This window comes from Esox lucius, chromosome 20 (genome assembly GCF_011004845.1).
Source record: "Esox lucius isolate fEsoLuc1 chromosome 20, fEsoLuc1.pri, whole genome shotgun sequence".
Classification (NCBI taxonomy): domain Eukaryota; kingdom Metazoa; phylum Chordata; class Actinopteri; order Esociformes; family Esocidae; genus Esox; species Esox lucius.
The window spans coordinates 23,136,983-23,262,069 of record NC_047588.1 but is presented as its reverse complement, the minus strand read 5'-3'; the positions used below and the strand labels follow the sequence as shown (position 1 = coordinate 23,262,069).

The 125,087-nt window shown below is 39.5% G+C and overlaps 5 protein-coding genes across 23 annotated transcripts; 4 read left to right on the top strand and 1 right to left on the bottom strand.

Moving 5' to 3' along the window:
- Positions 1-6,036: 6,036 nt before the first annotated feature.
- slc25a32b (solute carrier family 25 member 32b) lies at positions 6,037-17,738 on the bottom strand. 2 transcript variants are annotated; one of them, XR_829256.5, is made up of 8 exons: positions 17,292-17,738; positions 12,033-12,183; positions 11,198-11,283; positions 9,670-9,824; positions 8,743-8,856; positions 8,385-8,530; positions 6,754-6,961; positions 6,037-6,576 (listed from the first exon to the last, which is right to left on the bottom strand). XR_829256.5 is itself a non-coding variant. In XM_010899001.5 (7 exons), exons 1-7 carry the CDS (start codon positions 17,506-17,508, stop codon positions 6,838-6,840), a joined length of 993 nt encoding a protein of 330 aa, XP_010897303.1. In that variant the 5' UTR covers positions 17,509-17,738; the 3' UTR covers positions 6,037-6,837. The 2 variants fall into 2 exon arrangements, 1 of the variants encoding a protein (XP_010897303.1); XM_010899001.5 differs by having other exon boundaries at positions 6,037-6,961.
- Positions 16,115-27,474, top strand: LOC105027095 (tRNA selenocysteine 1-associated protein 1-like). Of its 13 annotated transcripts, XM_034288941.1 has the most exons (9): positions 17,821-17,920; positions 18,506-18,567; positions 23,959-24,184; positions 24,829-24,926; positions 25,509-25,608; positions 25,811-25,863; positions 26,116-26,272; positions 26,439-26,472; positions 26,620-27,474. In XM_034288941.1, the coding sequence occupies exons 4-9, from the start codon at positions 24,841-24,843 to the stop codon at positions 26,757-26,759; spliced, it is 570 nt and encodes a 189-aa protein (XP_034144832.1). In that variant the 5' UTR covers positions 17,821-17,920; positions 18,506-18,567; positions 23,959-24,184; positions 24,829-24,840; the 3' UTR covers positions 26,760-27,474. The 13 variants fall into 13 exon arrangements, with proteins under 13 accessions (XP_010897309.1, XP_010897313.1, XP_010897308.1 ...); XM_010899007.5 differs by lacking the exons at positions 17,821-17,920; positions 18,506-18,567 and adding an exon at positions 16,115-16,367; XM_020041331.3 differs by lacking the exon at positions 18,506-18,567 and having other exon boundaries at positions 17,852-17,920.
- Positions 27,475-39,731: 12,257 nt separating this feature from the next.
- Positions 39,732-42,002, top strand: popdc3 (popeye domain containing 3). The gene is made up of 3 exons (XM_010899000.4): positions 39,732-41,046; positions 41,134-41,242; positions 41,322-42,002. The coding sequence occupies exons 1-3, from the start codon at positions 40,544-40,546 to the stop codon at positions 41,610-41,612; spliced, it is 903 nt and encodes a 300-aa protein (XP_010897302.1). The 5' UTR covers positions 39,732-40,543; the 3' UTR covers positions 41,613-42,002.
- A 30-nt stretch (positions 42,003-42,032) lies between these two features.
- On the top strand, positions 42,033-61,672 carry bves (blood vessel epicardial substance). Of its 4 annotated transcripts, none has more exons than XM_010898997.5 (9): positions 42,034-42,718; positions 43,504-43,564; positions 46,629-46,909; positions 48,993-49,117; positions 53,400-53,587; positions 54,318-54,426; positions 54,575-54,742; positions 54,921-55,053; positions 61,000-61,672. In XM_010898997.5, the coding sequence occupies exons 3-9, from the start codon at positions 46,651-46,653 to the stop codon at positions 61,137-61,139; spliced, it is 1,122 nt and encodes a 373-aa protein (XP_010897299.1). In that variant the 5' UTR covers positions 42,034-42,718; positions 43,504-43,564; positions 46,629-46,650; the 3' UTR covers positions 61,140-61,672. The 4 variants fall into 4 exon arrangements, with proteins under 4 accessions (XP_010897301.1, XP_010897299.1, XP_019897097.1 ...); XM_020041538.3 differs by having other exon boundaries at positions 43,454-43,564; XM_010898999.5 differs by lacking the exon at positions 43,504-43,564 and having other exon boundaries at positions 42,033-42,718.
- A 2,881-nt stretch (positions 61,673-64,553) lies between these two features.
- hace1 (HECT domain and ankyrin repeat containing E3 ubiquitin protein ligase 1) lies at positions 64,554-100,422 on the top strand. 3 transcript variants are annotated; one of them, XM_020041412.2, is made up of 24 exons: positions 64,554-65,305; positions 68,856-68,910; positions 69,052-69,141; positions 70,276-70,380; positions 71,064-71,139; positions 73,960-74,091; positions 76,364-76,446; positions 78,410-78,506; positions 78,600-78,701; positions 78,826-78,932; positions 80,720-80,870; positions 82,989-83,593; positions 86,772-86,840; positions 86,964-87,051; positions 87,948-88,059; positions 90,997-91,094; positions 91,346-91,433; positions 94,167-94,316; positions 95,067-95,263; positions 95,620-95,751; positions 96,345-96,443; positions 96,632-96,702; positions 96,844-96,957; positions 97,309-100,422. In XM_020041412.2, the coding sequence occupies exons 1-24, from the start codon at positions 65,215-65,217 to the stop codon at positions 97,409-97,411; spliced, it is 3,015 nt and encodes a 1,004-aa protein (XP_019896971.2). In that variant the 5' UTR covers positions 64,554-65,214; the 3' UTR covers positions 97,412-100,422. The 3 variants fall into 3 exon arrangements, with proteins under 3 accessions (XP_019896971.2, XP_010897298.2, XP_019896972.2); XM_010898996.4 differs by having other exon boundaries at positions 83,217-83,593; positions 97,309-100,421; XM_020041413.2 differs by having other exon boundaries at positions 83,169-83,593; positions 97,309-100,421.
- Positions 100,423-125,087: the final 24,665 nt, after the last annotated feature.

The window sequence follows — 125,087 nt, the reverse complement described above, 5'->3', positions numbered from 1 at the left end:
CAGTTGAAGCCAATTGTGTAAATGTTTGTATTACCCGAAATGTGGAGATCATGTACAAATAAGTTGTGATTTTTAAATTGTTGATCCAATATCAAAGGAAATACCGTGAATTTAAAATGGACAGTCCACACTTTAAACCCATGGTCATTGTATCATTGAAAATCCAAAGTGTGGAAATACAGGGCTAAAAAGCAAAAAAAAAAATGTTTGTGTTTCCTGTGCTTTCCTGGGGTTACATGAACTTGTGGATACCATTTGTATTTCTCTGTATCCTGTATGAAGGACAGAGGTTCTAAAGCCAGTGCTGACTTCTGTGAGCACAATGACTGGAAGTCTATGGTGTCTGCTAGCATGGTATGTGCTACGATTCTGGTAGACACTACAGACATCTGAACATTACACTAACACTAACTATTTGTGTTTCCTTAAAATGGTGCATAGAGATTTTATATTTTTTAAATGGTATCCATGATAATCTGAATAGGGAAGTAAATAAAGGACCTCTTTACCAAAAAAACAGGTGTCTCTGCTCCTGAAAATTCTGAATGTTTCACCAGAACCTTAAAGGGGGTATCCCTAAGTTGCTCTCACATTATAGCTAAATGACACAAACAATGCATTCAAGCCTCTCTTCCCTGCCCTTTTGCAAATTCTACTTTTAGTTTAAAAAGCTGTACAAATTATAAAAATGTACCTAGTGATTTAGATGTTATTTCCTACACCACTCTCTGCTTTTTGCTCACTGGAATATAAATTGAGGACACTGTGTGAAATGTTTGTATCCAGCAATTGAATGAGGGATTTTGCTTGCCAGTCTACAATTGCTTGTTTAAGGAGAGATGATCCGGTGTCTTAGTGACACCAACAGAAGAGTAAAGGTGCCACTTTTCCAGTTGACAACAGCAGAAAATGAACCTTCTGTTGACCAAAACAAATTCAACATTTTAAGATGTGCTATTGTTGTGTACCAAAAATAATCTCTGGAACAAATGTGGTAAAACACTATCATTCCAATGTTACTGCGGATACAGCTTTGGAAAAAATTAAGAGACCACTGCACCTTTTTCTTTCCTTTCCAAAAAAGTTGAAAAGGAAGGTTTTGAGTGAGGAACAGAAGCGTTCAATTTGCAGTGGGCTCTTAATTTTAAACCTTCTGTTCCTCACTTAAAACCTTCCTTTTCAACTTTTTTGGTCTCTTAATGTCCGTAATATACAGCTCTGCAAAAAAAAAATCTTATATTACAATGCAAATATTTGTTTCACCAGTCAGAACCTTAAGAACATCTAGCTGTGTTTAACGGTTTAATTCTGTCTTATTTTAAATTAATTTAACGTCTCTTTAGGACAATTCCGTTATGAAATGAGGATCAAGTATAGCAGTTTTAGTTAATAGATAATTAGGTGTCTCGGTGTGTAACTATACTTTTCATTTCCATGTTTAACCTTAGTATTTCTATTATGTTTTTTTTTTATCTTGCTGACTGTCATTTTAAAGTATTTAATAAAATGTACTTTTCTGTGAATCAAGGTGGAGCCTTTGTTTTAAGTGTATTATTGTTTTTGAAGCGGATACAGATGCTGTTTGTTATTTCACCATCACGGAGTGATTCTCTACCATGTGTACAGATACAATTTTATTTAATGTTACACAATTAGAGTCAATCCAGATGTAGTAGTATGTCTAATAACTTGATGATCCACTATGTTGAAAAATTGGAGAGCAAATCTCATCCAAAATATTGAATTTATTGAATTTATATAAAAATAAATAAAAAAATTTGCTCAGGAGCAGGTAAGATTAATGATTACCATGTGTTCAAATCAATTAATTTACCTACAAGACATCAGGCATTAATTTGAGGCCATAAATAATGGCTAAACCTGATTGAAATCTGTTTACAGTATCTGTCAGGAAAGAACTCATCACTTTTACACACTGCTTAAAGAAATGAAGGGAAGACAATCATCCCAGTGTAACACCATGTCATTTAAACTGGGGTATCAGTCTGTCCAGTTAGGAAGCATAAGAGATTGTGAATCAGTGTCTCCTGTTTTGGTGCAAATAAAAGTGACAACAGGTGCACTGGAGAGGCAACAGCAAGACAACCCTAAAAAAGGAAATCGTTTTGCAGGTGGTAGCATGAGGCCATACCTTAAGCCAATTCAAGTTGCACAAGTAGTCCAGTTCCTCTAGGATGGCACATCCGTACGTGCTGTTGCAAGGTTTGCTGTGTCTCCCAGTACAGTCTCAACTCCATGAGGGTGGCATGAGGGCCCAACCTCTCTAGTGGGACCAGTGCTCACAAACCAGCACCACGCAGCTTGATTGGCATTCACCAAAGAACACCAGAATTGGCAGGTCCCCCATTGGTGCCTGTTCTCTTCGCCGATGAGAGCAGGTTCACACTGAGCACGTGACAGACGTGAAAGAGCTAGAGATGCTGCCGTGAACGTTATGCTGTCTGTAACATTATCCAGCATGACCAGTTTGACGGTAGGTCAGTGATAGTCTGGGAGGCATAGCCTTGGAGGGGCGCACATAACTCCACGTGCTAGCCAACGGTATCCTGACTGCTGTTAGGTACTGGGATGAAATCATCAGACGTTACGTTTGGTTCCTGGGTTCCTCCTGGTACAGGACAATACCCGGCTTAATTTGGCCATAATGTGAAGGCAGTTCCTGGATGACGAAGGTATTTAAGCCATTGACTGGCCCTCACATTCCCAGACCTGAATCCAATTGAGAACGTCTGGGACGTGATGTATTGATGCATCCGATGCCGCCAAGAAGCCACAGACTGTCCAGGACCTCACTGATGCCCTGATCCAGGTCAGGGAGGAGATCCCCCCAGGACCCCATTCCTTGTCTCATTAGGAGCATGCACAGATGTTGTTGGGAGTGCATATAGGCATGTGAGGGACATACACACTACTGAGTCACATTGAGTTGCCGTGATGAAATTGGAACACCCTGTGATTTCATTTGTTTACTTTATTTTTGGTGTGAAGTTCCAGCCCTCAATTAGTTTGTGATTTTGGTTTCCATTGACTCTTGTTACACCATTTTGTTCGCATTGAATTACACAATGTACAATTAAGATTTAGATTTTTAATAGATTTCCTTCATCAAGACCCGATGTGTGATTTAAGTGTTCCTTTAATTTCATTTAAGCAGTTTGTTTTTGTATGGCAAGAACAAAGTTGCCATGGCTCTCCACAAACATAGCCTAACTCCTTCATGCCTGATGCCTTTATATACTGGTGTCTGTAAAAGAGATGTCAACTTAATTCATGACAAGATAATTGGCATTGGGAGCTTTCTATGAGTAAAAAGTTGTGATTGGTGAGAAATACTGCTACGTGTACACGTACGTGTCCATCCCGGCTATTAAACTCACAGAAATCTCTTGCCTGCATTGGTTGGAACGGAAACTTCACCAGACCTAAAAACAGTTTTGTAATAAGAAATGCTGAGGAACGCATCTTTAAATTAGCAGAATATTTTGTCTTTTTGTTGTAATTTTTCTGTTTATACCTGGTGTGTATTCGGTATGCTAAGGATAGTGAAACATTCTAAAGTTTCTTTTCATTTATGATACCAACTTTGTGAATATGTTGATAAAATCAAGGCCAATTAAATACTCATTCTTCTTCTGTGGTGAGAACCTAGGTCCTTGCTTGCAGAGCCTAGGTGCAGGTTCCACATTCTGATTATTTATCCAATACACACTTTGATATTATTTTGTACCCTTTTCATAATATCTACAGTATGCATTTTTATTATTTTGGAATGCTCTTTGGTCTTAATTCTCCATCAGATTCACAGAATACTTTTGCTAAACACTTTGTTTGTGGGGACGCACATGCCAAACTCCCTTAGTAATGTATTAACATGGGGAAGGTTGGAGAACACACAAATGAAATGAAACAAAAGGATCAACCTGCCTTTCATTTCATGTTGACCTTCATAATTTAGGCAATGACCTTAGAAAATATCAATTATTAACATTAGGAAAATTACAAAGATTAAATCAACTAGAGCTGTAATGAATCTGCCTGAAACAAGCTTTAAAAATATAGAGGGACAAGCAGAAAGAAACCTACTCCCCAATGTGAAGTACAGTGGTGGATAATTTAAAAAAATAAATTTTATTTAACCTTTGTTTAACCAGGAATCTCTGTTACAGGAGTGTCTTGGCCAAGACGGGCATAAACAAACAAAACCTACTTTAAAACACACAATACAACATAGGGAAATCAAAATACTGCACTCAAACCATCCAATGCCAATAAATAATCAAATAAATACAGCAACAATTAAAAAAAGATGCAGTTTTATTAGCACTGACAACAACACTCACCTAAAGGATTATTAGGAACACCATACTAACACTGTGTTTGACCCCCTTTCGCCTTCAGAACTGCCTTAATTCTACGTGGCATTGATTCAACAAGGTGCTGAAAGCATTCTTTAGAAATATTGGCCCATATTGATAGGATAGCATCTTGCCGTTGATGGAGATTTGTGGGATACACATCCTGGGCACGAAGCTCCCGTTTCACCACACCCCAAAGATGCTCTATTGGGTTGAGATCTGGTGACTGTGGGGGCCATTTCAGTACAGTGAACTCATTGTCATGTTCAAGAAACCAATTTGAAATGATTCGAGCTTTGTGACATGGTGCATTATCCTGCTGGAAGTAGCCATCAGAGGATGGGTACATGGTGGTCATAAAGAGATGGACATGGTCAGAAACAATGCTCAGGTAGGCCGTGGCATTTAAACAATGCCCAAGTGGTACTAAGGGGCCTAAAGTGTGCCAAGAAAACATCCCCCACACCATTACACCACCACCACCACCAGCCTGCACAGTGGTAACAAGGCATGATGGATCCATGTTCTCATTCTGTTTACGCCAAATTCTGACTCTACCATCTGATTGTCTCAACAGAAATCGAGACTTTCTTCCAGTCTTCAACTGTCCAATTTTGGTGAGCTCGTGCAAATTGTAGCCTCTTTTTTCCTATTTGTAGTGGAGATGAGTGGGGTCTTCTGCTGTTGTAGCCCATCCGCCACAAGGTTGTGCGTGTTGTGGCTTCACAAATGCTTTGCTGCATACCTCAGTTGTAACGAGTGGTTATTTCAGTCAAAGTTGCTCTTCTATCAGCTTGAATCAGTCGGCCCATTCTCCTCTGACCTCTAGCATCAACAAGGCATTTTCGCCCACAGGACTGCCAAATTTTGGATGTTTTTCCCTTTTCACACCATTCTTTGTAAACCCTAGAAATGGTTGTGCGTGAAAATCCCAGTAACTGAGCAGATTGTGAAATACTCAGACCGGCCCGTCTGGCACCAACAACCATGCCACGCTCAAAATTGCTTAAATGACCTTTCTTCCCCATTCTGACATTCAGTTTGGAGTTCAGGAGATTGACTTGACCAGGACCACACCCCTAAATGCATTGAAGCAACTGCCATGTGATTGGTTGATTAGATAATTGCATTAATGAGAAATTGAACAGGTGTTCCTAATAATCCTTTAGATGAGTGTAGATAGGCCCTCCTATAATATTTAAAATGTAAAAGCAGTAGCTTTTAGAACTTTTTTTGCAGATAAGTTCACAAAGGTAGGATGGTGTCAAACCAAGAGTAGTTTGTAAAATAAAAACCATATGACATTTCCTACTGATAAGCTTATGTCCAAGAGTCTACGATTCATTATTTCATGATAGGTCGATGAAGAGGGATGTACAGTTGTGCCCCTTGTCTGGAGAGACAATTCAATAATTTATAACTTTAAGACCTGCTGTAATTGTGCTGTAGTTTTTCTAAAACAACATTAATGAACTGATAAGATCCCAATGGCAAGTAAAAAGAATACCTGGTACAGTGGGGAGAACAAGTATTTGATACACTGCCGATTTTGCAGGTTTTCCCACATACAAAGCATGTAGAAGTCTGTAATTTTTATCATAGGTACTCTTCCACTGTGAGTGACGGAATCTAAAACAAAAATCCAGAAAATCACATTGAATGATTGTTAAGTAATTAATTAGCATTTTATTGCATGACATAAGTATAACTATGACATAATGACATAACTACAGTGTCTCCCCACTGTAGGACTATAATTATTTAACAAGGTGGGATCTCCTCCTTTTAACAGGTGAAGCACAAAGGCTGTATTCCAAATTAATGGAATTTTCTTTGATCTTAATGAAACATTTTAAAGATAAAGTTGGTGCAATAAAATCAGCAGCTAGCTTTAAAAGGAATGGATAAAAATTATCAGGACCAGCTGATTTATTTGTATTAAAAGATTTGAGGGCACCTCTGAGTTAATTTGTTTAAAATCAAACATCCAATTGCTGATATGACCATCAGTAACTGCATTTTTAAATATTGGGCAGGTATTGATTAGATTTAAATAAAAAAACAGAAGTAACAAAATGCTCATTAAAGCAATCAAGCATAACTGAGTCCTGAAGCATTTTTATAACCATCTAAAGATTTAATGTCTTTCCATATCTTCCTTGGATTGTGAGACTGGTTTCCTTCCAAAGGCCCTGGGAACCTGGTTAGGACACATGGCATCATTGTACAACAATCCAATCATTGTGACATATTTTTGATAAAAATATTTATTTAATTTGAATTATTTTTTTCTTTAACAATATTCTTATTTAAAGGATAGTTTTCTCATACAGTATTTTCTGTGTAAGGTCAAGCTAATAAACAATATTTTCATAACCTTTTTTTGTTGGTCTTTACCAAGGAGTCCCATAAACAGGACCCCTTCTTCTACGTGGTAATGTCATGGTTGTCTCCTTAACGCTCACTTCTGGCCCATCAAAAAGCGAGACACGTTCTCATAGACTACAAATGTGATACAGCAGGCTGGGGTGACACGGATCAGGTTGGGAACCATGCCTTTATAGAACCCTATAGCTCCCTCATTCCTGTGTAGGAGAAAGCAAAATACATTTTTCTCAGCATTGGAACAGGCATTAGCAGGTTTTCACATGATAATAAAGGTTTAACTAAAAGCTACACTAGAGGCATCAAGAGCGAGGTGTTTCCACCAGCCATTGAGCCCTATATAAATAGTACGTATATTTTCTTTTGTTTCTATACAGTATTCCAAAAGTTTGAATGTGAAATTAAACAATTACTGTGAAATGTAAGTATAGATTTTCTTGTGGTTGGTCTACGCAGCTGCCTCCAATGCACATATACTGCTGCAGCATGAGTTAGTATCTGCCCCACTGCTCTTTCAGCAAAACCTCTCTTTCTTTCCAACTGTTTATGTCAAAAGCATAAAAGTAATTTGGGGAGAGATTAATAAAATATCAAAATGTATTGAGCTTCATCCCCAGAGAAGATAGGAGGTTGATGATCTCTTCTGCCAGGCCTGTATTACAACCATTTTCAGTGTATGCTTTGAGGTCTTTTTGCAATCAGTCTGAATACATTAAGTTTTACTTTAGCAGACCAGATGTTTGTTCACTTCAGAATAAAAACATTGAAGACACGTGAGCAAGTTTCAGTAGCAACAGTAAATGCCCAAACCATAACACCAAAAGATGAGGTTGTATGCTGTGGATCTTGGGCAGTTACTTTTTTGTACTTTCCTTTTGTCATCTCTCTGTTACAAGTTAACCTTTGTCTCATCTGTCCATAATAATTTTTCCTCAGAGAACTCTTCAAGCTCTTTTACTTTAGCAAACTAAACTGGGATTCTTGTTTTTGAAGCAAATTAATGGTTTGCATCTTTCAGTGATTTTTTTCCTTCATTACGGTAAGCATTGTTAAATCGCACACCACAGAGGACTTCCTTGGCTTACCGGAACGGCAATTGGCTGTTTGCGATTATTGAGTCCACCAACGCTTCCCTTTTTAACAATGTCCTGTTGTTTATTGTCAGCTTAAGGTTTTGTCTATATTTATGATAGATTTGATGTGACATTTTGGCCTAATACAAGATTATTTTATTAACACCCCTTTTTGTCTTCATAGACAACAATAACTGACTTCAAAGAATCAAGACTAAAAATTGTTACACCTAAAATCCCTGCACAAATTATGTGATGGAACATACCAAAAACACCTGTCAAGCTTATCGTCCCAATACTTTAGGTGTCCTTAAATGATAAATAGGTGGGGTAAAAAGTATTATAATTTCTAAATGTTTAAAACATCTACACACAATTAGCTGATAATCTATATTTTGAAGTTATATTAACTGTTTTATTTCAAATCCACATTTTGGAGTATAGAGCCAAAAGAAAATGTTTTACTGTCCCGATAATTACTGTGCATTCCACTTAACAGTTAAAAAATAGTCAAAACTAATTGTTTGCACAGTAAACAGTTTAGACTTACCTCCATGTCCTCCTCACAACATCCAGGACTCCATTGTATTTATTATACTGGTCCTGCAGGCGAGCCCGCACTACCTGGTAGGGGTACGTAGCAGCTACAGCAAAGACTTTGGATAGAGCTGCCATTGTAATGTACTCCAATGGATTCTGGTCCGTCCAGGAGAAGAGTGAAATAGTTTGGAGGAGTTAATAACTGAGTGACTCCTTCCACAAGCATTACAGAATTTTTTCCACAAATCCTGCAACACTATTATGGGTTATTGTGAGTGATTCCAAGGGTTATTATTATACTGAGTAAATAAAACCATTAACATCAGGACTGTTGTATAAGTCAATGTCTTTTATCACTTTGCACTCACCAGTTTTGCTTCTGAAGGCATTTTCTTGTATTTATTGTAGTCCCTTTTCAGTTCCTCATAAGCCATAAACTGCAATGCCCCATGTGACGTGCCAAATAAGCCAGGAACAAACCCCTGGAAAATTAAATACTTTACATTTAAGCCATTCGGGTCCTAATTTATACATACTTTCGTTTTAGCAGCAATGAAAATGTTGATATAATCCTCCAAATCCACTTGATATGATCTCTCAATGAACTAATAATGGCTCTCCCATCAACCAAACATTTTCATGTGACCCTACATAAACATCTGAAGAACATAAGTGGCCCTATACCCGAAATAACAATTAAAATCAGTTCTTAACGTAATTTTAAATTACAAACTGCCTGACCACATAATGAGGGAAAGAGGGTATGAGCTAGGGGTCACCTACTGGAATATACACTACTGTTAAAAATATTTGGGTCACTTGGATTTTTTTTTTTTTTTTAAAGAAAAGCAAATTATTTCCATTAAAATAACATCAAAATTGATCAGAAATACAGTGTGGATATTATTAATGTTGTAAGTAACTATTGTACCTGGAAACTGCAGATTTTCTATGGAATATCTACCTACACGCAATGTTTGCTAATCCAAGTTTATATTTTTTAATGGCTAACTGATCCTTTTGTGATTATGTTAGCACTGCTGAAAACTGTGGTGCTGATTAAAGAAGCAATAAAACTGGCCTTCTTTAGACAAGTTTAGAGCATCAGCATTTGTGGTTTCAATTATGGGCTCAACATGGCAAGAAACAATTGCATGTGCAATACCAACGTTTTCGTAAAAAATATTGTTATTACTGTAAATGTTCAGCAGATTATGTTAGGAAGCTATGGTAAATGAAAAAAAAAAATCCTAACTACTGCTATTTTTGCACCCATGCCTTACACAAAACCTTACCTTGTATAATCCAGGTAGACCCTCATGGCGATAGATCTTCACCAGGGCATCTGTCATCCCCTTATACTCTTTCTTAGATGGATCAGTGTGATACTGCAGCACCATTCGAGTCTTTGTCACCCAGATAGGGTTGGTTAGGGTGAGTGTTAGTACACCTGAAAGGTGATGAAGAAAACAGATGAGTTTTAGAGCAAAAAAGTATGTGTCATTCATGTAAATGTGCCACACACCCACATACTTGCATAAGTGTACAACATAAAATAAACCAAACTAAAATTAAACCAAACTAACACCTATTATGCTGTTTGTGTAATCCGAAACAAAGCAAATTTTAATAGTTTCCATTCTTATTTAGTCCCATAAGGTTTCATACTGCCCAAATCCTAATGGACTTTGTAAGCTCACTCTCATCCTGGATTTAACAAATCAAATTGGTGACTATCTGAAATGATTGTCTGAATGAGATACTGGATTTTTTAGTTTAGTGGTTCCAAAAATCACACCAAAACATGATGTCATTTAACAACCAAAGTTTGAATTGAATTGAGGCTATGACAGACTATGAAAAAAAAAATCTGACTGACAGTATTTGTTAAGATGTATTTTGTCTGGCATTTTTATGCTAAATTTGAAAATGAAGAAATGTAGAAACAGCAATAAATGCATACTGGAGGCAGCAGCTTAGACAGCTTGACCATCCAAGGCCACAGTCATGATATTTTTGACAGAAAGACAATGTTGGTATGATTTGAAAATGACTGAAATGCATCAGAAAGGAATTGGGAATTGCAGAAGATCATCAGGCAATTGTTGTCTATGGTCTTCGACGTAGAAAAAATAATTACTTACTGATGATATTCTTTCCCCCGTGTAATATATAGCCTGCATCTTGACATTAGATCATTTCACCAAACATTAAAATTCCAGACTGTTTGAATATTCAGTTAGACACCATTAAGCAAACTTTTTTTTATGTATTAGCATTTTTTTATGAAAGGTTTACTTCTCTATGTTGATGTATGGCTTTTGCCACTGGCAGCTTGAATTGCTTACAAGCCAGTAGTACTACTACTATCTTACTACCTTAGAATGATCATAACCCATACTAGTGAGACTGTAAGATGATCTTTACACTGCTTAAACAAAGGTAGCTGCAGCTAGATAGATACCATTCACATCTGCACCTAATGGGTTGTGCCAAAATTAGCTAATAATTGGCAACAGTTGTCTAATGTTAAAGTGAAAAACAACATTAGCTATTGGGCGGCTCATAAAAGAAGGTAGAGAGTGAGGAAAAAGAGATTGAATCTGATTCATGTTGTGAATAATCTACTGTAGCGCACTAAGTCTCGGAAAATACATTGTAACGTAAATAAGCCCTTTGTTTCAGTCCCGCATTCTTCTGGGGAGACTACCATATTCTATTAAAAAAGCTTGCATCCTTTCTGATGGAGTACTGTTTTTATGTGTAAATCCCAGCTGCTAGCATAGAAATGAAAATGGAATACACAATCAAGACAGTACTAACCTGCTTGAGTGGCTGAAAGCAGGTGTTCTGTGGCACTCAGTTCTGACGGACGACCTTCCTTTGTGTACGCCTTGATGGTATTGTAACTGTGGGGGAAGTAAACACAGGGGATTTGTCTTCATTTTCTGTTCCATCGAGTTCAGCTAATCCCAACCCTCAACAACTGCTATTCCAAAAGTTACCTGTGCTCTGGCACAAATCTCACACTGGTCATTCCTAATGCCCACAATTAAATTAGCTGTCATTCATAGAAAAATTATAGTGCCTGGAACAATACACTTGCATCATACAGTGCTGTCCCCAACTACAAAAGAAGCTTGAGTTGAATCCTGTTTTTAAAACATGTATTTGTCCATGTAATAGGATTGTTAACACTACACAGCAGGATCCGTTTGCTAGCAGGGCCTGATTGTACATGCAACTGGTTCAGTATAAAAAAAGGTTATAAAAGTATATTTTTATTTTGTCTTTTTTAATAACAGACTTTTTGGGGAAAATGCTTCTTAACGTTGTGCCACGTTTTACACTACTAGGATTCAATGCTGTTTAACTGCCACGTGCGATTGTTTGGTTGAGATTTAAGTGTTATTCATACTAATGAGGATTAAGTACACCGCTGTAGCATCACCTGAAATGTCCACTGAGACAGACAATGTTGTTACAATTCGGTCACGTTTACCAGATCTTTAAGGAATACTAACAACAGTCAAACAATAACTTGGCTGGACAGACTATCATATTAAAACAAATGTTTGCTAATGAATGTTAAGTCATCCAGTCATACTGAAAGTTATTTTCCCATAGAAAGTTGAATGCTTATACTTTGGTTACATACAATAAGAAGTAAAGGCCCCATGAAGCCCCAGCACCCCAGATGTTCGGGGTGACTCCTTGATAGAGTCCTCTGACTCCCTCCTGCTGCCACACATTTCTCATACAATGGATGATGCCATCATATTTAGGTCTCACATCCAGTCCATCACTCACTGCAGAAGGAAAAGAAGACAGGATTACATATACAATGACCATAAAAATATTAACTTTTTATAGCCAGGTACAATTGCCATTTTTACCACTTGGTGCATTACGAGGTGTGACTGAATTTACATATTTTATATTGATCCACACAAAATACACCATAATGTCAAAGTGGAATTAAGAAATAACTAATGTGTTAACATTATTATTGCATAATGAAATTTCAGTTCAAACCTATTTTTTAGAACTTTTGATGAGATGGCAAATTATTGAAATCTATGGTGTGAACTTTTCTCTCCGCAGCTTTACACGGAATGTGAGAAACATTTAAGCCATGACTCTGACAATATTACAGTTCACCATTCAGTCATTTTTAACAGGAATTCTTTTGTTAATATTGGTATACAGAGAAGGAGGATTTCCGCAATTTTTTATATGTTATTATTGTTCCTGTTATGTTTGTTGCTCTCTAAATATGACAACTAGAGACATGAGGTGACTGGTATTCATTCAATAGTTCGGCAATGTCCTATTTTCCAGATACCACGCCTGTTCTATTTAGGTCCCCCCACACTATTTAGGTCCCCCCAAACATCATAACAACTCTATTTTATGAACCACAGGAACCTTTCATATTCGTAATAAACATCATGAATAAAATATTTCTGTTCCCTCTTCTAATAATTGGACACCGACAAGTTATGTTATTTTGGCTGTTTACCAAAATATATTTAAGTTACAGTTAAATAATGAATATGGGCTTAAAGTGCAGTCTCTCAGCTTTAATTTTAGGGTTTTCACATCCAAATTGCAGGAAGGGTTTCAAGAGACCAAAAGTAATTGGTCAATTGATTCAAAAGCTGTTTTATGGACATATGTGGGCTATTCCTTCGTTATTTCCTCATCAATTAAGCAGGTAAAAGGTCTTCGAGTGTGGCATTCGCATAATAAAGAAATAAAGTGGTACTGACTACTGCAAACTGGGAACACCCCACAAGGGCTGCAGTTTTGGAGATGCTCTGATCCAATTATCTAGCCCTAGTCTAAATCGCTCAGATCCTTACACGTGCCCATTTTTCCTGCTTCTAACACCAACTCTAAGGACAGAATGTTCACTTGCTGCCTAATATATCCCACCCACTGACAGGTGCCATAATAATGAGATTGTCAGTGTTATTCACTTCACCTGTGAGTGGTCATAATGTTATTGCTAATCAATCAGTGTATATTCACTTGTTCTATTAAAACAATTTAACTTAAAAATAGACAGAAGAGGAACAGAACATTTAAGTATATTTCAAAATATCACTGTCCTGGTCACAGAAGCAAAGTTTGTGGGGAATAATAGCCATTTTCTATCATTTCGAGGCATAAGAAATGAGAAAAATAACACTTACTACTCAGGTACAAAAATAAATTGTTACACTGGCTCGCATTCATCTAAATTTACTGTATATAATATTAAATAATAAATAGATCTATCATCTAGCACACGCTGTTAGTTAAAGGCCCTGGTATTGGTTGTTGCAGGACCAAGGGGCTCCTGTACAGGTTATGGAGGGACCCTGGTATAGGTTGTAGCGGAGGGACGTCAGTATAGATTGTGAAGTGGAGCCAAGGGGGATTAGTATGGTAGGGGTTCATTTTTTTTCTTCTATTATAGGTTGCGCAGGGATGCGTCCGTAGACCAGAAGATCATCCAAGTAGGCCAGAACTCTGATTTCTTGACACCTCAGTGGTCCCAACGCCGCCTCCACACACTTGGTGAAAGTGCAGGGGGCCAATGCGTATCCCAACGGAATCCGTGTGTACTCATACACCTGGCCCTGAAAGGCAAACCGCAGGAATTTCTTGTGGCAAGGCTGTATTGGGACATGGAAGTAAGTGTCCTTCAGGTCAATGCTGATGCAAAAATCCCCGGAGGGCACGCACTCCAAGAAACGTTTAGTCGTGAGCATGTGAAACGGCCTCTTCGACACGCATTTGTTCAAAACGCACAGGTCGAGAATTGGCCCCATGCCTCCCGTTTTCTTGGGCACCAGGAAGTAAGGGGAGTACAGCCCCTTCTCCCTCTGCTCTAACGGGACTAAAGACACTGCCTCCTTCTCCAGAAAGTCTGCAATCTCCTCCTGCAGGGCAGCGACCTTCACTGGAGACACCATAACTGTTTCTACGACCCCTGAGAAAGCAGTGGAACTGCAGCGCATAACCCTTCCGGCAGTGTGCATAGCTGACACCATTCTGAGTAAAAAAGAGAGAGCGGACGAGCACGCAGCTGGGGAGCTGTGGCCGGCCAACCCGAAAGGAAGAGGGAGGCGCATGCATCACCTGGGCCGAGCTGTACATCTCCCTATCTGTTTTGGCCGTAACCATGGAGATAGATGCTCCAGCAGGTGGCACAGCCGAGTACAGCTGGCCTGAGACCTCAGTGGGGCGAGCGGAAAAGTCCTCTTCGCCCAACAAAACCCTGCCCGGGCTCCCACACACGCCAGCCACCCCAACGGCGGCAGTAGGGGGAGCCACAGACTTATGGAGTCGGAGACCACCGCCCTGAGGGCCGGAAGACCACACACTAAACCTACCCGGGCATGCAACAGCCGTCTGCAATGAAGGCTCACTCACTGATAAATAAGGTGCACACACAGCTTTATTTATCACAACAGAGGAGCTCCCTACCAAATGCACACAGGGTGGGGAAGCGTCCGAAGGACACCCCCGCCCAAAGAGTCAGGTACGGCGCCTCTTGAACGGAGGGACCTTCCGGCCTCCCTCGTTCTACCAGCGGGAAGGAGGAGAGGACGACTTCGGGGACGAGGTTCCCTCACGTTGCACCAGTCGAGCCGCATCCCAGTTCCGGTGCGCCCGCAGACCTGGCACGGCGATGCTTAGGACGGCGACGCAGTCGACCCCCAGGTCTCCGCGAACCCAAAGCCTCAGGGGGGCAGTGGGTGCCGAAGAGGAAGTAGGGACTGGCAGGAGGGGACCCAGCCGGATACGCTCCTCCCTGTGCTTTTTCTGACGCACCAGGGCCTCTGTGACAGCAGCACCAAAGAGCGCGTCCTCCTGCAGCGGAGTGTTGAGGAACGGCATCTTCTCCGGATCTTTCAGGGAGGTTAGCGCCAGCCACAGGTGCCTGACCTGCACCACTGACGTGGCTATCACCCGACCGGCCGAGAGGGAGTTAGCCTGGGTGAGCTTGAGGACGGCAGGGCCGGGCGCTTGTCACCCCAGGTGCTCAGGCCCAGGACCAGGGAAGTCGCCAGGGCGGGCTCCAGAGGCGGAATACCTTTACTCAAAGTCTCCAGCCTTCCCTCCACCGTAGTGAAGGCGACGTGGAACTTAACCGTGCCTCCTCTGCGAAGTTTGCCAGCCTGTCCATCCTCACCTGTAAAGGGAGGACAGCGCAGACGGTGCATACAGGCTCGTCATTGGCACCGTCGCGAGCATGCAGCGGTCCCAAACAGGCACAGCACAGTGTGTGCTCGCTACACCAGCATGCCGACAGGGAGGTCGGCGGCTGGGGCGCCGGACTAGCTGGGACCGCTCCAGCAGTCAAAGGTGGTGAAGCCATCCTTGGATTAGTGGAAATCACCAAAGATTGCATACTAAACTTTTCTCGTGAAGAAAAAAGGGAGGGAGACTGAGCGGAGTGTGACAACCTCTTTCATAGCCATGGGGCAGATGGCCATGAGAGGTGTGATTTGCATATAAAAATGTTCAGTGACTGCCTATTGACAGAGGGGTAAACCAATAGGAGCAAAACCCCTATATGGGCAAAGCTTCAGGATATAGAACTAAAGTTGTGAATTTTTTCCAAGTCAGTAACACAATCAATTTGGTATTTATAGATTATGCAAATAAAGTCCTAGAGCCTAAAATAAAATAAAAAGACTCAAAAATATTCCCCCTATACGAATAATGGACCCTTCCCAACTTCCACTCGAAGAGGACCTAGAAAACACACGGAGCAGATCGCCAGTAAGAAAAACTGGAAGAAACAGAGCGCAACACGCACGGGCAAGAACACAACCACACCGAGCAAAGAAAAGCACAGAACCGAGGCTCCTGACAGTAACGGACCGCAGAACACCCTTGCAGCGATAAACTACAAACAAGAACATCCGGGGGCAATATGACCCAAAGGGACAGTTGAATTGCAGAGAGTAAAGGATAGCAAGGTGTACCAAGAAAGGTATGAAAACACTTATCATGACTAGAAAAGTTAGTAAAACAGATGAGATTAGCCAAACACAGAAGTACGTGAACAGCGTTAAATCAGTGAATGCAGGTGTGGTTAGGTATTTTAAAGCACGGGAGGTGGGGCTCCCAGTTTCCCAACACAATTTTGCAACAAGATGTTGGCACTGTTGCAAGCGAAAGCAAACTCAGGACCGTGCGTACCGCTAAGGCTCATTGGTAATGTACTTTTTGGTGCTCTTTGAATGGAGAAACTGACGGTAAAACATGATTTTCTCCACTGAAATGTAAACATTTACAACAGATATTCTAGGGATGGGCGATACCACTGATTTTCTTTTCGATCCGATACCAAGGCTGGTATCAATACCAATGATTTTAAGTATTATGTACATAAAATGGGGAAACATTTATTGAAATAAATTTGCATTAGTATTAAAAACTCAAAGATCAGACTCCTTTATTTATCAGTTTTATAACAGCAAATATAAAACACAACGATGAACACATTTTATTAAATGTTCAATTATCTTATCACTCTCCAGGAATTGTTCGCATCAACTAAAACTTTGGTCAGCTAATCATACCCTTCAGTGAAATCAGCAATATAAATAGCTTGTTTTTTTCCCCCTAAGTAATAATCATAATTGTTTATCAATCCAACATTGCTTATCTTTTAAATCCATTTTCAATGGCTTAAAATCTGGACCTTTATTTTAGAGGTGAAACCCGTAGACGCTATTTTGGCTAGGTTCTTCTATAATGTTATCGAAACTGAAGCTACTCCTGCGTATTCTGGCATGTGCTATTGCATCATATCCATGTTCCAAATCCTACGCCTGTAGTGCAGAAGTTAGCTCCTGGAAATAATTGTATGCTAGACAAGGGCACACCATGTGTGAGGCACTCGCGGACATACCTGCAAACCTGATTTTCACTAGGTCAAGGGGGTGCAGCACCAGTGTTGACACGACTCCTCCACAGAGTCCTGCAACCAAACTCTCGATTTTCACATGGCTGTAGACTTGCTGGATTTGCTCCGTTATGGAGAAATGTATGCCACTTTCGGGGGAGGTCGAAGAGGAAACAGGGAGTCCTGTTGCAGCTGTCTCTTGATTTGATGCAGCAGGACTCATATTTAGGCTACCTTCCAGTTATTTAAAATTCTTGAAGCAACTTTATAACTTATATAAGCAAAAATCGTATTCAACAAAATGCGAACAATATCACGCTACTGTAAGATATAATCCATCAATCAAAGGTCAATTATAAGTAAGGTTAACCTCCATCTTTCAAGACAATTTCGTGACCCTCGTTTATGTCATATATTACTGTCCCCCGCAATTCAGCAGTCACTAGCATTAACAGCAGCTTCAGTTTAGGAAGTGTGACGCAAGTTGGAAGACTGGCTGTCCCACAATGCAATAGTTGAAACCACACCAATCACGCCTCAACATCCGTTTGACCATTAGCACAACGTGTGTTATGAAGCTGTTTACGTTGGTGAACTGACGTTTTAACAAAATGAGTTGCTTGTGGATGGGTAATGTAAGTTCTTATAGCTATGTTATTATTAAAATATATACATTTTTAAAAGTGCATGCACAGTAAAGTTGCTAATAATTGCTCATGGTACTATAGTAGTCCCATATCTTAAGGTAGCTCGCTCGCTTATAATGTACGCTAGTCAACAGCCAGGTAGCTAACAACCGTGCTAATAACCTGTGAACTACAGTATTCAAGGAGATACGATTGCTTGGGAACAAAGATGCACCTCCAGTTCAGTATTTCTCGAACATTAGCTAGTTCATTTGAACAGACTAGCCACAAAAAAACTCTGTTTCTGCGAAGCCTGTCGTTTCCAAAATAAAGACCACCCAGAGTGAAAATAGATTACCTCCTTTGTCAGCTGTGGAATTTTGGATGGAAGTAATATCAACATTATTCAGTTGTACCTGTAGTCGTTTTGCAAGATGTGTAACTTTTGATGTCAGGTTAAATCTATCTTTAAAAACATCGACCTGTCAGAATATGCTGTTCCAGCTGACGGATTGTAGTTGTCACTCAGGTAGCTAATTATCCAATAGCTTGTTGATTAGTTAACTATGTAATGTTCTGCTTTACTTGTTGCAGCTGCACATTGCCCGCGTTTGAACAGTAATGTTCAGTAAAGCCATAGATGTTGGATGAAGTAGGTATGTGTTTTCAACAAACAATTCATATAATTTTTTTTTATTGTTGGATGCCATCAACCCACTCTAAATCAAACATGATTGTCAACGTTTGCACATGCTTGTCCTGTTCTACTTCTTCTGGAGTAGTCTGTTGTTGTGAGGCTGATTAGTGGAACAGACGTGTGAAACACCAGCAGAGTGTACAAAATAATTTATTGGGCCCTGCTTGATGTCTCAACCTTCCCCAGTATTAAAATAACAAAGATTACACATACCTACTGTCCAGTGGAACATTTTTGTTGCAAGAATATGTATAGTAATTGCTGGAGTACCAATTTATGCAATAACCTAAGAGAGAACATTACTGTTTAAATAACTAACAAGCTATGAGTATATAAGATGGGAAGCTTTTTAGTCCTAAGAGGGAACCGCTGGGGGCTCATTTATCAATTAAGATTTATTTATATGATAATTTGCTTGAGAATATTCATATATTTACACACAGCCATGAGCATCTTACACATAGTGCCAAGTGGTAGAATAAGGGAATGGCTTGTCAAATGTAGTCTAGTTAATCTGGGAAAAATTTGTGAATTAAATTGAGCAATAAATAATGTCTTGATTTCATTGTTTTACATTGTAAATTAATGCAATGCTTCTTTACAGACTATGGTATTTAATGTAATTTAACCAGGTCAGTTACATTTTTTATTATAATAATCCGTATGAAGCAGCAATTTAAATGGTAGCCGTGTCTAGGCATCACACCCAGGATGAGTTTCACACACTTTCAATATACCATCGCTGAAGTCAAAATAACTTTACATTTATGGGTTAAAATAGGACTAGACAGCACCCAGATAGACAAAAGCCTCATCCCAAGACTAATATGTGAGCAGAACATATTTTCTCTTAATTTCCAGGTGATATGATATGTTAAAGATGCTGCTGAATGTGATGGAAGGCATGACTCATTAATTCTATGGAACCATAATGATGGTATTAATACCTTGGCTACATGAGGGAGCTGTTGAGGATAGGAGGCCTATAGGTGATTGTTGAATATGCTCATTTGAAGAACAGAAATGCTAAAGACACTTGAATTCTCCTAATTGTCCTCTCTCTGGTCATTTTTAATCGAGTGAGTAGCTACAGAGCTAGCCAAATAAATGTTGGCATGCACTCAACACGTGATCCAATAACACCTATATATCTATGTCAATCTCAGAAAAATAGGCTTATATTTTTGGGCTGTGTTGTTGCATTTCATGCTACACATTGTATTTCCAAAAGGTTTAAAACAATTTCTTTTTTTGGTGCATATATGGTTAATTAGGGGCTTGTCCAGTGTTATTCATCAATGGTGAGCTACTGGTGATCATTCAATGGTTGTAGTATTGTTTGATAAATCACAATTTGTGCACCAACAATGTATATACTTTTCCTAAGTACACATTTAGAAAGAGGGCTGTCAAATTCATATTTGATATTCAAATTGTTTGAATTGTGCAGGGTGGTAGGAAGCGCCATACAAGTCTGGTGACATCCCTGGAACATAGAAATGATTTGGTTTCTGGGCAGTGGATGGGGGTTATAGAAAATAAAGCCTCATTGGTTTATAAGCTATGTTTTGTAAACCTACCAATCATTTTACATTAAAATACTAATAAGTAGCCTACAGAGCTGTGCAAACCAATATTTATTAAGCTTCTGAGACCACAGCCAACCAGCCCTGTCTGACTAAAGACAATTTCCCACAGCCAGACATATTTAATAGGAAATGAGCTGCACTTGGCACTAAACAGACTTTCCATCGTTGCTTAACATTGCCCTCAAAGGGACACAATAAGCACAACATTGAACAATTTGAAATACATTTTCCTCACAATTATTGGCATTTTAATATAGTTTTGGGAAAATGTTGACACATTTCAAACGATTGCAATGTTGATTATTGAGCCCCCTGGTTTAAAAAGGCAGAACAGTTTTTGTGAACCTTGGTGTACAGTTTGTAGATTTTCATGTTTCTCATAAATACTATTGTTGCAAGCATGTCATTATGATGATGAAATTATATGTTCTGAATCAGGGGAGTATGAAGAATGAGCTACACCTTTTAAGTAGAAGGTACAGTGCCTTGAGTTTTCAGACACTTACCTTCTCCACATTTTGTTGTTATAAACTCAAATAGGTTAAATATATTTTTTGCCATCTACACACAATACCACAGGATGACAAAGCAAAAATAACTTAACTAATTTCAAATGTATTGATAATGAAAAACAGAATTCTTATGTACATAAGTATTCAAACCCTTTGCTTTGGCACTTCAGATTGAGCTCAGGTGCATCATTAGTCCTGTAATAAATATAAAAATGTCTCTAGAACCTGATTGGAGTCCACCTGTACCAAATACAATTGATAGGGAATGAATTAGAAAGGCACGCCTGTATATAAGGTCACACACTACAGTGCATGTCAGCGCAGCAAACTAAGCCATTACTTTCAATTGGCTCTACGTAGCGCTCAGATATAATTGTCTGGGGGTGGTTATGGACAAAATGGCTATTGTGTTGAAAGTTCCAAAGAACAGAGTGGGCTCCAGCATTGTGAAATGAAGTTTGGAACCACCGTTCTGCCAAACTAAGTAACTAGGCAAGGGCAAGTGATGGCGAATATAGTCTCTGAAACAAAGCCGTCCAGCCAATTGTATCTCATCTTACTGGAGGACTAAATAAACAATATACACTAGTGCCATCTGCTGGTACAATTGTAAAGCAGGGAAATAATTAGATCACATGCCACCCAATGAAAATTTCGTCGGCAAGAACAGTGATATATATTATTTCTTTCAGTGGCTATTGACGAGACGATAACTGGCTAAATAGATCCAGACAAAAACTATTTAATAAAACGAGAAGAAATTATGTCTGCGACTTTGTCTTAACCTAATTTACCATTATCTTAACGTTATTATACCATTATTAAAAAGTTGTTCAGTGCAATATTCTAGCTCTATTGTATGTAGCTCGCAAAACAGTTCTGAAATGGGTGCCGTTTTTACATGTTTCACCGCAAATCACAAATGTTGTTTTAGATACTGCTGGCTCCCAGCTACTTCAAAAATATCCCTACCCTGTTTAGTCACTATAGGCTTAAATAGAAAAAAATTACCGCTATCTGGGAAATTGATGTTCAGCTTTCAGCACCAGCCTGTGTGGTGCCACCGTTTGATTATCAGCCGAGGAGCCTCATCCGGCTTGTGTGCAAAAACCATAGAGAATCCCAGCAGTTGCACCTGCTACAAACATCAACAAAACGCGTCTGGAGCGGTAGGCTAGTAGTCAAACTTTTTTAGGGATCTATTATACTCTGGTGGCAATATCTGTGTTGATGAACGTAAACGTAGAATGCTCTGTGTCCTTTGAATACTAAAAGAAACTATATGACATTTTAATGAGGTACGCTAATGCAAAATACCTGGTGCTTCTACCGAAGATACGGGTCCAACCATGTATTGGTGGATGCTAGTACGATGCTGAGTTAATCTCGGTAGCGAGTATAAAAAGCATATACCATCAGTAGTTCCCTTCAGCTTTCTATTGTGGATCCACGAAAGTGTTTCACAGCAGTCGCACGAGGTAGGCGTTTTATGCACGTGGCTCTGTAGCGGATAAAAGGAGTCTTTCCACTTATCACTTAACCCAAAATCTTATCAAAACTGCAAAGGGGTCTTACCTTGCACGAGTATAGTTCATCTTGTGTTATTCGTATACGATAAAGACAGTAACAGGCAACAGATTCAAATTCCCTTTTTGTTTCAATGGACACTAGGAGCCATGGGCCAGATTCGCTGTTAAAGCACAATTAGGCTACACCGATAGTTTTTTCCAGTTGTTTTATTCTGAAGTGATTTAATTATTTAAATTGGTTCCTGTATCGTTTTGGCTTTATACATGTAATACCAAGGAAAAGTACTACAAAATAAATGTAAACCAGTAAAAATATTGAGCAGCCCTAAATATTGAACAGAAAATAGACTGCATGTCAACATATAGGCGATGGTTAAAGTTACGTTACTTTGGAACGGCAGTCGATGAGGTCCACAACACGGTTTTAATGGTGGAATATAATGTCTTTTTTGCAAAGTTTACTAAAATAACAGTTTGAAAATGTTCTATAGAATTGTTTTTGGTTGGTTGATGGTGTGTGTAAGAAATGTAGTTTATGAACCCTTATTTGAACAGGTCTATTGACTGAAAATGTAGTGTAATACTTTGTCTTGTAAGTGACATGCAGCAAATTATGCCAGGGAAAGAAGCATGTGTGCAGTTTAAAGCTCAAACAAAATGATGAGATGTAGACCAGGCCTGTTCAATCCTGTTACCACCCTGTAGGTTTTCTCTCCAACCTGAATTTTGCACACCTGATTCTAATAATGACCTGGATGAAGAGCTAAGTCACAACTTGGGTTGGAGAGAACCTACTGGATGGTAGATCTCCAGGACCAGGATTGTGCAGCCCTGATCTAGTCATTCAGAATACAAATAATTTAGATTTGGGAGTATCAAATTGGCTGGTAAGATTGACAGTTTTACCTGCCAATAGCTAACTTAACCCAAAAGAGCATTTTGTTGACAATTACTACACTAAATTGTTATTCGTATGACAAAAATGTGACCAAAAAAAGCCAACGTTAACACTGGCATACAGCTACCCGGGAGGGGTGGCCGTCTGAGGATTGGGCTAGTCTTCTGGCTCCACTCCTGACTGGCATGGCACTAGTGGCTTATTTCAACCTCAACCCCAGAGACAGTACAACTTACGACAGGCATGAGGCGTAGATATTAGCTTGTTATGAGATCACCCCCAGGGACATGGTCGTCAAGTAGCATCTGTGGCAGTTCTAGAGAGAGGAACCAGTGAGAGACCTGTCGCATGCTCTGGTTAGGCCAGAAGACTAGCCAGCGAGGGATATCAACCACACCCTAGTCCACGTCCTAGGCCCTCGTTTTGGATAAGGCCCTCTGAGAGCTTCCGGCTTATATTTAGGTGGTCTGCAAGCAAATCCAAGCTAGATTCCACAGCCCACATTTTACCGCAGGAGTTTGGTCCGTCAGACACAGGCGGCTGGTTCTCCAACACTGCCCTCCAGCGAGGCGCCTATCAGAGCCAGGGAGGGTGCAGCAAGAGGAGTCAGTGCCTCACGTGCATGGGCTGGGGACACAAGGTGTAGCGGTTTTCCTCTGTTGTCCACATATACATGTGCACCGTCGGGATCGCCTCCGGATGGGCCCAGGTGGAGCCGGCGACAGGTCAAAATGGAGCGGCACTGCCAGCCGGTTGAGGGTGAGCAGCAGGGCGAAACCCTCAAACAGTAACCAGCAACACACACCTTCCCTTGTGAGACAGGACTCTGGCAGCACAGCGGGGAGGAATCCAGGTCAACCAGAGCTCAGGGCACTACTATTACGGTGTTCCTGCAGTAGGTGCTACAGAACCTTCTCCGGGAGTGGGGACGGGTGCGCGTCGTTTCCTCCGTCCGGCCCACGGTTGTGGAGTTGCATGAGGCCAGGGTCAGCCAGGTATCATACCTCATACGGGGGGTGACGCCAGTGGATGAGGTAACAAAGTTAAGGTAGTTGTGGTATTCGTTATGTCAATTGTGGTTATCTATGAAAGAAATGTCAGGGACAAAACATAAATGTGAATGAATAAATAAGTATAATGCTAAAGGAAGGAAAAATAGGCATAACAGTCTATTTAGGAAACTGCCAAACTCAAAGAAAACAAAGGGAGCTCAGTAATGGAAATATTAATTCTAACATAGCAAACCTGGTAACATAACAAATACTATTTAGATGTTACTGATATTAATAATACAAAGGCACCTGTTCTTTCAATCACAAAGTATGATCAGGAAAGTCAACCATATTATCAAAAGAAGGTATGGGTTGAGGCAGTAATTATTAATGTATATTGAAGAGAACAAAGTGGTCATTTTGAAGTGGGTCAAAATAATGGGTGTGGCTTGAAATGATTAGGACGGTTTGGAAGCCAACAAATCTTCTCATGTCCTATTCCAAGTAGGGTGTGTGGAGGTATTGCTGATGTTGATAGAAAATGTGCAGTGCCATGCTTAACACTTAACAACAGCTGGAACGGCATAACGGTCTGACTGGCCCATGTTTCACAGGCTTTACGGTACATTAGCCGGCTAGAGTCAGTGTCAAGAGTAGAGGTTTGCTGCTCATCTCATTGTTTATTTCTCTTCCCCTGTAGTTAGAACCCTACATGGATGAGAAATTCATCTCTCGTGCATTTGCCACCATGGGAGAGCTTGTGGTGGGGGTGAGAATAATCAGGAACAAGATGAACTGGTAAGACTGGAGAGAACATTATGCAACTGTTAGGGAACGGCTGTTTTTGACATTTAGCAGAATCAAACCAAATACTGTAGTAAAATCATAGTTTCAGGTTCTTCTGTGGAGTGTTCCAGCATGATGATTTTATGTTAAATCAAATACAATTTTGACATGGGTGGTACTGTAATGCCAATGCTTAAACTGCATAAATATATTGGCAGCTGTCCATGATGTGGCCTTTATAGATAAAAATAAATAAACGAATGTCACCTAAAAGTTAAGGATGTCCATCCTACTATAAGCTACAATAATGTGTGAGCTAAAATTATGTCTTCTATTTGTCACAAATCTAAGAGCACAATAGTAGTGTGCCTAGTGTCTGCAAACAAGACCCTGTGGCATTCATTTATGGAATATCAACATAGTCCAACTAAGGCAACATATGGCTGCACCAAGGATAGTGATACTCACTTGGGTATACTTTTTGATCTGATGTCTAATGTTTATTAATCTCAAAATTCCACAACATATGAACCCTGGAACCACCAAAAACAATGTCCACAATATCCTGTTTTGATCTTTCCCCACTGTGTGTAGGGGAGCGGCAGGCTATTGCTTTGTTGAGCTGGCCGATGAAGCCACAGCTGAGAGGTGTCTCAGGAAAGTGAATGGGAAGCCTCTCCCCGGAGCCACACCGGTACAGAGACGCTATAAACACAGCAGTCATTTATAATTCCACACTTATTCAGAGTTCCTGAATCAAGCCATAGCACCAACATCATACCCTCATCACAGTTATTTTGAGGGGACTGGATATGCATAGGGGATATGTTGAACTCGTAAATCACCCATTTGCTTTATTATAGATGAACATCTGATAGAATCCATTCTCTCTGCAGCCAAAACGGTTCAAACTAAACCGTGCCACATACGGAAGACAAGGAGAGAGCCGGTATGTATTGCGTCCCTCCTAAACATACTTTTTTAAGGGACTGCCATTGTACCATAATGAGGGCACTTGTGAGATTGTGTTTAGATGAAAGAAGACTCCATTTGTCTGGTATGTTCATGTTTTCTCTCCCATCATGGATGTATAGAATATTGCAGAGTAATATGAAGTCATCTTCCAATAATCATAATTAATGCCAAAGCTATTGATAAATATTGTGTATATTAATGAAGGTTTTCTTCCCCTGTCGGACAGAGGTGGCTACTCAGACAACAGGTACAATCAGTTGTACTCATACAACAATAACCAGTACTACCAACAGTACCCTAACTACTACTCCAACTGGGGCTATGACCATAACACAGGCAGCTACAGTGGTTACAACTACAACCAGTATGACTATAGCAACCAGGTGAGTGAGTGTCCCTCTGTTACACTTTCAATATGCATATGTGGTTTACATTCTATTGACCACTGAATATGTGATATTGGAGGTTAAGAATCTCCCCCCAGTACGAAGACGTCACTACATATAATCGTTATGGTATAGCTTTTGAGAGGATGTTCTCTATTTTTAGGGTTATGATGAGACTGAAGATAATGGACTGGAGGGTGAGTGTTTCATTTTTGTTTCCTTTCTCTAGCTTCATGATAGCAAAAATTGCAGCTCAATGATTATGTTCAACTTGCTCTGGTGCCCCTTTTTGTTGGAGTGCCTGACTGTGTTCCTGCTGTGTTCCTCGTGTGTGCCTCTTGCAGACCCCATGGTGGCTCTGGATGTAGTGGCATCCAACAGGCAGTACATAGAGGAGAGTGAGGAGTTGTACGATGCTCTCATAGACTGCCACTGGCCTACCCTGGAGCCTCCTCTTTGTACCACCACCCCTTCCAAGGCATAGTAGACAGTCGGACATTCTCAACCTCTCAATGTGAATATGGGAGCCCAGTGAGAAGGTTAAAAAAGAAACAGTTACTGTTCTGAAGTGTCCTGAAGTTTTGAGGTGAGCTCCGCTAAGCCAACAGACCAGTGTGTGTGATCCACGTACTCTGCTGCAGTGACTGAAAGGATGTCCCCCTGAATTTTTCTTTTTAATATCTATATTTTATTCCTCACTCCCCCTGATTTCTTTTGGGTTTTTGGACACTTCTTTCCAGTGGGCCAGAAAAAAAATGGCACTTGGCACTTGTAATCACACTGTCAAATACTGTGGTGCTAGTTTAAGCTGCTATATTTTCCACATCCCAAGTTTACTTTTTCATGTATTTATTTTTCAGTATGACATCCTATTCAACCTACTGGTTTTCAGTCTAGGATCACCTGCTTCCTATTGTGTGGAAGAGTGTATAGTATTTTTTAAAAACTTTTCTCCTTGTTATACTGTAGTTTAAAAGCTAAGGGACAGATAGGATTGTTGTCAAATGCCTCTTATTCGGCTCTGTAAATATTTATCAACAAATGACATTGTAGAGATGTGTGTATTCATTTTCAATACACCTGTAACATTTAAAATCAATTGTCATTATAAATGTATAAATGCTTCATCAATTATAAATGCTTGTTTTACATAGTGTGCAAATGATATTTGACTGTTATTATAAAGTGTATCTGTTTAATTTCTCTCAAATGGGGTTTCTCTTTTAATTAGATGTTTTTCACCTTTAGGTTACTGACAGCCTGTAACTGTTATGAAACACAAACTGAAAACCTCCTGTAATAACAAAATATGGAGAAGCAAATTAATGTTTTTTCCCATTTTCATGAAAACCATCTTCTATTGTTGAATTTCACCAGTTGCCCAATAATGGATGCAATTAATTAATTGGGTTAAATAATCTTTCTTGCAGTGTTCCTGAATTAAAGCCCTAAGTACAAACTGAATCATGAAGTAAAACGATAGGAGTGATTGAGTTTTCATTTCTGAATCTGGCCACAGACCCAAGCACAGTGGCAGTGTAACCTATCAACTAAATACGATTGTTCCTGTCCTCCTTATGGGCCTGATGTCTAAAGCAAAGTGCTGCAATGTTCGAGATCCATTAAACAGAAGTCATGGGACACAAATGGCAGCCTACTACTATAGCTGGCCAAATTCTTAGGTTAAGTTGGCATAGATTTTAGGGCTATGAGTGACTGATCCTAGGCTGTTTCTCATATGCAGCCCAGTTCTAATATTCATCTCATCAGATCTCTGTACATCAAAAGACCAATTTAAATAAATGTATATGAAAACTGTATAAACACAGCTGTAGTGGCATAATAATGAACTGACTAAACTACAAAAAAGCATGTTTGATACTATGTCAAATAGATACATTTTGTTACATCCTGATAAGTGCAGTGATTGAGTACATTATGCTACCCATGTGATAATTTATTAATTTGCTGCTACAATATCGTACAGAATATTACAGACCATCACATTTTTCGTAACTATTTAATGGAACGAAATTACTATGATCGGGTTTGCCTTCGGTGCCATATTTTATGTATCTAAGACAGGGGAGGGTCATGGAAATTGTAAACAAAAATCAAATTTTTCTTAGTGTTTTAGAAATTCTGCTGCCCACTTGATGTAGCAAATACAATTTTGCACGGGAAAAACGATTGAATTGAAAAATTTGCTTTTTATTGTTAGGCAATTGACGCTCGACACTGGTCATACAATTAGTGCAGAATATTAAAAAGAATAGTACATCATAATGGAATAAAAAAAGATCTTACATATTCTGTTTTTCTGTGTATCCTGACATTTTCGTCATTTGTGTAGTTTTTTTTTTTTTTAATGATAATGAAATTAACTTCTCCCCAGATCCTACAGGCACGTGTGCAACTCCTGTGAAAACTCAGTTTTAACCAGAGGCAGCTGGCTGGAGATGGAAGTTGGTATGAATGCACCGTTACTGTAATTCAGGTAACTTCCACAAGGTGGGAGAAAATTTGGGTTACCAAATTTAAAAATTAAAGCCTTATCTTTAATATGGCAAATAATATGACCAATATTGCACCTGATCTTACCAGGGGATTTATTAAGACTTATTTTCCTTTCACACAAAATACACTAGCAGTTGTTTTACTTTAAGATCTGCACTGCAATGAACCATGTCATATACTTACTTTCAAGAATAACATTTTTCCTGAAGTCCTGTGTCTTGCAGGCCTAACTATTTCCACAAGATGGTGTTATATTCTAGTTTTATTAGTTGAAAATGCACAGGCACTATGCACATATACAGGTGCATCTCAAAAAATATGAATATTGTGGAAAAGTTTTTTCCCCGTAATTCAAATCAACAAGTGACACCTTCATATATTCTAGATTCATTACACAAAGTGAAACATTTCAAGCCTTTTTTGTTTCAGTCTTGATGATTACAGTTTACAGCTCATGGAAATCAAAAATCCAATATCTCAAAATATTATAATAAAAAATGTATAATACAGAAATATCAATTTGAGAAGAGCTCTAATCAGATAATTAACTCAAACACCTGCACATTTTTCCTAAGTATGTTCATTTATGCACTCAATACTTGGTCTGGCTCCTTTTGCGTGAATGCCTGCATCAATGCGGCGTGGCATGGAGGCCATCAGCCTGTGGCACTGCTGAGGTGTTATGGAAGCCCAGGTTGCTTTGATGGCGGCCTTCAGCTCATCTTCTCTTGGGTCTGGTGTATCTCATTTTCCACTTGACAATGCCCCATAGATTCTCTATTGGGTTCAGGTCAGGTGAGTTGGCTGGCCAATCAAACACTAATACCATGGGCAGTAAACCAGTTACTAGTCGTTTTGGCACTGTGGGCAGGTGCCAAGTCCTGATGGAAAAGGAAATCATCATCTCCATAAGGCTTGTCAGTAGATGGAAGCATAAAGTGCTCTAAAATCTCCTGGTAGACAGCTCCATTGACTCTGGACTTGATAAAACACAGTGTACCAACACCAGAAGATGACACGGCACCCCAAATCATCACTGACTCTGGAAACGTTACACTGGATTTCAAGCAACATGGATTCTGTTCCTCTCCACTCTTCCTCCAGACTCTGGGACCTTGATTCCCAAATGAGATGGAAAATTTAATTTATTCTGAAGAGAGTACTTTGGACCACTGAGCAACGTTCCAGATCTTTTTCTCCTTCGCCCAGGTAAGACACTGCTAACATTATCTCAGATTCAGGAGTAGCTTGACACTAGGAATGCAACACTTGTAGCCCATTTCCTGGACACGACTGTGTTGTGGCTTTTGATGCACTGACTCCAGCCTCAGTCCACTCCTTGTGAAGCTCCCCCAATTTCTTGAATCGGCTTTGCTTGACAATCCTCTCAAGGCTACGGTCATCCCTGTTGTTTGTGCACCTCCTACACTTTTCCCTTCCAGTCAACCTTGCATGAATATGCATTGATACAGCTCTCGGCATGCAGCCAGGCCATTCAGCAATGACCTTCTGTGACTTACCCTCCTCGTGGAGGGTGTCAATGAGGGTCTTCTGGACAACTGTCAAGTCAGCAGTCTTCCCCATGATTGTGGTTGTGTGTTCTGAATCATACTGAGAGATTGAAGGCTCAGGGAGTTAATTAGCTGATAAGAGCTCTTCTCAGGCTGACATTTCTGTATTGTACCTTTTTAATTCAAATATTTTGAAACACTGAATTTTTTGATTTCCATGAGCTGGAAGCTGAAATCATCAACATTGAAACAAAAAAGGCTTGGAATGTTTCACTTTGTATAATGAATCTAGAATATTTGTAGGTACCACAATATTCACTTCATTCATTTTTTGAGATGCACCTGGAGTACCTCATTTTCATTTAATGTGGCTATTCAATTTGTAAATATACTAATGATTCATTTCTAAAATCTTTAGTTACTGTAGTTTTGCAATATTTTTGATGATGAGTAGTACATTTGTTAAAGTCTTACAGTACATTAATAAAATGTGCAGTGGAGAGTAGTCTTGCAGATCCAAACCTCTAAATCCATCCAAATTGTCGGGTCATAGGCCAATGTTTAGGAATCTCGTAACTGCTTGGTTATAGTCCATTTTCTGTGTGACTGTCATGGTGATTTGAAGCTGTGATAGCAGTTATAGCAGAAACTGAGACTGTAGCTAATGGTTGTTGTGGAGACTGTGGAGGAGATCGCTGTGAAGTCGCCTTGAGTGGACCTCATCCCCAAGAGGTTATCATTCCTCCCCCGCTCTCTGTCTAGCCAGCTCAATGGCTTAACTGTCCTGTCCTAGTCTACTCCCCTTCACCTGCCCTGATTGGAAAATACTTGCTAGTTGGAAACCAATCGGGGAAGCTCAACATTAGGCAAACTTTGTGTAAGTTATTTCAGTGTAATCAAGGAGAGGAAGCAAGGAGAGCAGACTTACATTTTTTTAAAGATTCAGTGAGTCAGTCCTCTTATGTTAGGCACTTCCTTGTCCCATCTTTATCCCAGCTAATTACAAAGACTCTGCAAGTGTCTTCATGATTACTTGAGTGAAACCTCCTACAGGTACACTGACTAATGAAGAACACAATCAAATAAAGAATCCCCCCTTCAGTCCCAGAGATTCAGTGGAAGTGTGTGTGGGAGGGATGGGGTGTTAACTGGGTTTGAAGCCAAGCAGAATCAACTGCACTGAGTATTTAAGGCCATAATGTGTAGAGGGGCCCTCAAATGTTTGTATCTAGAATAAAGCGGGGAGGGGCCCTCAGAGACTGCCTATGTATAGGGCCCAGAATTCTGTGCTACACTCCTGCTTGTTAGCTCTGTAAATCTTCAGTAGTTGTTGTGATGCTCCTAATGCTTGTGTTTTATGTTGGATACATTCAGAGTGATGTATGTGTAAGATCGACTTTCCGCTTTCAGCCCCTCCCTCCGGTACGCAACGCACGTCCCATTCATGGTGAACACAGCACACTCCCCAGGTCCCAATCACCTGACTTCTGAACACTGGTTTTATCCCATCTGATTTTCATTAGTGCTCCATTTTGTTCAGTTTTTGTCATGAGGTGTGGTTTGTATTGGTTATGACATCCTTAGCCTGTTTGGTTATGACATCCTTAGCCCGTTTAATTCTCTAGTTTTGATATTTTGCAAGTGTACTGACTAGTTTCTGCCTGTTATCTCTTACTCTGAATTAGCATGTCTGTTTTTGTATCGTTGGGTATCTAATCTCCCAAGTGATCTCTGCCTGCCTGTCCTCTGGGTTTTGCCTTTTGGAATTAAATATACGCTCTGTGTTACCACTCCACCTGGTTTCCTGTGTCATATTCGTAACAGTATGAGACTGGATCATTTCAATCTAGCCTGTTTTCCTAATGTTGGAGGGATTTTAGATGGCTTTATTAGTTGGTTAATAAATTAATTAAGTTAGCAATCTGCTTTGATCATCTGTAAGAACATCAGTAATCAGTATCTTCAATAGGAACAGCACACATGAAAAATGCACATAAACATAGTAAAGTTTCACGTGTGTGGTGTACATATGTGTGCATATGTTATGTGTTATAGGAGCCATACTCAACGTTAACCTCTTCTATTTTCTACCTCTATGTCAAAGGACAGTCTCTTTGCTATATTGATGTCAAAACATTTATCTACAGCAACTAATCCTCCATTGTCTCACTGTTCATGACTGAGCACCAGTGTTAGCTAACATTAGATAGGACATTTTATATTGGTAATGAAATGCCAAGCCATAGGCACACAGCGAGTCAGAAAATATGCAAATTAGGGGAAATTTCTGACAAATTTCACAGAGGTAATGGCAGTTTTTTCCGACCTGAACCAATAGCAAAACTCAGGAACATGATGAAGATGTTCTATTGTTACATGCAGTTAAAGCCAGAATAAATGCTAGCCTAATCATTTGAATCCCATGAAGGAAGAGAGAGCATCACAACACATCTCACCTTTTGTGTGTCATTAATGAAACCCCCCTTCTGCAACAGATAAACTGAAACTATGAAGACATATCCATTCATTCAATATAAGGTTGACGATACAGAGGAATGTTGACTCTATTGCAGTGTAATACTGTGTGTAATATTCTCTGCCATAAAGTCTAAATTTCTGTATACCGCCAACCTTATAATGAAATACTGAATGTCTTCATAGTTTCAGTTTACTTGTTGTAGTCAAAGTCTTTTATTTGTCAAGTGTACCGAATAACATGCATCATTCTGAACAATCAAATTCTTGGGACATGGCTCGCAACATCTATGTAGTAATTAAGAAATATATAAAGTAAAAATAATAACTGAAAATACAAGATATACATAAAAATTGTGACTATATGCAATTTCAAATAATATAGAAATGGGAATATGGACAGTATGAACAGAAATCTTAAATATTATAAATGTAAGTGTTGTAGTGCCTATAAATGTATCCATTAAAATGTGCTAATGTACACAAAGTGACCAGAGCATATGAAGTGTACATGTGATCAATAGCTCAGTGTTGCTGGTTGAGGGGCCTTATGGTCTTGGGGTTAAAATTGTTTTAGTCTGGAAGTGTGTGTCCTGATGCTCCGGTAACGTCTAACAGACCATAGCCTGAGTAGCTGTAGTCTTTTATGATGTCCCGTACTTTCTTGAGGCATCGTGTATGGTATATGCCTTGCACGGAACGGAGCTGACAGTTGCTGATGCGCTCCACTGATTTCACCACCCTCTGGAGGGCCTTGCGGCCAGCAGGGAGCAGCTGCTGTACCAGGCAGCAATGCTCCCTGAGAGGATGCTCTCAATGGTGCACCTGTAAAGTTGGTGAGAGTTTTTGCAGACATTTCAAACTTCTCCTCAGGAAGTATAGGCGCCTTTGGGTCGTTTTTAATGCAGAGTCTGCTTGCCTGGACCAGGTGAGGTCAACTTTGATGAACTCACAGAGGAACTTGAAGCTGAAGACTCTCTATACTTCTCTATATAGCTCCATCGATGTGTATGGGGGCATGATCCCCCCTCTGCCACTTCCTGAAGTCCACAACCATCTCCTTAGACTTGCAGATGTTGAGAAAGAGGTTGTTGTCCTGGCACCATGTAGCCAAATCACTTACCTCCTCACTGTATTCAGTCTCATCGTTGTTGGAGATAAGACCCAGGATGGTGGTGTCGTCCGCAAACGTAAGTATGACGTTGGAGCTGTGTGTGGCCACACAGTCATGCGTGAAAAGCAAATACAGGAGGGGACTGAGTAAACATCCCTGAGGGGATGTCCAGGATCCAGTTGCAAAGGGAGGTGTTAAGACCCAGGGTCCTGAGCTTGGGAACAAGCTTAGTGGGCACAATAGCGTTGAATGCTGAGCTGTAGTCCATGAACAGCATCCTCATGTGTTACCCTTTTCCAGATGGGAGAGGGCGGTGTGTACAGTCTGGGCGATGGCATCGTCCGTAGATCTGTTTGGGCGCTATGCAAATTGAAGGGGGTCCAATATGTCAGGAAGGGTGGAGCAGATGTGGATTCTGACCTGCCGCTCGAAGCACTTCATGATGGTGGAGGTCATTAACCCAGGTGCTTTTGGTTGGGGAAAGTTCTGACATTGACCCTCGGGATAACATTACTGATGCACTTTGAGATGCATGCTGAGACAGAGACTGTGTATTCATCAGTGTCCCCATCAGCTACAACACAATACATCTGCCAGTCTGTGGTCTCGAAGCAGTCCTGGAGAGTGGAAATGGATTCCTCACTCCAGCGCTGAACTGTCCGAAAAACTGGTTATAGTAAGGGGGGCTTTCATTTTAAAAGCTCCATTGCAACGTTAGGAGTGATGGGCCAAGAAGATGGGCCATGGTCAATATTATGCAAACTAATCCGGCTATTGCTAGGCGTTTATCCAATGAAGTAGAGTCTTTCATAAACAAGAGACGGTCTTCCTTTTTGGTCCATCGTTGTATTGCAACAGCACATGTAAAATATTTTTGCTCCATGGGAAACTTTCTGCTACCAACTGGAGGTTGTTAAATGTGCTGTGTTCATTTAGCGTTGTGTTGTTTGTTTTATATGGCAGCACCACAGAAATACTTTGCCTGCTAGCATGCTCATTATAACGTGTATTTGTATTTTCCACATGAGTGAGAATTTCTTTTTGGACGGTTTCATGTTAAATTAAAAAAAGTTCACGAATGGATGTCTACACAGCCCTCCCCCACCGAAAAACAAACACCCATAGCGGATATGCCCATAAACGGCCATCTGGGTCAAGACAGTACGTTTGCAAGTGAATTCACAGTGGAATAGTGGACATCCACCGTTGGGCCCTCTACATCTGGGAACTTTGGGTCGCAACACTCCCGTCCCTTTCTGAGGGACAACAAACGACACTGGCCATAGACATTCATGTAAAATAGCAGTACAAAACAACACTAATAGAGAACCACCAGAATTAAATTAGTTTATAAATGACCCAAAATATATTATGTCAAGTCAATATATGTCCACTATGCCTGCCATAGAACACGCAACATAGGCTACATAGAAAATATTAATTTGGTCCATCTTAAATCATGTCCATTCATTCTCCCAGCATAAAACTGGTGCAATAACCCCACTCTATGGCCAGAGGTGTCCTAACGAGACATCTATTTCTACCTTATTGAGTCTCCAGGTAAGCAAATTACCAGTGAAACTGTTTACTTTTCATAGCTTTTCATAGCTATACTTTCAAAGCAGAAGCACTTGGCTCACAAACCGGATCTTCTGACAAAGCAGGAGGTGGAAACGTGGCTCACGACTCACAAAAGGAGGTTTCTCCATCCTTATTGGATTTCTTACTGAGTTTCATATTCTTTCTAGTTGTTGGTATTAAACTTTCACACGACTCTCACTTTCTGGCAGTCTGAAAACGGCGGACTTTTCTTGAAACCGAAAGGGTCTGTCTTCAGTGGGGGAGAATGGAGGCCACGTAATCTGGAAGATGTTTGTCAAGATGGAATCCTAAAATCAAGATACATCAAAGTTAGCTAAGTTTAGCATTTACATGATGGGATTTTGGTAACCTAAACACAGGGATAGTATTTATAGATAAAGCCCTTCTATCAGGATATTTTTTAGAACATGGAAGGGGAACAAATTTCAGATCAGGGTTCTTTGTTTTGTTGATGGAACTAACTACACAGCAACCCTTTGGCACAACAAGCGTTATTAATTTAAGATGTCCGGTTTGTCTTGTTTATGTTGTTGTAGTCTATGCTGGATGCAGGTTTGTTTTCCCTCATCTACGGGGCGTGGAGATGAGAGCCTACTTTGGATAGAGTATTATCGATCTAACCTATGGATCTAATGTCTAGAGGGCCTTGAAGCCTCAGATAATTATCCCATCTATTACAAGACAATTTGTGATTGGTTGATTCTACTGTCATTCCAAAATGCTGCTCTAATTGAAGTCAATGTCAGTGACATTCGCTGGTGCCTTCTATTTAAAGCCTGAAGGGCCTAGCCAATGAGCATTGAGCACAGCTAGATAATTTCTACCAAGATACTACCAAAGAGAAATTCTGATTGGATATTTTTTCTCTTGGATATCAAGAGAAAAACAGAAGAAATTCAATAAGAAGACAATTACAATTAAGACAAAAAACATTAAAATCAATGAAAATGCAAATTATTATATGTAAAAATATAGATTTGTATCTATCCTTAGGCCCACTCTGAGTGTGTAGAGGGCCCTCACAGTTCCCCACTGCAGTTTGGACAGGGGCAGATCTAGTAAAAGAGCTCAGCTTGACTGGGGCATATCTAGTAGAAAAGCAATTTTACAAACAGACTTGTAGCAAAGGTGGCATCCTATGACAGTGTCACGTTTAAAGTCACTGAGCTCTTCAATACGATTCATTGTACTGACAATGTTTGTCTATGGAGATTTCATGACTGTGTGCTGGATTTTATACACATGTGAGCAATGGGTCTAGCTGAAACACCTAAACTACATTTTTTGTAGGGGTGTCCACATACTTTTTAACATGTGTTTATACCAAATGTCTGGGTCCTCTGCCGAAGTTTCCAGCTGACCCTAGGCCACATTTAGTTTATTTAATGAAATTAGGGGCCTTGGAAATGTTATTTATTTGAAAATAAATGTAGGGAATATGCTGTTGTTTACTGAAACAATTTGTCAATTTTCAGAGTTGTTACAAGTGACTGGTTGTCAAACTGGTGTAATGTTTGACAGCTACATTTGATGTTCTTCAAATCATGTCCACTTTAGCCTACAATGTTCAAAATGTCAGAAAGAAAGTATATTTCTGAAATGTGCCATTTGTGAGGGCAATAGGTACTTTTCATAGCGTTCTAGGCCAATGGTCAGTAGCTGCACAAGGAGTGACAAATAGTGGTTACAGCACTGGACCAGTAATTGAAACGTGACTGGTTGAAATCCACAATCTGAGAAGGTGAAAAATGTGTTATTGAGTAAGGCATTTAATGCTATATTTCTTTTATATGTGCCCTTGCTGAAGAACATCTGCTAAATGACTAATATGTAAACTTGAAAGCCAATGGATTTTCTGTAGTTTGAAAATACATCATTGTAAAAAAAAAGACACAGTTTCCTAATATTTAAATTTGAGAGCATATGTGCCAATGGATTTTCTGTATTTTAAATATGCAATATATTAAATAAAGGACAGAACTGGCAACAGTATTTTAAATGTATTATGATAAGTTGATCTTTAGAATAATTTGCAATTCCAAAGACCAAGGCCTCTATAAATAACAGTAATAACAAGTGCTACTCTGAAAGAGATTCATTATGCCTCTCTCTGTCACTCTCTCTTTGTATGTGTGTGTAGGTCTGGGTGAAAATAAATTGTACTTGGCTGACATACTTTTCCCTAACAAAGACTTCTAGACATTGAGATAATTTTTGCAACCACCAATCACTCCACTCCCTGCCTCCTTCTTTCTTTCAATCTGTCTATATCTCTCTCACTTTAACCCCCAGATGTAACTCACTGGAATGCTCCCCCGTCCCCTGTCCCCCTTAGAAATGTGATCCGTTTTTTTCATAGCGTTTCATGAACTGGAGTTTTCACAGGCCTGAACATTTTACTAAAGTCAAAATCTTCTTCCCTGCTTGTGACCCTGTAGGATGTATTTAATATTACAACCTTGTTTCCCAAAATGTTGGGAGGCTGTGTAAACTGCAAATAAAAACACAATTCAATGATGTGCAAATCATTTAATCCCTATATTTAATTGAAAATAGTACAAAAACAACATTTTATTGTTTTTGGAAAAGAAAAGCCCATTTGGAATTTGCAACACATTTAATAAAAGGTATGTTTAACACTGTGTTGCATCACCTCTTTTAACCATACTGTGTAAGCATTTTGGAACTGAGGAGACCAATTGCTGTAGCTTTGAAAGTGAAATGTTTTCCCATTCTTTCTTGATATAGGATTTCAGCTGCTCAACAGTTCAGGGTCCCCTTTGTTGTATTTGTTGTTTCATAATATGCGAAATGTTTTCAGTGGGTGACAGGTCTGGACTGCAAGCAGGCCAGTTTAGCACAGGGACTCTTTTTACTGTAGAGCTATATTGTTGTAATATGTGTAGAATGTGGTTTGGCATTGTCTTGCTGAAATAAGCAGGGACTTCCCTGAAAAATACTTTGTCTGGATGGCAGCAGACAGTATGTTGCTTCAAAACCTGTATATATTGTTTAGTATTAATGATTCCTTCACAGATGTGCAAGTCACCCATGCCATGTGCACTAATGCACCCCCATATGATCACTGATGTTTGCTTTCGAACTGAGCTCTGATAAGAAGCCGAATGGTCCCTCTCCTCTTTAGCCCTAGGATGTGACATCCATGACTAAAAATGTTGATTCTTCAGGCTACAGGACAGTTTTCCACTTCGCCTCAGTCCATCTTAACCTCCTGGGACTCTGTGTCCTCATTTGAAGACACTATGTTTTAGGCTTCCTGCACCATGCACCTGTGCTGGTGCATGTAACATGCATTACTTATTGATCTTTGAATACCTCTCTGGTACTGACAAATGCAGTGTACACTATGAAGTACAGTATATAAATAAAACACTTTGACTGCATATGTCTGTAGCAATTGTGCCCTTATTCGTTTCCATGTTCAGGCATTGAAATGCACACAAACTTAGTGCACACAAACATACATATACTCACACTGCTTGCAAATTTGTTCATGTTCTGTTTTGATGAAAACAGTTTAAAGAAACAGTTTTCTACTTTGTTACACATTGGTGACTTTATTGTGGTATGTAGTAAAATAAACCCAATGTTATCATACTTTTTGTATGATGTTAACTGGCATTTATTTTTCAAGAAACAATAACATTTCTCATTATCCACATTTAATATGTTGTCTTTGTACTATATTTTGTTAAATATAGGGTTTAAATGATGTGCACGTCATTGCATTCTGTTTTTATTTCCATTTTACACAGCATCCCAACTTTTTTGGAAACAGGGTTGTATTATAACTTATGTTTTTCTCAGTTTTTGCTGTCATCCTTTTTTCATTATCTGTTGTACAATTCTAAACATGGCAGACTAAAATAAGTGTCTATTTATATGACATCTTGGCTGTTAGGCTGAAGTGCAGGACAGAGGATAACCTAGAATCTAGTGTGTCAAGTGACTAACAACAGCTGAAGCCAGTGTCAGATTCCTCCACTATATAATTTTAGACCTTCCCTTACCATCCTCCCATTTCTCATGTACTTGTGTAGTAAGATTCCGTTTTAGAAGAGGGCAATAACTCCTCTGGGGAAGGGGGGGGGGGGGCAGAGCAAGAGACCAGCCCTGAGTGCACTCACACAAACAGACAGAACTAGCACTCTGTGTCGTTCTGTGTTTTCACTCTTCAGCAGCCCTGAGACACAGAAAGTCACCTTGACTGCATTGCAGGTAGGCAGTACAACACCAGGGGAAATGGTAGTGGGTTTTTTTAGCTCAGAAAGAACACTGCTCCCTCCTTCCCTGCCTCTGGCTAGTCTACCACTCTGATTTGTAATTATGATGTCCTGGGAAGATAAGTGAGATGGAGTGGTAAAGACACACACATTGGAGCTGAGCCTTTCACCCAACTCACCTTGACACATATTGGAAAAGAAGTAACAAGTACTGTACTGTATGTGGTCCGTCTTTACAGAAATGACGACATCTTCTGTCAGACATTTCATTCATCATCCCAATCTTTCCTCGATCAAGAACTGTCCTAACACTGTAGTCGCAGTATACCGGTACACCTCTGTCTAGGATGAGAATGCTCTTAGATACAAATGGCAAACATAAATGATAAACGAAAGCTGTGTTGTGTTCTCTAATGCAAATTGGCATCAGTCCGTCTTATTTACTCAGATTTCAGTTGGCCTATCTGTTTTCAAAAATCGTGCGATTGCTTATCCAAATATAAAGCGCAATCATGCGTAGTCGTGCAGGGTTTAACAGAGCGGAGATTGAATATGATAAGTAGGAAGTCAGGACCAAGGGGCGCAGTAGTGTACTGCACCCCTTGGTCTCCGTAACCGGGTCATATCGGTGATAGAATCACTTATATATTCAGTTAAAAACGTAGGCGATTTTATTTACGGTGAACGTCACATTTTATATTTTCGTTTTATATCACCACGCCTCCGTTTCGGAAAATGCTTCTAACGCCCACCACTACAGCTGAAATGTTGATTTAAAACTGTAGTGTAAGAACCCGGGAGTATCATGGAGCCACCAGAATTTTTCCCACCTATTGAAAACTTGACGGCGGCAGTCGTGCATCCGTTATGCGAAGAATGGAAAGAGCGAACCGAGGGTGGAGTGTTCCATCTGGCCAGTATCTTCCTTGTTTTGGGTTATATGGGGGGAAGCGGATTCTATGGGTTGCTGTACTTATTTACCTGTCTCACGCTCGGTTTCTTCTGTAACACCATTTGGTCATGGTCGGACAGGTGCACCACCGACACCTTTTTGTGGAATTTTGCTCTCTTTGGGGTATGTGCGGTTCAACTTGTGCACGTCGCTTATCGGCTTAGGAACGTTACTTTCGATAAGGAATTTCAAGATCTATACAGCTCCATGTTTAAAAAACTCGGGGTGTCACTCATCCACTTTGGAAAGATAGTCGCCTGTTGTGAAGGGGACATCCACATCATAGAAGAAGATCACTGTTTTGCCATGGAGGGCAAGACTGCAATTGATAAGTTGTCTGTGCTTCTGTCTGGCAGGTACATTTAAACTTCTTTCCAAATGTTTTTTCTGGGTTCATGTCTATTTGATATTGTTAGATATTAACGCAGCTTTTCTTCTTACAGAATTCGTGTGACAGTAAATGGGGAGTTTTTACATTACATCTACCCTTTCCAGTTCATCGATTCTCCTGAATGGGACTCTCTCCGTCCTTCAGAGGAGGGAGTTTTCCAGGCAAGTAAACCAGCTGATCAGTTCAATCACATTTTCGCAGTCATATACATACACATAAGTGTTATCTTTCCCCTTGCAGGTGACCCTGCGTGCAGATAATTGTTGTAGGTACGTTTCTTGGAGACGTAAGAAACTGTACCTGCTCTTCGCCAAGCACCGCTACATCGCTAAAGTATTTGCGCTTGTGGTGAGGAATGACATCGCGGACAAGCTGTATTCACTCAACGACAAGGCGTTCGACAGCCGCGGTTTCCGATATGATCTCCGGTTACCCACCTACTGTCACATGCCCCCGATGCCTGAATTGGAGCGGACAGATGGGTTCAAACGAGTTCCCGGACAGTATGGCCAGAGTCACCGTGACTCATGACTGGACCAGAATATTTAATTGTGTACATTTATCACTACTTAATGTCTGTTCATTATCCTCAAGTGCATGTGTAGGCAATGGTTAGCACACTCAGTGTAATTGATACTCACAATGTAATGTTCCTGTCCCCATTTTGAAAATAGATTTTTGTGTTAGTTTAGGGTAATTTGGTTAGGGTGAGAATTACATTACCTAAGAGAGAAATAATGGATTATCTGCTTCAAACAGAAGTTACATCTTAAACATTACTTCTGTTTATGTTTAATTATCAATGCTCTTTATTACCTGTCTGATAACGGAGACTGTAGGTCATTGGTTCCCAACCAGGGGTACTATGACCCCTGGGGGTACTTGGCCTCTCCACAGGGGGTACTTGAAAACACTCATGACACCATAGACTAGTGAAATTAACATGAGGGGGTACTGAAAGCATTGCAAAAACATTTTTGGGGTACAGTAACTGAAAAAGGTTGGGAGACACTGCTGTAGGTCATCCCTATGGTGTTAACCAGTTAGTCATTTATAAAGTGTTTTCTCATAAATCACATTTTGGTTCAAACATTTACAATTCAATGTAGTCATGCAGGGATTGTATCTTGAATAAGGTTCATTAGAGCCTAAAACATTTCGTGCATTTCTTCATTCCGCTCACCAAACTCATCGAGCAGCTCACCACTGGAGTGAAAGGGGAACACAGTTTACATTTTGTCTAAATGTACATTTTGAAAGACGTAACACGATTCACTCGGCCGGTTGGATTAGCCTAGTGGTCAAGGTACTATATTTACTCTATATATTTTTAAAGGGAAACTCTACCTCCCCCTGTTGGTTAATGTGGACATTGCAGGTACACAGCAGCGGCGTAGTGTTTGACTGCTCTCGTCCCTTGCCCATTTTAGTCAATGCATGTCAGCTCACTGGAATGTGCGACTCACACTGTGCAGCCACCAACTCGCGAGGACCCTGCATTTATATGGACAAGTATAGCTCCTCAATACTTGTCCATTGTTTTCTTTTTCTTTCCAGCGACGGGTTTCGTTGATTGCTGTCAGATCTGTAGGTTAAATATCTGTCTCTATTCTCTGACTTCGAGTCAGCGTGTAAAGGTAAGTGAACGCTCAAACTAACTAGGATAGTTCTCTTTGTAGGTTGTTCCGTTTCTTTCTGCAAGCACAGTTTAGTAATTTCGTATTATACATTACAAAGGATTTCTTAGTCTACGATGCAATGGCAATCAAACCGTTTTTTCAACATTTCAGTGTCACTCAAGTGCTCTATGACGTGTAATGAGTTCCCAAGTTACAATATTTAATTTGTTGACTATCTTGATAACTGTTGGTTATATTAGACCTACAAAACCACATTGTATTCCAATTACACAAAATAAACATTTGAAAAAACAGTAATCTCTTTAGGAAGATCTGATGCAACCTAGGGGAAATTGATACTGCAGTCATTGACAATCATATAAATACGCTATGAGCGTTGTGAATTCAATGGTCAAATGCAAGAATTCCCTCTATCCATCAGAAATACAACTTAAATGGAAAGCTACCTACACCCTTATTGATAATGCAGCTTTTGTTTATGTAGAAGTAAATCATGTAAGACATTTTTACATCACCTTTAATAAGATGTTGTAACTAATAATATTTAAGTTAGGAGCAAATGGATAATTTCTCAAAAAAACAACAATTTTGGAAGGAGGCCCTGATCATTGCAATGTCCTGGTGGTAATTACCTCTACCTAGTGATGGCCTTCTCAAGTGTTCCATGATACAGGGTACTGCTTTCAAAGTTATTTTATACCCCTCTCCTGATCTGTACCTTTCAACTATAAGATCACATAGATCTTTTGTTAACTCCTTGTGGGGCATGGCTATCTCTGCAGTAATCAACAAATAAATCTTCAAGGAAATCCTAGAAAAACAGCTGAAGGTGCAGCTTGAAAGGTAAGCTAAATTACTTCAGTTGATTTCAAGTGACTGCAAATGACATTTGTACATGTTTTACATAAACAAAGGATACATTTTCTATAACATTTTGTTGATATTTTAATATCTATTTTATATAACAATACAGCAATTAATTTATAACTTGTACAGAGGGATTAGTCGGACCAAAAAAAACATCCCTTGACTTTGACACAAACCAGTCCAGCACCCCAAGTCCCCAACCACTAACAATCCCCCACTCGCCAATGCATATAGCTACCCACCAGCAAAACAATTTAAGCCCTACTCCTTCAATTATGATTAAACATGCCATAATCACATGGCGTACTTACTTAAATACTAACAGATACACAGAACACTGTGTGGCTGCTCAAATGACTGGATTTCTTCACACTGTCAAACAAGTGCTTACTACTAATCTACACAGTAAAGTATTTGAAAGCATAATACTCAGGGGTTGAATTGGGTTCCAACAAGAGCCAGGTGATAATAAGCAACTCTGGTTGTGTGAAATACACCTGCAGTAATATCAGACGGAAATCACATTAGCTAATCAATATATACAGTATTATGTGTCATTCTTGAATATTGTTTTAAAAATATTGTTCTCTTGTTAAAATGTAGCAATATATGTGGGTCAAGGGCAACAGAGAGCACATGCAATAAATCAAATATTGTTGAGCATTAATTAACAGCCCTGTGAAAAATAATGACAATGCAAATTACCTATTGGCAATTAGACCACTGTTATTGCATGAAAATATGTGGATTCACTTGAACACGGTGAGCATGCTTAGTCTCCAAGGAGATCACAAAAATGTGCCAAAGTCAGAGATATAAAGACCGAAATATAGACTGCTGGTCACTTCTGGTAATAAAAACATTTGACTAATCGAAGTTATCACCTTTTTTTAGATTCCGTCACTCACAGTTGAAGAGTACCTATGATAAAAATTACCGACTTCTACATGCTTTGTAAGTGGGAAAACATGCAAAATCGGCAGTGTATCAAGTACTTGTTCTCCCCACTGTAGCTGTTTTGGTTCAGGGTGCCACTCTTTCTGTGCTAGTCACTGAGTCAGATTCCAGCAAAAGAGCCCCAGTCCATCATGCTTCCTGCTCTATGTTTGACAGTTTTTTGACTACTCGATGGCGTACAAAAACCCTGCGTAATGAACCACAGATTTCCACCATCACCATAAGACTTTCTTCCAGGCTTCAGCAGTTCACTAGCGATTCTTCATGGCCCAGGCAAGCCTCTTTTTCTAATTTTGCCAACTTAGCAGGGGCTTTCTTACTGCCACTCAACCTGACAAACCTGCAGCTCGAAGGCCTCTCTTCACAGTTGAAACTGAGTCTTGCTTACTTCGACCAGTGTTAAGCAGTGCTTGAAACAGTTGTCCTGTGAGTTGCTTTTCACACAAGCTGTTGACTCTCCTAAAAAACGGGGGTGTTCTAAAACCTTTGACCGATAGTGTACATATAGCAAGGGTGTACGCATCAGTTGCGATTACAATTGTATTTGGCCTAATAATGGCCAATGATACCAATGATTCATTGCCCTAATGAATGTCATTACATTTAAAAAAAGATAATTGTTTAAATTAATACATTTTTTGGGTTCCCAGTGTATGCTATTAACACTGGATGAACGGTTGAAGCAGGGTTGACAACAAGAATATTTTTCCAACAATCAAATGTAAATATCATGATTGAATCTGTTTTATTCTGAGAATATTTATATGTAGCACAGATATGATAATACAGACTTTTAAATGAGTAGCCAATATACAGTATGGAAATATGATTGTATTTTTGTAAAGGCTTCCCAATATCTTAACTATACATTGCATAAAAGTCTAATCTAAATTTTTATTAGATAATAACAAGCTACATTTTTATTAGATAATAACACTTGGTTTGAGTAAAAATGCCTTGAAAACCTTGTTTAGTATATAAAGTTTTAGGTGAAAATGTTTTAACTTAAGTGAGACACTGAAACAAAATTGAGACATCAGATGCATATTAATAATGTTTGCATACTGAAAACTGGTCCTTATTTTATGTTTGTTTCAACTAATTTCAAGATACTTGCCATTTTCCTATGCCTAAATATTTGTGCTTGTTTTACCTTGTGTCATTTGTTGTTCCATTGGCAGATTATTTCACTTATTTCAAGCAAATATCTCCTTAAATGTATATTCTTCCCTTATATTTTGAAAATTTTTTGTAGTTTAGGGCTTCTCCACCTCCCATTTAACCACTGACAGTACTTCATCAAAAAGCACAGTCCACGAAAATTAAAAGAAAAATTAAGCATGTCCCGGCTTAATTATTTGAGTAGCATTTCTTTAAGCCACACTACTTTTCTTTGATTACCCATAAATGATGACTGTGACATTTTCTGCCTAAGCAAAGATCTTAAAAAATAACTAACACTGCATATCCAGAAAAAGATTCTAATCTCAAACAAATTGTAGAGAATACCTTTTCAGAACACAAGGTGAAGTAGCTACATATTTTACAAAAGTTTGGGAATTGGGCTTGCAATTACAATCTCCTGCATGTAGGCTAGCTACATTAATCAACTGGCTGGCAAGCATTATGGTAGCTAGCTAGATACAGTTTATTACCTTATTGCTATAGCCCAAAATGGCCTAGTCTTCCTCCCTCCTCATCATCGCCCACTATGCTAGTAGTAGGCTCACAATCACAGACTGACTTGTTTCTGCTGCAGCATCCTCATCTCCATTATATACTGTACAGTACTCTACTAGCACTAGTTACAGGCGTTGTGGTGCACCAACAAATCATTTGGTTCATTATAAATATTTGGCTGCATTTGACTCTAGGGACTTTACTTTTTTGTCTTATTAGTCCTTGCCCCAATGAAATGACGTGGGTGGGGAGATTATATTTATAAAGGTTTTACATTAGGCCTGTGACCCACTGACCCACAGTTTAACAAGCATATTGGAATTCTCACAGTGCTCCAGATGGCCTGTATACCTGTATACCCAAATCATTAGAAGTTTGTAAACAACCACAATCCTCTGTCTAGGTGACCCCTGGGCTAGATCAGTATGTCTGCCTCTACAGAGATGACCAGTAGTCTGTACTACACTACCTTAGCCCCCCTGTGGTCAGCAGACCTTGGGGTTATCCCCAGGGCTGGAAGTCTGATGATGACCACCATGGAGCCCAACGTGACCTCCTGTGAAGAGTGGGAGGAGGCTCACCACCTGCTCTTCCACCTGGGGAACCTGTCTCTGCTCATAGGCCTGGTCATCCCCACCACTCTTAACCTGCACATGATCCTACTGCGCCTCATGCTGATGACAGGTGGGTCCGTCCACACTGCCAACCAGTGCCAAGATTACAGTCTAACTTTTACAACCTTCCCATCATAATGTGCACTACACTTAGTCACTCTCCCTCAAGAAATAAAATGCTTTGGAATAGTAAAATAAATATGGAATAAACATTTATACCAGTCTGCAAAAATATTTGAAATAGTAACAACTGTACAGTTTAAAGACAGTCATTGAGCTAAGACTAGACTAGACTGCTTTCACACTGGTGTCTGAGGGACAGCGACCCCAGTAAAATTCCTGGGATCTGATGTAAAGAATGTGACTCTTTATATCTTATAGTGCAATTCCTGTTAGTCAACATCTTTAGAGTGTGTGCTAGTGATAGCTTTTAACTTGATTAATAAATAAAACAGTTGTTTCTCTACACTAATACAAGTCACCAGGGATGCAGTGGTTAAAAAATGTTGGTCAGCTATGAACTCCTCTGGGCGATCATGTTATGACAAACAAATATATTACATTTTTAAACTGTATCATCTGATTGCTTTTCATGCAGATCTATTAATAGGGAAGTTTATCAATCAGGTAATTCCTCCCAAAACAGTTAATTTGGACCGGACAACAATTTCACAAAAAATACAATTTGAAAACTGTGGTTTGATTAACATCAGTCTGGGGCATGCAGGTGGATGGGTGAAGTTTGTTGTTATGGATCAGTATTAACGTTCTCAAAAGTTAACAAAAAAAATTATTTAATAAAAAGGTGATTAAATGGTGTTTATGTATGTTTACCCCCAATATAAACCTGCTAGTCACCTCACCTAGCAACATTATGAAGTTGGCTTTAGCTAGGCTAAATAGCTTCCTAATCATACAAAATCACACTAAGAAGCCATTTTAGACTAGAAATTAACTAGAAAAACGTACCTGCTTGGTCTGGGATAGTTCAGAGGTCTGGGCCGCAGCCTCCAGTGCACACTTCTGCAGCACACGCTTAAATCCGTCAAACTGCCCTCTCAGCAAAAGTTCTGGAATCCTTTCCCACTTTCCTAATGCAGCATACCTATACCAAGAGTCTTAACTGATACAGGGCCTCTCAAAAATATTCACTCCCTTGGAATTTTCCACAGTTGATTGTTACAACATTGTGTTACAACATAAAATCAAAATTGATTTAATTAGGAGTTTTATTTCACTGATCAACACGAAAAAGTCCATATGGTAAAAAGTGAAAAATAAAATCAGCAATTTTTCAAAATGAATAACAAATATAAAGTAATTGCTATATAATTATTCACCCATTTTACTATGACACACCTGAATGAGCTGTGCTGCAACCAATTGTCTTTAGTTACATGATTAGTTGAATGCAGTCCAGCTGTGCGCCTTTAATGTGTTTCACATTATTTCAAGTTAAATACACCTAGAGTTTTCAACAAAAACTCAACAAAAAATTCTCAACAAAAACTGCATCATGATGAAAAAGAAACATTCAAAGCATATCCATACATCAAAAGCACCAATCAGAGGTAGGATACAGTGCATTGAATGTCTGCTTTAGCACAGTAAAGCCCATTATTAAGGAATGTAGAGAATATGGCACAACTTTGAATCTGTCTGAACCTCAAAAAGAGTATTTGTGTGAGTTGAGCACTAGTCAGGGTGGCCACCAAGAGGCTTCTGGCATCTCCTAAAGAGTTAAACTTCCATGGCTGAACTGTGGATACTGCAAAGTAGTTTGGGTGCTTCACAATTTTCTTTGCCACAAGCCTAACATCATCCTGGGAACACCATCCTTACTGGGAGTCTGGTCAGGATTGAGAGATGGGGGAATGGTGCAAAATATAGAGAGGTTTTTGATAAAAACCTGATACTGAGCACATAGGACCTCAGACTGGGGTAAAGATTCCTTTTTCGGGACGACAACCTGAAGCACGCTGGCAATTTTTTGTTAAACGGGGTGAATACTTGTATTTGGATTAAAATATATAAAATGTAAAATTGATTGTCACAAAACTACTACTGGAGCTTTCTCCTGTTAAACAATGTTTGAGAAAAAGTCAACCAATAACCACTTATGTGTCATTCCTTACTCTTCCTTTCCCTGGTAGGATGTTGTTTGATCATCACCTGGGCAACGCTGTACCGGTGTAATCTGGATGTCATGGTATGGAACATGGTCTTCCTGGTGGTCAACTTCATGCACTTCTTCTACCTGGTCTACAAACGCAGACCTGTGAGTTCTTCTCCAACTCAACAAGTCCAGTTAGACAAACTATTAGCCATACTCGAAAAGGTTACATTTTCTAAAGAAAATCTAAAGAAAATGTATCCTTATTAAAGACAACACAATCTTATAAAGGTTTCATTATTTGGGAACTTTGAAAAAGGAGTATCAACAGGAGGGTTTAAAAGCTTAATAAGATTTCTGTCTGAGTAGTATAAGATATTAACCAAGTCTCTACCAACGACAGTTGAAAACCTCACCAAACATAGTTTAATGCCTTTTGTCATTCTGGTGCCAAAAGTATATGTAAATCAAGAGTATCTAGCTGAACAATTGTCTGATTGGCGGCAAAGAGACACAAAAGTATAATGAGTCAACATGAATGTTTAAAGGTTAATAGTCTGAATAGTTTAAGGTATTAATCATGTTTCTGCAATCCCATTTCCAAAAAGTTGGTATACTATGTAAAATTCAAATAAAAACAGGAAGCAATGATGTGTAAATCATTCATCCCTATATTTAATTGAAAATAGTACAAAGCCATCATATTAAATGTTGAAACTGAGAAATATTATTTATACATCCCATTTTGAATTTGATGCCTGCAACACGTTTCAAAAAAGTTGGGACTGGGGCATCTTAACCACTGTGTTACATCACCTCTTCTTTTAACAATACTTTCTAAATGTTTGGGAACTGAGGAGACCAATTGCTGTAGTTTTGAAATGTATTCCAATTCTTGCTTGATATAGGATTTAGGCTGCTCAACAGTTCGGGGTCTCCTTTGTCTTTTATTTTGTTTCATAATGCACCAGATTTTTAATGGGTGACAGGTCTGGACTGCAGGCAACCAGTTTAGCAGCCAAACTCTTTCATTACGGAGCCATGCTGTTAAAATACATGCAGATTTTGGTTTGGCATTGTCTTGCTGAAATACGCAAGGCCTTCCCTGAAAAAGATATCATCTGGATGGCAGCATATGTTGCTCCAAAACTTGTACCGGTATATACTGTTCAGCATTAATGGGGACTTCACAGATGTGCAAGTCATCCATGCCATGTGCACTAATGCACCCCCATACAATGACAGATGCTGGCTTTTGAACTGTGTGCTGATAAGAAGCGGGATGGTCCCTCTCCTCTTTAGCCCGGAGGATAACGTGGCGTCCATGATTCCCAAAAATAATACAATTTTCATTTGTCAGACCACTGGACAGTTTTCCACTTAGCCTCAGTTCATCTTAAACGAGCTCAGGCCCAGAGAAGGCTGTGGCGTTTCAAGGTCTTGTTTATATATAGTTTATTTTTTGCATGGTAGAGTTTTAACTTGCATTTGTTGATGCAGCGATGTACTGTGTTCACAGACAGTGATCCTGAGTCCATGCAGTGATTCGTGTCTGTTTTTAATGCAGTGGTGCCTGAGGGCCCGAAGATCACAGCCATCCAATATTGGTTTTCATCCTTGTCCTTTGCGTACAGAGATTTCTCCGGATTCTCTAAATCTTTTAATGATAATATATACCATAGATGATGAGAGACCCAAACTCTTTGCAGCTTTATGTTGGGAAACATTATTCTTAAATTGTTGCACTATGTGCCTGCACAGTCTTTCACAGAGTGGTGAACACCTCCCCATCTTTTGAAAGACATCCTCACTGGGATGCTCTTTTTGTACCCAATCATGTTACTGATCTGTTGCCAATTAACTTAATTAGTATAGATAAAACCAGGTTTTATTTTTGCATTACACAACCTTTCCAGTCTTTTGTTGCCCCTCTCCCAACTTTTTTTAAACTTGTTACTGGCATCTGGAAATTTTGCCATCACACATCAAAGTCAAAGTGGGAAAATATTTTTCAAGAAACAATAACACTTCTCAGTTTCAACATTTGAAATGTTGTCTTTGTATTCTTTTCTATTGAATATGGGGTTTTAAATGATTTGCACATCATTGCATTCTGTTTTTGTTTACATTTTACACAGCGTCCCAACTTATTTGGAAACGTGGTTGTAACATTAAATATACCAAATGGTGAAGTGTGTTTCCTTCATTCATGGCTATTTCATTTTCTATCATTCTGGTGCCAAAAGTATGCATTGTGTCAAAGTAAAAACATGTGGTCTAATTAAGATCAGTGACCAAAGTAGTTTTAAGCTGGAATGGAGTTTCTAAGTTGAAACATTTCTGAATGATGGCAGTGTAAAATTTGGCCCCACTGACTCAATTTTTGTCAGCTTTCGGTTTGCTTACAGCAAGCACACTAATTATTCTCTTGTGACTGACTGTTAGCAAGTACCATGATAATGGCTGGGTTGGTGGAGGGGTCACCAGCATACCATCATTAACGATGAGTGAAGGAGGCTACCTAATCCATTTCAGTAACGGGGGCCATTATTCAACCAGAGATTGGAATAGTTAAGAAAAATACATTGCTTTGCTTCACACATGTATAGCATGAGAGATAGTTGTGTGGGTACAAATGGCAATTCTAAATGTGCTATTAAGGCGAATTGAAGAAGAAAGGTAGCATGCGCAAAGATAGTAGTAATGAGGTCTCCAAGATAGACATGTGTGTGTGTATATAACAACTGAAAAATGCAAGTACGATGGCAATTCTAAGTGTGCAGTGAAGGCAAGTTGGAGGTGCAAGGTGGCATGTGCCACTGAAATGGAGGGATAGTAGCAGTGAGGTTCCAGAGGTAGACACGTACAGTGGGGAGAACAAGTATTTGATACACTGCCGATTTTGCAGGTTTTCCCACTTACAAAGCATGTAGAGTATCATTGGTACTCTTCAACTGTGAGTGATGGAATCTAAAACAAAAATCCAGAAAATCAGATTGTATGATTTTTAAGTAATTCATTTGCATTTTATTGCATGACACAAGTATTTGATACATCAGAAAAGCAGAACATAATATTTGGTATAGAAACCTTTGTTTGCAATTACAGAGATCATACGTTTCCTGCAGTTCTTGACCAGGTTTGCACACACTGCAGCAGGGATTTTGGCCCCTCCTCCATACAGACCTTCTTCAGATCCTTCAGGTTTCGGGGCTGTCGCTGGGCAATATGGACTTTCAGCTCCCTCCAAAGATTTTCTATTGGATTCAGATCTGGAGACTGGCTAGGCCACTCCAGGACCTTGAGATGCTTCTTACGGAGCCACTCCTTAGTTGCCGTGGCTGTGTGTTTTGGGTCGTTGTCATGCTGGAAGACCCAGCCACAACCCATCTTCAATGCTCTTACTGAGAGAAGGAGGTTGTTGGCTCTCGCGATACATTGACCCCATCCATCCTCCACTCAATACGGTGCAATCGTCCTTTCCCCTTTGCAGAAAAGCATCCCCAAAGAATGATGTTTCCACCTCCATGCTTCATAGTTGGGATGGTGTTCTTGGGGTTGTACTCATCCTTCTTCTTCCTCCAAACACGACGAGTGGAGTTTAGACCAAAAAGCTCTATTTTTGTCTCATCAGACCACATGACCTTCTCCCATTCCTTCTCTGGATCATCCAGATGGTCATTGGCAAACTTCATGCGCTGGCTTGAGCAGGGGTACCTTGCACAGCTCTCTGGTCTTGGCCAATGTGGAGAGGTTGGAATCTGTTTGACTGAGTGTGTGGACAGGTGTCTTTTATACAGGTAACGAGTTCAAACAGGTGCAGTTAATACAGGTAATGAGTGGAGAGGGCTTCTTAAAGAAAAACTAACAGGTCTGTGAGAGCCGGAATTCTTACTGGTTGGTAGGTGATCAAATACTTATGTCATGCAATAAAATGCAAATAAATTATTTAAAATCCTACAATGGGATTTTCTGGATTTTTGTTTTAGATTCCGTCTCTCACAGTTGAAGTGTACCTGTAAAATAAATTACAGACCTCTACATGCTTTGTAAGTAGGAAAAACTGCAAAATTGGCAGTTCTCCCCACTGTACCTATAACAACTGAAGACATTGTTTAATCAAAAAAATTACAAAGAAAACCCAAGAACAAGAGACGTTGCAAGAAACAAAGACACAGGGAACTTTGGAAACTAAATAGGGGGTGATGAGGGGCCAAAAAGGTACAGATGGCAAGACTAGACACAGGCTTCAGCCGCAAGACAAGTAATAGAGGCTCTGTCTCGGGATGTGAACCAGGAGCAGACGGAGGCTCTGTTTCGTGGGCAGGAACAGGGAGCAGCACTTCAATCATCCATAACACTTCAGATGCCGTTTTTTTTGTATGACCTGTAGCCATGCCGTTTTATCATAATGTATGACCTGTAGCCATGCCATGTCTTCTGTCAGATAAAGATAGACAGGGAGCTGAAATCAGTGTACAAGCGGATGTTCGAGCCTCTCCATGTGCGTGAAGCCCTATTCCAGAGACTGACGGGCCAGTTCTGCACCATCCAGTGCCTGAAGAAAGGACAGGTGTATGCAGCTGAGGATAAGACCTCTGTGGACGAGCGCCTTAGCATCCTCCTCAAAGGAAAGTAAGTATCACTCTGACACACGGTGGGTACAGAAAGTCACCACCCCCTTTGAACATTTTCACTTTTTGTTGCCCTTGGAATCTACCATGTGCTTTTTGGTAAAGCTCAAATAATCTATCGCCTATTTTGAGGGGTGTTTTTTTTTTTCTTGTCCCCCCCATAGAGACCAGATTAGGGGTGCGGTAGTGATATTGTGGTCACATGCACACATTGACCGTCACATCACATCACATTGACCATCACATTGACTGTCTGTGTTATAATGTCCTGAAGCTCCTTCAAAATTGCAATTGGGTTTTTTGTAGCCTCTCTGAACAGCCTCCTTGCCCGGTCATCCACTTTGGAGAGATGGTCTGATCTGTGCAAGATCTGGGTGGTGCAAGTTTGCAATAACAATTCTATGTACACTTATCCATATAAGGTATTTTACTGTTATAATTCTTTTAATTGATGATCAGTTTGTTTTCCTCACTTGTTTACTATTTGTAAATAGAGCTGGATTATGTCTGATTTCAGGTGTTTTCATTTCAGACATTTCAGGTAAAAAATGCTGAACATTTTCAAAGGGGGTGGTGACTTTCTAGACCCACTGTAACTCCCTGTCAACTTTCTATGACATTATTCCATCCCCAGTATTCCCTGTATAATCACGGTTAGCAGTATTTGTTATATTTGTGTGCATTTGATCCATCATGATAATCCATGCTGACTACACATTTGTGTGTGACAGAATGAAGGTGTCCTATCGAGGTCATTTTCTTCATAACATATACACAAACGCCTTTATTGACTCCCCTGAGTTCAGATCAACTCAGATGCATAGAGGGGAAAAGTTCCAGGTAACTACAAGCTTAAATTAAATTGCAGTTATTTTTTTTCATTTAACCCAATTTACCAGATATCAATCTTAAAGCTCATACCATGAATAGGTAATGTTAGGCCATGTTTGCTGCTATGAAAAACTGTGCATTACTGATTAATTTGCAGGTGACCATCATGGCGGAGGAAAACTGTAAGTTTCTCTGCTGGTCCAGAGAAAGGCTCACCTACTTCTTGGAGTCTGACTCCTTCCTGAATGAAGTGTTCAAGTACCTAATTGGAAAAGACATCACCAACAAGCTATACTCTCTCAACGACCCAACACTCAGTGACAAGGTTGGTCTAGCCTGTGTTGATATCAGAAACTGAGTCACTGAATTGTCTCCTTAGATTAAAACAATGATGATTATGTAAAACATTATGGTAACAATAGTGTTAAAGCTGATGATGATGTTGGTAGTGATACCGATGACAACAGCGATGACAATAACAGTGTCACTGAATACATGAACAGGCAGCAAAAAAAATGGACCATCAGCCCAGCCTGTGCTCTCAGCTCTCTATGATGCAGATGAGGAACAGCATGGGCAGCACTAGTGACACTGACGACATCCTGAACCAGATCCACCGTGGAGGCTCCACACATCGTAAGTCTTACCAACTCCCATTATGAGATAATGGGCATGAAAAGTAATGAAAATAGTTTTGACACAACACATGGACGTATTGACATAATGCATGAAAGTGCTGACTGAAGCTTCACAAAGATCAATGGCAGGACTTGTGATACAACCTGTCCATACATCCTGGGTGTGGAGCCAACAACAGTGGACACTATACAAGACCATAGGTAGGTTGGAACATACAATGCACGTATATGATTGGAGGATGTATAAACTGTATAGTAGACTGATGATTACATGATCATTGACCGCCTCCTATGTATTCTGGCGTAAAATACTGTAAATCTTTTGATTATTTGACAACATGTAACACCTACAGTACCAAAGACGGCATCTTGGACTCATGCAAATTAAGACGTTCTGCCCTGACATTCCGGTTTTATGATTGTGATTTTTGGACCGTTTCTAACACCATAAAGCTATTGGCATGTCTGGAAAGTCAGAAAAATAAATACGTCTCCCAATGCAGTCTTTAAATAGTAACAACATTTGTATCCAAAGTGGACCACTGTTAGGTAAATAGTCTTCGTATATTTAAATCATGAGGCATTCTGTTTTTTTTTTCGTTAGTCACTCACCATCGTATCTTTTCTGTAAGTGTGGGTATATTACACAGTGCTGCTTGAAAGTTTGTGAGTCCTACAAGGATCTTTGTTGTATTTGTATGAAATATTAAATTAAACATGTAAAATCCTTTTCTGAACCTCATCGTTATGAAGAATTATAAATAAATTCCAAATAAAAGGACACAAACAAAAACCTTCTCACCATTATGTTTCACTAAGGTTCTTCTGGTGATAGGGAGTGTTTTTGGCAAATGTTTTATTGTAACCTAGAAGGTCAGTTCAGCACTTCCAGAAACCTTCAGGTATGTCCAGGTGGTCTCTGGCAAAATTAAGACAAGCAGTTGTGTTCTTTTTTGACAGCAGAGGCTTCTTCCTAGCAACACTCCCATGAATGCCTTTTCAATTCAGTCCTAGTGTTGAAGCATGCAAATGTAACCTGAGATGCAGCAAAAGAAGTCAGCAAATCTCTAGATGTTATGTTTGCGTTGGCATTTACCTAATTTATTATTTTTCTTGTGGCTCTTGGGGATATTTTGGAAAGACGTCCACTTCTAGGCCGTGTTCTTGTCATGTTAAATGCTCTCCATTTTTAAATAATTAGCTTCACAGTTGAATGACGGAGCTTAAATCTTTTTGAGATGTTTGTACAGCCCTTCCCAGACTGAAATGCTCTCTCTACCTTATTCCTGATGTCCTCTGAGATCTCCTTTCTACTCGGAATGGTGCATTTACATGTATGGGTAGCACCAAACTGACCAGGTTTCTTGTCTCCATTTATCAGAATCCGTCTAAACTTAAAATGAAATCAACAAAGAAATCCAGAAAAACGCATATCAAAAATGTTATAAATTGATTTGCATTTTAATGAGTGAAATAAGTATTTCATCCCCTCTCAATCAAAAAGATTTCTGGCTCCCAGTTGTTTTTTATACAGATAACAAGCTGAGATTAGGAGCACACTCTTAAAGGTGTCTGCCATGACTACTAGGTAAAGATAAGAATTCTGGAAACTCACTGAGGAACATTGTATACAGCCGAGGGGGCCTGTAAATAGTAACTATTATACAGTATATGATTTATTAGCCTGGTTAGCTTTCATGAGTAAAACTTCAAAGGACTGAAACCCAGTGATGTGTTTAAGTGTTGTGTCATAAATGTGTCATGAATGTTAGCAACTCCACACTCCCATGGGGTATTTGATCACTAGTGTAGCCAGCAGGAAAGGCCTTTTTAGGGCAGTAAATTCATCAGGCTTTAGCCAGGTTTCACACAGTCCAATTATATCCAGTTTATGATCAGTGATTAATTAATTTACTGCACTTTCCTTTGACAAATGTCTTTTTTACAGTAATTTTTATTAATTACCGAAATGGAGGAAGGCTTTATCTTAATATGGTTGCTATTGTTAACACTCCCTTGTTTTATTTTTGTCGGCCTGGATCGAACCACAATCTCAATAGGGAAAACTATGCTAGCTATTCTGAATATGCAATCGTCAGACTCCACTATGTTATCAGGCTGACCTGCATCCTATCTCATGGTGAGGCAATAGGAGTGAGACTCCTGTCAATGTTCCTAGATAAAAAAAGAGCACCACTCCAGCTAGGATGGAGTCTGTTACTCATCAGCAGATCAGGCCTGGCCCTATTTCTGGGAGAGTCCCCAAAAGAGTGCCAGTTATCTACAAACTCTACCTCATGCAATGGGCAGAACTGTTTCCAGACAGCCATTGAGTTGTGTGAGTCTGCTGTCATCAATCCCCCTAGCTGGGAGGAGACCAGAGACAATTACTCGATGCCAACACGTCTTTCTAACTAGGTGTGCTTTGGATCATTGTCTTGCTAAAAGATCCCACTACGGCTCAGTTTAATTTTCCTGGCAGAGGCAGTCAGGTTTCCTAACAAGTTGTCCTGGGCCCTACCATGTATCCTAACAAGTTGTCCTGGGCCCTACCATGTATCCTAACAAGTTGTCCTGGGCCCTACCATGTATCCTAACAAGTTGTCCTGGGCCCTACCATGTATCCTAACAAGTTGTCCTGGGCCCTACCATGTATCCTAACAAGTTGTCCTGGGCCCTACCATGTATCCTAACAAGTTGTCCTGGGCCCTACCATGTATCCTAACAAGTTGTCCTGGGCCCTACCATGTATCCTAACAAGTTGTCCTGGGCCCTACCATGTATCCTAACAAGTTGTCCTGGGCCCTACCATGTATCCTAACAAGTTGTCCTGGGCCCTACCATGTATCCTAACAAGTTGTCCTGGGCCCTACCATGTATCCTAACAAGTTGTCCTGGGCCCTACCATGTATCCTAACAAGTTGTCCAGGGCCCTTTGATGACAGCAAAGGCTTTTTAATGGCAACAATGAAACTTGAACTTGATGTGTGGTTATGTAGGTGACATCTGATTGTGGTTTTGGAGACTTTCTGACCTCAAGACCCAACTAACATCAGCTGTGATCCTTGGAGATTCTTTGGTCGGTTTTGACCATCTTCCTCACTGCGTTGGGTCAAGATAGACATACGTCCTATTCCAGGCTAAATGTTAACATCTCCATTTGCTTTAAACATCTTAATAATTGCCCTGATATTAGAAATGGGAATTTTCAACCATTGAGCTATTTTCTTATAGCCATTTCCTGATTTGTGCAGCTCAACAAATGTTTTTGCAAATGATTACTGTATTCTCTGGTCTTTCCCATAGTCATGGCTTGAAAGTACCAAGCTTTTGCACACCTGCAAATCAACAGGTGCATCATAGAAAAGCAAAGGCTGAATAAAGCAGAAACACACACAGTCCACATCACTTGCAATATTAAAAGGGCTTTATTATCACCCTCATTCCTTTGTGTTATAATCACGGGTAATCTTAGTGAAGTATAATGTACACTTAATATTTTTTCATATGACACCATTATGTAATCATGCATGATTATTGATTATTTATTCAATGAATGATGTTTTTTCCACACTCCGTTTTGCTCATATTTACCATGGGTGCCAAAATTTGTGGAGCACTGTAACAAGAGGAATAAGACCTATTTGCAGAGTTTATTTTCCAGAAAGGGCAATCCAAAATCAGGTACAGGTGCTGGTCATATAATTAGAATATCATCAAAAAGTTGATTTATGTCTGTAATTTCATTCAAAAAGTGAAACGTGTATATTATATTCATTCATTGCACACATACTGATATATTTCAAATGTTTATTTCTTTTAATTGTGATGATAATAACTGACAACTAATGAAAATCACCAATTCAGTATCTCTGAAAATTAGAAAATTACTTAAGACCAATACAAAAAAAATATTTTTAGAAATGTTGGCCAAATGAAAAGTATGAACATGAAAAGTATGAGCATGTACAGCAGTCAATACTTAGTTGGGGCTCCTTTTGCCTGAATTACTCCAGCAATGCGGCATGGCATGGAGTCGATCAGTCTGTGGCACTGCTCAGGTGTTATGAGAGCCCAGGTTGCTCTGATAGTGGCCTTCAGCTCTTCTGCATTGTTGGGTCTGGCGTATCACATCTTCCTCTTCACAATACCCCATAGATTTTCTATAGGGTTAAGGTCAGGCGAGTTTGCTGGCCAATTAAGAACAGGGATACCATAGTCTTTAAACCAGGTACTGGTAGCTTTGGCACTGTGCAGGTGCCAAGTCCTGTTGGAAAATGAAATCTGCATCTCCATAAAGTTGGTCAGCAGCAGGAAGCATGAAGTGCTCTAAAACTTCCTGGTAGACGGCTGTGTTGACCTTGGACCTCAGAAAACACAGTGGACCAACACCAGCAGATGACATGGCACCCCAAACCATCACTGACTGTGGAAACTTTACACTGGACTTCAAGCAACGTGGATTCTGTGCCTCTCCTCACTTCCTCCAGACTTTTTGTCTTTAGCCCAGGCGAGACGCTTCTGATGCTGTGTCTTGTTCAAGAGTGGCTTGACACAAAGAATGCGACAGCTGAAACCCATGTCTTGCATACGTCTGTGTGTGGTGGTTCTTGAAGCACTGACTCCAGCTGTAGTCCACTCTTTGTGAATCTCCCCCACATTTTGGAATGGGTTTTGTTTCACAATCCTCTCCAGGGTGCGGTTATCCCTATTGCTTGTACACTTTTCTCTACCATATCTTTTCCTTCCCTTCGCCTCTCTACTAATGTGCTTGGACACAGCTCTGTGAACAGCCAGCCTCTTTAGCTATGACCTTTTGTGTCTTGCCCTCCTTGTGCAAGGTTTCAATGTTTGTCTTTTGGACAGCTGTCAAGTCAGCAGTCTTCCCCATGATTGTGTAGCCTACAGAACTAGACTGAGAGACCATTTAAAGGCCTTTGCAGGTGTTTTGAGTTAATTAGCTGATTAGAGTGTGGCACCAGGTGTCTTCAATATTGAACCTTTTCACAATATTCAAATTTTCTGAGATACTGAATTTGGGGCTTTCATTAGTTGTCAGTTATCATCAAAATGTAAAGAAATAAACACTTGAAATATATCAGTCTGTGTGGAATGAATGTATACATTATACAAGTTTCACTTTTTGAATGGAATTATTGAAATAAATCAACTTTGTGATGATATTCTAATTATATGACCAGCACCTGCATTCCAGAAACAGGTCAAACAGGGACAAGCTCTGTGTCAGGGAAATCCAAGAATCGTAGTCCACAAGGCAGGCAAGTAATCAATCAAACCAGTGAATTCCTCAAGATATGTAAACGCTCAGAACTGCTTCTAAGAACAGACAAGACTTTGTGTGGGACACAGGGAGATCAGGGGTAAAAATACACAGGCATCATGATGGCTAACAAGACACAGGTGTGCAGGAATCAGTGAGACAATGGCAGATGATGAGTTGGTGTGGTGCAAACAGGAGGGCGGAGACAGAGTAAACCATCTGGGACATTAACAGGGGGAAGGAGTGTCTGTTTGGACAGTTCAATATTTAGGGGAAGAGAAGCGCTGAGTTGTGACAAGAACATTGTATTTATATTTATTTCATACTGGCTCCCCATTGGAAATTCAACCCACAACCTGTTTTGTGTTATTGGTGAGGGATCAGTGGGCCATTACAAGCCGGCAGATGATTTTGGTTTGCTTCTCAAAAATCTATATATTTGGTGCATGATTTATAAAAATATATCTTGTCCAAAGAAGGAATTCACCCCCAACAAATGTATATTTCCCTGACATTTCTTTTTAATCTTTTTAGAGCTAATTGAGCTCTAAACGAATTTGTGTTACACTAACATTAGCTCAAAATCTTTTATCATACCAGCACGCATAAAAACAAACACACAAAACTATATTATTAAGCTTACAGATGTGTCTTTCTTTCCAGAGAAATCTCCTGCCTCAATGGCATCCAAAATAATGAAGCCCATTGAAGAAACTATGGAAGATGATGTCTTTCTAGACTCTGAACCAGACTCTCCTGTTAAGAAACCTCACTTGCCCACAGCAGCAATAGAGGAGGTGTAAGCAGCTGTCATCAACCTATAACAACCACCTACCTATTCTGTAACTCGATACAAAGCCTGGTTTGTTATGCTAGAATAAATTGAAACTGTTTGAAAAATGTGTATACATTATAATATTTGAAAACCAAAACTCTTTATTTTCACATCTCAGTATGTCTTGTAGTGGTTGTTATTGAGAATTTTTAGCTGGTGTACTTTTTAATCCTGTTCATGTGGATGTTGTAGAATACATTTGTTAGGTTCAGCTTGATTTGACATTTAACCTTTCAGGAATTATCATAACAAACACCAAAATTCAGTATTTGATCTCCCTCTGAGGATTTTTCTTTTTTCAAACTTTTTATTCTTTGTGACATTTACATGTATTCTATTATTTATATATTGAGTATACATTTGTACATTTTATGAATGTTGGTGTTTGTACACTTATGTTACTTTTCACGTCTATGACTATACAAGTGTGTGATCATTGTTATTATTGCTATTATACTATAGTGGCTTATATCACTCAAAGGCAATACACAATTTTTCCTAGATTTTCCTCTCTGAACTATCTATCACAAACTCTACTTTTCTCAGTCTGATCAACTGTGATTTTGTGTTGTGACAGCAACTGTTATAATTTAGCTTCCAATTCCAATTGCACACTGGAAGAAGCTAGGTTACACAAACAACCCCAAGTTATTTTAAAGAAGTTAATCCACAATTATTTTGGGTTAGGGTTAATAAACTGTATCGGACTTTTAAATATAAATCTGAAATTTCTTAGAAAACAAATTGCAAGAAAGAAATTCCTTGGCATCACAAGTAAAAAAAATCTATCAGTTTTGCGTTTATATACAAAGTTATGTTCTCAACGCATTATTCTGCGCAGCTCAAGAAACCAATGGATAGAACAATCTTCAGGGTGACAGGGTGTCTTCTAAATAAAAGAAACCAATCATTAGAATATGGAGATACAGTGGGGAAAACAGCTATTTGATACACTGCCGATTTTGCAGTTTTTCCCACTTACATAGCATGTCTCTGGTTCACCACCTTTCCCTGAACAGACACATTGAGTGTGTTTCAGCATTTCGCTACTACTGGCCTTATTGCACCACTGCAATGAGAGATCTACACTCACCTAAAGGATTATTAGGAACACCTGTTCAATTTCTCATTAATGCAATGATCTAATCAACCAATCACATGGCAGTTGCTTCAATGCATTTAGGGGTGTGGTCCTGGTCAAGACAATCTCCTGAACTCCAAACTGAATGTCAGAATGGGAAAGAAAGGTGATTTAAGCAATTTTGAGCGTGGCATGGTTGTTGGTGCCAGACAGGCCGGTCTGAGTATTTCACAATCTGCTCAGTTACTGGGATTTTCAGGCACAACCATTTCTAGGGTTTACAAAGAATGGTGTGAAAAGGGAAAAACATCCAGTATGCGGCAGTCCTGTGGGCTAAAATGCCTTGTTGATGCTAGAGGTCAGAGGAGAATGGGCCGACTGATTCAAGCTGATAGAAGAGCAACTTTGACTGAAATAACCACTCGTTACAACCGAGGTATGCAGCAAAGCATTTGTGAAGCCACAACAAGCACAACCTTGAGGCGGATGGGCTACAACAGCAGAAGACCCCACCGGGTACCACTCATCTCCACTACAAATAGGAAAAAGAGGCTACAATTTGCACGAGCTCACCAAAATTGGATAGTTGAAGACTGGAAGAATGTTGCCTGGTCTGATGAGTCTTGATTTCTGTTGAAACATTCAGATGGTAGAGTCAGAATTTGGCGTAAACAGAATGAGAACATGGATCCATCATGCCTTGTTACCACTGTGCAGGCTGGTGGTGGTGGTGTAATGGTGTGTGGGATGTTTTCTTGGCACACTTTAGGCCCCTTAGTGCCAATTGGGCATCGTTTAAATGCCACTGCCTACCTGAGCATTGTTTCTGACCATGTCCAGCCCTTTATGACCACCATGTACCCATCCTCTGATGGCTACTTCCAGCAGGATAATGCACCATGTCACAAAGCTCGAATCATTTCAAATTGTTTTCTTGAAGATGACAATGAGTTCACTGTACTGAAATGGCCCCCACAGTCACCAGATCTCAACCCAATAGAGCATCTTTGGGATGTGGTGGAACGGGAGCTTCGTGCCCTGGATGTGCATCCCACAAATCTCCATCAACTGCAACATTCTATCCTATCAATATGGGCCAACATTTCTAAAGAATGCTTTCAGCACCTTGTTGAATCAATGCCACGTTGAATTAAGACAGTTCTGAAGGCCAAAGGGGGTAAAACACAGTATTAGTATGGTGTTCCTAATAATCCTTTAGGTGAGTGTATATGCACCATATATGCCCATATGGCACTACTTTGTGGCCAAACTGAATTTACATGCATAGTTTACATTTTAACCCTTTAGAACCCCACACAATTCTAGAATGCTGTTGTAGATTTCTGTGAATTTCTTAAACAGTTCAAACAAAGAGAAATATCGCAAAACAAAAGATAAATTACAGTGACAAATGTTTTTTGTTTTAAACAGCACAAACTGCTCTTTAATATGATACCAGGGTCATGCCATTAGAAATAAAATATTTTACCTTCCATCATGTCAACACTCATCGAAGAAAAAGTAACAAGTTACATTCAAAACAATTCAAAAAGACTTGATAGGTTGCTAGCACTTGCATCTGTCACTGTGAAGAGTGGCATTTTGTTGTCCTGGCAAAGGCGTTTCATGGCTGTTTTTTGTTTTTCGTGTACTGGAAGACAAGACAAAATAACAAAATAATGTTATGGTGTATTACACAACTATTACATGAAATCCTGACCCAAGTTTTAAAAAGTTTAATATAAAATTTAGTATGCACAGCCATGAAAATATTAAATGCACGGAAAGTGGTAAGAATACATTGTTTATATGCATTGATGTGTAATTAATGTAATTTGAATGACATGTTCACAGAAGCACATTTAGTACGAATAGTCATTGTATGTGGCAACTGTATTATAATTTCTATTTCTGGAATTTCAGCTTTTGGAGAATAGTCCTACTAAATTGTTTATTTCTCCAAAACTTACAGAGGGTACTGTATGTTGTATTTGTTGAGTAAAGTACAATTAGATTTAGCATACCTTTTTTTGGGATGGCTTGCTTTTGTGATTTCTCCCAGGGTTCCTTATTTCACCTTGGTCACAGTGTTTGGTTTGTGAATATAAGATATAGGTAGCATGAGAATCAGTGTTTGGTTTGTGAATATAAGTTATAGGTAGCATGAGAGTCAGTGTTTGGTTTGTGAATATTAGTTATAAGTGGTATGAGAGTCAGTGTTGTGTACCCTTTCTTTAGGACAACCATATTACCATTGCCTTGAAGAGAAGGCTGAAAGTCTGGGTTGGTCATTTTTACTGGGCTTCTGCAAGTTAGATGTGAACTTGGGGTCAACAAAGGATTTACAAAAGGTATACAATACAATGATGCAGTTTATAATTTTCATTAAAAATTAATTATCTGAAATTATCAATTTCTAATAATGATTTGCCTGAGTTTGCCTTATGTTGAAATGTTCAGAATATGATTGCATGGGCGGTAGGAAACCATTTGATTAGTAGGGTGCTATGCATAACAAAGCAGTTTGGGCCAGTCTTGTGCAAACTGGAATGGTGATGGAGACCCAGTTCACTTCAAATTAGTAAGTAAGCTATAGAAAACCACCTGTGGGAACATTCACAAACAGACTTATGATTAAAACATAATACATTCTGACAAAATAAAAAGGATTAATTAGACAATATATATTTAATGACGTCCACGCAAATCTGCGATTGAAAACTACAGTACCCAGCCGGCATCATCGTTGGACGTGATGAAAACAGGAAGTCAACGACTAGGAATGTTGCTGAATGAATCAGACGAGGGAGAGCGAGGAAAGAAATAGCAGCCTAATGTTAACGTTGAATCGTTTCATTTTTCTGTGGCTAGATGGATGACATCCAAGACCTAAGCAATCTTTTAAAATAATAGCGCTCGAGGCTTTACATCCTCGGTTTTCTCCCAGGTTGTTGGTAAACCTATGATGGAACGGGCGATGGAGCAGCTTAACGTACAGCTAAACAGGCTGACCCGTTCCCTGCGCCGCGCTAGGACCGTCGAGCTGCCGGAAGGTATAGTCTACCGTTCAAGGCACAGAAATCATCGACAGTGAATTATAAGATTTAATTAAATATATAACTAACTTTATTTTAATTCTAATAAATATAGCTAATGGTTTGAAGAAGCCTGTTCTGACCAGTTGTCAAGGCGGAAGCTCGGACCCTTTTCCGTTTATGAATACTTAGTATGTTACAAATCAAGACAGACAAACTAACAGAATTTGTTTGGTAATATGACATGAAAGATGTGAATGAAAGATGTCGTGATCATATTTTCATATAACAAGATGTTACAATATAGCGAAGTGGGGAACATTTTATGGGTTGCAGGAACTGACCTGTCATTAGGCTTCAAACTGACTTCCTCGATTTAAGTTCAGGGGGTTATGCTAGAAACCATAGATGTTTCACCACTGGTATTCTGCTAGCAGCACAAACGCTGACGTCACTGTCGTGTTTTAATGAATAAACCTTCAAAATAAACTAGTTCAGTTACGTTGCATTGGGTAACATTTATTTTAAAGATGGTCAACTATTAAAAAAAAGATACATGATTTAAAACAAATGCAAAGAGTGATGAAAAAAAATATACTTTTTTTTTTTTAGTAACACATTATTTACAGACTGGTTTGTTAAATATATTGGCCAACAGTGGGAAAACTAGATGTGAAGTGAGACATGGCATTCCAGAAATACTCAGGATGTGTGTGTAAAATTTTTATATTGTCTAATTTCTTGCAGATGATATAACCGAGGAGTGCAATTTAATCCACCTACTCCATTAGACCTAATGCAATAACCTAAAAGAAAAGGGGCCTCTACAAATTGCAATCTACTGAAAAAGACTATGCATAATGCACTTATAGACATAGACATATATACACATATATATAGACATATATTCACAGACACAGATTAAGCCTGGTCTAGGACTAAAAAAACTTTTTTTTAGATTTCTTTGTCCTACAGTAGACTAGGTTTAATCCGTGTCTGCAGAACTGGCCTGCAGTGTATAATTTAATTGTATTTTTAAAATATTTATTCTGATTAATCCATAAGGACCCAGTACAATTATAGAATGCTTCTGTTGTTTACTCAGACAAAAAAAATATTTATTTTCTCACACATTTCCAACAAACGGACAGCACGAAAACCAAGAAAAAGATTACTTTGTTTAAAGGACACACTCTTTAATTTGACACCACATTCATGTAAATAATACATTTACACGAATGGGGTGTCAGTGCTGTGCACATTTGCCACCACACAAGGGACACAATATTTCAAGGTAGTCTGACAGACAAACCGGACAGTTTGCTGGCTAGTTAGCTTTCGCAGAAATCGGTGGCAGATTCCATATAAAAAGATATTGGAAGATTCATATGAAAAAACAAGTTCGCTAACAACACAGTTAAACACTTTCCATTATGTGACTGTGCAAGTGATCATTTGAGCTCCACAGCTGATGTGCTCGCCGAGTGATCAAGTGATCAGACCTGGGTTGCTATTGACATCCAAAAATATTTCCAAAGGTTCACAAAATTAAACATGTACATACAGTGGGGAGAACAAGTATTTGATACACTGCCGATTTTGCATGTTTTCCCACTTACAAAGCATGTAGAAGTCTGTAATTATTATCATAGGTACTCTTCAACTGTGAGTGACTGAATCTAAAACAAAAATGTATGATTTTTAAGTAATTAATTTGCATTTTATTGCATGACATAAGTATTTGATGCATCAGAAAAGCAGAACTTAATATTTGGTACAGAAACCTTTGTTTGCAATTACAGAGATCATACATTTCCTGTAGTTCTTGACCAGGTTTGCACACACTGCAGCAGGGATTTTGGCCCACTCCCCCATACAGACCTTCTCCAGATCCTTCAGGTTTCGGGGCTGTCGCTGGGCAATACAGACTTTCAGCTCCCTCCAAAGATTTTCTATTGGGTTCAGGTCTAGAGACTGGCTAGGCCACTCCAGGACCTTGAGATGCTTCTTACGGAGCCACTCCTTAGTTGCCCTGGCTGTGTGTTTCGGGTCACATGCTGGAAGAACAAGCCACGACCCCCAAAGAATGATGTTTCCACCTCCATGCTTCACGGTTGGGATGGTGTTCTTGGGGTTGTACTCATCCTTCTTCTTCATCCTTCTTGTTACTAATGGTTTTCTTTGAGACTGTGGTCCCAGCTCTCTTCAGGTCATTGACCAGGTCCTGCCGTGTAGTTCTGGGCTGATCCCTCACCTTCCTCATGATCATTGATGCCCCACGAGGTGAGATCTTGCATGGAGCCCCTACTTCCATTTTCTAATAACTGCGCCAACAGTTGTTGCCTTCTCACAAAGCTGCTTGCCTATTGTCCTGTAGCCCATCCCAGCCTTGTGCAGGTCTACAATTTTATCCCTGATGTCCTTACTCTCTGTTCTTGGCCAATGTGGAGAGGTTGGAGTTTGTTTGATTGAGTGTGTGGACAGGTGTCTTTTATACAGGTAACGAGTTCAAACAGGTGCATTTAATACAGGTAATGAGTGGAGAAAAGGAGGGCTTCTTAAAGAAAAACTAACAGGTCTGTGAGAGCCGGAATTCTTACTGGTTGGTAGGTGATCAAATACTTATGTCATGCAATAAAATGCAAATTAATTATTTAAAAATCATACAATGTGATTTCTCGATATACCGGTCAATATTCGTTCCTACCCTCACCCATGGTCATGAAGGCTGGGTCATGACCGAAAGAACAAGATCGCGAGTACAAGCGACTGAAATGGGTTTTCTCCGAAGGGTGTCTGGCTTCTCCCCTAGGGATAAGGTGAGAAGCTCAGCCATCCGGGAGGAACTCGGAGTAGAGCCGCTGCTCCTTTGCGTCAGAAGGAGCCAGTTGAGGTGGTTCGGGCATCTGATTAGGATGCCCCCAGGACATCTCCCTAGGGAGGTGTTCCAGGCATGTCCAGCTGGGAGGAGACATCGGGGTGGGCCCAGGACTAGGTGGAGAGATTATATTTTGACACTGGCCTGGGAACGCCTCGGGATGCGCTGACGGGCTGGTAACCTGGGCAAACTAGGGTAGGTTGAACTGCAGAGTCCAGCCTCAGTTGGACTGCAGGGCTCAGCCTCAGTAGTCCAGACAATTGCCTGGATTAGGACCAGTGGAGAACAAGTGTTGGTGGAGAATGACCAAGTATTTTCCAGGGTCTTTGCAGTCTGTGAGGGGAAACCTCTAGAGTTGTCTTCCCTGATGTAATCCTGGGGGAGCAGTGGGGGTCTGTGGAGAAAATATAGATTCTCTATATGTCACCTGCGGCCAACTGGTTTAAAGAAAGTGCAGCTGCTGAGAGTCATTACATTAAATTGCAACAGCTTTGCATTTTAGTCAGTAGCTTATAGATGTAGCCCTGCCTTTGGTGGTTAGCTAAGAAAACTGGATTCATCGTTTAATTACCAACCTATGTAACAGGCTCATTGAGGTTAATTCGTTGTTTTTTTTTAGCAGGGGAAGATCTGTGATTAATTTCAGAATTATTATTGACACACCCTCTACTGTTTCTGCTACCCTCACAGACAATGAAACAGCTGTCTACACACTCATGCCAATGGTTATGGCTGACCAGCACAGGTATGTGGTGCCAACCACTCAATTATTTTTTTGTGTGTGAGAAAGCGGTTAATAGAATCTTGTTGGTGTTGAGATACCTGTAGCCTAATCTCTACATTAGTTATCTGCTCGTTTTCTAACATTCCTGTCTTTTCCCTGAAGGTCAGTGTCTGAATTACTTCTTAACTCTAAGTTTGATGTGAACTACGCTTTTGGACGAGTCAAGAGAAGTCTTCTTCATATTGCTGCCAAGTAAGGAATGTTTTTATTGTATTTATTTGTGGCTGAGACAAATTCTTTATTTGTCTTTTACTTATCAGTTTCTTTGACACTGGGTCCGGAAGATTCTGCGAATGTGCAGATCACATTCTGCACATGTGTTTATATGTTCTTTTAGTGGCTAGATGCTGTGTTAGCACTCCCCCTCCATTCACTTTTCTTACAAATCTGTTGCTAAAACCTCATCAGCTGCATTCACTTGACAAGTTCTCTCTTTACTCAGATTTGATGGGGCAAATGTCAATGCCTCATTTTCCCACACCAAAAATAAAAACCCTGTGGCTAATTGAACATTCTTTCCAAAAGTATATATATAGTGACCGCCATGGTGGCAAGCATACCTGGTGGCATGGTGCGCTGACAAATATTTTTCTTTCATGAAGAAATAAATATTTTCCACAAAAGACATCACAGTTATTGGATGACTTTTTATGAACCAAATCTAAAAGAAATATTTCCCCATTTATATATTTTTCTTTCATGTTCATCTGATCTGAATCAGTAGAAACTCAAGTGGTCATCTGTGACTTCCTGTTTCACTGGGATTAGATATGAGGTGACACACCTGGCAAACAACACTGGAAAGGTTGGAGAACAAACAAACAAAATGATATAAATGTTTTTTGAGCTTCCTAAATTAGGGAATTAACCCAATTAAATACCTTGCTTAGGGGGAGCTCCAACATTTTTTAACTATATTATTGTCTTCATTCATGTTATGGAGCACTGTTTGGGTCTTTGCAAGGCAAAATTTAAAACCAAACTAACTTATCTGACATGTTAGATAAGCATTTAATTTGATGTGTCAAATAACCAATATTGATTGCAGATCCAGCCTGAACACAATTCACAAAACTGCAGTCGTACTGCTACTTACGGGCTTGTTTTTTGTCCTGTAGATTATGCAGAGGACGGAGCAATATAATGTTTATTTTTATATTCCTTTTTGTAATGTTTTTTGAAATAGCTACATGATTTAAAATGTTACTGTCCATACATTTTCAGCAGCTATTTTCAGCAGCTATTTTGTTAACAATTCATCTGATGAATCTTTGTGTTTTCTGTGGTGTGTTTGTGTGTTTGTGTGTGTGGTGTGTACAACAAAAGTTGTGGATCAGTGGAGTGCCTGGTCTTGCTGCTTAAGAGAGGAGCCAACCCTAACTACCAGGACATTTCAGGGTGCACCCCTCTTCACCTGGCTGCCAGGAATGGGTAGGATATACTATTCAAATACTGTACATAGACACTAGAGCATACTTGATCAGTACTTTGCTGCCCCTCTTTGGTAGTGAGGCATAATACACATTTTCCTGTAAATCCCACAACCCAGTCATCAGTCCTGTGTCGTTTAATTGGTAGAGCATGGAGTTTTCAATCCAGTGGTTGTGCGTTTCATTCCCATGGAGGCCACTATGAAAATATACAAAGCCTTTACAGTAGTGGCTGAATCTGTTTCACCCATAGCTTTTTGGTAGTTCTAATTAAATATATTTTGAAAGAAAATATGCTTCCCATGCATGATTATAGGCTTTGAATGTTTATTAAGTGGCACAATGCAGTTATTTAGTAGACACTCTTATCCAGAGTCTGTATATGAATACATTTTAAGGATGTTTGGTGAAACAACCACACAGCGTAGTAGTGAGTGCGTGCTAATAAAAAAAAATTGTTATCAGAAGTCAAAAGTCAGTGCTACAAATAATAAATATTATCAGCCACTTATTTTTTATGTTTGTTGAAAATGGCCAGAGTAATTCTTCAACTGGAAAGTGTAGGGCACGTGGACGAATATTAACATTATTAAATTTAAATATGTGGTGAGTGGTCATAGAGATAATGGTTATAGATATTTAGAATGGTAAATCTGACATTTAATGATCCTTTTGCCCCTATAGTCAAAAGAAGTGTATGGGGAGACTACTAGAATACAATGCAGATGTGAACATCTGCAACAACGAGGGACTTACAGCTGTGAGTATGGTTTTGAAGTCATGTGTAAGGCAGACTGGCACTGGTATTAACTGAGCAAAAAAGTGTTAAACAAATCAAAATGTATTTAGATTTTAGATTTTTCAATGTAGCCACCCTTTGCCTTGAGGGTGGCTACTTTGAGAATGCAACAAGTGTGCAATACTGTCATCAAGGCAAAGGGTGGCTACTTTGAAGAATCTTATATATATATATATATATATATATACACTCACCTAAAGGATTATTAGGAACAGCTGTTCAATTTCTCATTAATGCCATTATCTAATCAACCAATCACATGGCAGTTGCTTCAATGCATTTAGGGGTGTGGTCCCGGTGAAGACAATCTCCTGAACTCCAAACTGAATGTCAGAATGGGAAAGAAAGGTGATTTAAGCAATTTTGAGCGTGGCATGGTTGTTAGTGCCAGACGGGCCGGTCTGAGTATTTCACAATCTGCTCAGTTACTGGGATTTTCACGCACAACCATTTCTAGGGTTTACAAAGAATGGTGTGAAAAGGGAAAAACATCCAGTATGCAGCAGTCCTGTGGGCGAAAATGCCTTGTTGATGCTAGAGGTCAGAGGAGAATGGGCCGACTGATTCAAGCTGATAGAAGAGCAACTTTGACTGAAATAACCACTCGTTACAACCGAGGTATGCAGCAAAGCATTTGTGAAGCCACAACAAGCACAACCTTGAGGCGGATGGGCTACAACAGCAGAAGACCCCACCGGGTACCACTCATCTCCACTACAAATAGGAAAAAGAGGCTACAATTTGCACGAGCAAAATTGGACAGTTGAAGACTGGAAGAATGTTGCCTGGTCTGATGAGTCTTGATTTCTGTTGAGACATTTAGATGGTAGAGTCAGAATTTGGCGTAAACAGAATGAGAACATGGATCCATCATGCCTTGTTACCACTGTGCAGGCTTGTGGTGGTGGTGTAATTGTGTGGGGGATGTTTTCTTGGCACACTTTAGGCCCCTTAGTGCCAATTGGGCATTGTTTAAATGCCACTGCCTACCTGAGCATTGTTTCTGACCATGTCCATCCCTTTATGACCACCATGTACCCATCCTCTGATGGCTACTTCCAGCAGGATAATGCACCATGTCACAAAGCTCGAATCATTTCAAATTGTTTTCTTGAAGATGACAATGAGTTCACTGTACTGAAATGGCCCCCACAGTCACCAGATCTCAACCCAATAGAGCATCTTTGGGATGTGGTGGAACGGGAGCTTCGTACCCAGGATGTGCATCCCACAAATCTCCATTAACTGCAAGATGCTATCCTATCAATATGGGCCAACATTTCTAAAGAATGCTTTCAGCACCTTGTTGAATCAATAGCACGTAGAATTAAGGCAGTTCTGAAGGCAAATGGTGGTCAAACACAGTATTAGTAGGATGCTCCTAATAATCCTTTAGGTGTGTGTGTGTGTGTGTGTGTGTGTGTGTGTGTGTGTGTATATACACGCATACATGTTCTCCCCACTGTATGTATGTATGTGATACACTGCCGATTTTGCAGGTTTTCCTACTTACAAAGCATGTATCATAGGTACACTTCAACTGTGAGAGACCGAATCTAAAACAAAAATCCAGCATATCACATTGTATGATTTTTAAATAATTAATTAGCATTTTTATTTAGCAAATCCTGCAGCACACGCAAGGTCCCCCTGCTCAAGCCAGCGCATGTCCAGGTCCGTCTTAAGTTTGCCAATGACCATCTGGATGATCCAGAGGAGGAATGGGAGAAGGTCAAGTGGCCTGATGAGACAAAAATAGAGCTTTATGGTCTAAACTCCACTCGCCGTGTTTGGAGGAAGAAGAAGGATGAGTACAACTGCAAGAACACCATCCCAACAGGGAAGCATGGAGGTGGAAACATCATTATTTGGGGATGCTTTTCTGCAAAGGGGACAGGACGACTGCACCGTATTGAGGGGAGGATGGATGGGGCCATATATGGCGAGATCTTGGGCAACAACCTCCTTCCCCCAGTAAGAGCATTGAAGATGGGTCGTGGCTGGGTCTTCCAGCCACGACCCATCCTTTTGAAACCTGAAGGATCTGGAGAAGGTCTGTGTGGAGGAGTGGGCCAAAATTCCTGCTGCAGTGTGTGCAAACCTGGTCAAGAACTACAGGAAACGTATGATTTCTGTAATTGCAAACAAAGGTTTCTGTACCAAATATTTTGCTTTTTTGATGTATCAAATACTTATGTCATGCAATAAAGTGCAAATTAATTATTTAAAAATCATACAATGTGATTTTCTGGATTTTTTGATTCCGTCACTCACAGTTGAAGTGTACCTATGATAAAAATTACAGACCTCTACATGCTTTGTAAGTAGGAAAACCTGCAATATCGGCACTGTATAAAATACTTGTCTGTATATTATCAAATCTCCAAGGGTTTGCAAATGTTTGAGCACAACTGTATAGTAGCAACGACAGACCTATGACATGGAGACAGATAATGGAACCATGGACCGAAAGAATGCTCCCATAAACGAATGACCCCTCCAAAATAATGTTTCATTTTACCTAGTTATGAGAGTGCTGATTTCTCAAAATAAAAAAGAGAGAAATGTGTAACCTGAATGAAATTCAAATTTTATATGACGAAATACTAATCAGGTGTGTTACATTTTGTTTCCATTTGTAGCGCAGGGCCTGGTAATTGGACTGCTATTGTTCAAACAATGTTCTGGCTTAGAACACTGTTAAGTCAGATCTTTTTTTTGCAAATCTTTCTCTTTCTCCTCCTCCTCTACTTGTTTGTTCTTAATCCCCTTTTTATTTAGATCCACTGGTTGGCTGTCAATGGACGGACTGAGCTCCTTCATGACCTGGTGCAGCATGTGACTAATGTGGATGTAGAGGACGCCATGGGACAGACTGCTCTTCATGTAGCCTGTCAGAATGGACACAAAACTGTGAGTATAACTTGTATTTCAACTGAAAAGTATGAAAATGTATGCACAACATATTAGCAGGTGTAGGGTTGTGTTTATTTTTCGGTGTAATTTATTCAGGGGATAATATATTAACAGTAAGAACACTGAATTGAAACAGCATTCATGGGAGGGTTGGTCAAACTCGTCGACTGCGCATCATTCATAATTAAGGGAGCCATGAATTCTGAGGAGTACCCAGTAAGGATGGGACAATACACGATTTTAGTACTAAACGTGATGGAAAATCCGATTTATGAAATTGTGGAAAAATTCCATAATCGATAATCGGGATAATCCTCACATGAGTGACTTGAAAAAGTTTCCCTGACTGCTTGTTTTATTTTACAAGTGGAGTGCACATATCATCTCACGTTGTAATGCCACTAAACATCCTCTGCCATGTATGGTCAATGAGGCCGAATGGCTCTGCTAGCATAAATTGAAGAATATTATCAATTACAATACAAATTGAAATTAAATTCTTAAATGCCATCCAGAGTTTGGTTTATATTGTAATTATATCAAGAATAAACTAGTTTTCCCATTCCTTTACAACAGTACTAGTCTAACCACTACACTTAGTAGTCTACAGAAAAAGCTTCTGATCATCTCTCCACTTCCCACTATATGCAAATACCTGTCCATTCCGTTACTGGGGAATATAAGCAGTTGTCAAAAAATTTTGCTTAAACAAACCAATTATATTTATCCTATAAGACATGCAGCTATGAGAGATGCATGCAGAGAGAACCTGTTAACCAACTGCAAATTGAATAGGATATACATGATACAGTGGATATAGAAATTCTACACACCCCTGTTAAAATGCCAGGTTCTTGTGATGTAAAAGAATGAGACTAAGATAAATCATGTCAGAACTTTTTCCACTTTTAATGGGACCGATAATGTGAACAATTAAATTGAAAAACAAACTGAAATCTTGTTGTCAATGAAGCTGGCAAACATATACATTTAGAAATGTACATGTTATCATAGTATTAGTTAACTATCAAAAACCTTCTTTGATATCATTTTATTGTAATGGCTTTTTAAATGCCCAAGAACAACATTTATGTAATGGAAGAACATCCGAAAGCCGTTTTGAGCTAGAAACCAGAGTTGTTATTGGGATTGTTATCAAATGGAATAAAATCCTAAATCGGTATAATTTTGGCCAGGATAATCATGGCATGAAATTCTCATATCGTCCCACCCCTAATACCCAGAGAATGTCAGGCGCTAAAGGAGCTAATGCTGGGCTGAAAATTGGTCTTCCAACAAGCCAATATCTCAAATTGGGATGCGAACCTTGCAATATTTGACTGATAACCGACCCCGATTGGTTGACCATTAATCAATAAGCCTAAAATCCACTTTAAAATGCAAAGACAAGAACTGTAGATAATAAAACGTTTTTTTGTTATATCAATGCAACTTTATTGCAGATTCTCAACTAGACAAATTATAGGGAAATAAAAGATTTTGCTAAACCCACTGGTTGTTAACAATAAGAAATAAGCTACGCCTATCCCACTCAAAAACCTTTAAAGGAAATAGGCCTACCTTCAAGTTTGTGAATCACAACGCTACAAGTTCCCAACGTTGGCTTCACAAACTTTCGAGCAGCACTCTACATACATTATTTTAGCTGTGCAGCTCCATTTTTTATGATGTAAAACCCCTGTGATCTGTCACTGACCATCATGAAATGAGAGACAAGTACCACAATACATGGTGATCTTCCTATATACACGCTTTTTTTACGTTTAATTTTGTGCACCACTTATTTTTGTAATACCCTTTAAACTACAACTGCTAGTATAATTGTTGTAGCCATTATTCCATTAACAACCAACCATATTAGCAACATTATTTCATTCTAGCCAAATGACTGCAATATTTGGCCTGTATGGTCAGTGTCAATAATTTCCAGTCACTCTCTACTATAATACATTGTGGTAACCATGAATGTGATTGAAAGGAACAGGTTTTGCTTTCATACCACAGTAGTTGTAAATTTCTTACCTTTGCCAGTGTTGTTGTATATGCGTTTAATCAAAATAATGAATTCCAGAGAGTCATTGTTTTAAATACCTCAGTGGGTTGTAAATAGTCTGTTACTTTTGTAGCTTTTTCATTGTTGCTGTATATGCATATCATCATTATTGATGAATACCAGAGAGACCATGTACTGATGATGGCTTTGTCTCTTTCCTGATCCTAATTTGCCTGTTGTTTATGATGTCATCAGACAGTGCAGTGCCTGCTGGATAGTGGAGCTGACATCAACAGACCTAATGTCTCTGGAGCTACACCCCTGTACTTTGCCTGCAGGTGACTACAGACACTATTACAATAATGTTGATGCAATACAATCGTTTCTCTGGTTCCTTTTGTCTATGTAAAATTGTAGATGGAACATGAATGTCAAGCATGATTGTAACACATTGGTTTGGCAACTGAAATGCAACCGGTATTCTGTTGTTTTGGTTCAGTGGTGCTGTAAATATACTTTTTTACAGCATTTTACAATATTATTATTGGGAAGAGGAGGGGGAGTATGACTGAAGTTTGGGAATGGAATATGAAGAGCTCTAAGTACAGTGACTGAAGCTAGATAAATGTTACTGTATATTGCAAACGTCATTCGTACTGTCCTATCCCTGTCAGGCCTCTGGTGGTCTGTATAGCCTATATCATTCTGGTTATTCTTAACATGGCCCTGACATAGCCAAAAATGCCCTTTTCTGATCTCAGTCACAAACACACACACAAAGGTGTACATAGAGTATTCTCCTGTGATCTTTTGTTGTTGTCATGATTATGCTTCGCTAAATATGTTTATCAGTTCCAATTGTGTTTTTCTTTCTGTCACTTGAATGCATTATACACAATATTTCAGCCTGACTTGAGTTTCCAATCAACCAGCCATTGTTCGTGGCTGGTAAAAGAAATAAAACAGGACCTTTTTTTTCTACAAGTCCTTCACTAATCCCTTAATTTGACACACAACGTAAAAATGTCCACCATCTCTAAACTTACTCCAGCCTTGTCCTCTTAGTTATGTTTTTGTCTTAAGTCTGATTTGTTGGTCAATGTCAAATGTGTCTGCGTAGGGTCCGCGGACCACCCAGACACCGCACAGGGCCACCCAGACACTGCACAGGGCCACCCAGGCACCGCACAGGGCCACCCAGGCACCGCACAGGGCCACCCAGGCACCGCACAGGGCCACCCAGGCACCGCACAGGGCCACCCAGGCACCGCACAGGGCCACCCAGACACCGCACAGGGCCACCCAGACACCGCACAGGGCCACCCAGGCCTGCACAACCAGGCTACGTGCACCAAATGATTGGTGGCATGGTGGAGGGAGGGGATTACATAGACTAGGGATTCATTTTACTACCTGTATCAACAATTACCAGCCTTTGTACGACCCTTCGTCAAAGTTGTATAAGAACAGTGAGGTTACTCAATTCCTGGAAAGAGAGAGGAGAAATTGGGCGAAGAGCCAGCAGCTTGCCAGAAGAGGTGGAATCTGATGAGAAATAGATTGTTGTTTACGTCGTCCCCGATCTAGACAGGTAGCTATTACACTGTTTACCAACTATACAGTTGCTACTTCTGTGAAGTTTTCATGCGCTACAAGCAAACAAACCACCATTTTGCCTGACAGCACCGTCTAGCACAATTTGTTTTACACATCTACACAACAAGGTGCACAACTATAAATGTTGTGCATGTCTCCGCACACCCGCACAGGACATTTTGAATGCAGACCCACAGAAGTATGTCATGCTTTTGTCATAGTGGCTAGAGTGTTAATATCCAATTTGGTGTTTAGTTATTTGGAGGTTAGGGTTACAAATTCAAAGGTAGAAAGGACTAGACCACTACATTAACAGAACAATCTGTACTTGCTACAATTTGGAACTATGAATTACTGTAATATGTCCACTGATTCTTGAAGGACACAACATTAAAATGCCTCATGGGTTTAGTTTCTTTTCACCCAATCAAAACCAATCAAAACCAACCAAAATATCAGCTTGTTTAACTCCAATGTTTGTAAACACATTCAATAAAAAGTAAACCATCTACATCCACAAAACATGGTTCAAACTATTATTAATACTCTATGAATTTCGGAGTGGTTGTATTGGTCCCACCCCCTTCGTCAGATCTTTGCAGAAATGTGGGCGGGGAAATATGCCTTGTTGTTTCAGCTGCTGATTCTGTCTTCAATGTCTCATGAAAAGACATTCATTATTAACGCCCTATTTGTGTTCAACAGTCACGGTCAAAGAGACACAGCACAGATCCTTCTCTCTCGAGGTGCCAAGTATTTACCTGACAAGAATGGAATCACTCCTTTAGATCTGTGTGTACAGGTAAGCATAACCACAACACATGGTTAGTCTAAAAAACAAGCAAACAAACCATTGTCATTCTCCCTTTCTGATCTTTGTGTGTTTGTGATTCAGGGTGGGTATGGGGAGACGTGTGAGATTCTCATCCAGCACCATGGCAGACTATTCCAGACACTCATCCAGATGACTCAGAATTATGACATCAAAGAGAACATGGTACATATTTTACTGTTTACTGTTTTATCTATTTTACTCTAATGAAAGCAATTTCTTCCAGAAATGTGCTTTAATTCAGGCCTGTTTTTACCGTGTGTGCTTTATGCGTGTGTGTGTGTGTCAGCTCAGGCAGGTTTTAGAGCATGTCTCTCAGCAGAGTGACAGTCATTACCAGAGGATCCTGACCAGTCTAGCAGAGGTTGCCACCACAAATGGACACAAACTCCTCAGGTGAGCCCTGTAAGAGTTAGAGAAATAATGTAGTAATTGCAGTGTAATAAGAAATGGCACTGTCTAACAGAGGTGTGGCCAACCCTCTCCTACAATGTTTGGCCCCAAACCTGATTTTACTCACCTAATTTTAGGAATTGTTTTAATCAGGTGTGTTACTACAGGGTTGGGTCCCCACAGTCTAACAAGTATTTGGTTAGGGTAAGGTTCTTCTTACCCCTAGTCAGGGTCCTGACCTTTTTACAGGCTTTCCAGTTCTCTTGTAGCTATGGTTAGGTTACTCTCTAGGAACTGTGGTTAGGATTCAGGCTCTTCCTCTTCTCTCTTTTCGTTTTGGAAAGACTATTGTTTAGTTACAGTCACTCAAGTCTCTGTAGTAGCTATGGTTCGATTTCTGTCGCTTCAGCCTCTCTATTAACTTTTCAGTCTCCAATACTTTTGCAAGGCACTCTGTGGGCCACGGTATGGATCTGCCCATTCTGTACTTGCCGCGGTTGGCTAACACAGATTTATATGACCGACCATAAAACGCATTTTCAAGGACAGTATTGTGAATCACATTGTTCTATTCAATAACAGTTACTTGAATTCATGATGAAATATTGAATTATTTTGTAAGATTTTAACTGAAAACCTTAATCTCTTAATTGTACTGTTCCGAAGTTTGTGTTTTTCAAATTTGGCCTAATATAAACAGCATAGTTCAAAACCAATAGTTAATGAGTAGTTACTGTCCTAGGGTCTTGTCCTCTTTCTTCAACTTATTTTTTATTGCACATATCAATATACTGGGATGCATGCAGTTACAGTGGGGAGAACAAGTATTTGATACACAGATGATTTTGCAGGTTTTCCTACTTACAAAGCATGTAGAGATCTGTAATATTTATCATAGGTACACTTCAACTGTGAGAGATGTAATCTAAAACAAAAATCCTGAAAATAACATTGTATGATTTTTAAGTAAATCATTTGCATTTTATTGCATTACATATTTATTTGATACATCAGAAAAGCAGAACTTAATATTTCAGGGAAGCATGGCAGTGGGAACATCATTCTTTGGGGATGGTTTTCTACAAAGGGGACAGGACGACTGCACCATATTGAGGGGAGGATGGATAGGGCCATGTATGGCGAGATCTTGGCCAACAACCTCCTTCCCTCAGTAAGAGCATTGAAGATGGGTCGTGGCTGGGTCTTCCAGCATGACAACGTCCTGAAACACACAGCCAGGGCAACTAAGGAGTGGCTCCGTAAGAAGCATCTCAAGGTCCTGGAGTGGCCTAGCCAGTCTCTAGACCTGAACCCAATAGAAAATCTTTGGAGGGAGCTGAAAGTCCGTTATGCCCAGCGACAGCCCTGAAACCTTGAAGGATCTGGAAGAGCCCTGCTGTTGTGTGTGCAACCCTGGTCAAGAACTACAGGAAACGTATGATCTCTGTAATTGCAAACAAAGGTTTCTGTACCAAATATTAAGTTCTGCTTTTCTGATATATCAAATACTTATGTCATGCAATAAAATGCAAATGAATTACTTAAAAATCATACAATGTGATTTTCTGAATTTCTGTTTTAGATTCCATCACTCACAGTCTAAGTGTACCTATGATAAAAATTACAGACTTCTACATGCTTTGTAAGTGGGAAAACCTGCAATATCGGAAGTGTATCAAATACTTGTTCTCCCCACTGTATGTCTAATATTGTAAATATACAGGGATATGATTTTTTTGTCTATATCACCCAGCCTATAATTAGATTACTGTCTCTTCTCTCCTCTACAGTCTGTCTAGCAGTTACGAGGCTCAGATGAAGAGTCTGCTGAGAATCATCCGGATCTTTTGCCATGTATTCCGCCTTGGCCCTTCTTCTCCCAACAATGGCAATGACATGGGGTACAACGGGAACAAAACACAGCGCAGCCAAGTCTTTAAGGTCAGTGCAGGGGCAGTGTAACCGTGGATAGAAGGCTGGGAGTGTAAGGGAACAGTTTTTGGTCCACACTGACATGCAAGGTTAACCTACTGTGGATACTTTTGTGTATCCTTCTTTTACAGTTAAAGTAACTGTTTTCAAATGGACAAATCTTTCTTTATGGTTAAATTTGATTAAATTAAACATGTTTAGGTAAATAATTAAATGCAAATGAATCGCAATTATTTGTTCTTATTGTTTGATAGCCCTGGGCCCGGTTTCCCGATAACGGGGGCCTTTCGACGGTTTAACAATGCACACAGCCTTAAGATGGACTTTATGATGGACTGTTTCCCAAACCACCACATAGGTCACTCTTTATAAAGTAATCGGGGGTGCCATTTTATGGCCGTTTGGAATGGAATTAGGCCCTCTTTGGCGATTGCTGGCGATGTATTCTACTACCACTTAGGCATCAATAGGAAAATGTAAAACTCGAAGAAGTAGTGACATTTATGGTGGACGAAACCAATAGGGTGGACTTCAGCCAATCAAAATCATATCTCTTGAAATTGATCATGTGACATCCAATTATCAGTTTCTTGGGTAGCTACAGTGGGGAGAACAAGTATTTGATACACTGCTGATTTTGCAGGTTTTCCTACTTACAAAGCATGTAGAGGTCTGTAATTTTTATCATAGGTACACTTCAACTGTGAGAGACGCTATCTAAAAATCCAGAAAATCACATGATTTTTAAATAATTAATTTGCATTTTATTGCATGACATAACTATTTGATCACCTACCAACCAGTAAGAATTCTGGCTCTCACCGACCTGTTAGTTTTTCTTTAAGAAGCCCTCCTGTTCTCCACTCATTACCTGTATTAACTGCATCTGTTTGAACTTGTTACCTGTCCACACACTCAATCAAACAAACTCCAACCTCTCCACAATGGCAAAGACCAGAGAGCTGTGTAAGGACATCAGGGATAAAATTGTAGACCTGCACAAGGCTGGGATGGGCTACAGGACAATAGGCAAGCAGCTTGGTGAGAAGGCAACAACTGTTGGCGCAATTATTCGAAAATGGAAGAAGTTCAAGATGACGGTCAATCTCCCTCGGTCTGGGGCTCCATGCAAGACCTCACCTCGTGGGACATCAATGATCATGATGAAGGGGAGGGATCAGCCCAGAACTACATGGCAGGACCTGGTCAATGATCTGAAGAGAGCTGGGACCACAGTCTCAAAGAAAACCATTAGTAACACACTACGCCGTCATGGATTAAAATCATGCAGCGCACGCAAGGTCCCCCTGCTCAAGCCAGCGCATGTCCAGGCCTGTCTGAAGTTTGCAAATGACCATCTGGATGATCCAGAGGAGGAATGGGAGAAGGTCATGTGGTCTGATGAGACAAAAATAGAGCTTTTTGGTCTGTGTTAGGACAGACCAAAAACCTGCTAAATCGGCAGTGTATGAAATACTTGTTCTCCCCACTGTATATAGAATACCTGTCGCTTACGTCACATTGAAATCCACACGTGATACCCACAGCCGTACCCGTAGAGGAGATTGACTACCATGTGGATGAAGACGGAGTGTGAAGAGCCGAACCAGTAAGATGCGGGATTTCAGACTCGTGATCGGTTAATTTGGAAAAAATCTTCTTAATTATTTCTTGTTTTACGTAAGTTTTTCTTCATCCTCAGTTGACCAATTCCATTTATATTCACTCAAGAACTTATTATATAATTTGCCTAAATAAATTGGTTTAAATCAAAACTGTTTTGATAATTGTTATTCGTTCAATTGCCTTAATATTAACTGTTAATATTAATGCCGATGTTGAGGTAGGCGCTATTTATCAGAACAGTAAAATGCCTTTTACGATGGACTAATGAGAGGGCTGGAACATTCGTTAATAAACACACAATGTTATGTAACAATGCTTTTAGTGCTTGAGAAACCGGGCCCTAGTTAGTTTTGTAATTGAATTCAGACTAAGCTGCAGTACATTATTTAACCCAGGAGAGGGCATTGATACATTACTTAACCAGGTCCTGCAAGTGACTTGTCCTGGTGCATGACTTTTTGTATGTGTTTGTGTGTGTGTGTGTGTGTTTGTTTTTGTCAGCACCTACCCCTCTTTTCTTTCCTTGTCCTATTCTTCTTCCTTTTTCTTGTCCCCATTTCCTCTCCTTCTCTTTATCTATATGTATGTCTCTCTTTTTTGCTCGCGGCCTCAATCCCTACATTTCTCCCCTCTCTCTCTCCTCTCTGTCCTTCACTCACTCTTTCTCCTTCACTCACTCAGTCTCTTTCCCTGCCTCCCCGTCTCCTCTCTCTCTCTTATTTCCTCCAGCCGTTGGAGTTGCTCTGGCACTCTCTAGATGAGTGGTTGGTGTTGATCTCTACAGAGCTGGAGAAGAGCCATGAAGACCCCTCCAACTCTTCCTCTTCAGGGAGCGAGATCGCCTCCTTCCTCTTCAGACAAAGAGGCGAGGTCGACCCCGTCTCCACCTCCAACCCTGCTGTCTCCACGGTGGTGCCCTCACGGCCCTCACCCATGCCTCTCCCACCTTCTTTAAACCCAAAGGTTCACAAAGGTTCCTCAGAGGTTGTCTTGGAAACCCCAGAGGTATATGCAGATGGAGAGGATGTCATCTCTATGACGGCCAACCGGCTCAGTGCGGTGATCCAGGCATTCTACATGTGCTGCTCGTGCCAGATGCCGCAGGGGTGAGAATAACCCCTGACGTCTAACCTATAGATGCTGCATTATAAACCTAATCTGAGGATGGGCACCTCCAGTTCTTGGGAGGGTCTACTGGTTTTTTCTTTTCCTGGAGCTAGTTTCAGAGAGAACTTCATATTCCTCAATATCTCCTCTATGAGTATGCCAGTGGAATTATACCGCTTTTCTGTTTCCTCTCCAAATGCATGAAGGCAAACCAGGGTTAATTTAGTCAGCATAGCATTTCAGCATCCTGAAAAAGCTATAACTAAACAAAAACTATTTTCCATTTGATTTAACTAAAACAAGACAAAAAAAATCTGAGTTAGTGGAGGTTATGGAAAGAGAACCTTTCAGTGCAATCTGCTTCTTTATCTAGCATCATGGTTTGATTAGGTACATTTAAAATGTAAGTAGCCTACGCTTGTTCAGCAAGCAGCTCTCTCTCTGTCAAATCTTTCACAAACAAATTGGAGGTGATGACATTACAGAACTGTCAAAATATGACTCAGTAATTGACGTGTACACTGATCAGCCATAACATAATGACCACTGACAGGTGAAGTGAATACCGATAATCTCCTTATCATGGCACCTGTCAATGGGTGGGATATATTAGGCAGCAAGTGAACATTCTGTCCTCAAAGTTGATGTGTTAGAAGCAGGAAAAATGGGCAAGCGTAAGGATCTGAGCGACTTTGACAAGGGCCAAATTGTTATGGCTAGACGACTGGGTCTCCAAAACTGCAGGTGTTCCCCACAAGATGGGTATTGCAGTGGTCAGTACCTATCAAAAGTGGTCCAAGGAAGGAACAGCGGTGAACCGGTGACAGGGTCATGGGTAGCCAAGGCTCATTGATGCATGTGGGGAGTGAAGGCTGGCCTGTGTTTTCCGATCCAGTGGACGAGCTACTGTAGCTCAAATTGCTGAAACAGTTAATGTTTGTACTGATAGAAAGGTGTCTGAACAGTGCATCGCAGTTTGTTACGTATGGGGCTGCGTAGCCGCAGACCAGTCAGGGTGCCCATGCTGACCACTGCCGAAAGTGCTTACAATGGGCACGTGAGCATCAGAACTGGACCACGGAGCAATGGAAGAAGGTGGCCTGGTCTGATTAAACACGTTTTCTTTTACATCACGTGGATGGCCATGTGTGTGCGCATCAGTTACCTGGAGAACACATGGCACCAGGATGCACTATGGGAAGGAGGCAAGCCAGTGGAGGCAGTGTGATGCTTTGGGCAATGTTCTGGGAAACCTTGGGTCCTGCCATTCATGTGGATGTTACTTTGACACGTACCACCTACCTGAGCATTGTTGCAGACCATGTGCACCCTTTCATGGCAACGGTATTCCATGATGGCATTGGCCTCTTTCAGCAGGATAATGCGCCCTACCACAAATCAGAAATTGTTCAGGAATGGTTTGAGGAACTCAACGAGTTCAAAGTGTTAACTTGGCTTATAATTCCCCAGATCTCAATCCAATCAAGCATCTGTGGGACGTGCTGGGCAAACAATTCCGATCCACGGAGGCCCCACCTCGCAACTTACAGGACTTAAAGGATCTGCTGCTAACGTGCTAGATACCACAGCACACCTTCAGAGGTCTAGTGGAGTCCATGCCTCGACAGGTCAGGTTTTGGTGGCAAAAGGGGGACCTATACAATATTAGGCAGATGGTCATAATGTTATGGCTGATTGGTGTATTATTGCTTTATCTCAGTAGATTGGTCAAGGTCATGTTTGTTGTCGTTATAAAAATAATTGGGGTTAGGGTTAATTTTTAGGTGTTAATTTTATTCCCTGAAGTCTATGATAAGTGACATTTATTTTGTTAATGAGGCAATACGTTTGTTCGGACTAAAATGTGATGACATTGTTAGGGTATTTTGTTGAATAAAATGGCTCATAGTATTTGTGATTTTGACAACTAGACTAAACCATTAATCACTTAACACACATGACTAAAACTTAAAGATATTTCAGTCATAATGAGTAAAAGTAGATACAAAAGGGGTGGCAAAATTCACATTGAGACAGACATGGAGTAGGTATGGTCGCAGGTTGACTCAGCGTCTCCGTGCACTATAAACTAAGCAAGTAGCCTGAGGAAAATGGGACCCCTAGCCTAACTGTCAGAGTAACAATGGACATCTACAGTTGCATGATCATCTGGACATGTAGTCTTGTAATCTGATTAACACTGGTAACCTAGTCTGGTTATCTGATTAACACTGGTTAATACTGGTCACGTAGTCTGACGTTGATGTTAATGTTAGTTAGGTTTAAGTTGGAAAACAGGACCTTTAGACAAGGGAGGTAATGTAGCATGCGGCGGCAACAGCTGTCCTTTTTGGCTGACCTAGATCTCTGAAATTCATCTGTTTTGTATAAGCTCTTTGTGGCAACTGCTGATGTAAAAAGGGCTTTCTAAATACATTTGATTGATTGATCTGGGAAAAAATATAGCATTATGAGAAATGCTAACAAAAGGTAGCATGTTGGTGATATCCGATGAATACAATTTTCTATGTTTGTCTGAAATTATCAGTCTAATAACAGTTGCACCTTTACATTTTGTCAGAATGATGCTTTTCAGTTGTGGCGGCGGCAGTATCATTTTGACCCCACTTCACAAGATAGAAGTTACATCAGGAGCATGCCTTAGATTTTCACTTAATCACAAATAGATTTGTTGCAAATGGGTTAATTGCAACTGTGGGTAGGTACTTGTGTACAAACAGCTGACCTAGCATGCATGACCCACCTCCCTCCTTTTTTCACCCTGGCTTTATAATTACATGTAATTGAGTAAATTATAATGTACTCCAAATAGGAGCAATTGTTTGTGGCCCTATGTCGCTGTAGTAGATGTAGTTGGCTTTGTTTGTGTTTGTTTCTCTTTCCCAGGTTTGCTCTTTACTATCTCAAGCTATGCTGGCTTGATTGTTAGTCTGTCAGGAAAACAATGTTTAAATAATACAGGTTATTATTGTGTTTTGGGGATCAGATGTACTCATTGTAATAGATGCTGCATTCTCTTTGTGTTATGAAAGCTACTGTAACACGGCTACTGTTTATGTAGTGATTGTGTTCACTAATTGTCTTATACCCTTCATTTTGTCTCCTTGTCTCTCCTCCTTTTCTCCTCCCTTTTTGGTTTGCTCTTTCCTCATACAGAATGACATCTCCTCGTTTCATAGAGTTTGTCTGCAAGCATGACGAGGTGCTGAAATGTTTTGTAACCAGGTGAGACCTTTAAAATAATCTTAATCTTCGTTTTTTTACCTATACACTTCTAATCAAACTCTAATTTTACCTGCTTCCATTTTGCTCTCTCTTTCTTGCTATTCATTTCTCTGTCCCTCTTAGAAATCCAAAGATAATCTTTAATCATTTCCACTTCCTGTTGGAATGTCCGGAGCTCATGTCCCGCTTCATGCACATCATCAAAGGCCAGGTGAGACTTGTAATGAATCTACTGTAGGCAGGACATACAATGGCAAACAATGTCATTCCTTCTCTCTCTCACTCACTCACACACACACACACACACACACACATACACAGTGCATCTAAAGTTCTCCCTCTCTGTAGCAAGTGACTTTGAATAACCTGTGTATCCCATGCAGGATAACACAATGTTATTGCCAGGGTGATAACACTCATTATAAGTCCTGTTATATGATGTCATAAATATGGCATGCAGGATTATTTAACAATGTTATTGCCAGGGTGATAACACTCATTATAAGTCCTGTTATATGATGTCATATATATGAAGTACCTTCTCCAAGTTCTGTGTATTTTTCCACTCTCACTTCACACTGTTCATATTTGAGCAGCGGGTGGCAAGCCTCGTTACCTCTGGATTATATCCCACCTGGGAATAAGAGCCTCATGTTTTAATTACAGATTTTAACCTGGTGAAGACAATTCCATCTCTGTATCTCCCTCTCAGTACATACAGGAGCCCCAAGGGGAATCTCTCTCTCTCTGTCTCTCTCTCGGTCTCTCTCTCGGTCTCTCTCTCGGTCTCTCTCTCTCCAGATCATCTTTCAACATTTAGAAAGAACCAGATCATGCAAATAAATACTACTCTGTTTTTCAGATGCTGCAGTTCAACACTTGAGTTTTTGGAACCACTGGTTTAGACTTCTTTATCATTTGAGTGTCAGAGTGTAGAGGGCGATGTGTTTTGGCTGGTATTTAGTTATGGTATGTAGTTAGGTTAATTATATGGAAGTAGAAGATGTTGTAAGGGGGTTACGAAGTACTATAATGTGTTCTGACTGCATCAGGATGCACTATGCCTGCAGGCAGTAACTAAAGTGTTAGTGTTTCTTCCTCTTGTAGCCCTTTAAGGAACGTTGTGAGTGGTTCTATGAGCACCTACTGGCAGGACAACCAGACTCCGACATGGTCCATCGACCTGTCAATGAGAATGACATCCTTCTCATCCACAGAGGTACCCGGGTCACACTGACCAATCCTGCATACGTTATATCCCCTTGTTCCTGTACGGTTAGCTCCACCCTTCTAGCATGTCTCCCTCTCTTTATACAATACCATCCCTGGGTTCCCACACTATAGATATTTCAAATATAGAACTAAATATTACAGTGATATTAGGGATACAATGAATAGGTGACTAAGTCGAATTATTCGACTAGTATAATTGGTCTACTTCTGTTGGCTGTTGATTAGTCAGTTTATATGTTGCCACTATTAGCCTGTGTACACTTGGCAACTCTGTGGGAGCGCAGTGATCTCAAACACCTTACGTGAAACATTTCTGAGCCTGCGGGCAGCAGCGAGCCTACACACCTCGACCCTAAACGATGAATGAAAGAATCCAGGAAATGCAGGAGTAATTCAAAGAGAAAATAATGATAACCGTATGGTGCGATGTTGGCTGTGTAAGTCACACTGGCTTTTGCTATAGGCGCATCCACTATGTTTGATCAGTTAAAATCAAAGCATACCGGCATGGAGCACCATTTGGGTCTTTGTGTTTCTGTGGAGGTATACAAATTAGCTTATTGGGTGGCACTTTATTTTGAGACTCATAATTTAAATCTGTAGATGTTCTATAGGTAGTTTATTGAATATTTGTTGATAGTATTACTATCTGCTTGGTACGGTTAGGTTTAGAATAAGGGTTAGGATAAAGGTTAAGGTTAGGGTAAGGGTTTGTAGATAGTAAATTAAAATGTTACTGAAAGTCAGTAGATAAACTGTAGAGTTACGGAGGTACTTTTGGTACTCTCAAAATGAAGTGTTACTGCTTATTGTTAATTCAAATTAACTTACTGAGCAGGATTCAAATATAAATTAATGTCACTTAAAAAGATTATGTACATATTATCTTATTAGGTTGTGGTTACACTGTAAGTGATTTACTGTAATGCGGGTATAGATATTTCTTGTACATTGTTTCTGGATTCAAACAGTGTTCTCTACAAAATATATATATATACCACTGTTCAAAAGTTTTGGGTCACTTATAAATGTCCTTGTTTTCCATGAAAACACACATGAAATTAGTATGAATAGGACATTTAGCAAAACCAATAGGAAATAAATAGAAATACAGATTTTGAATTCAAATAATTGTGTCCTACAAACTTTGCTTTTCAATTTGAATCATCCATTTGTAGCAATTACAGCCTTGTAGACCTTTGGCATTCTAGTTGTGAATTTGTTGAGGTAATCAGAGATTTCACCCATGCTTCCTGAAGCACCTCCCACAAGTTGGATAGGCTTGATGGACACTTCTTATGCACCATACGGTCAAGCTGTCCCACAACATGCTTGAGATCCGGTGACTGCTGGCCACTCCATTACAGACAGAATACTAGCTGACTGCTTCTTCCCTAAATAGTTATTGCATAGTTTGGAACTGTGCTTTGGGTCATTGTCCTATTGTTTTAAGCAAATGAATTACTTAAAAATCATACAATGTGCTTTTCTGGATTTTTGTTTTAGATTCCATCACTCACAGTTGAAGAGTACCTATGATCAAAATTAGAGACTTCTACATGCTTTCTATGTGGGAAAACCTGCAAAATAGGCAGTGTATCAAATACTTGTTCTCCCCACTGTATGAGGCATATGTTTCTCAAACTAGACACTGTATTTGTCCTCTTGCTCAGTTGTGCCCCAGGGCCTTTCGCTCCTCTTTCTATTCTGGTTAGAGACAGTTTGTCTGTTCTGTGAAGGGAGTACACGTTATTGTACGAGATCTTACGTTTTTTGGCAATTTCTTGCATGGAATAGCCTTCATTTCTCATAACAAGAATAGACTGATGCGTTTCTGAAGAAAGTTGTTTATTTATGGCCATTTTGCGTTTGTAATCGAACCCACAATTGCCAATGCTCTAGATACTCCACGTCTGAAGACGTCCAGTTTTATTGATTCTTTAATCTTCTTTAAACAGATTTCAGCTGTGCTAACATAATTGCAAAAGGGTTTTCTAATGATTAATTATCCTTTTTTAATAATCAACTTGGATTAGCTAACACAACATGTCACTGGAACACAGGAATGATGGTTGCTGATAATGGACCGCTGTACGCTTATATAGAAATTCCATGAAAAATATGCCGTTTCTAGTTACAATAGTCCTTTACAACATTAACAATGTCTACACTGTATTTCTGATCTATTTAATGTTATTTTAATGGACAGAAAGTTTGTTTTTCTTTTGCAAACTTCTCAGTGACTGGAAATGTCTAAGTGACCGCACACTTTTGAATGGTAGTGTACATATCTCAATACCCGTAATGTATACAAGAATTTTTGTTGGCTGCCTTTTTTGGACCCGGTATATTCAAATGTCACAAGAAGATTAAGAATTAGCTGTTATATCTATGTTAGCTTTTGCTAGGGGCAACAGGGCTAGGTTGTCACCTTGTTTGTTAGCTTCTTTATCTATTTTCATGAACTGAAATGTAATTACAACAGAACTAGTTCTATGGATTACTAAATAATGTCTAAGAAAAAAGTTACATTGTTTTCAGGTTGGTTCTACAAAGGAATGAATGCTTTGATGTGTGATGCTCTGAGAAGACAAATTCAATTGTAGTGGTGAATTGCCTGTACTTCACCATAGTCGGTGTCACAGCATACGCTTGTGCCAAATAGAAAGGTTTTTTCTCTAGCATTCTTCTAGTACTCAGATATTCTGACATGCATTTAACTTATGTACTTAAAATAGTATTTGAACATTATTTCAAATAGTAGGCAATTTATAGGGAAGTATTTGTATATACATTCATGACTGTAATACTTGATTTAGAGAACATTATTTCCAAAAACTTAATTTGAACCCTAGTTTTCACTCTATCCTAGTAACATATCTGGTAATGACCATCTCTAATGTTTCTTTGTATTTTCTCCCAGAGTCCATATTCAGGAGTAGCTGTGAGATGGTCTCTAAATCAACAAATGAGAAGCTCAAACAAGGCATTGCTGTACGATTTCATGGAGAAGAAGGAATGGTGGGTATTTTCTGTCTGACCTGGGTTAAAAAAATGTCTTTCAAGTTCCTTAGTTTCATGACTTTTGTTTGAACTTTCCTAGCAAAATTGCAAAGACATTAAGACACCATCTCCGATCGACCAATGCTGAGTCCTAACAACACTTTAATGAATGCCCTATTAATGCAGTAAATAGGAAATCGAGTCGCATTTAAGCCCATGCTTAGTGCTAGCAGTTGACCTTAAATTCACCTGTAACCTTTGTTTTCCAGGGCCAGGGTGTAGTAAGGGAGTGGTTTGATGTCCTTTCTAATGAGATCATCAATGCAGACTATGGCCTCTTCACTCAGTCAGCTGATGGTGAGACACCTTGCTATTGAATGTTTTATTGGTTGCGTCAGAATGATGGTAGTTGTCTTGGGTGCATCGAAATGTTTTTGTTTGGCTCAAAAAATAATCTTGTGTATATATAAAAAAAGAATATATATATATATATATATATATATATATATATATATATATATATATATATATATATATATATATTCACACAAGTAGACATCAACAGACACTGGTATCTTCCCTAGTGATCCTCTGCCAGGCCTGTACTGCATCTTTAGTTCCTTTTGCCTTTAGTCATCTGTTCATGCACAATTGGATTTATATCTGGTGGGACAAGAACTTTCCACTTTTTATGACCATAGCATACGTGTAGGTTTAACTTGCTGATGAGGCAGGACAAAGATGCAGGGGGAACAGAGGACTTTAATAACAGAACAAGACTCTGTGGAATGAAATACAAATAATGACCAACAAGACACATGAAGTAAGGAGGCAGTGACGCAGACAGTGGGGGACATCTGTGAATGTTGTCCGGGGCCCAGGCCTGGGGACCCAATTGATTGGCTTAAATATAATTATTAATAAGTCAATGTTAGTATTCAGTACTATCGAGAATGTAAACAGTTATTAAACAGAAGAATTGCATTCATGAAGGTATTCATGTTTTTTACTCTTTGCTGTTTTTTTGGACAGCATTATGATTAAACCCTTTTCTGCAGAAATGGTTTGTTCTACCAACAGCCAATCAATGATACCCTAACACCTACAGCCAATCAGAGTGATACCCTAACACCAACAGCCAATGTCATTTTGCCATGTCATTTTATCTTTTTTGGAGCATGCCGCTACTTCCCAGCCAATCCCGTTCCAGACAATCGCCTTCTGCGAGGCAGGCTTTCCTCCTTGGCTTGTTTTGTAAACTCACATTTTACCTGGATGATAATAATTCATTTTTCATTTTTTTATTCGGAACTTGATCCTCTATCAGGCATTTTTGCGGAACTGCTTTCTGACCGGTGAGGAAAATGCCGTAATAGTTTTTTACTGAAAAAATCTGCTTACTTTTTTTCCAATTTTAACCAATACATTTGTCTAACTACAGTACTGTAGCTCTCTGGCTTTGCCAAAATGCAACCAAAACTAGGAGCACAGAAATGGAAGGACAAATCTAAAAGAGAATGTCTAAATTTGTGTTGCAGTTAAGTAATGGCTGATTGGGACTGAGTAGGTTATGAATTGAAAAGATGTGACATAATTAATAACCTGTGTTGAAAACAAATGGATATGAATGGGGCCTAGTTATGAATTAAAACATTAAACAAAACATTTACGACCTATTGTTTGGACAGTAAAATAATTACTATTAATACATTTCTTTGGCCTGTGGTTTGGGTCCTAAATGTGAAATTATGTCCCGGGGTCTGTCATTCCTGTCGGCGTTGCTGTAAGGAGGAACTCAAATAGGGACAGTGACCAGGAACACGTGAGGGCGATAACGACAATAATCAGGTGTCCATGCTTCAAGTGAGGTGGAGATGCCATTTGATCTCTGCAGTGCCAGGACGTCGCAGTAGGTATATGTACAAAATGATTAATTCGGAGAGACAATTAGGAGTAAGTCCCTGTAAAGAATTGTAGGTTAACAGTAAAATATTGAAATCAGCACTAGCCTAGCCTAGCAGGCTGACAGTCCAGTACTATAATAAATGTGACGTTTTTGTGGGAGATTTAGTCAACATTTTAGCTTCAATTTGTGTAGTATCTTACCCGGTATCCAGAGAAAAAAGCATAGCAATAATCTAATCTTAAAGATAACATTTTGGCCATGTTTGTCAAAACAGAGCTCAAGCTCCAGAGTAATAATATTCTTCATAGTTCTTTTGGAGATGACTGTACAACCGTCAAGGTTAATTGTCAGATCCAACAGCAGATCACTTACTTTGGACCTTAAAAAAAAAAAAAAATCCTAGTTGAAAGTGAAAATTATCTTTTGTCATCCACTTCTACATGTGAGACACTCTTCCAAGGTAGGCAGTTGTAGGGCTTCGTCATATTTCATTGAAATTACTGTATTATAGTCAGCATAGGCAGGAAGGTACAGGAAGTAGCTCTAGTAAATTAGTTGAAATAGGGTCTAGTTAACAGCTGGTAGGTTTTGAGGTTGTTACCAATTTAAGTGAATGTGTTGATGGACACCGGATGAATAAGTGTCGTCATTGATCTGAAATCCTAGCCGTACTGTACAATCTGTTTGAAAACAACTGAGTTTCTGATGAATATGCCTATGTAGGGAGGAGTTGGTAATTTTCTTTAATGGTCATGATCTGAGCAGATGTAAGATCTTTTAAATATGCATCCTGAAATCTCTCCATAACTGCTTTTTTCCCTTTAAAATCCTATATTGTCTTATTGTCTTTATTATGTTTTACCCATACTTGACACTTACATTTTTCCTTATTTGTTTGTGTGGACCGTGTATTTTTACTGTAATTTAGAGTGTAGTTGATATTGTTCTTTCTTACCTTGTGTCATGATCCAAATATTTTGGACCTGAGGTAACTGTATGTCTTTATTGCTTTTGTAGAATGTTTGCACCTCTTTTGCATCATGATCCAAATATGTATTCAGGATAGGCTGGTGAAGAAGATCAAAGATAGACTGGTATATGTTTGTGCCTGTCAATGTCTGTGTTTGCATGTGTGTTTTGTGGGTATGTTTGCTCACATCTTTGTCTGTGTGTGCATTTTACAGGTACGACATTCCAGCCCAACAGTAACTCATCAGTAAACCCTGACCATCTCAACTACTTCCAGTTTACGGGTCAGATCCTAGGTTTGGCTCTGTACCACAGACAGCTGGTTAACATCTACTTCACCCGGTCCTTCTACAAACACATACTGGGTAAAAGGCACACACAATCTAACTCTGACGAAAGCTGTGGCATGTGTGCGGGCAAACTAAGTAAATTAGAAAAATCTAATGTAAATCAACTGACTTTGTTTAGAGAATCTTAAATTAAAGATTCACAGCCATTCAGATTGTTGTTGGTAGCATATATGACTTGGCGTTAAACATTATGATGCATTTCTTTTTTACCTGGAATGCATAATGCTTTTTTATAGTAGGGATTCAGGTCGTGAGAGGTCAATCTATGAGACAATCTACGAGATCTGGCTACTTAAAAAATTTCGCCAATTCTTTATTTGTTCTGTGCTTTAATTTCAGATTACATTAGGACATTGAACAGTGTGAATTTCAATAAAACTGGAAACATTTTTGACTGTTAATGTAGTTTTTTTTCCAAATATCTTCAATTTACCTGTTTTTGTCAACCAATTAGACTTGCAGGCATTGGCGTACCACAGTTTCGATGGACTTCCCCTGCAATAAATTTAAAAACTACGCAGAACCTCTTTGACATGCGCAAGCAGTTTAGATACAATAATTGAATAACATGTAGCTACATTTATTATGCAGCGCTTGCATGCCTCACGACCAGCCTGGTCTGCATATAAGGAATGTCAATGAACTGTCAAGGTGTGTCCTTTGCTTGAACAGGCTGTTACATTCGTAGCTTTGTATTGTTATAAAGTTGTGTGTTATTACAATGTTGTTACAGGTGTATTACAGTTTGTGTACCCATGTGTCCAGGCATCCCGGTGAACTACCAGGATGTGTCGTCCATTGATCCAGAGTATGCCAAGAACCTGCAGTGGATCCTTGACAACGACATCAGCGACCTGGGGCTGGAGCTAACTTTCTCAGTGGAAACCGATGTGTTTGGTGCCATGGAGGAGGTGCCACTCAAACCTGCCGGGACAAGCATTATCGTCACCCAGGACAACAAGGTGAGCCAGCTAATCACAGAAGGAACTGTCCTACACCTTGTGTTTTTAGGCCTTAATATGAACTGGGAAATAAGCTGATAAGCAAGTTTTGTAGGGACATGGAACATGCCCCTTGGATTCTCTAAACATTTATGACCTTATATGGTTCATATTTTACATGTACAGGGCTTGCCTGTGCTATTGGAATTTGAGAGTGTAGTACCACATCTGACTTACAGATTCTAATGTTGTGCAAAGTTGAAAAAAAACCAAGCAACAACAATATAAACCTCTATTTCTCTTTTCTCTCCCCACTTTCTAAAACTCTCCTGTCTATATCCACGCACTACCCCCCATGTTGTCTATTTCTCTCTCAGGCAGAGTATGTCCAGTTGGTAACAGAGTTGAGGATGACTCGAGCCATCCAACCGCAAATAAATGCCTTCCTGCACGGGTTCCACACCTTCATCCCACCTTCCCTCATTCAGCTCTTTGACGAATATGAATTGGTTAGTTTACGCTCTTCACTCCTGTCTTATACTTTTCTAATCCTTTCTGCTCTTTACACTCCTCAACTTTCATTTCCTCCCTTCTCCTTTTCTATATCTGCCCTCACCCCACACTTGCTCGTTTCCTTTGTCTTTTCCTCTCATCCCTGCTCTCGCCTGCTTGCCTAGCAGGCTCTCATGTCTGATGCGGGGATTGATTGGCAATGTCTGGCTCGGAGGTGTCAGCGGGATGCTTGGGTCACCTTGGGGGCCCTTTACTTCCTCTTGCTGGGATTGGATTTGTTTCTCTCTCTCTGTCTCTGTGTGTGTGCGTGTGTATGTGTAAAATCCATGTCCTCCTGTCCATGGATCGATAGGGTGCCATTTTGAACGTTTGCGCAGGTACATGCCTGCTTGGTCAGGTCACTCGCTAACAGCGCTTTAACTGTAGAGGACAGCTTAACCAGTCAGCAATTTTTAGTACACCGTTGTTAATTTTTCAACTTTATTTTGAAGCAAATTGGAATTTAGTTATTTACTTGTATACATGTTCTGGTTTCTCTCTCCTCTGTCTGCATCTCTGTCCGCCAATATATGCATGTGTGTGCTCTTAGGAGCTGTTGCTGTCTGGGATGCCAGAGATCGATGTGCAGGACTGGCACAGAAACACAGAATACACCAGTGGCTATGACCTGGAGGAACCTGTCATTCAGGTGGGTTTGCACCAACCTGGGAGGATCGTTTTTGTAACCACCTAATCATAGACCTCTATCAAATGGTTAGCTGGTCTTACTGAAAATACCACCAACCAGGCTGCATTGGTGGTTTAAAGCTTATTCTTTTGTCTAATTGTTGTATGTCAGGGGTTTTCATTTGGTTTAATGTGAACACTGTCTTGTAGTGGTTCTGGAAGGTGGTGGAAAGCCTTACCCAAGAGGAGAGGGTTCTACTGTTGCAATTTGTCACTGGGAGGTAAGTTGCTGCAGGATACAAAGTTTCCTACCGTGCATTCGTGCCAAGGGAATCCCTCATTATGTCATGGTACAATGTAATCAGTGATCAGTCACTGACTCACTCCTGTTGTGTCTAATTCCCATCTCATGTCCCTGTCAGCTCTAGGGTGCCTCATGGTGGATTTGCCTTTCTGATGGGAGGTAGTGGCTTACAGAAGTTCACAATTGCTTCTGTGCCATATACACTAAATCTACTGCCTACCTCCAGCACCTGGTAAAGACCACACACGCAAAAACGTTATTACTATCTGGTGAGAGACAGAAGCATGTTGATAGAAAATGCTCTAGAGGGCAGTGTGGTGCCTCAGACGCCTCTATTTTGTGTGTGTGTGTTTGTGTGTGTGTGTGGGTGGGTGTCTGTGGTACTCAGTGTTACTCTAGTCTACTGGTATGGAAGGTACTAGTGAGAGGGAAGGAATAACAGAAAGGTTACATGCTGGATAGACAAAACGACAGGTCATTCTCATTAATGTAGATCTTTACTTTGGGTGTAGAGACCTAATGAAATGCCATCAATCTGCTGTGAACCACAGGAAACTACATCCTTTCCCTTTCTTCTCCACAGCATCAACATGTTGAAGCTCCCAGAATACCCCAGCCAAGAGATCCTGCGGGATCGACTCCTGGTTGCACTGCATTGTGGGAGCTATGGGTACACCATGGCATGACATTGGCTGCTGATGCTGCTTGTAAGCAGAACTCCTCGGGTCCTTGTGCACAAGTGTTTCTGTGTGCATTTGTATGTGTGCTCGTACACTTACATGTGCGTGCATGTGGGTCTGCATGGACAAGAATCCGCATAGAAAATCCATGCAACACACTCAAATTCCCACCTCTCTTACCTATTGATGTGACATTTAATTTTTTCTGGGTACATTTCATTTTACAGACAGCGCTAGATATGTTTTTTTTTTTTTATAAGATAAACAAGCATGGAGTTAGTGCAACCCAGTTGAAAGCAATGTAAATTTGATACACCTTATTCCTCTCTGAACTGCCAAACATGTTACCATGGTCACAACAACTCTACCCAGACTTTTTATCTAAAGGCTGTCCATGTGGCGTCATTTCTTCCACATAAAGCTGGTCGGCAGTGCTATGAATTAGTATGCGGATGGGGGGGGTTTCTTCTCCACATCTTTCTCTACATGGCAATATGGAATAATGTGTTTTGTTTGTTTTTCAGAAATGAGGGAGCAAGGGTACTTAACCATTTTGTTATGGGAGCAAAAACTTTGAAAAAGGTTTGTCCATCTGTAGGACAGACATTTTGTACATGGGATTACTTTCCCTGAAACCGGTATGTAAAAATATTCCACAAACACCGTAATCATTTTTTTAAACATTTGTATGTGGCCGAGGCTGGTCTAGGCAGTTGGTGCACATGAACTGCTGCAGCATGGGTTCCATTTCAGTTCACTGCTTTTGGCAAAGTATCATTTCCAATGAGTCTGTGAAATAAAGCATGAAAATGCCCAAAACGATATAATTTCAACTGTTTTATAATATAAACATTTAGCTAATACACATTTAAAGATTTTGGGGCAATTTTGTGAATCAACAGTAATTTTGTGGATTTACTTGATAAAGGAAAAAAAATATGAAATCCAAGTCATAACACAGATGATCAACATCAAACTAATTAATTCCTACTTTTCTGTGTATAACATAGCATCATATTCTGTGTTTATTTACATGAAAGACAAATGTAATGCATCGCATATCTCAGTTGGCCAACCTGAAAAAGTTTGTGCCTGCTTTTTTTTACGCAAATCAAAATTTTCTATGCATTCCATATCTCATTTAACCTGCTTTTGTGAATATGTCTGAAGAGAGTCAGAACAGCACGTGTTTGGGGAGATTAAACTAATAAAATATATTTTCAAAAATATCTTTCAGTTTATCAAAAAACCCTGTACTGTACCCATGCAACAAAATTTGGATTTTTTTGTGACTGAAGTCAGTGAAGGAAATATCTTCTCTAATTTGTAAAACCAGAATATTTTGAAAGCAGTTTTTTTTTCAGTTAAATGTTTAACCCCTTCCTTATATTTTCAAATGAAGTCTATTAATTTATAAATGTCACTCAAAAACAAAAAACTGCTACCAATTTTCGCATAAACCTTTCTCACCAGATATGTGTTGGCTTTATTTTGGCAGCAGTAGCGGAGAAAAGCTATTACCAGTAAATCATTAGGTAAAAGTAGATTATGCTTAGCAAAATATTAAACAAACAATTCTGCTAGTTAGATGTTGAGTGCATAACATTCATGGTAGCCATTGCAGCATCCAGGTTTTTTTTTTTAAAGTCACAGCTGAGTTTAGCGGACAGCATGGTCTGGTTTAGGCCATTCAGGCAGTGGAATGCAGTCCAAAAATCTCATCTGTGGTGATAGTCAGGCAGATCGGATCTATCACCACACTCTTACTAGCTGTAAATGGTATGTTGGGTGATGTTGATTCACAACACTTATTGGGAAGGAGATTCTCACACTGGAGAACATTGAACATGGTATTTTTAAACTATATTGTGGCTTACGAAAGTTGCGTAACTTTGTGAGATTCTGCAGTTTAATGTCCATCTGTAGTGTTGGAGTATGTTAGTCTGTCATGTCTATTTCTCTGGTGGTAGTGATCTGTCGTAGTCATTCCTTTGTACGGTATTTGACAGTCCATATCTCTCATAATGTGCACTTATTTGCACTATAAAGGAATGTAGTTCCATTTGGGAAGCAATCTCTCTATACCCGTGTGTATACCTCCCTGCTCAGTCAATTTAATGCTGAAAAGAGGCAATACAGTATCTAAAACAAAGTGACAAAGGTTTGGTCACCAGTGCCAAAAAGTCTGCACTTTTATTTATTTTCCTACACAAACATGCTGGATTTTTTTAACAGAATCTCATCATGACTTGCATTATCATGAATGTAGGTAACAAATGTTTTATTCTTGATTTAAGTGACTACTTATGTAAAATGATCTGGTAATGTAAATACTTGTTTATATTCCTATAATTTATCAGTATTGTTTTGAATGTATCACTTATTTTGCATTTGTAATCAGATTATGTTGATGTTTATTGTATACAGAGCCTTTATAGATATTTCTGCAAATGACTCAAAACATTAAAATATGTATTTTACCAGAAATATAATACATTGTTTAAACATTGAAATTTACACACACGTGTACACAAGTTTTTTTTTATCCTTGTGTTGTGGGGACCCTAACCTGGGAAATCCATGTTAAAAATCTCGTATTCTCTAAACCTATTCCATAATACTAAATCCTAAAAGTTTCCTGGTGGGGACCAACCACAAAAATGTATAGGGACAGATTTGTAAGGTTTTATTCTCTTTGTGGGGACATCTGTTCCCCCACATGTACATACAGAATTGGATCACACTTGCATTTGCATACAAACTGATAGAGACTGTGGGAGAGAAGTGAGCATTTTGATAGTTTTTGCGATTGAGCGCATGCGGGTAAGGGTTTTGCGTACGGGTTAAAATGCATTTGTATTTGAATATCTGCAATGTGAAAAAAAAATTATATTGATGCACCGATACATTGACCATAAATTTTACCAATTATTTCAGAATGATTGTTTTCCTATTACTAGGCCTTCAGTATTGTATACTTTAAAAAATGTTTGCATCACGTGTGTCATATTGATATTATTTTGCCTCTTGCAGTTATGTTGATGATACACCTAATACTCTATTTACTAGATATATATATCCAGACATTGTGTAATGTGTAATTACGAAAAGATAATGTGTATTTATTTTCATCTAATGTATACATTTTCCATTTATTAACATTAATTTTTTATTATTGTTATTGCAATGAGAAGAGACATTTTTAATGATTTAATTTCTTTAAAATAGAGGAATTATCAGAAGCAACATTTTTATTTAACTTACACTACATGTCAGAAGCAACATTTACACAAATTTACACACATGTTGAATAAAAAAAAAAAAGAAATTCAGATACACTGCGCTAAAAGTTCAGCAAAATGTTTCAATTAAATTCTGTGAATACAGTATATTATAGGTATATTTACTATCAGTTTATTACTCCCTGCAGAGCCATGGTCCTGTAGTAACACTCCAAACTACATTCACATATGCAGCTCACTGCTAAAGACCAGGGTTCAGATCCAATCTATACCCTTTACAAATATTTCCTCTTCACTTGTCTCACAATTCCAACTGACAATAAAAGTTTAGGAGTGCTTGTCCACTCTCCTTCAAATGTATCACCTTATTAATTTCAATCAATTTTAAATGGTATTTTAATTGTGTCGTCCTTCTCAGAGAATGCATCCAGACACCATCAATTATAACTACTCATTTTAGTCCATGGAAAAGTAACAGTCTCTGCAGAAAATGTTTTTACCCATCAGAATTTTTGAAAGTGCATAATTCAAGGTGTTTTCTGAAAGTCTGGATAAACATTAGTGTTACAAACTCTAACATTACAAACTTCTTTTCATGTAAGAAAATGTCTAGCAAAGTCTTCAAGGCCATAAAATCAACATTGAGTGCCTCGTGGCCCATCTTGGGTCAACCACGTCTCTGTGTCACTGTTGATCTCTGGTTCTCTTGACAGGTTAAATCAGTCACAGGAACGACCGGGCACTTCCTACAAGGTTGGATTCTTAACCGTGTTATACTCGTATGTTAATGGTTCAGAGACTGCAGTACTAGAAACGGCATTGCCACATATAAGTAAAGTTTGGTGACTGTCATCAAGCTAATTATGCTTGAGAATTACTGAATGTCCTTGCTGATATTGTGGACCTACTAACCCCTTTTGAGGTTGCCAAACATTGGGTACAAGGTTCCAACTTAGTCATAGCCAGCTTACTGAATAAACCTCCCCCCCTTGCTTTAGCAGGTACAATGTAAATCTTGACAAAAGACAAAAAGAAGGAATTGACAAGTGCCTGGAACATGGATCAACATCTTTTACTCAGAGAGAAAGTGAGTGACTGAATGAACATATGTGTCCCAGCATGTCCAAAAGTTGGGTCACAGTGTAAGTTCAGCAGGTCTACCTGTGTTAAACGATAATCCTCAGGAGTCCCCCTGAAACATGTCTGTTCCAATGCACTCCTTTTTGCTCACACACTCCCCAAAAGCCCTATTGAAAGCACAAATAGTTCCCCATTACAGTGCTGTAGCCCATGTAAAACCCCCTCTTTATGTCCAAGTTCTACCTTAAAGACTGGCTACCTCACCATGGCAATGACAAACGTCTCACTGAACACACAGACAGGCACAGCATGGACAGGCACTGAGCTGGCTGAAACATATGGATCCGACATATGTCTCTGTGACAGCCCAAAGAGAATTAAAAATAGGGGGATAGTGAAAGGGAAGATGTCACATATGCCACATGCATTTGTATCCCTTTACACTCACAGCACCTGCCTCTCGAAATGTCTTGAAAATAGTAGATCTGATCACAAATTTAATTACCCTAATGAGGACACAGTTATCTTGCTATGGAGCTCGAGCTGTGAAGCATTAAAGTTGCAGTCACATTTTCTTGATAAAAACTATCATTGGTCAGCCTGGGAATCTGAAAGTTAACACAAACCTTTAAAGATAAAATATTACAAATCTATAGATTAGGAAAAGGGTATAAAATAATATCCAAGTGTTTGAATATTGCTGTGACCATAGTTTGATCAATAAATCAATAAAGGGAAGCTGCATCACACTACTCAGGAACTGCCAAGAAAAGGCTGTACCTCAAAACTGCTTACACACGAAGAACATTTGAGCAAAGCCACAGAGGATAACAAGTACAGTTCAGTAGATGAGAGTGGAGTAATGGTACACTGATCAGTCATAAAGAGCTCTGCGTACTACTGGCTTGTATTGGAGGGTACTACTGGCATCGTGTTAAAATTGAAAGACAAGCACAATATACCTTAATAGTGCAAAAACACCTGCTTCAGTCTGACAAAAACCTGAAGCTTTGGGGGACAATCACGTCACCAAGACAATGGCCCTCATTCATGAGATCTCAGATTCGAATGTTGGGAGAGACGATCATCTCTAAGTGGGATTCACAAGTGTAGATGAGAACGCGCTGCGCCTGTCCTTATTTACATGTGACCCACCCGTAATTTATGCAGTCATGCCACTGCCGATTTTGGCCGGGGTGTTTGGTAGGGTGGTGCATATTGGCCTGGCGTCGCCTTGGGGAAGGTAATCGGCATATGGGATTTCCTTGTGCAACCGTGTTCCAGCAACGTCTCTGGCGGGGAGGGTGCCTCTGACCTTGCCATGCATACAAGACAATGTGAGTGAGCGTTTCCACCAACGTGTTAGCTCACATTGACTTCATGGTTAAGGGAGGGGGTTTGAAGAAGCGGATCGGCTGATCGAACAGGTTTCATAGGAAGCCTGTGGCGATCTACGACTCTCATGACTGCAGGGACTGTTGTAGCAGTGGCGAGTTGGGAGAAAAAGGGGTAAAATAAAAGAAATATAAAACTGCTACATCTCTTGCAATGCTGTCCTCTCACTTCAGATTATTCGAGATGATGGAGCCTAGGAACTCTAATTTAGCTGTAAGAAATGACCTATCACTCTAGTGAGGACGAGTTGGGAAAATGTCAATATCCACTATTTTGTCTACTTAATTAAAGTTATTTTGACTGCAGTAGGTGTACATACCTAATTCTCCAATTGCTTTTCTATTCAGCTTTGACATGACAGCTACTTTTGGTGCATTCTATTGTTATATCGCCTAAAATGGGAATGGGAACATGCTGTCACGGTTGAAGGAAGGCAGGACACGAGGAGCAGAGGTATAGTAGGGTAACATCCTTTTAATTGTAACAACAAAACAACAAAAGGAGAGGCAAACCGCAAATTGAGGCCCAACACAACTGGCACAAGCAATGATCCACAACACAAAGAGCAAAAAGGCCAACTTGAATAGGGTTCCCAATTAGAGTCAACGCGGGTGCCTAGAGGGACCTCTGCGGTCCGGCCCTGACTGTGGCCCCCAGGCGCATAGAGATGAATAGAGGCCCTCAGCCAGGCCCTGTCACATGCCCCACTCGTCAGCAAAATCTTTATCTTTTGATGTGAGATAGAACAAGACTAAACATAGACATAAATAAAAACATTACAGTTAATTAAGTCAATCACTTCTTATTGTAAAAATGGCCACAGTACAACATTTTAAATGTAGTTATGTAAACATTGCACGAATATTGGTATGAAAATGAAAAGGTGTACCTTTGAGAGTAGAAGGAAAAGAACATACTGTACCACACCTGTTTGTAGATCTCTAGCTCATATGGATAGTGAGCTATAAAAAAAAATTGTATAGAAGGATAAATTCACCGAAAATGGAACATTTGAGGGGCGTACTCTTGACAAGGAACGTCAGTGAACAAAATGCCAGTGGTTTTAGAGGTACGTGTCACCTGGATTTGAAGATATTAAAAATGATTCTGAGTTAGGTAACAGAGTTGTAACAATAAATGTAATTTTAAAATAAAATCTAAATAATACATTTGGAAAAAAGAAGAGGTGTACTTTCCAGAAGAGAGGTAAAGGAACACAACATAGATAGAAATTGGATAGAAAATGGATATGGATAGAAATTGAAAATGGAAAATCTAAGGGGCGTACTCTTGACAAGGAAGGTCAGTTAACAAAATGCAGGTAGTTTTAGAGGTACATATCATCTGGATTGGAAGCTTTTAAAAATAGTTCATGTAAATAAGTTAATTGAGTGGTAATAATGCATGTAATTTTGAAATGAAATAAAGATAGTGAAAGGTACACCAAGAGGTGTACCTTTCAGAAGAGAGTTACCGGAACACATCAAACTTGTTTTTAGATCTCTAAATCATATGGATAGTGAGCTATTAAAAAATAATTGTATAGAAGGATAAATTCCTGTAAATTCACCGAAATCAAAAAATGGCAAATCTAAGGGGCGTACTCTTAACACGGACGTTCAGTGAACAAAATGGTTTTTGAGGTCCATGTCATCTAGATTGGAAACTATTAAAAATAGTTCATGTGGATTAGGTAATAGAGTTGAAATAATGCATGCAATTTGTATGTAAAATACAGAATTTTAAAAAGTATAAAAGGTGTACTTTTCAGAAGAGAAAGGAACACAATACACTAGTTTGTAGATCGTTCGCTCATATGGATAGTGAGTTATTAAAAATGGATTGTATAGAAAGATAAATTCTGATAAAACCTATATAGTCACATATACTGAAAATTGCAAATTTAAGGGGTGTACTCTTGACAAGGAATGTCAGTGTCCAAAATATTAATGGTTTTAGAAGTACGTGTCATCTGGATAGGATGCTCTTTAAAAAAGTTAATGTGAATTAGGTAATTGATTTGTAATAACAAAAAGTGTAGTTAGTAAATTATATATATAGAATTGTTTTGGAAAAAAATTAGAGGTGTACCTTTTAGAGGAAAGGTAAAGGAACACAGCACGTGTTTGTAGCTCATATGGATAGTGAGCTATTAAAAATTGCAGTGGAGAAGCACAAAAGCTGCTAAAATTAATCAAATTGAAAATGACAAATCCATGGACTGTACTTTGGAGAAGGAAGGTCAGGGACGAAAATCTATATGTTTTCAGAGGTACATGTCTTCATGATAGGAAGTTATTAAAAAAGTGTATCTATGTTTGGTAATGGAGTTGTATTGATACATATACTTAATATAAAATACAGAGAATTGACTTGTAAAATATAAGAGGTGTACCTTTGAAAGGATGGGTACAGGACCACACCACACATGTTTGTAAATCACCATCTCATGAGCTATTAAAAAGGTATTGCATAGATGGATACACAATTGTTTTTCAAGGTACATGTCACCTGGATAGGAACTTACTGTAAAATGCATCTACAGTTGTGCTCATAAGTTTGCCTACTCTGGCAGAAATTGTGACATTTTGGCATTGATTTAGAAAGATATGACTGATCATGCAAACTGACAACAGGGTCATGGGCGGCCAAGACTCATTGATGCACATGGGGAGTGAAGGCTGGCCCGTCTGGTCTGATCCAACAGGCAAGCTACTGTAGTTCAAATGTCTGAAAAAGTTAATGCTGGTACTGATAGAAAGTTGTCAGAACACACAATGCGTCGCAGTTTGTTTTGTTTGGGGCTATATAGCCACAGACCAAAAAGGCTGACCCCTTTCCACTGCCAAAAGCACCTACAATGGGCACATGAGCATCACACCTGGACCACGAAGCAATGGAAGAAAGTGGCCTGATCTGATAATCATGTTTTCTTTTACATCACGTGGATGGCCGGATGCGTGTGCGTCAGTTACCTGGAGAACACATGGCACCAAGATGCACTATGGGAAGAAAGCTGGCAGGGGAGTGTGATGCTATGGGCAATGTTCTGCTGGGAAACCATGGGTCCCACCATTCATGTGGATGTTACTTGGACAGGTACCACCTTCCTGAGCATTGTTGCAGACCATGTGCACCCTTTCATGGCAACAGTATTCCCTGATGGAATTGGCCTCTTTCAGCAGGATAATGTGCCCTGCCACAAAGCAAAAATTGTTCAGGAATGGTTTGAGGAAAACCATAATGAGTTCAAGGTGTTGACTTGGCCTCCAAAGACCTCAGACCCCAGACCCCAGACCTGTTTATGCTGGACAAACAGGTCCGATCCATGGAGGCCCCACCTCACAACTTACAGGACTTAAAGGATCTGCTGCTAACGTCTTGGTGCCAGATACCACAGCAGACCTTCAGAGGTCTAGTGGAGTCCATGCCTCGACGGGTCAGAGTTGTTTTTGCTGAAAAAGTGGGACCTACATAATATTAGGCAGGTGGTCATAATGTTATGGCTGATCGGTGCATATATACAGCTCTGGAAAAAATTAAGAGACCACTGCACCTTTTTCTTTCCTTTCCAAAAATGGAACCCTTCTGTTCCTCACTCAAAACTTTCCTTTTCTACTTTTTTGGAAAGGAAAGAAATAGGTGCAGTGGTCTCTTAATTTTTTCCAGACCTGCATATAACAATATATATTAATATATATAACGTGTACATAATATATTATGCACACATTCATTCCTATTATTAACTGTAAAATATAAAGCATTTACAACAGAGAATGCATCTGTTCCTCTACCCCTTCCTCTCGACCCTACTCCTCCTAACTCTGCATCCTGTCTCCACGACCTCCTGCCATCGCCCCTCTACTGTGTACCCTATTGAAGCAGACTGCAGCTCTCACAGCAGGATTACTGAGATTGGGCAGCAGCCCTAACATGCTCTGGCACACTTGTTACAGGATCTGCTTTCTATCTTAATTCACTTAGTGCTCCGCCAACAGAAGATAGGAAAGAGGCAGAGGGAAGAGTATGTGTATGTTTGAGAGAGAGAACCTATGTGTGTGTGTGGGCGTGTGCGAGAGAGCAATAATGTGGGTTTTTGTGTGGGTAGGAGACAGGCAGAGCAGTATCAGAGAGGATACATGGTCGGGTGTTGGCCAGATTGTGGCACTTTCGATGTCATTAAATATTCAGTGTGGCAGCCTGCAAGAATAATGGCTGTCATTCTGAATGCTGTAGTGTAAAACATGCATGTTTACTTAGAGTGTATCCTGTTGGCACATACATTGTCATACTGTTGTTTTAACGTTTTCTCATTTGGGAAATAGTCTGTCCTTGACTGATAAATAGTCGAGTGGTAAAGAAGAAGTAAACTTGTTTGTAGTTGAAAGAATTGGAAATGACTTCCCTTCCTTGATAGCTAGGTTTCAGAGGATATAAAAAAATGTATCCCTCCATGGAAGAGTTTTGAATACCTTTTCAATGGAGGAGAAAAAGTTGCAACGAACCATCTATGTTTACTGTAGTTGCATACAAAGATTGAACAACTATTTTGGTTTTAATTATCTGGGGATGTACTCTGATCTAGCCTAGCACCTTTTGCCTGATGACGCATAAATGGGAAAGCAGCGTTTCATTTCATACAAATCCAAATTCCTTCTCCTGGCCGCCGTACCCTGATTATCTTAGCTACTTCAACATGAGGTGAGTGAGGATGAAGGAGGATTTGAAATTGAGAGAGTTGAAATTTAAAATTAAAGAGGTCAGAGAGGATGAAGGAGGAGTTGAAATTGAGAGATCTTAAACTTTAATTGAGAAAAGGTCAATAAGAAGCATCTACTCTCCCCCAACTCCCTGCCTCCTGTCTGTTTTTCTCTCTCCATTCTCACTCTTTCTCCTTTCTTCACCCCCTCCTCTTCTCATGTTCTCTCAAATGTATTAAGTACAATGCTTTGATATCAGCTCTGGTTATTTGGTGAAAGACACATTTCACATTTTCAGTACATAACCTGTGGTAGCTAATAATATAAACATGTAAATGCGGGCTACTTTTGACATAGACATCACAAAATGCCTCATACATTTACTCTTCTGTAAAGTTGTTCATACCCTTGTGCAGATCTAACACATATTTTTTTTTACTATTCATGTTTCTATTTAAAACTGCTATTCATGGAAAATCTGGCCTCATTTGTTGCTGACTCCCATATCACTGTCTGTCAGTAAAGAAATGGGTGAGTACTGGGACATTAGACTTTCTGCTATGATTTAATTCTAAAAAGCAGCTCTTGTTTTCTCAGAGAAGCTCACAAAGTGACCTTAACTGTAAATAGTTCTTTTCAATCCAAATTCATGATATAGCTATGATGGAGCAGGGCATAGGCAAGGTTTCATAGTTACTTCACACTCAAATTGTTAATGCTACAATGGAGAGTGTCATATGTCATCAATAAAATTGACAATCTCTTAAACAAGCTATGCTCTGACCCAATGGTCTGGCCATAACAATTTGGCCCTTGTCAAAGTTGCTCAGGTCTTTATTCCGGCCCATTTCTCCTGCAACCAACACATTGACTACAGGAACTGATTGTTTGCATGGACAATCTAATCTACCCAGACCTTGACATGTGCCCTTGTTAGGAAGATGACCAACGTTATTCACTTCACCTGTGAGTGATCATAAAGTTTTGGCTCATCAGTGTGCTTTGTTTGTTAAATATGCAGTTTTCTTTTATAGTTTAATCTTTTATGCTAAATTTGTTTCGGTATTCCTGATGGTTTTTTTGGTCCTAATAATGTAAATCACTTTGAATTGCCCCTGTTTATGATTTGCGCTATACAAATAAACTTGCCTTGCCTTGCATGACTCAAAAAGGTTTAGTCACCCAAAGTCAGTGTTTCCCAACATTTTCCCCAAAGGACCCACATTTTTCATGTGTTACATTTCAGCTACCCCCCCCCCCCCCCCACCCACACACACCATTAAGGAAAATATATTTTAAAAAAAACCCGGCATTTTAAATATTCATTCTGCATTTTATAAAAATGATCATGGTTAACATCCTCAAAATTAACTGGAAAAAAGTGTCACCGGACCCCCCTGTCTCAGCCCCAAGGTCTTACGCTGCTATATTATTGTGCTGGGGGAGTAGGGTCAGTTCTCCTTCTCCACTATAAATCCTTGTAGATATAAGGAATGCATTTTATAAATTTTCCCTGTCTCCTGTTTTAAACTTAGGAGGACATGAGGTCCTGGCCCACACCTGAGGAGTACCTGGCTTGAAAGACTTGATCCTCCTGATTGTGTTGCAGATCAAGACAATACCTTACGATTCCGGCTGCCACTGTGCTGACACCTCCCCCTCCCACATGTTGCCCCTGTCCTTGTCCATCTGGTCATACTTCTGACCTGGACTAAGTTTAAATAGACTCTGGATTCATCCCAGATAAATGTATTAATTATTCCAATTGGACTCTTAATATCTCACCCAGCACAGCCAGAAGAGGACTGGTCACCCCTCTGAGCCTGGGTCCTCTCTAGGTTCTCTCTAGGTCCTAAAATTTCTTAGTGAGTTTTTCCTAGCCACTGAAATTCAACACTACTATTGTTTGCTCCTTGGGGTTTAAGGCCGGGTGTTTTGTAAAAGCACTTTTGACAGCTGCTGATGTAAAAAGGGCTTTATAAATACATTTTATTGATTGATTGATTGAACTCAACAATAATAACAATAATAAGCCATTTATTGTAAATTGAGTAATGGACAGCTTGTCTAAAATAGGTGACAATCAATTTGGGAACACCATTTCTTTTAATACTCCATTTTATATAAAAGCATCAGAATGAAAATGTTATGTATGACATGTGCTGAATTTTATTATTATGCGCCTGTATTTGTTTAATTATCACACCTAACTACACAGTTAGTGATAACATGAATACCTGACATTTAGTCTTTAATTACTTTTAGTCTTTAATTTGTCCAGCCAGCAGTGAGATGTCAGGTGTGATTTTTGTGACAGCCAGACGAAAGTCCTTGTGCACATCCAATCTGTTGCGTGCTTTTGTTTTGATAGTAACCAGTGCGCTAAAATCAGTCTCTGACAATTGTGTAATGGCAAATGGCAGAATGACTCTTGTTGATGCGCCAGCCTCGGAGTGATGGTTGGTCCTTTCACAAGCCAGAACTTTTTATATCCATATTCAAGGAAGTATCTCTTAATTATTTGACTATTTGACTGGATATCCATAAGTTCATTCTCAGCTTGGAGGTACTCCACATCATTTTCTTTTGCGAGGAATGGGTCCATCACCCACATCTTTGGCGAAGTAATCATCAACATCCTAGAACCGTGATTTAATCTCATCTTGTAGGCGCTCCATGTGGTTGGTGAATTCTTTGACCAAAACAGCAAATATTTTCCCCCTGAGACTGTTTCAGCAGTGATGAAAACTGGAGTAGCTTGCCTTTTTCCAGTTAGTTTTTTCAGTATTAAATTGTTCATGCAAATGCATCCACTGGTTCCTTGCATTCCATAACATTGACCTCTGCACCCTGCATGCGTTTGTCTCGTTGTACAGTCCAAATATATCACCCAGATATGAAGTCTTGATGAGAAACTCACCTGTCAAATCTTCTGACAGTTTTTGGTTGTGGATGGTCAGAAACTCTTTAATTTGACTTTACAAAAAGCTCTCTTTAATTTGACTTTACAGTGTGCAGGAGGAGTGTTTGGTGTGCCTCGTCCTCACACAGCTCTGAAAAAAGCCTCTTTTTGGTTGGGTGAGCTTTTATAAAGTAACTATTTTAAGTGTCTTGTTTAGCTCCTCGGACAGGTGTTTGCTTGCCAGGGCCTGTCGGTGTATTCTACAATGAAACACTACGCAATGTGGAGCCTTCTCCTTTAGGTGGCTAGTGAAGCCTTTGTTTTTCCCCATCATGGAGGCAGCACCGTCAGTACAGCATGTAGTACAGTTTACATAGTGAATGCTGTGCTTTGTAAAGTAACCATCAACCGCACAAAAATATCTTCTCCCTGGATGGTTGTGGTCAGATTTACAGACATAAGCATGTCTTGTTTCACATTGGTTTCATCAATGTACTGCACATACACAATCAGCGTAGCCACTGTGGTAGTTTCATCCAGCTGGATAGAAAACCTAATCCAGCTATTACATTTTTTCAGCTATTCAATCAATGTGTTCTCAGCGTTTCCAGCCATTCTATAAAATTCTCTTTATTTTTTACACCCCTCAAAGTATTGGCGACCCATCAGCGAACTCTGGCGCCCCCCCTTTGCCAGAATAGTCAGAGAGAGGGGTTTTAGTCATAAAAGCTATGCAGGTTATTCAATTTAGTAATGTCTTTGGAGGTTTTAGGCAAGAAAGCTACTCAACTTTTCATTGCTACAATTTACAGGCCATTCAGTGTTCCTCGCTGATCAAATTTTTGGCCAGTTCAATATTCACATGGAGTAGTCCAATGGCCCTCTCCAAAATATCTTCATCCTTCGTAAACAAATATACATGCAAAATATTCATAAAAGGAATGCCCTCCACCCCCCCAGAGTCTAGCCTGTCTCAAGGTTTCTTCCTAGGTTCTGACCCAACTAGGACGTTTTTCCTTGCCGCTGTGTATAACTTTTTCTTTATTTTTTTGGCATGTTCTTTGAGGTTTTAGGCTAGGTATCTGCATAAGCACTTTCTAAAATGTGTAAGTGTGTGTGGTTGGGGGACAACATAATAAAAATAGAATAACTACTCCATAATTTGTGCAAATGTGGTATTGTGTTCATGCATGTATTATTGTGTGGTTTTGTGTATGTATGTTTGTTTGTTTCTCATTCACTTTCTCCCACACTTTGGCCTTCCTCTCCTTCAACATTCATGAATACACATCAATGCCTGGGCTGAGTCGACCGGTCAGGAGGCCAAAGTGATAAACATGTTTCTGCGTTTGAACTCTCCCACCTCTGTTTGACATTGACTCTGATGTTGGCAGTTGTGAGCACGCTCAGTGGGTTTCAAGCTGCCATGCACTACCTACCCTTCATAGTGGAACTACCCTGGGGTCTTCTAAAAAGTATTTCAGTTCTAGAACACTGACACATAATATTGATCTGTCCATTTCATCCTTCAAACCTCCAGCTATGTCAAACAATCACATACTGTAGTAGACCTCTGAGGTCTTTTATAATTGAGTTCTTAAGTTTTTCTCTTTGCTGTCAGTACTGTAATTGGGAGTTATGTTATCAGGCTGCTATTTCATTACATTGGCATTGATGTCATAAAAGGAAACACTGTGGATCTGCACCTGAATGTACGGTATCAAGTAAAATGTATATATCAATTAATTGGTGTTCCCTTTTGGTCAGTAACTCTGTATCTAGAGGAGTGCATACATGCACGCAAAATAAATATTATGGTTCAGACCTGGGTACACTGAGTAATGCACTCCTTACCACATTAAATAGTAGAGAAAAAAACATGTAACTTATTTTTGAGAAACAATACAGACTTTTGTTGTTATTGTGAAGTTGTGTGCTCTCATTTGTTCCTGCATGCTGGCTGGTCTGTGCCCTCTGTGAATATGAGTGTTAGTCAGAAAAAGTTGAGCCCTTTTTGCATTTCAGGCCGTTTCCTGGCTCACATGGCTTCTACACAGCTCCAACCAATCCCCATGGGGTGTGTCTAGTGTATCAGCGGGGGACATGCCTGCTGATGCTTCTCAGTTCTTTGAACTCAGCTGTGAAGTGGATAAAAAGCTCCCTCCATGAGGGCTTTGTTCACCTATAAATGGCAAGCCGTTTTGTCCGGGTACAGGGACAGTGGGGTTTCCCATCATTCGGAGCTCTGCTGTTGACATCCTGGCCTTTCTACAGGAGCTCCTCCAGTGGGGCCAGTCATTCAACACAGCAAAGGTTTACCTTGCAGATCAGATATTTCTAACTGCCATGTGGGAACTGACAGAGCAACACTGGGATGCACCTCTTGGTTGTACTGTTTTTGTCAGGCACACAGAGGCTTCTGCCTGTGGTGAGACCGGGCGCCTGTGCGGCCCTGTTTGGCCTCTGGAGTCTTTGAATATTAACATCATGTTCAGCACATAAAGAGATTTTGACTGTGTTTGACCGAGGTAGAAGAACGCTGAAGAACAGATGGGTGGTGAATAATGTCCTTACAGTTTATTTTCTCAGACATGCATAACTAAAAAATTTGTGCTATGTCATGTATGTGATGTCAAAAAAACACTTTTTTCAAACTTGGAATTGAATGGCTAACTGAGGTATGATAGGTATTTTATTTATAGATCATGCACAGATGAAACATTACACATACAGCAAAGAATTACAGGTTTGAATTTCAGCCTTAACAAAAATGTATCCCATGGGGCTGGCTTTTCAAAATATGTCTGATCAGATTAAACTAATCAGATAGGAGTAAATGTTACAAATGTTCTGTTTTTTGCTGAGAATGGATCATGATAACCCTTGTAATAATTGCAACCGTAGCTGACATCTCTTTTTCTAACACAGAGCACAATATTGGTCAATCCTGGTAGACTATTAGCCAAGCAAGCAAACACATCTGTTAGTGGGTTACATATTTCACCATTTGTGGGTTGTCCAACTTTGCATTCTACTCTTGTGTATCCTCATTTAGTGTTTTTGATTTGGTGTGAATTAGTGATGCTCAAACGTGTCCCTCTCAATTTCAGTTTTCCTTCATTTGCACTCAATTTAGTCAAGCATAAATACATAGTTTAAAGACATATAGGCCATACACAGCAGTAGCTATTTGGAGTGGAGGGTAGTGCGCACAGCTACTGATTAATAGTTCCTGTGTTCAAGTCACCACATAGTTGAACACAGGACCTTCAAATCACAAAAGATATTTTGTCCCAAATAATTAATAGTACCTGGCCTAATGATGCGAAAGTTTCTTAGTACAGTATGTAATTATTTCTTATGTAGTCAAATACATACACTTGCGGTCACTTGTTTTACTTTTTTTTTAGTTTTTTGTTTCCATAAAAATAACATAAAATTGATCAAAAATACAGTGTAGACATTGTTAATGTTGTAAATTATTATTGTAGCTGGAAACGGCAGATTTTTTATGGAATATCCACATAGGCGTACATAGGCCTATTATCAGCAACCATCAGTCCTGTGTTCCAATGGCACGTTGTTTGCTAATCCAGGTTTATCATTTTAAAAGGCTAATTGATCATTACAAAACCCTTTTGCAATTATGTAAGCACAGCAAAAACTTTGCTGTTTAATGAAGCAATAAAACTAGCCTTCTTTAGGCTAGTTGAGTATCTGGATCATCAATTGTGGGTTCGATTACCGGTTCAAAATGAAGAGCGTTCTTCTGAAAAAAAAAATTCTACAAAATTCTTGTTCTGAGAAATGAAGGCTATTCCATGCAAGAAATTACTAAGAAACTGAAGATCTTATACAATGCTGTGTACTACACACTTCACCAAACTGCGCAAACAGGCTCTAACAGCGCAAACTGGTTCCTACTCAGTACCAGATATTAAAGATGACTGAAAAATGAAGACATCTGTAGTTTGGGCAAATGGAAAAACTGACGGAACTGTGATTTTAGGATAAGAATCAGCATTACTCTATCTACATTTCCAGAGATCATACATACAAATAGCTGACATTATTATTTACTTTTTTTTTAAACATATAACAAAATTATAATTATAGTAAGTTCAAATGGAACAGAGGGTGGGAGAGAGAGTGAATGGCTATGAAGATGTCAAATTGACAATCCATGGCATACAGTATATTACACCCACACACAACCTACTGTAGAGGCCTTGCTACAGATCAAATGGCTGAAAATAAAGGCAGATGAAGAAAATCAGTTTGACCTGTCCAAGAATAATTAAATTATCCAATTACTTGTCTCCTCTGACTGACTGTGCTGCCAAGATAACTCTGTAGCTATTCACAACTGACTGCCTACCCAAGATAACAAAAGGGCCATTTGCTACATAATCACCTTACATGGTAAACGATCGGCGCAAACTTCCTGAGACTGACAAAAACTTGGATAGACAAAAACCCATAAGCATTACATCAATGACATCCAAGAGCTCAATGACAAAAGCATTTAATGCAAAGACAGATATATTCTGAAGAAACACAAATGAACACTCGGGGTATGGCTTAACCAGCAAAGGTTAACCTGTTAACAATAAAAAAAATTAAAAGATTCACAACAACATGATAAAAAAAATTAAGACAATCTCAGAGCCAAGCCAGTCCCAGTTATTCACTACTTTTTGCATGGCAACAGAATTTGGAAAAAGATCCCCCAGGACACCATCCACTCGTCTCATCAGGAGCATATGCAGGCACGTGGGGGCCATACACTACTGAGTCACATTATGAGCTGCCATGATGAAATTCAAGCAAGTTGGAACAGCCTGTGATTTCAATTGTTTACTTTGATTTTCGGTGTGAGTTTGAATCCAGCCCTCAATCTGTTGGAGATTTTGTTTTCCAGTAAATCAATAAATTACACAATGAACACTAAAGATTGGATCTTAAATATATTTTGTTCATTGAGACCTGATGTGTGATTTATGTGTTCCCATAATTTTTTTGAGCAGTGTAGTTTGGTGTATACCTTTTGGAAGAACTCATGTGGAACAATGAGTTTTGCTGGTGAACACAAAGCTAACAACATCAGACAACTACACCAGTAGATCAAAACACATCACATGCTCATGTCAATTCTAATGTAGTGAACACAGTGACATTTAGAACATCAACAGGATCCCTTTGCACTTCAATGGTACTATTTTTCTGAATTGTCCTCAATAAATCCCTGTTGAGAGATTGTTTCTATGATCAAATGCTTTCCCCTCCACCTTTGATTTTCAAGTAATCATCTAACCACCCATGGTTTACCCAGACCACAAATCATAATTTACCTTTTTGCTATTGTATCCCAGGACTGCTTTCTCTTGGGTCAGTCCTTTCATTCCACTAGAGGTATTCAATTATCAAGTCTACAGGTGCTGGTCATAAAATTAGAATATCATCAAAAAGTTGATTTATTTCAAGAATTCCATTCAAAAAGTGAAGCTTGTATATTATATTCATTCATTAGACACAGACTGATATATTTCAAAAGTTTATTTCTTTTAATTGTGATGATTATAACTGACAACTAATGAAAATCCCAAATTCAGTATCTCAGAAAATTAGATTATTACTTAAGACCAATATAAAAAAAATATTTTTAGAAATGTTGGCCAACTGAAAAGTATGAAAATGAAAAGTATGAGCATGTACATGACTCAATACTTAGTTGGGGCTCCTTTTGCCTGAATTACTGCAACAATGCGGCGTGGCATGGAGTTGATCAGTCTGTGGCACTGCTCAGGTGTTATGAGAGCCCAGGTTGCTCTGATAGTGGCCTTCAGCTCTTCTGCATTGTTGGGTCTGGCATATCGCATCTTCCTCTTCACAATACCCTATAGACTTTCTATAGGGTTAAGGTCAGGCGAGTTTGCTGGCCAATGAAGAACAGGGATACCATGGTCCTTAAACCAGGTACTGGTAGCTTTGGCACTGTGTGCAGGTGCCAAGTCCTGTTGGAAAATGAAATCTGCATCTCCATAAAGTTGGTCAGCAGCAGGAAGCATGAAGTGCTCTAAAACTTCCTGGTAGACGGCTGAACTTGAACCTCAAGAGTGGCTTGACACAAGGAATGCGACAGCTGAAACCCATGTCTTGCATGCGTCTGTGCATGGTGGTTCTTGAAGCACTAACTCCAGCTGCAGTCCACTCTTTGTGAATCCCCCACATTTTTTAATGGGTTTTGTTTCACAATCCTCTCCGGGGTGTGGTTATCCCTATTGCTTGTACACTTTTTTCTACTACATCTTTCCCTTCCCTTCACCTCTCTATTAATGGGCTTGGACACAGAGCTCTGTGAACAGCCAGCCTCTTTAGCTATGACCTTTTGTGTCATGCCCTCCTTGTGCAAGGTGTCAATGGTCGTCTTTTGGACAGCTGTCAAGTCAGCAGTCTTCCCCATGATTGTGTAGCCTACAGAACTAGACTGAGAGACCATTTAAAGGCCTTTGCAGGTGTTTTGGGTTAATTAGCTGATTAGAGTGTGGTACCAGGTGTCTTTAATATTGAACCTTTTCACAAAATTCAAATTTTGGGGTTTTCATTAGTTGTCAGTTATAATAATCCAAATTAAAATAAATAAACACTTGAAATATATCAGTCTGTGTGGAATGAATGTACACATTATACAAGTTTCACTTTTTGAATGGAATTATTGAAATAAATCAACTTTTTGATGATATTCTAATTTTATGACAAGCACCTGTACACTTTAGTGTATTTTTTCCATGCTTTCTGGTGGGCTAGATTGTTCTTTGGAGGCTATTTGAAATCCCAGCAGTGAATGGTTCATCATGATCTCACGGCTTCATTTTAACTGATAGTCTATTGATGCATTTATCCACACAGATAAAAGAGGTCCCATACCTTTGATCTTTGAGGGAGATTACTCTTGAATCCTCTCATCACAGTTCCCTCTCTACTGTCTTGTTGGAGAGCCCATATAGAGAGAAAAATCTACTTTTTCTCTACTGTCTACTGACTGTGATTAAGGGCCTATTCAAATTTCTTTACACGACAATGGTTTTACAAAACACAATTTAATTTAATTAACATTAATAAAACATTTAAATAATAGTTTTTATTCACACCATCAATGAGTTACTCTCGCTGCAAAGTGCTTTGAAACACATGCATGCTTAGTCCTTTGGCCAGACTAATGACTTGGAAGGAATATAAACTGACACACAATGTAGTTTACCTGGTAACTAATATGGCACTATCTGTCAAACAAGTGCTATTTCTGGTGATAGTAGAATTGTTTTGGTGCCAATGGGAGATATTTCACAGATTTTGGCAAACAATCCACTTCCACAATTTATGTCTTTTAACTTATTTTTATGGCCATTATTCGCTGTATCTTAGAAATGGTTTGATTTATAACTCTCGACTAATGGTTCAGATCAATTACATTAAACTAGAAGTGCAGAACACTGGCCCCTTCCCTACGTGCCAAATACACCGTTTTTAGTGTGTCCAATGGTTGAAAGGTGACTTGTGGTTTATTCGTTCGCTAGAGGTGGTTGTGAAAAAAGCTGAAAAATTGCTATGGAGTACAATTTTGCATTTTTTACTTTACTGACGAAACTGTTAAAGTTGAAAGTAAAACCATTATTAAAGAACAATTCAGAGATAAAACTTCACCAAGTTACTGTGTGTCCAGATGTGAGAATTGATAGAGGGTGGATTGAAGTTCACTGGCCCTGGAAGAATGGGCCACAAACAATCTCCATCAGCATAGCAGCAAAAATATTGCTTCGTGGAGGTAACATTAGCTAACTATTTTAAATGTTCTGTGTTAGTGCATAGGTTCTAGCCAGCTAGCTAGCCAATATTATTGTGCACTATCTGTCTTTGTGTAATGTTAACATGTTTACCGTTAGTTTGCTCATTTTTAGAAAACTAGCATAGTACTAGCTAGACTAGATAAGTTAGAAACGTTGTTACTGTGAGGTTCTTTGTGTTTCCTTTTCCCTTTTTCTTTTGTTTTCTGATGTTAATCTTAGAACGAACATTTTGGTTTCAGTTCTGTATTTTCTATATTTTTCTTGTAGCTTAAAATCTATGTTTGGTTCAGTTCATTATTGTCAAAGTCGTTTGCATTGCTAGTTATCCAGCTATAGCTACTGATATTACTGTAAACGTTAACTAGCTAGGTAATGACATTAACTTACCAGCTGGCTAACATTTCCTTGTTTCTAGCTTGTTCGTTGGGTAGCTAGCTTTTCTTCACAAAAGTGAGCAAGTCACTTCATCTAGGTGTGTGTGATTATGCCTATAGCAATTATGTTTGCATAATCTTCACAAAAGTCAGCTAGTCACTTAGTTTTATTTGGTTTGATATAGTATGTGTTTATTAGAGAACAACTAGACCAGTTTAGCACAAGGCCAGAATGTCCTCATTTTGAATACTTAAAATGCTGGATGGGGTTAAGGCCTAAGAGGGATTTGAACTACGCTGAATGAGCGTAAACAAAGACCATCTCTCTGGCAAGTGTGAATGTTTCAAGCCTCTTAGAAGAAAGTTGAACAGATTATCAACTTTTAAAGCAGCATATCTTTCCCATAAATGTAACAGTATTGTATTATATAGGCTACCATTACAAAGCTCTGAATCTGGACCTTGCTTTTTGGGGGATTCTATATTTCTGCCTGTACTCAACTATGTTTTGTGCCTTTTTACTACAAAATAAACAACACTCCGTAACTGGATTCCGTCTCCCGTTTCGTGTGGATCATTACAGTTGCTAACTACCTTTTCGTTTGTGTATATTGTGTAGAGTTGCGCAGAGTGACAGTAGCTAGAAATATTTTCCTACACTACAGATGTTCACAGATGTTTGTAACAAGTATTTGGTTGTGGCCAACCATCCATCAGGAAAGCTAATGTTTACAGGCCACCCACCTGAACCCCATTCTAACCACATTTCAGCCTAAACACCAAAGTACAATATCTTGAAAAGCTTAGGTGGGATTCAGAGTTAGATCAAAAGCCTGCACACCCTGTAAGTCTCCTGATAAGAAGGGCTAATATGTGTTTTATGCAGCAGCCTGACATAGCAGTTGGACTACATATTGATGCTGCCAGTTATTATGGTAATTTATGGACTAACATTTAAGGACTGTGTCAACTTGCTTTTATTTAATTCCAAGTCAAGCACTGTCCATAGTTTACAATTAAACACAGTATGCCTTTAACATAATGCACTGATTTTTAAACAGAAATGTGTGTATTAAGGGAAACATTTGCACACATTCTAAAATTTCAAAGAATGGCCATTATGACTACAGAAGATCATTTTATATTATCATTATATAATATGTGCGTGAGTGGATGTGAATGCAATTGTCAACTGAGAATAAATAAAAACGTTATAAAGAAAAAGTGTTCAAAATTATCTTTCAAGTGTTTGAACACCCGCATTAGGATACTTGGCTACAGTCTTTGGACAGGTGCTGATGCCTCTACGACGTCAAGAAGAACATCTTCAGCTCTGAATGCTGGTTTTCTCTTGCGTTCCATTTTTATTTCGAACAATTAGAATGGATTTTCCCAACGATACTTTATATTCCCATTTAACCAATCATGTGTTGATTGCGTTGTAACTTAAGTATTTCTAATATTACAGATATTAAGTATTTTATATAGCTACCGGAGGAACTGATAATTTGATGTAGTGGTCGATATCCGGATATATGATTTTGATTGGCTGAAGTCCATCCCATTGGTTGGATATAATGTTTCGTCCACACTGAATTTCACTACTTCTTCGAGTTACATTTTTTTATTGCCTATGTACAGAATACGTCGCCAGCAATAGTATATGCTTCTGATAAGTAATCAAGCTCTGTCGGCATGAAATATGCAAAGGCCGTAATTACAATATGGGGGACACATGCCCCCAATTTTCAAATATGCTAAAAATATCCCCCCCAATAAATTTATATAAAAATTACAAATAAAATTAAAATACACGCCATCCAAAATAATAATTAGCAAATGTAAACAATCATAACTAAAATCAACAAAATGCCGTTATTATTAATACCGGTTCTCGTTTTACGATTTACTGTAGTTCTGCGTGTAGTTTGTCTAGGTGCTTTTGCTGTACCCCAGCAGAAGCCGTTGGTTGACTGCTGTAAGCAGGGTTTGAATATCCGTGCATTTCACGCAAATTGGGCTACTTCACCAACTTCACCTATGAGTGTTGCGCAGGCTATACCTGTCGACAGTTTTAACATCAACACGTCATTTTGTGCTGGAACTGTAATTGTGGAAATAAATAGTTTGCTAAAAAGTGTCAGTAATTGCATGGATCGTAAACAAAAGTTTTTTGGTGAAAAGGGCAGATTTGCAAGTGCTAATAAATGTCACTAACGTTATCTATCATTGGTTACCTGCAGTGGCGTCGTTAGCCCTGGGCGGCCGGATCTTTTATGAGTAGACCCGGATCTCAAACGGACCAAATAAAATTATAATAAAAAAATAGCCACTGATCTATTCATCTATATTTCCGATCGCGCATTATGACAATGTAGACATGTCGGCCGCTAGCCTGTACATCGAAATTTTCTGCTTGTACATTCAAAACGTTGTACTTTCTGTCCCGGTCGGGGCGGGAATGGGCTAAGCCCCCAATGTATTGTGATCCTAGTGAAGCCTCTGGTTACCTGGAAAGCTAATTAGCCACACATTCACCCAGCAACCAACAATGGTGCTCACGTGCATATTCAACTAACGTTAAAGTCTTACGTTAATTATTTTGTTAGATTTGTCAGAAAGCCCACGAGAAGTCTGAGTAAAGTGTCAATCATTTATGTAGCTGCATGTGTAATTTATGCAGACAGTAGTCGTTTTCTTTGATTGCATATTCATATAGGATACTGTATAGCTGTATTTGCGTACTGTATGATAAATAGCATTATTAATGTTTGTTTGATGAAAGTGCAAGCAGTTTTATTAGTCAGCTTTCATTCACAGTGAGTGACATCATGAGCACGAGGAAATCAGTTTTTTGGGCAGCCTCAGAAAAGAAAAGGAAGCTGAGAGCAGTGAGAAAATGAGTACCAGTCAGATGATAGAAGTGTGCAGTAGCACAAGAGGTGAGTCAATGTTTATTGATATAATAATCATTGCCATTCAGATAGGAAATGTTGGGTAATCCATTCCTGAGCATCATGGCAAGAAACACAACTTGTTTACTGATAGTATTTATTTCATGTTCACTTTGGTGCGTTCAGAGTAAAGAGAGGGAGAGAGTGAGCATGAGGATGCTAACAGGGCAGGGAGAGCAGGTAACATGGAGATGAGTGACAAAAGGAGCATATATTGATGACCGATCTGATATTGCCATGTTGGTGTTAATCCTGTGACAACATCATCATTAATGTTGGCACAACTAAAGTTAGGGTTAGGCACAGGTACCACTAAGGTTAGGTTTAGGCACAGGTGTCTCTGAGGTTAGGGTTAGGTCAAAGGGTGGGGGGCAGGGGAATATTCTTTGGACTGGGGTAACTAACTAAATACAAATCAGTTGTAATGATGGTCCTGGAGCAAAATTAATTATGGTGTTGTAGGAACAACACCAACACGGTGATATCAGATTGTGTGAATATTGATGGTTAAGAGTCTTATAAATATTTTACTTGTGGGGACCCCTAGACCCCCCTGCTGATTTGGTCCCTCCCAATGTTGACTCCATGGCTACAGCCTTTTAATATGCTATATTTTAAAACGTTTTCATGGCCTAATTTCATTCCATACGGCCGTAATGTAGAACTTAGGATGCATTTTATAAAGAACAACGTAAGTGGTGGTTTGGTAAATAGGCTTAAGTCCGTCGTAACCAAGTCCATCTTAAGCCTACTTGCATCGTTAAACCAAGGTAAGTGCCACGTTATTGGAAATTTGGGCCCTAATTAGTTGAAAAGTTTCACCAGGTTTAGTTCTTTAGCATTACACAACTGTTTTTGAAATGTGCTGCTGGAATCATATTCAAAGTGGCCATATACACAAACCTAAAGGATTATTAGGAACAACATACTAATACTGTGTTTGACCCCCTTTCGCCTTCAGAACTGCCTTAATTCTTCGTGGCATTGATTCAACAAGGTGCTGAAAGCATTCTTTAGAAATGTTGTCCCATATTGATAGGATAGCATCTTGCAGTTGATGGAGATTTGTGGGATGCACATCCAGGGCACGAAGATCCCGTTCCACCACATCCCAAAGATGCTCTATTGGGTTGAGATCTGGTGAATGTGGGGGCCATTTCAGTACAGTGAACTCATTGTCATGTTCAAGAAACCAATTTGAAATGATTCGAGCTTTGTGACATGGTGCATTATCCTGCTGGAAGTAGCCAATCAGAGGATGGGTACATGGTGGTCATAAAGGGATGGACATGGTCAGAAACAATGCTCAGGTAGGCCGTGGCATTTAAACAATGCCCAATTGGCACTAAGGGGCCTAAAGTGTGCCAAGAAAACATCCCCCACATCATTACACCACCACCACCACCAGCCTGCACAGTGGTAACAAGGCATGATGGATCCATGTTCTCATCCTGTTTACGCCAAATTCTGACTCTACCATCTGAATGTCTCAACAGAAATCGAGACTCATCAGACCAGGCATGTTTGCCCACAGGACTGCCGCATACTGGATGTTTTTCCCTTTTCACACCATTCTTTGTAAACCCTAGAAATGGTTGTGGGTGAAAATCCCAGATTGTGAAATACTCAGACCGGCCCGTCTGGCACCAACAACCATGCCATGCTCAAAATTGCTTAAATCCCCTTTCTTTCCCATTCTGACATTCAGTTTGGATTTCAGGAGATTGTCTTGACCAGGACCACACCATTAAATGCATTGAAGCAACTGCCATGTTATTGGTTGATTAGATAATTGCATTAATTAGAAATAATAATCTTTTAGGTGAGTGTATTTTTCAAACAATAAAATGTCTCTGTTTCAACATTTGATATTTTGTCTTTGTATTATTTTCTATTGAATATAGGGTATAAATTATTTACACATCATTGTATCCAGTTTTAAAAAAAAATGTATGCAGCATCCCAACTTTTTTGTAAACATTATTTGAATTGCTTTTGATCAACATTCTTTTTTTCTTGTGTATTTATAAACAATTGTTCATATAATTATTTATATCCCCCTATATTCCCCTAAAACCTGGACAGCTACATTTTCCTTGAAATATCTTAAATAGATGGCTTGGTTTCTGGCAAAGCAGGAATCATGATATATATTTTAAAATAGCCTGCCTTTGCATAAAAGAATCTCTTTTGTGACAAAAAATTCAAGTTGCAAATAGGCTCCCACTCTGTTGACCTCGCAGTGTCCTTAAGGCGAGTCCTTAAGGAGCTTGCGTGCTGTGTGCCACTGCTGTATAATTGGGCTGCAATGTCCCTTTTTAAGGTGTAGCCGCTGCTTTGAGGTGGATCCCTCTTTACAAGATTTTCGTTTTTTGTGTATTTGTCAGATGTAGAATAATTATCTGAACAGAGGTAAAGCCCAGTGAAACTGTGGAGGCAGAGAGAGCTCTGATAGCTAAGGCTTTTTATCTCCATTAGACCTGCATAATATCCCTTTTCAGGATTGATTTGATTTGACAAGCCTTGCTACACAGTTCCCCCACCCACCACATGACTTATATAAATTGGCTGTAATAGCATTCTATTGTCCAAGCCTGCTGGGGGTCAGAGAGAAAAATATTTAAGCACATTTAAGGAAATTCTGACTGAAAAACTACCACATATCACACTGGTAAAGTTCTTACAAATGTATTGATCATATTTACCTTCTATAGCTAAATGTTTTTTAGCGAAAAAGTCCCTGTATACCAGCTAGACTAACTACCTATACAAAATAACTGTTTGTTGTTTGTGCAGGTGTCAACTCAGTTTCTTTCCAAACTAGTACAGCTTCTGTTGAGTACTATTGTAATGTATATCATGTCGAGTGTTGCTATAAATTGCAGGCAGCCTGTAGTCGTTGTGGTGTGTTATAATCTACATAATGGTTTGTTTCCACACCAAGCAAAGAATAACTGTACTGGCGTTGTTAACAATGGGCCTATATACACAGAAAGGGAGAGAGAAAAAAGCGGTAGATAGATTTGTCTTATTTAGCAAAATTTCCATAGTATTTAAACTAATATTTAAGAGGATTTCATGTTGGAATCTAGAGGTGTGTGGACATAGCACCTTGACCAGCCCCTTATTAGTTTTGACTATCCTAATGAAACTATCATGGACTCAATCAGGTAACCTTAATGTACAAG

Bases quoted from the DNA above. Each gene is read 5' to 3' on its own strand.
- popdc3 (XM_010899000.4), top strand. From the start codon at position 40,544: ATGGAGCCACCAGAATTTTTCCCACCTATTGAAAACTTGACGGCGGCA. The intron at 41,047-41,133 runs GTACATTTAAAC...TTCTTCTTACAG, and splicing joins TCTGTGCTTCTGTCTGGCAG to AATTCGTGTGACAGTAAATG. The intron at 41,243-41,321 runs GCAAGTAAACCA...TTCCCCTTGCAG, and splicing joins CAGAGGAGGGAGTTTTCCAG to GTGACCCTGCGTGCAGATAA.
- bves (XM_010898999.5), top strand. From the start codon at position 46,651: ATGTCTGCCTCTACAGAGATGACCAGTAGTCTGTACTACACTACCTTA. The intron at 49,118-53,399 runs GTGAGTTCTTCT...GTCTTCTGTCAG, and splicing joins TGGTCTACAAACGCAGACCT to ATAAAGATAGACAGGGAGCT. The intron at 54,427-54,574 runs GTAACTACAAGC...ATTAATTTGCAG, and splicing joins ATAGAGGGGAAAAGTTCCAG to GTGACCATCATGGCGGAGGA.
- hace1 (XM_020041412.2), top strand. From the start codon at position 65,215: ATGATGGAACGGGCGATGGAGCAGCTTAACGTACAGCTAAACAGGCTG. The intron at 88,060-90,996 runs GTACCCGGGTCA...ATTTTCTCCCAG, and splicing joins CATCCTTCTCATCCACAGAG to AGTCCATATTCAGGAGTAGC. The intron at 94,317-95,066 runs GTAAAAGGCACA...CCATGTGTCCAG, and splicing joins CTTCTACAAACACATACTGG to GCATCCCGGTGAACTACCAG.
- LOC105027095 (XM_010899003.4), top strand. From the start codon at position 21,594: ATGGGTGCCGTTTTTACATGTTTCACCGCAAATCACAAATGTTGTTTT. The intron at 25,864-26,115 runs GTATGTATTGCG...CCTGTCGGACAG, and splicing joins GGAAGACAAGGAGAGAGCCG to AGGTGGCTACTCAGACAACA. The intron at 26,473-26,619 runs GTGAGTGTTTCA...TGCCTCTTGCAG, and splicing joins TGAAGATAATGGACTGGAGG to ACCCCATGGTGGCTCTGGAT.
- slc25a32b (XM_010899001.5), bottom strand. From the start codon at position 17,508: ATGAGTCCTGCTGCATCAAATCAAGAGACAGCTGCAACAGGACTCCCT. The intron at 12,184-17,291 runs GTATGTCCGCGA...TTCCTTCTGCAG, and splicing joins AGTGAAAATCAGGTTTGCAG to TGAGTGATGGACTGGATGTG. The intron at 8,857-9,669 runs GTAAGGTTTTGT...TTAATTTTCCAG, and splicing joins GTCTACCTGGATTATACAAG to GGGTTTGTTCCTGGCTTATT.